At 41.8% G+C, this 110,776-nt stretch overlaps 2 protein-coding genes and 1 long non-coding RNA gene across 3 annotated transcripts; 2 read left to right on the forward strand and 1 right to left on the reverse strand.

The window, feature by feature from the left end:
• Positions 1-2,347: 2,347 nt before the first annotated feature.
• Positions 2,348-27,414, forward strand: rab2a (RAB2A, member RAS oncogene family). Its single transcript, XM_062403920.1, has 8 exons — positions 2,348-2,533; positions 10,590-10,661; positions 11,821-11,888; positions 14,933-15,015; positions 16,901-16,993; positions 17,322-17,433; positions 22,348-22,416; positions 24,836-27,414. The coding sequence occupies exons 1-8, from the start codon at positions 2,488-2,490 to the stop codon at positions 24,929-24,931; spliced, it is 639 nt and encodes a 212-aa protein (XP_062259904.1). The 5' UTR covers positions 2,348-2,487; the 3' UTR covers positions 24,932-27,414.
• A 6,197-nt stretch (positions 27,415-33,611) lies between these two features.
• chd7 (chromodomain helicase DNA binding protein 7) lies at positions 33,612-100,232 on the forward strand. The gene is made up of 41 exons (XM_062403628.1): positions 33,612-33,931; positions 47,801-49,366; positions 50,099-50,427; positions 56,364-56,845; positions 64,556-64,700; positions 65,372-65,503; positions 66,155-66,220; positions 67,456-67,511; positions 68,917-69,031; positions 69,907-69,990; positions 70,076-70,213; positions 71,009-71,130; positions 71,635-71,878; positions 73,321-73,497; positions 73,870-74,013; positions 74,094-74,192; positions 74,370-74,550; positions 74,651-74,867; positions 76,485-76,680; positions 76,897-77,064; positions 77,238-77,417; positions 77,559-77,669; positions 78,819-79,030; positions 80,790-80,989; positions 81,385-81,544; positions 82,875-82,964; positions 85,761-85,864; positions 87,825-87,954; positions 88,485-88,600; positions 88,955-89,369; positions 89,519-89,727; positions 89,920-90,900; positions 91,750-91,916; positions 92,866-93,120; positions 93,410-93,580; positions 93,859-94,092; positions 94,199-94,414; positions 94,608-94,748; positions 96,065-96,169; positions 96,326-96,506; positions 97,073-100,232. Exons 2-41 carry the CDS (start codon positions 47,902-47,904, stop codon positions 98,062-98,064), a joined length of 9,930 nt encoding a protein of 3,309 aa, XP_062259612.1. The 5' UTR covers positions 33,612-33,931; positions 47,801-47,901; the 3' UTR covers positions 98,065-100,232.
• On the reverse strand, positions 78,938-80,136 carry LOC133967923 (uncharacterized). The gene is made up of 3 exons (XR_009924075.1): positions 79,819-80,136; positions 79,405-79,469; positions 78,938-79,052 (listed from the first exon to the last, which is right to left on the reverse strand). It is a non-coding gene; the product is annotated as an uncharacterized LOC133967923 (long non-coding RNA).
• Positions 100,233-110,776: the final 10,544 nt, after the last annotated feature.

The following is a 110,776-nucleotide window of genomic DNA, read 5'->3' on the forward strand; positions in this document are numbered from 1 at the left end:
ACTTCACACGCACTTATAGGGTAACTTGGAGAGGGTCTGTGTCTGAACCTTGTCCCCTCACTACTGGGGTCCCTCAAGGTTCTGTCCTAGGTCCTCTCCTCTTCTCTTTGTACACCAACTCCCTCGGCTCTGTCATTCACTCGCACGGCTTTTCCTACCATAGCTATGCTGATGACACCCAACTAATCCTGTCTTTTCCCCGATCAGAAACACAGGTAGCAGCATGAATCACTGCCTGTCTGACCGACACCTCTCAGTGGATGTCTCAACACCACCTGAAGATTAACCTTGACAAAACTGAACTTCTTTTCCTTCCAGGGAAAGACTCTCCCATCCACGACCTGACTATTAACTTTGACAACTCTGTGTTAACCCCCACTCAGACGGCTAGGAACCTGGGCGTAACACTCGACAGCCAACTCTCCCTTACTGCCAACATTTCTGCAACAACACGGTCCTGTAGATTCATGCTGTACAACATCAGGAGAATACGCCCCCTTCTCACTCAGAAGGCGGTGCAGGTTCTGGTCCAGGCTTTGGTCATCTCACGTCTAGATTACTGTAACTCGCTCCTGGCAGGTCTACCTGCTACTGCCATCCGACCTTTGCAGCTCATCCAGAATGCAGCAGCTCGACTGGTTTTTAACCAACCTAAATTCACTCACACTACACCTCTCCTCCGCTCCCTTCACTGGTTACCAGTGGCTGCTCGCATACGGTTCAAAACACTAGTACTTGCGTACCATGCTGTGAACGGATGCGGTCCAGTCTACATCCAGGACATGGTCAAACGTTACACCCCACCCCGTTCACTCCGCTCTGCTTCGGCCAATCAGCTCGTTGCTCCCTCACTGCGAGCTAAACAATCATCAAAAACACGACTGTTTTCCGTCCTGGCTCCTAAATGGTGGAACGAGCTCCCCATTGACATCCGGACATCAGAAAGTCTACACATCTTCCACCGAAAACTAAAAACATACCTCTTCCGACTTTACCTTGAATAAAAAAAAAAAATAAAAATAAAAAAAAAACTAACAACTTTTGAAACTAACACTTTAGTTGCACTTAAATGGCACTTACTTATAGCACTTTGTAGTTTTGCTTTATTTGAAGAAATTGTATTTTCTTGATTCTTGTCCTCCTTGGTATGTACCCTCGGGTTTGAATGCACTTATTGTAAGTCGCTTTGGATAAAAGCGTCAGCTAAATGAAATGTAATGTAATGTAATGTAACCCTTGGTTTTACTTTTAGTCACTCTTGTGTTCACATGTATACTGTGAGATGTCTTTGCTTCTTTAACTTGTTTTCACCTTGGTTCTTACTTCTTTAACTAATCTTATTTTATATTTGTTAAATTGTTAGATATTCGCAATTTCAATGCTTGGGTTTACCTACATTATTCATGTATTTCTGTGATATATTGTAAGGTGTTTTTCGGTGTCAAGAACTAGGTCATGTAATGAAATGTATTTGTTTTATTATCATTATTGTTATTGTTGTTGTTATTGTTTTCTCTTGTAAGAAGCACAGCTTACTACTTACCAAAATAGTTAGCAGTCCAGATTTGGTTAAAGAAAACATTTTATTCTCGTAACTGTGCAATATTTATTCATTCTCTCTGTACAATACAATGGTACGGTTCGTCAGCAATCTATTCACTTTACATATTCGCACACTGCGCATAATTTTATTGCTTTTTACACTGTATTTCTTCGTTTTTATTCCATTCGTATTTCTCTATTTTTGTTTATTCCTTACACTTAAGTAGTATTATCCTTTACTTAAGTATTGCATGTTACTTATTACTTCCTGATGCCATCTTTTGACTCTTGATGCTGATATATTGCAAATTTCCCCATGAGGGAGTAATGAAGGATTATCTTATCTTATCCTGAGCCGGCCACTCTATCCCTCTGTGTCTTAGGGTGTTTGCTGTGTAGGAAAACGTGGAGGTTGATTATGGGAGTCTCTATAGGAACACGTGACCCGACCTCCCAGCAGCAGCCTCTGACACCATAGATATACCCTCTGCTCTCGGTCTTTGCTCGGATATTGCTCACAGATGTCTTGTGGGGTGTGGGAAACAATTCAGCCTCGAGGGGCCGCCCGAGCGAATTCAGACAGTTTCCCAATGATTTTATGACAATACTTGTCGCTAAATGTAGCTATCAGTTCAAAAAACGGTTTAACTATCAAATTCTATATTGTGCCTTTAGTCTACGTGTGAAAGGTGTTGTACAAACTTGTATGGTAGGTTAGAAAAACAAGCAGCGTATTTAACAACTTGAAAATGTCCGAGGGTACCCTGAAAGCCTCATACTGTAGCGTGGCGAGGGCGGACCTTGTGACGTAGCGCGGAGGCTTCGGCTGTTTATTGTTCCTTCCTCACACGGACCGAGAGAACCCAGCTGCCTCCTCCACACGGTTCACAGTCGGTTCAACGAGAGCGTAACGGTCGAGACAGCTGACTGTACCAAGCAGGGGCCATGGCGTACGCGTACCTCTTCAAATACATCATCATCGGAGACACGGGTAGGCTGAAGCGAGCGCCCGCCACCCTGGCGGCCAGCATCCTGCTAGGTGTTAGCAGTTAGCCAGCGGAGCATTTCCGCAGTGTTGGTCGGTCCAATGACGTGGTAAAGGCCGAGGAGAGGGATGACAGCTCCCAATTCTTCACCGTTAACCCGGTTGTTTAGGATCCAAAGTACCGTGACAGTGACAGGAAATTGCACACAGGCGCCACGACACACGCAGTCCCTATTGTACTTTGGCGTTAGCTGTTGTTGACACTTGCAGATAAACGTTGGGCCTTTAGTCCGTTTGCGCCGAGGGGAGGGGGTGTTAGCCACGGCTAGCAAGCCCAGCTAACTGCCTAGCTAGCATTTTGCGGTTTCACCGAATATGTAGGAAACAGCTGTCAAGGCTGCGGGTTGGCGCTGCGTTGAATTTTGACAATCTATACTTCAATCTGTCTTTTATTGTGGCTGCATTGTCAAAAACAATGTTGATTCGAGCCAAGCTGCCCACCTGGAAAGGCCAGAACGTCAAGCTAAAGCCTCTAAATATTCCTGGTAATGGCGTGGGGGAGTTATTCCTAGTGAACGAATTGGACCGCGTTGACTTCTCTATCACGTAATTATCTCAAAACCACTGTCCCTGGTTTAGGCCAATATGTGTTAACCGGCGGAGCAGTAGTACATGTTGTCAAGTGTGTATATTTCTAGCTAGCTGTCCTGATGAGGGGCCTGCTGCGATATCGTGCAGGGTGGCAGCAGGTGCATTTGGAATGCTGCTGTGGCCAGTGATGTAGCACTGGTTTGAGAGACAACAGACAGGATTCACAGCAGTCATCTTGAGGTGGAGGGAGAAATGTGTCAGGATGATTTAACACAAGGAGCCAAACCACACACTCAACTATGCACTCAGCACCCAACCTGCTGCTTCTGATTGAAAAGATAATAGTTTAAATACTACTCGTGATCATTTACATGCAGTTTGTTTTTGTACATTTTGAGCACAGAATAATTAGACACGACAAAATATTGTGGCAGAAGTTGATGAACATGGTAGGCAACGGATGACAACATGAATGTATGTTGATTTATTTTAGGGGATCAGGTGGGTTACATGTTTACTTCAGTGATATTGCGAAAGAGTTTTGACTGCTGTTGCCGTTTATATCCAGTAGCGTACAGAAGAGCGCTGCGGCCCACAAACACACAGTGGAGTTGGCTGTTCATTGAGGTTTTGTGTATTTTGCCAAGTATAGCCTGAGCGTTTATTGTAGAAATGATCACTGTTATCAAGTTTCAGTTTTTCAATGTTATTAACTGCCAATGATTGTGTGTACATGCACACCAGTCTCCAATTTTGTGTATTATCGCATGTCAAAGTCATGCCGATTTAAGCATCCTGGATAAGCCCTTATCCCAGTTCTGAGAAACCCAATTTTACTAGCTGGATTCATTTGTAATTAACTTGGATACTTGCATTTAAACATCTCTCCACGGTTTCTGACCATCGCTGAGTACCTGTGCAGGGGTGGCTTCAGTCGTTTTCATTAAATTGGTTCATCTGTGACACACCGCCAATACACCAATGTCCTACTCTTATGGAATGTTCTCGATATTCTGTGTCATTGAATGCCCATCACAATGACCCGATCCTACCAGTCGCATCTGTGTATCTTAATCCACTGCGCCCTGGTTCTGTGTGGTGGCAATGATAACAGGACGCCGGCCTAAGTGGAGGACATGTTCAATATTTGCTGTCGCTCTCCCATTGTTGGCAATGAGGTGGATAAGCCAAATACCTAGCGTGATATTGACTTTTAATAGAGCAAAGACTTCTGACAGTCTTATTTTAATTAAATTGCCAGTACTTGTTGTAACCAATGCAACATTAAACATCAGGTGCCTCCATAAACAGCACACCGTTAAATAACCAGGCTACTTGTATTTTTTACAGGGATATGACTAACTAAATTTCTCAATCATCTAAACATTATATCCTGAATATACAATCAAAACAAGGATAGGTACCATAAACAGAATATGTGCATGTACGCTGAGCCATAGATTATTGTATTTTAAAGCAGTGACTCTGTTCAGTATGTGAAGAGAAGTGTCACAGGTGCTCCTGAATGTCGTCACATTTTGCCAGATAAACATATTAACCCTGTTATTTTGTACTTTTGCACTTCCGCCAGCAACACAATAACTCCTTAAACAGATATGACATATGTATCACAAATGCAAGGACATACAGATGTGGGGCTTTGTTTTGTCTGGACTTGAATCGTATTGGACCAAAAGATTCATTGAAATAAAATTGAAAAGTAAATCTAAAAAGTATACCAAACAAATGGAAAGAAGCGCTTCTTTTGCAGCTGTCACTGAATCTTTGCAGTCACAATACAGATCACTTCTTTTAGATGAGAAACAAAAAGTGTACGTGCAGACAAATTGAAAATCTATTTTGTAATCTTTGTATCCACTAGGATATTTTATTTGTTAAAAATTAAGTCCTGCGAATGCTGCAGCTTTTAACATGATTAGAGCCAAAGTTGCTGGCCTGCAAATATCTGAGGGAGTCAGTTTTGTTGGAGGATGTTTGCTTCTGATTGCTGGATGATAAGATTTCTTTCAACAAAGAGATCAGTGAAAATAACACATGTAGCACACATACAAATAAGGCAGGAAACTGGTCATAGAGTGCACATATGGGCATAGTTCTTAAATATTATTATTCTGTGTTAAAATGGGACTATGCATCATGCTGTTTTGATTCTCATGATAATCTTTTCAGCCTAATTGTTTGCTAATGGTAATTTAAACCTGCACAAGCAGTCAGTCAGGTTCTTTTAAACACAGAACTAATTCCTTAAATTTAGTCCATGAAATATTGTCTAACATGGTGCTAAATCTCTTTGTAATCTTTGAGGCTGTAACCAACAAATCATTTTGAAATATAATTGACTAAACTCTAGAGGTAATAATACATTTTATACATGATAGTTTTGGGATCTTTTTATATCTGCAGTTTACACTTAGTTGTTTCAGCTTGATTTTCTGCAAATAGTAAATTGTTTTTTTTTAGAGAATTTTTGATGGTGATTCCCTTTATGACAAAATAAAGACTTGGTGACAGTGGCGTCCTCTTGAGTCATGATCTACTGAAGCAAGATACGGTAAATCTTCAATTTAAATGACCACTAGACTAGTTTCAAATATTGACTGACACCTTGGTGGTCTACACAAATTATCTTCTAGACTTTATCCCCTACTGTCTAAAGGTGAAATAGAGGGCTTTTTCATGTTGATATAGAATATAAACAGGTACAATGCCCACTATCCAAAAAGGAAGCAAAAATATTCTGGATCTGAGGGATGGAAGCCTCAGTAGCAAATTCCTGTCGATACTTACACTCGGGCCAATCAAGAGTCAGTCTAAGCTGTCAATAATGTTTCACCTCATTTTTATAACATCTTTTTGGAAAGATGAACAATTGAACATACATCAGTGTGATGGGAACTACACAAAATGACAAACTATTGTCTGAACATGCTAAGTGATTATGTATTACTTGAATTTGAGCTATTTAGTTTTTGTAAGTTGGACAATTGAGAGTCGCTGCCAATCATTGTTATTGAGACAAAGAAATACACTTCAGCCTCAGATACATTAAAAATCAGCTTATTCTCCGAGGCACAACCAGAACAAGATTTTAATAAACCTAAAGCACTTGTTAAAAAGTATCACAGAGGGGGACATCTTGGTGGTCTTGAAGTATAAATTGCGCACAGATTAAGTCTAGTTGGTGAATTTCCTGTCAGTGGTCTGGACCATTTTGGTCTGGACTATATATTTTTAATTGAATTGTTTAAGACTGCAGGCATCTCTGGGAGCAATGTACTCAGCCTATAATGTATGGGAAGCTGATTTTTCCTTGTCATCTGGCCTTAGACTTGCAAGTTTGTGTGCTATAAACTTGAATAATTGGCTGTAGGAGTTGATTTTTGTTGTACCTTAATTAAATGCACATTGAACATGTGGTTTGTTTTTTTCAAAATGTTCTGCTTGTACACCCGAGCAACTGCAAAGATACCCCACATCTACACCTAATTGAGATTCACTGGTCTACTGAATCCCATCAATAAATAAAAAGTCAAAAAAGACATTTTAATTTATTCAGGAAATAACTACTAGATAATTAGTGGGGATTGAATATCCCCTTATTCCACTGGCCTCAAGCCAGCCTGTCCACCACAGATCTGATTTGCCGAAAGTTGAACTGACTCTAGAGGAAAACATAGTCTCTATGCCTAAACCTCAGTGGGAGAAGCAGTTATTATAAAGGGACTGAAGTTCGTAAATTTTTTTACTGAAGATGTTGGTGAATTCAACTAATTGACAACACTCTTTCCAATTACCCATATCTTCTGTATTATTTTGTCTGATTTACACACACACACGTATGTATATATGTTTATAAAGATATATTATATATGATGATATGAGTAGTCGCAGATTTTCACATCTCAGTTTATTTTTTTTTTTTTTACATTTTTTTACATTTCTCTTATCAAACCTTTTCTCAGTTAAATTGTTTGATATTCTACGTGTACATTTTGCTTTAAAGCCTGTCTAAGGGTTCTGTCTCTAACTGAACACACTTTTCAAATGTGTCAAGTAAGGCCAGCTTGGCAAGATTGAAGTCATCGTTTCAGTAGATTTGATTCACCAGAGTATTACTCCTTATCATACGGAAAGTGTTGGTATGTTTTTCCCACTGTCTTAATCTGCTCTGTGAGCACTTTGTGTGGTTTGTTGAACTTACTACACTGTAGGAATGTTAACTGATCCTCTTGAGTGGTATGTGTGGCCCTTTAGACTTACAGACCTCAACAAACTGGTTCTTAGACCAGGTAATATTAAGATTAAGATATCTTCATTAGTCTTCATGTTTAATGAATTTCTGTTTGAGGGTTGCCATGTCAGAGTGAAGGAGGAGTTGAAATGCTACAAATGCCCCCAACAGGACTCAAGATGACACTATGATTATAACACCACCAGTGTTTTAGACCTCTGATACACTGAGTCCCACAGAGATATATTTTTTTGAGTTCCCTTCTGTTAGACACAGGGACCGTTAACAGATTGTTATTGGGCAGCTGGAGTTCAAAGCCACAGTTGCCTTGCTTTAACACATCTCAGCTGTAGTTATTGTGGGAGGACAGTTAATCTGGACAGAGTCCCTGTTAGATTTCTCATTGGGGATTGCATTGCAATTTGCAGACCTTGCTAAGCTTCAAGTTAGTGCTGTAAGTGAGCAGTGCATCATCTCCTCGGCCTTATCGGCTTCATACACATCTGCAGCACAACCTATTTAGCTGATTAAAGTAAAGTAGGTAAAACAGCCATTTACACGATGCTAAATACGTTCTCTATTCTCACTCTGGCATTATCAGGAGTTTTTACTTGGGGACTGGGACGCTCAAGAGAATGTCTGTATCAATTGACTCGGACAATTGCTTTCTCACATACAGATCAATTCAGTATCTGGGCACAGTGTCTGTATAATTGTTATCATTGATGTATCAACTTAAAATCTTTGACTAAAAAGTACATGAAATAATCTTTCTCTTCTTGTGTCTCTCATTTCCTTTGGCAACAACACTGGAAACAAATGCTTTGCCTCTGACTACTGTGTTTTAAGTGGCCCAAGTCCAGAGTATCTCGACAAATGTTGGGTAAACTATGTTACATTCAAGATCGCAAAGATTGGACCTTGAATGGACAAAATAACATCATTTTGATCACTGACTCTTTTTTTTAAAGAAAAATCAACAATGATAGTTCCTTTGTCTTTTATGCTTTATGTATATATTTTTTTAGATTGTTGTTTTCAAGATGTAACATTGGGCTCTGGAAGTGGGAATGTTCATCTCTTAATAGGCTACCTGAAAAAGAAAAATGATTGTAGGAGCTGCAAATTCTGCATCAGCCTACATGTTTCAGTTATCCTTGATACCTGTAAGTTAAGGTGAAGCTGTGTATAAGAATATAACAGATTTTCAGAAATTGGAAGTAACACTGGAATGGTCTGTTAATTGTGGTGTCTAATTTTGCTCCTAGGTAAAAATGTAGCAAATGGAGGCAAAACATAATGTTTCCCCTGTGTTTGCCGTTGTTGGGTGTAAAATGTATTCTAAGCAGGTACTGGCTATTGACAACACTCACAAGTGGGGATGGAGGTGAAAAAAATACGTCTTTATAGCTTCACTCCTTATCATCCCCCCATCCATCTCTTATTATCATCATCACACAATTCCTGCCTTGCAACGCCACTGCCTGGCGGTGGTTACCCTTGGAAACTATGGAGGAGGAAGACCATGTCCCTCTCTGTCACTATGTTGAATCTCTGGCCGTCTCATTAGCATCCTCTTTGCTTCCTTACTCTCCTGTCCTTCATATTCTCAAACAGTGGAGTTGTTTTTCTTGTGCAATCTCAGTAAAGTACATTAAACTAAATCTGACTTTCTCAAAGGTTGAATTTATGACTGGTAAATCAATGCACTTTAGCTTCAACTGGTGGAATTTAACAAATTAAGTAGTCATTTTCAATTACTAGGACCAAGAACTGTGTGTTTGACACAGTCAAAAACTAAATATTCAATAATAATTCTATAATGATATGTTTATGCATGGATGGATTATTGTCAGTTCACAACAGAGAAACAAAGCAGATTCTCACTTTGGAAAAGGTCAAGCAAGAAAATGTAAAATCAAGTTTTGTGTAACTCATGTTGTCGTTTAAGTTTTATCCCCCACTTCTTTTGTAGCCAGGAAATGGCTTTTTCTCAAGGAAAGTGCCTTTCTCTATCACCTCTGTGGGACTTTTTAAGGGGGAACACTGCCCAATAACTCTCATTTAAATATGTTTTAATGTATTGACCTATCCTCTGTGATAAGATAAAGCTCATTGCTTTGTTACTTCTGGTAATCACATTACACATGCTGAAAAATAAAATGGTTGCAGTTTGCATTTCCACATAATTGCCTAATGTGATTGAAATTAGTTTTGAATTCATAGTGGAATTTGCAGGAATCATCATCATCTAAATTGTAATCCAGCTGCATTTGTAATCAAGTAGTGAAACCAATATAAGCCAAACATCGAAAGTTAAAGAAATGTATCCTAACACAACATGGCTGTATCTCAATCCATCTGAGAGCTGGTGGCTCTGTGTCTCTGTGCAGCATTCACAAAGGAAATCATACTTTAAAGTGATGTTAATGGTGAGCAGATTCATCAGTACCCTTTGGAAAGCCAACAGTGGCCTCACAAATACAAAGAAGCCAGCTGGTCAGTTTGCTTGCTGCTAGCTAGCTCAAGTTAATTTGGCTTACTCGCACTAGGTTGGCAAAAGTAGTGTGGAAGCTCCCCACTAGGGTCGTTTGAACTTGATAATGGCTCCAACATTTCCATATTAAACTTCAATGAATTATATTGACAAGGCAATCATTGTTATTGTGTATTTGTAAATTCCCACTAAAGCCTTTTTCAAACACAGCAGGACATTCTTTGCACAGACATTAACAACAGCAACAAATCCTCTGCATTATTCAGGCAAGAGGTGGAGCAGCTGGTTACAGAGGCAGGAAGCTACGTATTTATTCCGCTGTGGAGATCACGTGATTTTCTTTAAAACGCACAGACACTGGTGTCGGCGCTTAAAACCACAAACTCTCTTGACATCTTCGTCTGTGTCTCCTACGTGTGTGGCATAGCCTTTCGACTGTGAGATATGTTTTCTTTTCGTATGTTTTTTTCAGTTTAGCATCTGTCGGGTGTTTGAAGTATTATTGACGCCCCCACTCGCTCTCAGTGAATCCAGTGGGGAATCTCCTGCTGTTTCTCACCTAGAATTGAATTAATTTCCTTATGATGTTGGTACCTGTTTAGTTTTAATTCCAGCACATGTGACAACTCTGATAATGAATCTGGAGTGGTTTTCATGCTGTTGTGTGTAGCAATAAGACACTGTATTATACACTAATTAAATGTTATTGTTTTGTTTTGTAGGTGTTGGGAAGTCATGTCTATTACTACAGTTCACAGACAAGAGGTTTCAGCCAGTTCACGACCTGACTATTGGTAAGAGCGCAAATCCATACAAAACATTTTTATATAAATTTTATATAAATTGAAACAGAGGTTTCTAGTTCGAGGGCAGTTAACATTATATATATATAATGTTAATATTTATTTTACATGGCAATCTGAACTTTCTTGATGTGAGTAGTTAAAGATTATCACACCAGCCAAAAACAATATATTGTATTTGCTAATTTGACTGCAGCTGCAGCAAATACATATATAAATAAAAACAAACAAAAGTTAGCTGTGTGAGTATTAAACTCTTGACCATATTCAACGTGTAGTGTATCCACCAAATTGAAAATGTTATAGGCACTTTAGATGTTTAATTCATATCTATGATTTTGCAGCAGGACAACAACCCAAACACGCAACAGAACTATTATCAGCGGAATTTTTGGGTTGTTTTTGTGTTTGCTAAATTAAATCAATTGATGGTATTATTAGTGACAGCATGCTTAATTTGATTTTTGTGCCTATAACCTTTGCAAAGTACAGTAAATGGTGATACAGTATGTACGTCGTTATATTATTTTGGTTTGCTGCGCCAATACAATGTGTTCTGAAAGAAACATAAATCAGATTTCAGACAGTTTTGGTACTAATAAGACTGTGGCAGCATGCCAATATTTCTTCAGTCCTGACCAAATTATCACTTATATATTGATATTTTGAGTGTGTAAAAACAAATTTGGTACACATTTGGTTCTTATAAGGTATTTAACTTTGTTGGAACCTTTTTATAGTTGTCATAATATATATATATATATATATATATATATATATTTTTTTTTAATCTGTTCAGTAATTTCATAAAATGTAGCATTATTTCTACCTCATTGTTTCTGTGCTATATGCAAAATGGCTGCTACAAAATTGCTTCCTTTCTGTTTGGTGTAAATTAAGTAGTCCTGTACTGTAATGATATGTTGCTACCCTCAAGCTGCTGACCAAGTGAAAGATTTATGGGTCAACATGCAAACCAGTTCCTCTGATTTAGTTTCCACTTTCTCCCTGCTACAAACAACAATTGATGTCATCTCAGTGGGGAAAAATATGACATAACTGTTAGATAATTAATAGTTTATTTATTATTCCAGCTGTTGGAATACCACTCTCTCACTGCCACTCTTTTTTTGTGTGTCTTTGTTTCTAGGTGTGGAGTTTGGAGCAAGGATGATCACTATAGATGGCAAACAGATCAAACTGCAGATCTGGGATACGGTAACTATTGTTTATATTATATTAAAAAAAAGTTCTTTAGCTGCCAATGCTTCTTTTTTCAATGAAAATCAAAAGCAGGGACATGGTGGGAAAAAAAGGCAGGAACGCCTCATCCTTTTTTAGGAAAAACAAAACAAGTCGGTGTGTACATATAGAGGTGTAACAAGACATGTCCCTATGGGCTGCCGGTCTGGTGGACCGTGGTGAAAGGTCCAGTTCTTTTATCTGGCTCTTAACCTGCCCTCTCTGTAAGCCATTCAGGCTTTGCATGAGAACGTGCATGTTTCTAAACTTCCACTTCAGTCAGTTTATAACTTTATAACTTTATTTATTTACAGCTTGTACATAAAAACGTACACAGACATGTACAATATACAAGGAACCTAAATGAGGGATAAGAAAATATCAGAATAAATGTAGTATAATAAGTGTTAATTACAAGAAAAAAGTTAGTTAAGACGATAAAAAGATCAGTTACGAAGACTGCAAGTGTTTAAGATTATATGTACAGCTCTACTTTATGACAACTATAAAAAGGTTCCAACAAAGTTAAATACCTTTATAAGAACCAAATGTGTACCAAATTTGTTTTTACACACTCAAAATATCAATATATAAGTGATAATTTGGTCAGGACTGAAGAAATATTGGCATGCTGCCACAGTCTTATTAGTACCAAAACTGTCTGAAATCTGATTTATGTTTCTTTCAGAACACATTGTATTGGCGCAGCAAACCAAAATAGTATAACGACGTACATACTGTATCACCATTTACTGTACTTTGCAAAGGTTATAGGCACAAAAATCAAATTAAGCATGCTGTCACTAATAATACCATCAATTGATTTAATTTAGCAAACACAAAAACAACCCAAAAATTCCGCTGATAATAGTTCTGTTGCGTGTTTGGGTTGTTGTCCTGCTGCAAAATCATAGATATGAATTAAACATCTAAAGTGCCTATAACATTTTCAATTTGGTGGATACACTACACATTGAATATGGTCAAGAGTTTAATACTCACACAGCTAATTTTTGTTTGTTTTTATTTATATATGTATTTGCTGCAGCTGCAGTCAAATTAGCAAATACAATATATTGTTTTTGGCTGGTGTGATAATCTTTAACTACTCACATCAAGAAAGTTCAGATTGCCATGTAAAATAAATATTGCACTTCAGCATTCCATATGTTCATAAAACCTCATAAAAAAGTTATTTATCCTCCTGTGACCCTGTGAGATTTCCAAATATATCAATCATACATAGTGAAAAGGGATGCAATCATTTAGCCCTTGGGTTTGGTCCCAGGGAAATTGTCTCTTTCCAAGGTGTTCTGTGCATGCAATTTACCATATGATCAGCAGGTGGAGCCACCGCTCTACTAAAAATGCTGTGAGAGACACTGCGGTCTGAGTGATGTCGGTCATGCTTGTCAAAACTCTGGCTACTGCAGGGTTTCTATCATAGCAGCTGGATAATCACATTCACAGTACTGATATTGAATCTTAGATTGTTAAAATAATAACCAGTAGCACTCACTCACTCACTGACAGGACTCATTGTACACCACTACTACTGAAGAGCTGGAAAAAACCCACTGGGTTATTGTGTGTAGGTCAAACATTCTGTATGACTAAGCATGTGTGTGTGTGTGTGTGTGTGTGTGTCTGTGTGTTCTACACTCAAGCATGTAGGCCAGATGGCAGACAGACCCAGCGATCCCTCTGTTTCACCCTTATTTATCATTTATTCACTAATAGCATTAGGGGCTGGTTGACTGCCCCCTGAAAGACTGACTGTTCCATTTAACTTGGTGTTTGTTTCACAGGCTGGTCCTCTGGCTGACTAAGTAGAGCTCAGCATTAACTTTAGAGGCACCTGTTCTTTGGACAAAGACATTTACATGGCTCTAGTCTAGCAACAAGAATCACTCATCCGGCTAACATTACAACAATTCACTTTTTTGATTTTGTTTGCAAATGCAGAACACACAAATCGGTTGAAGGCATCCAAACTGTGTCAGCATGTACAGTAAATGATTACATTTATCAATCCTATTTAAGTGACTAGAGCATGGCATTGTTTTGGTTGGTATATATATGTATATATAAACACTTGCCAGAGACAAGAGGAGGATCTTTATTGGCTGACTTACTTCCTGCCTGACTTTTTAACTGACTAAGTGACTGAGTGCTTCACTCTCCACCAGACTGAGTTCCTTGGTGACGCACTGGCAGCCTGCTCCACTGACTAGCTGAATGATTCAGACTGTTTGTGACTGACTGGCTTTTTTGTTGAGGTCAGAGCAGTGCAGGGCTGCAGCTGCTCGGATAGAGCGCTGTTTTGTTTTCTGCTCTGGCTTGGATGAAACACAGACAACATTGTTACAGTACATCGGTTGGAGACGGCGGATGAATGGACATGGTGGGGGGTAGTGGTAAGAATTCTAGATGGTGAAAGGAGTGATACAAAGAGAGGAGACCTAGGGATTTATAGGAAAACAATGAAAAGATGAGCAATGCAAAGAAGAGATGATGGAGGCAAGACATAAAGGAGTGATAAAGGAAGAGGGACTCATTTTGCAAGGTGACCTAACAAGCTAGCTAGACTGTCATTTTTGATGCCACAGGTAAATAACACATCAGCTGACATCATCTGCCATGTTGTTTGTAACCAGGGAAAGTAGACACAGGCAGAGAGAAAGAAAGGATTTGTGAAAGAGAGAGAGAACTCCATTGTATCCAGTTACAGGCGCTGCTCTGTCCTGTCCCCTCCCCAGGTGACTGACTGAAAACATGGTGCTGGACTCTGCTGAATAATCAGGACTGGTACAGAACATGTATGTGACCAGACTGCATGTCCAGGACTCATAGATGAGCAGAACCGGTGGGACAGTGTAGTACAGGACTAACAAATCAGGCCTATTGAGCTGGAGTTACACTCCAGCAGGATCAAGGCTTAAAACCAGAGGATCTGCAGTCATCCGTGGTCAATTCAAATTTCAATTTCTGTTTATTAATATATGTATGTGTTTCTGCAGGCTGGTCAGGAGTCGTTCCGGTCCATCACCAGGTCTTACTACAGAGGAGCTGCAGGAGCACTGCTAGTCTATGACATTACAAGGTAACGGCAAATCAGACAGGACCCGACTCACTCTGTAACTAAGTTGTGCTGAGGAACATTAAGAAATTAAATGCTATGATGAGACTGTGTCCTGACCAGAGCCTAAAAACTAAGATATATCCCCAGTATGTTGGAAAGTTCCATCTTATAAGTTTTGATCATATTCTTACTGGCAATTCCCAAAACATTGTTACCAAAAGCTTTATAAATACAAAAAACACATAAAACATACAGAAAAAATAACAGTTATAAAAGAATACATTAATAAGAATAGGTACAGTATTCATCATATATGCTTTATGAGTTTTGTGTCTTAGAATGTTCACACATACCAAGTTACACTGAAGTTCAAATGGGGTTGATGGGATTGTCCGTTCACCAACAAGATGTCCGTTCAGCCTGAGGGGCATCAGCATGTAATACAAACTTTACTACCGTCCCTCCAACAGTTGTTGAGACATTCTATTGTAAAGCATAGGAATGAATCATGTTGGTGCCGGAGGGAGAAAATAATTATTAAACCATCTTCACACCTGCTGTTTCTGATTAGAGCTCTCCCCAGGACTACGTGGGTGTGGACACATAGCGTTTGCACGGGATATGTTTTCGTCAGTCTTATTCGTACTTACAGATTAATTACATAATTAATTCCCATTATAGTACCAGCCATTTTTTCAACCAGCTAGCATTTAAAAAATAACTTTTGTGGGTGTGCATTAACATCTGGAGCAAAGTGTTGTTCCAGCCGACCGACAAACTGACTCCCCTCATCCCTAGAGCCATTTTGCTAGGATATCTGATAAACATCCACCTGGATGAAACTCTAGTTGTTGAAGCTTTGTAGATTCAGAAACCTTACTGCCTCCTTTTTAAGCACACTAACAGCAGGTCAGCTCCTCCAGCCATTCAACACCATGGTCTAAAGCAGAATATATTGATGACTGCAGCCTGCATTGACAAAAAAATTCTTATTGATCTCTTTGATCCCCAGAGGTTAATTTGTAGTGATTTTTAATGACCCTGTGACCTTTTTTGTGCAGCATTAACATAGGGTCAAAAACCAGCTTCTTCTGTGCTAAAAGACTATTTGCCCTATGATATAATTCTGTGCCAATTTATGTTCAGAAGAAGAATCTCACGTTTCTTATTGCTGACCTAATCTGTAAACAGTCAGTTGACTAGAGCCAGAATGGCTGAGTTCTTTCTCAGTATTGTGGGGCTCGCTGGAAATTAGAATCTCTTGGGGCCACCATAGGAACTGTGAACATAATTTCTCAAGCTTGAGGGAAGTAAGATGAGAACAAGGAGAAGCCAGTGCAAACTGTCATCATCTGTGAACTTCTGTGAACACAGTATGCCAACTGTGACAAAAATGCCTGATATCAGTAGTGTATAGCCCAGAGGGTGTTCATACCAGCTGCCCAGCTCTAAAGTGTATTTTTATGTAACTGATGTCTTGTTTTTGGTGTATTTGTATATGTGTATATGTACGATACAATTGTTCTAGATTAGTTGCCATTGGGTTGATTGTATTATACATTATAGTAGAACAAAAAGGGGAAAGATCAGCATTTTGGGCGTCCTAGTGGCCTACAGACATAAGGCTCCAAGCACAACCAGAAACATCCACAGATTTGGAATAAAAGTAAAAGTACAAAAATCAATTTTGAAAACTGTTATTGCTTGTACAAATGCATGTCTAAATGGCTGTACATTTCGAAAAAGGAAGTAACAAGCGCAACAATGATCTGTGTTATAAGAGGAAGTCAAATCTATGTGCGTGTTGGAGATTGTGACAAGATAGGTTCTTTATCTGCGATTTCTATTTCAGTCCTATTTTTAGTACCGTCAAACTGAAACCTAAAATCTGTTCTCGTCTCAACAGAAGGGACACCTTCAACCACTTGACGACCTGGTTAGAGGACGCTCGCCAACATTCCAACTCAAATATGGTCATCATGCTCATTGGCAACAAGAGGTGAGATTTTTCTGTAAGATCATTGCACAGTGAAGGCTGCACCCTGCTTGACATTTAATTTGACGATCAACGGTGCAGCTAGTGCTCGAAGTAAATAAAACTGTTCCTCGATAACAAAAATTAGGTAAATGACAGCTCACGCTGTAGCAGAGTTTACATAACAGTTCTATATAGTTATAGTCACATATGTAATGTTGATACAAACACCTTGAAACTTGAAAAATTCACGCTATTTATAACTTGACTTATAAATCTATTAGTAATTAGCATCAACCTTTTATGAGTTATGGAGGAATTTGTTATGCAACTGACAAGTGTGTGGTTTCAGTGACCTGGAGTCGAGGAGAGAGGTGAAGAAAGAAGAAGGTGAAGCATTTGCCAGAGAACACGGCCTCATATTCATGGAGACCTCAGCCAAGACTGCCTCTAATGTAGAGGAGGTAATAACACACAAACACACACTCACACTTACTGTAGATTTACCCATCCACACCATCATTTTGATGCTTTGATTAAAGCTACATCTTGATGCATGTTGTTAAAAAATCTTTCTTAAAAGTATTCTGCTGCTTGCTGGCCAACACTAATGCTAACTCTCATATAAATCTTTTCTTGTAAGAAGTGCCAGAGCAGAATTTCACACACATTAGCTGCTATTTCACAGATATCAGCGCTGCCTGCTGACATCTGTATCTAGAGAGAGCAATCCATTTGTTGGAGCACAATGAAAGCATGGAATTAATTCACCAAAGACCACAATAAATCTTAATCTCTATAATAAATGTCATGATTAATGTCAGGAAGTGTTTATAATCATCCGGCCCTCTGGAGGCTTTGATGGTGTTTTGTCTTCAGCAAATCATTGATGGATGCAAAGTTCGATCCATGTCCATCATCTCCTGTTGGCTGTGCATTAAGACTGGGACCTGTTCCAATTATTCTCATCCATCTTTGATTTGCAACTGTAGTAGCAACGTTAATTCCAGTGAATGGGGACGGCGCTGCTCCGTGGCTTTATTGCCATGGTGAGAAAAATCCATACCGTCACAGTTATAATATGAAGATGGACGATACACATCTCACAGAAGTAAAGACAATTCATTGTGATCTCGCCCTGATGGCTTGCTGCAATATAAAGCCATTTTCAAGAGATGACCTGCAGGTAGAGTCCAGTGTTTACCTAGAGTCTGCCTTTCATACATGCACAACGCAGTGGGAGGTTCTCTGCACAGACGCGTTCTCAACAGCAACAAATCCTCCCCATTATTCAGGCAAGAGGTGGAGCAGCCAAGGGCAGCAGGCAGAGGCAGGAAGTAACATATTAGATACGCTGCTGAGATCACATGGTTTTTTCTTTACAAAGCAGAGACACCATGATTAGCTCACATCGCCACAAACCCCTCTAGTATCTCTCTTTATCTTCTATGTGTGTGTCACCACTTTGCAGGAGGGAGATATTTGTTTTCTAGTTTTGGACATTTTCACTTTGTCACAATGTCACAAATCGCTGATATTTTGTCCCAACTCTTATATTTGGGGTCGACAGCTGCACCTAACATAAGAAGTTGTCTGCCTTTGATAAATGCGTGTTAAAAATACATCTTTGGTAACCAGTGATCAAATGTTTATTGGCTTTTACAGATGTTCTGCACCAAGCCAACACTACCAGTACTGATAGTTACTGTTCTCAAGATTATCCTCTCACAATGGCAAAGCATCATTTTCGGAAAAAATAATAACTTAAATGACAAAATCATTTTTCATTGGCTTACTCGTCTGCCCATTTCGTGCCCCTTATCTGGGCCCATTTTATTTAATGAGGTGGGAAGCATTGGAACTTGATAATATAGCCCAGGTGATAATAGAATGGGTACTAAGTTGCATTATTTGTGGTAATAGAAAGGTGTTTACCTCACTGCAGGAACCTTGACTCAGTGATAGCTACAGACCTGCCTTCTTTATTACCACCAGTGAGGTGCACTCCGTCATCATCAAAACTAAATTATGTGCAATCAGCATCACACACAATAGCAGAGTTAGCCCATTTAAAACTGCAAATTAAATTAAAAAAACGACAACATTGTGTTGAATAGTGAACAGATGTGTAATCAATGCTATAATTCAAATCCAGCTGGTTCGTAGTAACCATCACCCTGAGACCAATCCTCCTGTTGCCTTTGCCATTTACCTGTTGCATCACAGCTCACCAACCTGAAGCCTAACCTCGCCAGCTCCACGTTTAGCATCATGACCCGCAGTTAGCACAGGGCGCACAGTGCTCCGCCTCTCACAGAGACACACCCCTGGTGTTGTTGTGTGCAACGAATGCATGGTGTTGTCCTCAGGGACCCCTTTCTCACTTATCCAGTCACATAAATAATCCCATTCTACACAGCACAGAGGTTAGATTCATATTTGAATCTAACTAGCCAAGGGCACCACTGTGTGCGTGCTTGTGTGCGCTTGCGTGTGTGTGTGTGTGTGTTTACACTGCTTTTTTCCTTCTTTTTTCTAGCCTCTTGCCTGGCCTATATCATGCAAAATCACACCCCCATACAATGCTGTTGAGTGGAGCTCTGGGGTTAAGATGAGGGGGGAGGGGTGTGTGTGTACGTCGTGTGTGTGTGGTATGATTAATTTGTCTCATTAGTGTCCTCTGAATCCTCCCGATACAGCTCCTCTCCTCCCATCCCCTCGTCTCTCTGCACTCCATCCCTCGACGTCCATCATTTGCCTTTTACCTCCCACCCGTCCTCGCTCCCCTCCCCCTTCCCATCCTCCAACCATTTTCTCCTCCCACCCCTGAACCAACGTGTCTTCCTCTCTTTCCTCCTCCATGTCTTTCTGCCCTCTTCCATTCATCCCCCCCCCCCTCCCCCACTTGCTTCCTCCCCCTCCTGCCCCCTCTTATCCATCATCTCGCCCTTCTCCAGCAGTGTATCAACCAGTTATGGTTCATACATATTCATAACCTCCACTCTACCTCCAGTGACACCGAGCAGCCAATCAGAGCGCTGGGTTTGTCATGAGGGTCTGTGGGTGGACACAAGGGCTGATAGGATGGTCCAGAGAGAGAGGGAGGGAGGGAGTGAGGGAGATTCCTGTAAGCAGCTTGTCACAGTCTCATCTCCACATCCTGTCTTCTTACCTTAATTTTCCTTGAGTCTTTTCTCAACAGCTGCTTGTTTCTGCTCAGTTTTCTATTTCTCTTATCTGGTAACCCCCTTTGTACAACTGTTTTCTACCTTATTTATTTCCTAATCAAATTTTTTCATTAACCCTTTAATCGTCTTTATTTTTTTCCCCTTCTCGACTCTTCCTCTTCCTCTCCTATCTTGTTACCATTTCCTAAAATAGGCTTCTCTGTGTATGTTTTACTCATCTTTAGGTTTTTACTCCCTTCCTATTATTTCTACCTGTCTTTACAATCTCCATACATCGGAATTTAATATTTCAATCAACTCAGAAAAGGAAGAATAGGAAGTTGTAAAGTAAAAAGGATGTGTAGAAGAAAGGAAATGGGACAGAGTTAACAGTGGAAGAGTCTATTTACAACAGGGTGCCAGATTGGAGTTCAGGTCAAATTTTCAGTTAAGGACTCCAGTTAAGGAACATTAAGTGTAAGAATGGTTAGATCTGAGTTCCTCCACAGACGTGCGTGCGTGCGTGCGTGCGTCCGTGCGTGCATGTGTGTGTGTGATCTGAGTTATTATCCCAGTTGCTCACCATTTTAGACCCTTGACACACTTACATTAGAAGAGTATCCTTGGAGACAGACGCAACAATGTCACAGGCTAGTTGCTCAGGGAGCGTAATTCCACTCTATTCTGACATCTCTGATCCTCTGTGTGTCTGTGAGTGTGGTTTAGCGAGAGAGAGAAAATATTTTGTGTGTTATGTTTATATTCAGCTCAGATTCTATTGTTGTATAAATTATTGTGCCTAGAAAAAGCTCTATTCTCTGTTGATGCGTCATCTAACAAGGTCTTCAGTTATATCATCTAATCTGGTAAAAGGGCATATTCTCTACTCTGTCTACATATTGACACACATACATCACAGCATTCTGAGCACATTTTTCTGCCTTGATATATGGTTTCAATGAAGCAGAATAATGGGAGTGGACGATAGACATAAATGTGATATCACTGAGGAAGGTTAAGGCCCTTCTTACTTGATCAAAGGCTGTCAAGCAATGTCATCTTCCTCATATCAGCTGTGGTTCTATTCAAACCGCCCAACACCGGTAGCTACACAATAAGTGAGATCTTGATTTATGACCAGTAAAGTAACATTTCTCAGTATTTAGACTTATCAAAGTATAATTTTAAATTGTGTATTATGATACACAAAGTTAAAAGGGTATTGGAATACAGTGCTTGCCGTATATATTGGAAGATTTTAGCTATTTGCACATTTATTAACATCGCCCGACATGTCAGCCAATAAGTAACAAGACATTCCACTTTAACACAACCAAATAATGAGAAGACTGTGTTTCCATAATAAAGGTTCTCCATCTGGGAACATTGACTGATCAAGCCTAAACTCGTCAGCATTATATTGAAATCAGTTAAATTGAGCATTTCCAAATATCAATGTTATTATTGCACTAAGAATCAAGTATCTGTCTGGCTGTATTTGCTGAGTAAAGTTTACCACAGGTAGTAAAAGTAAACAGTCTTTACTCAAGTAGAATTGCAGATACTTATGTTTAACAACAAGTACTGATTGAACCTAATTAAATCTGTCTTGATGTTGGGAAGGCAGCGCTCAATGATGCGTAATAATTCCCATTAGTTTCAATTAAAATGAGAGTTAAAAGCCTGTTTTGAAAATGTAGTAGAAAGTTGGGATATTTGTGATAAAATGCTGGGAGCAATGAATAAGCAGTCATCAGAAAAATGTATCATGTACAGATAAATGAAAAATCGACTTTACTTTCCACCTCAGAAGTAATACAGCAGAGGTCAGGAAGTGTTCCAGTCTTTATACTTGAATACAGTTACCACACTCTGTCTTCAATAAAAGTGTTCAAGCATTTCCCCAAAATGTTGAGCTATTTTCCTTCAAAAGTTGTTTATTTTAAACTGGTTTGGGTGCTATCAAAAATGTTGTCTTTGTTAGCAGGAAGCTCACTATCACACCAGTGAGTACAGCTACAGACTTTGTCTCATGCTTCTTTGCACATCAGGACAATTGTATATATGGTTCAGCCCATTTTCTACAAAATATACACTTTGTCCCTCATAGGTTTCTACCAAACCTTTGATGTATTATTTTATGTGTGCTTTTACAAATATGAATCTAACCTCTTCTCTCTGTGTCCTTCCCACTCCCCGTCTCTGTCTCAGGCTTTCATCAACACAGCCAAGGAGATCTATGAGAAGATCCAGGAAGGGGTGTTTGATATCAACAATGAGGTGAGACGCTATTCCCTCCCCTTTTTCTTTCTCCCTTAACCTCTCCATTCTCCCTCTTTTTCTTTGAGGCCATTTTCTCCCCTCTTCCAGTCTTTGTTCTCCTCGCTGTTGTTTTTCCAGCAGTGTGTGTGGTTTGCAACGCTCCCCCTCTCCTCAAAAAGAGGGGGGAAAACCTTCCTCTCCTCTGCTTTAGACTCAAGCCAAGCAAAACTCCCTCCTATCACCTGCTCTTTTTTCCACAAGCCATTCTCTCTCTCTCTCTCTCTCTGCCCCTCCCTCCATCTGCCAGCTCATAAATTCCACACATCCCTCAATATCTCAGTCATTTGGTAAGAAAACAAACAAGTCAGCTAGTCTGTCTGTAAACTGCATAGCAAACTTACTGAGAGGCAGTCTTCTTAGTGAAACAGCTATCCAGACAGGAACGTCAAGACATCCAGGCTGTCAGCAAGAGTTAACAATGGTCAAAATACTTTCACACCTGGAATGCTAAATCCAAGATTTCAGTTGACATGTGAAAACCTGTCCAGTTACATTTTTGGGTTTTAGCATAACTTCTGAATTGATTCATCCTCATCCTCCTTTGGTCAGCAACAAGACAACCTTTTTTCCATCCCAGCTAAAGTCGTAGACACTTTGGATAATTATATGATATTTCGGGAAGGTATACATGGATATCTTTTGTCTTTTCCCTATGGTTACATCCATATCACTATGTTTTTTCATTTGCATAATACGTTTTTAAAGTAAAATGATCTCTGTCCACACACTCTTCCTAGACAGTATAAGTTTCAATCCCCGTCCATACTAACATTCCAGAAAACGCATATCACGTGACCACTCATGTACAGTGGGCATGCACTTGCTTGTGTAAACAGAAAGCAAATAATAGCTCGTCTCCTACACATGTTAGCAGTTGTATGATGATTGTAAAATCATACAACTGTGACGTAAATTCACTCAAACTGTCTGTTTTTAGCCCATTTTACCCAAAACATGTGGACAATGCAATCCAACAAATGTGAACCCAGACATGGAGGCAGCGTAAAGGCAGCCGATGAAGTTTATAAACAGAACCACGTGCCTGTGTGTGTGTTATCTGTGGTCGCATTTGTTCCAGAGTAAATTTGGCTCTTGGTCCAGTCAGACATTAAGTACAAATGGCAAGTGACACAGCAGTAGAATTCGCTGGCCAGTGAGTGTTTTTGTTCTTAGTAAGTAGTACGGTAGAGTAAAAACAAGACGGCCGGCCAAACCACATCAGCTGACTGGCTGGGAGAGAGAGAGAGGGAAGCCCCGCCAGAAATGTTGGCAGGCACTATGAGAAAACACTCGCACACATACTCAGACACACACATGGCCCCAGCTCAATAAATGTGATTTAAAGGCATACAGTGTTTCCCAGAGGCACTACTGTTGCTGAGTGTTGGAATGGGAGTTACATTGAGAGGTAGAGAGATAAATTCACACAGAGGGAAAGGGAGCGGGCAAGGCTGACTGTGCTACTTCCACACACACTTCCACACACACACAGAGAGATGATGAAACACAGAGAGAGAGTAAGTGACCACCACTGTACACAGAGAGATAGAGAGTGGCTGATGAAGGCGAGAGAGTTGAAAGAACTGAGTCCACCACCCACTTGCCTGCCCCCTCTCTCTGTTTCTCCTCTGTTATAAGTGCTTGTCTTTTTCCCCTCATGTGCCGCTGCTGTTTCCTTTGCACAGTGAAGCAGCACCTGTTGCTTCCTCTATGATGTGATCTAATGGAACACTGTGCAGTGGTCTTCTCCACATGAAAGCAATGACACGCTCATTCATGTGTATTTAGTCAGTCATTATAATAGCATTTTCTCTTGTCATAGTCAAGGCGCTTTGAGTTCCACTTTTATTGAGTCAATTAATTAGGACTTTAAAATAAAGTCTGTAAGGAATGTTATTTATTACATTTATCAAAAATAATGTGAAATAATCAGAACACAGTGACAGAAGACAAGAGATTTAGAGCTGAGCAATAACCAAAATCAATCATATCGCACTATAACAAAAGTCAAATATATTTATACAAATCTATGGATTCAGTATGAATTTGAAACCCAAGCAAACTGTTTGTAAAGACACCATGTAGTGTCCGATTGTTGCTTGGCAGAGATGTTTACAGTTCTCTAATGTGGGCATCGATGAGCTGTCTAGGATTTTCACTGCTGAACCAAATTCGTCATTTGTTTGCTTTCATTGTCATGGCTGATTGAGAAGGAATGTAACCGGTTGTGACTCTTGTATAATGTTCTAGAGGAGGAATGTTTTACTTGGCGATGCAGTATTGTCTGTACAACACTATTCTGAATAGTAAGGATACTTTTTTTTTTGATGAGTGGTTTTTAACCAGTTGCTTTTTCTTTGTGTCTGTCTCCACACAGGCTAATGGTATTAAGATTGGACCCCAGCACCCTACCACCAACTCCACACTGTCTGGTAGCCAGGGAGGTCAACAGGCCGGAGGGGGCTGCTGCTGAATCCCCAAAACACACACCTCCTTCGACCCAACCCTGCCTCCTCTTTCTCGCTCTCTCTTGTCCTTCCTTGCATTTCTACAGAACTGTCCAGGCTCTCTTACAGTTTGTTAACCTCTCTCTATAGATCCATTCTTCCCATCCATCCACCCCTCCCTCTCTGTGACTATTTCTCTGTCTTTCAGCCATGTCTTTACCCGAGTCTCGTGACTTACAGGTCTAGAGGCTGCATTCTCATAAATCGGCCTGACTCAACAATCTTATGAGGATCGAGTCAGCTTCACCTGCAGATATACCGACCAAATTTTGAAGTTTAGCAGTTCACAGTTAGCAGTTGGTTGGATGAACAGGTTTTAATCATTTTATTTAAAAACATCCATGCATCTTAATTCATGAGGATGTTGTTGGGATAATTTAGTACCTCAGAATCATAAAAAAAAAAAAACTATATTTTCAGTAGCAGTGAGTTGACTTTGTCCAGATAGAGACAGGATCATGGTTAGAGATTAAACTCACTCTTAACAACTGACTTTATGGAATAAACCATGTGCTGTGTGTGTACACGTTTGTACATGTTTTTAAAGAAAATTACACAGCACGTTGACAACAGGACATGTTTCTGCATGTTGAGTCAGTGTTCATGCTGTGCCTGTGTGTGCAGGGATGATATGGCTATTCCAGTATGTCAGTCTGTAAGATGTAGTTGGCATTCAAGTCACTCTGTATATTTTGTCCATGGAAAGAAAATAGCAAATTATGTTTTTTGTTTTTTTTGGTGCGTCCTTTCCCTATTTTTCATCACGTTATTTTGTTTCTCTCTTGTCTTAGTGTCCTTTCTGCTGACTTGCTCATGATTTGTATTTAATGAACACTACAAACTGTTTGTGGCTTAAAAAAGTGTTTTAAATTGTCTGGGGAGGGAATAAAAGACCAAACCATTGAGTGTGAAAAAAGATCCTTTTCAGAAACATTGAAAAAGACAAGTGGGACGGTTAAAGACACATTAAGGGATGTTGACAGCAGTGGCTGCCATTAAGAAATTAACAAATAAAAGAGTATAAATTGGAAATCAAAATATTGTTTGTAAACGGTATTTATCAGGCACTTTTATTTCTGTGTATATATGGCTCTTCAGGTTTCTGTAGCTTTTTTTGGGCTGTTAATTGTGAAGCCAGACAGTTTGGACCTCCAAACAGCTCTTTATCATTTTATCACCTTTCTCATTTAAACTTAAAGGTACGCAGCCACTCTGTCATATGTGGGGGTTGAAGGTGCCCTTTCTTTTAAATGACGATGAGTATGGATGATATCGAGCCGTTAACATGACTACGCTGAGGCTCTGAAACGATGTGGTGGGGATGGACCATAACTGAAAATGTCATGGAATCTCCCATTTAAGCAGGCTTATATTTGTACGTTGAATTAGCAGATGTATAACATGTGCTGCTTAGAGCTTGATCGATGGCTGCTGCAGTGTTTTGCGTTGAGATCAACAAAGTAACAGTTTACTGATGCGATCATATATTCCTGCTTCGGTTTATTAATGGTTAATCCCCCTTCTTCTCTCTCTCTCTCTCTCTCTCTCTCTCTCAGACTGTGTAGTAGCATTAGCGCTGTACCGATTTTTAATGCCAAATTATTCTTTACCTGAGTTTCTTCCATGAATGAAATAAAAACTAGGGGGATCCACTAAGCCCCTATAACCTGATCTGAGATCAGCTGTCTGCCTTAACTCCACCCTTCTGAGAGATTTGGACAGCTGCCAAAATCAATGAAACTGACCCTTTATCTGCAGATAGGCATTTTACCACTAACTAGCTAGTTGACGATGCATCACACGTATGTAGATACACACTTACAGACATAAAAGCAGGCCTAGTTTAAATTTTGTGTCTAACTCGCGTAATTTCAGATGATTCTAAACCTGCGTATTACAGATATTTTCATCCCCTTCCCTCCATGCACACACACACGAAGCCTGCATACGATATATTTCGTTTATTACGATATATTTATCCTAGCTGTTCTCTCTCCAGGCTAACTGTGTAACTGTAGGGAGCTTTTGGATTTCACACCTGTGTGAGTGAATCGGTTTTCCTTAACCGTTTGCTCTTCTCACATTCTTTTGCTTATTTTTTTTTTTTATTCCTAGACATATCCAGAGAGTTATTAATCTTATTGTGATTATATTCTTTGTAAAGCAACATGTAGTGTGTTTGCGAATGTGTGTTTGTGTGGAACCAGAGGGATTACAAGGGGAGGATCAAGCCAAACCTGACGCATCTATCAATCCTATCTCCCTATCTATGGATCGATCTATCTATCTTATCTATGTGGCCCTCCTCTCTTGCTAGTCCCTTCTCTTCCTGCCTCTCCGCCTCAACATTATTTGCTGTGTCTGTTCTTTGGAAAAATAAAACATAAAAAACATTAAAAAATTTAAATGCTATCACAATAAACTATAATAAAACATTCTAAACTCTAAACATGTCATTTTGATGGTTATGTGGAAATGGAAAAATACAGTGTCTAAAAACAACTAAAAAGAAAAAGCTGAATTGGTATTTTCTGTCTTGTTTTGTTGTTTTTTTACCGCCTGTCCTGCCCTGTGCTGCTGCTGCTGACTTTCCAGTCCATGATTCGGCCAATCAGAATGGCTCCACATCGACTTGCACGAGAGGGGAGGGACTTGTGTGCTCTTGGATCTGTGCTGTTCGACCTTAAGCAGTTCTCCCGATGAAGGTCAGCCTGACTGAGAGGCTGCTTAATGAATTATACATTATGAGACTCATATGTAGGCAGGGAAGGTTTGCATGTTCACTTTATGTGCATGACCTTTTTACCATTGGTCCTCATGACATTCCTACATTTGTTGGAATGCGCCATGTCTTTGGGACATCATCCGATGGTAAAGAGTTTGCATGGAGGCTACCATATATCATGCTAACATGTTAGCGGGAACACTGGAAAGTGTGATCTCTTAGGTGATTAGGTATATGATAGTAATATCAATAATGAATCAATTGATACATACTGGTTTGTGGAATACTTTGTTTTTTCTACACCAACTCATGTTCCTACCTCCGTCCTCCTGTAACAACCTGAGTCTCACACAACACTCAAGTCACCAAAAGAATTTGAAACTCTCCTCTGAGATTCTGCATCATCTCTGCAGATTTGTCAACTGCACGGTCATGCTACCACATCACAATGAATCACTGATGTTCATGGGTTAGGGTTAGACAGTTTTAGACCTTTCCTTTGTGACATGGAGCTTTATCTTGCTGCAAGTTAGAAAATGGTAAACTGGCCATAAAGAGATGAACATGGTCAACAACAGGACTCTGATACACTGACATTCAAACCAAGATTAATGGGAATTGAGGCCCAAATTTTGTGAAGAAATCCATCACACCATCAGGTTGGCTCCATGGATTCATGCTGTTGACTGCAGACCTTCAGCAACTTCAGCAGAAATACAGATTCTACATCTTTCGGTGTTGAACTGTCCAGTGTTGGTTGGTCTGTCTCACTGCTGCCGCACATTTCTGTTCTTGTCTGACAGCAGTGGAAGCTGACATGGCCTCTGCTTTAGTAGACACATTGATCTGCCTGAAAATGTTTTTCTTTTCACCAATTTTGTGAAGAGTAGTTATGTAATTTACCGTAGCCTCTTTGTCAGCTCCAGCCAGTCTGTCCATTCCTCCCAGTTCTCTCTGAGTAACGAGGTGTTTCTGTCCGTAGACCTGTGCTGCAGACACATTCGTTTTGTTCCCCTATTTTGAATAAACTCTAGAGATGTGTGGGAAAATCTAAGGAAATCACCCACTTTGAAACTTTTTGAACATCATCTTATGCATTATGCTGCTGAAACATGATTGGTTGATTTGATAAATTCCACCATCTCTGGAGGATGTACATAGAATTGGGTCCAGACTCTCTGAAGAGTTTGCCTTTTACAAAAGAACAGCACGGCAGGAGAGTTTCCACCAAGACTCGGTCACAACCACACAGAAAGCTGCAGTGTTCGGTGAGGGGTGATGCAGCAGAGGCAGAATGTGGCGGATTAATTCCATTGCAGATATATTTTGGTTTACAGCACATTGACACCTGCATCGACTCATCGCCACAATGACCTTCAACCCCCCCGCTCTCAGTGAATCCTGCTGTGTTCATGCATCGGCTCCTCTGGACTTTCTGTGAGCTTTATACTGGAGGGCGGAGAAAGTCCACAGGAAGTCCGAAGGCTCTCACATTGACTCTTGCATTCACACATACAGCCCTTCAAGCCAGAGAAAGTCTGAAAGCAGCTAAAAGGTTGTTGGCCCACAGAACTTTTCTCGTGCTTGCTTAAAATGGTCTCACTGCAGGAACCATTGTACTTTGAATTCATCTGCAGCAGCTGTACACTCATTAGTCTGAAATCCACAGAACACACATATCAACAATTTTCCAAAGGATTACGTCTATTGTAAAATATATAGAATAGTTCCAGTGAAGACTGTGTTTCTATTACTAAGGTGAACTGACAAATGGATTTAAACTTTGATGGTTGGTATTTTACATCTGTTTTCATTACATATTACTAGTTTGAAGTTAGTTTGTTAGCACTTATTTTACTGTCTAAATGCAGCAAACATGCATTTGTATTTCCTTGCGAACCACGTTGACTAATAGACTACATAACTTTGACTAAACAGAAATGATCAGTGCAATTAAAGAGTCATTTTTTTGCACAGAAAAGCCGCAGACCCTGAGCATCTCTAGAACATCTGCACAGCATTTCTTCTGGTCACAGATGTTTAACCATCTTTAATGGTAAATTCAGTCAGTGTTGTCAGTCAGGAAGCCTTTAACTTTAGATACCTATAGGAAACAGAAAACGTAGCTTCAGTGCTCCCTCTCAGAGATTCTCCAAGTCCCTCCGCTCTTTTTGACACTGTGTTTTCCCCTGATATCATGTAAAATGCTACCTCATCCAACTAAAATCTATTTATCCTGATATCAAAGAGGAATCAGTCCCTGCCAGCCTGGATGCTTTCGACTGCAGACCTCAGACCAGATGAGAAACAAACATGCAACTGAAACCCCTTAACAATTATGGTAAGTGTGTTGAAGTATTGAAGTACTGTGACAGTGATTTACCAAATCTAACATCTGAGTATATCATATGCAATATTCAATAGCTCCTTTTATATTCAATAGCTCCTTTTATATATATGTGACCCGGATAACTCAGTGTGACTGTTAGGAAGTGTTTCTGTCAACAGTCTGCTTGATGATGTGATGGTTTCACATTATCTTTCACTGATCTCAAAACATCATTAGTTTCGATGGAAAGGAAATTGTTAGACTCTGATCCACAGGGTGACAGAGAAAACCAATCAGTCAATTATTCCAAATCAGATCACATCAGTCACAGGGAAGTCAGAAAATAACATCATGCATGTAGTGCCAACATTAATTGTTTTCAGGTATCTCTACAGATTGTACACACCAATTAAAATTTCCATTGGTCCAAAAATAATGAATGATCATATGGTCACACAGTGTGGTGAGGACTTTTGCAACCAATAAGATTAGAGACACAACACCAGATACAGATACCTGGGGACTGGCGGGAGAAAGTCCACAGAAACTCTGGAAACTCTCATTTGGACATTAGAGTTCATATGTACAGGCTGTGTGGAGGATCTCCGGAGATCAGTGCATGCCTGAAAGCAGCTTCCCAGTTTTCTTGGCATTAATAAATCCTCAGGTCTAAGTTTTCTCAGAGTCCATCTAATGTAACATCGATCATGTTCATCGGCAATCTGGATATACTGTTTATAATGTGTGATGGTCTTTAACACTGGAATATTGCAGCATATTTACACTGCAGAACAGCTTTGCCAAAAATGAAGTCAGACAAAATGAAGAAGATGAGAAAGATTACACATGCAAATGATACCGCTTTCAAATTGGTTGTTTCTCACCTGAATGGCATTAAACCTCCCTCTGCCTCACTGACGTTACATTATATGTTTGCACGTGGCCAGAAAACTCCTCCAGCAGACGTCATCCAGAGGAGATTTGCTACCTGTTTAGACTACAAGCTGTATTTCCACATTCTTTGTAGGCCTGCCTCCAACGATGGTCAAAGGACATGTTCAAACTCAGGAGTTAAAAAACAACCACTCACTCGCCAGGTTTTTCTCAGCAGCAAAATGAGTAAAAGGGAAGAGCTGTGAGGATTTAGTCTCTGAAAAGACCGGATATTAATCTATGAAATAAGACTCATGGTGACTCAAGTGAGGAGGGAGCTGGAGCTTTGCAACAACTGCAGCAGCATGAGGGCTTCTGAAGCCTGGGTGACTCAGTTAGCTGCACCCGTCTGAGCTCTGTGGTGAGTGTGGCGTCTGTTTGGGACACACATCCATGGCGACAAACTGAAATGGAATTGCTGCAGTGAACCTTTACATGTGCTCCGTTTATTTTCCATTCAATTATAGTTGGGATGAAGTTGCTGATTCCGCTAAGAATAAAGGAGAACACCCTGAAGTTTCAAGACTCTATCAACAGATAAGCTAAAACTAAAATCGAATCTATATTTGATTGATATCTCTGTATTTCTCTCCTCTCCTGCAGACTGCGCTTCAGTCCTCAGATTTACACACAGCAAGTGACAAACCAGTCCAGGGCTGTTTGGACCCTTTAAGGTCAAGGTCCGAGGGAAAAGCCAAGTGTGGTATGGATGCAGGGAGATTGTGATATCTTGTGGGGGGAATGCTGATTATGAGCAGTTTGTGAAAATATTTAGTCTTTCGATGTGGTTCATAATGTTATTTTTCTACCTTAAACTTATAAAATAGATCTGATGTTTAACAGAAAAATCCTGGCTGTAAGTCACTGTGACATTGACTGTGAAACTTCCATAGCCAATAACGATTGTATAGTACTTTAAATTGTGCATTCCTATTGTTCGCATTGCCGTTGTTTCTTGTGCTTATTATATTCTCATTCTATTTCCTAATTTATATTTATGCTCAAACACATCAAATCAAATTTGTTGCATGTGTAATGAACTACAGTATGAAGTGCTGCTGTCTTTAAAGAAATAAGATGGAGCTTTTCTCAGGAGTTCAGAGCAGACTGGCACGAGCAGGCCACTGTAGCTGCGAAGGTCCCTGACTTAAAGAGGAATCACAGCACTGGAAAGAGGCCCATTTCATTAAACTAGGCCACCTTTGATGTTGATACGTGCAGTTATTTTTGAAATCAAAATGTATGACATTTTGTGAGGATATTTTTTTTTTACAAGAGATCAAGCATGTGTGAATGTGGTAGAAAAGTATCAAACACAAGGTAAATACCAACAGGCCTCAAACATTGTTAATGAACTACTGTGTGTTGTGTCTGAATAAAATTTGGAGTTATGGAACATCCTTGTGTCAGTCTTTTTAGAAAAATCCAGAACAAGACCTGTCCCAACTTATTTTACACTACAGACCACTACATGTACGCAGAGTCACAGCACTGCAGTGAGAGGGTCCTGGCGGGTCCTGGTCGGTCCTGGTGGGTCCTGGTCGATCCTGCTGTGTCCTTGTGGGTCCAAATATATCGATCACATTCTCCAAGCAGAGGAGTTTATTCAGTGGCAGACTGCTGTAACTGTCTGCTCATTGCACAGACTTCTGTCCCCCAGGCCATACATCTGCACTTGTCACAGACATGGAGGGCTGAAATGGACTTTTAGGCATGAGGCTGCCTCTATGATCACATCACACCAACCCATAGTCGTACCTTTTATCAGCCCCTGTGCACAATATACATGGTTTTGGTGTTTTGTTTTTATGTTCACTTAAATTTAGCCTCCATTGACACATCTGTTTACCTCCGTAATTCTGTTCACAAAATTGTTTGTGTTTGTTTTTGTTTAAGCCTTTCTTCATATATGTTAAATAACGTAATTTGTTGACAATTTGTGCATCCTCCATAGAAATACACTTTACCCTCGCACAATATGTTTGGTTCTGGTTGTTTATGTTTTCCTCACTTTAGTTAAGCATTTTCTTATATATTAAGATATGATAAGTTGTTGACTATTTGTACAGCGTCTTACTTTTACTTTATTTATCTATCAATCAATCAATCAATCAATCAATCAATCAATCAATCTATCAGTTTATCTATCTATCTATCTAAAATATAGGATTGTTATATAAACATGAATCATACAAAATTTAAAGCATCACATCTATATGGCCACAAAGATTAGACCTATCACCACATTCTACATTCAACTATGTCTGTATTTATTTGTCAACAAATTAGAGGCATGGAAAATAATGTATTTTAAACTTGCTCGTTCAGGCAAATGTGAAGACACGTGCCACCAAACAATTGTCTTTTGGCCAAATGCAGTGTTCCCTCAATACTGGTTTGAATTAGGTTTTCAAAATCAGGTTCCGGTCTTCTGTCGTGTTGTCACATCTCCCCATTAAGACCAATTAAAATAATTCTATTTCACTCTGGCAGTTTTCAAATCATCATCTTTCTCGCAGCAGATGTCATTTTTTTTCCATCCCTAAACTGGAACTCCACCAGCGGCTCGCACTGGCGTGGCGGGGTCAGTGACCGCGCACGCCGGCTGTTTATCTGTATGAGAGGTCCTCGGGAGCGCGCCCCCCCTGGCCAAGGAAGGTGAGCGAGTGTCTGGAGGGGAGGACTCGGGAGCGCGACCAGCCGAGGGATCGATCGGATTAAACTCGATTCGAGTGAAATTAACACAAAGGAGAGAAGAGCAACGCACACGAGTCGGTGAGGTTGCGGATGCGAGACGCGCAGGAGAAATATTTCGGGAGAAAAACGTAACACTTGAACTTTTTTTCCTCTGTTTATTTATATTTCAAACGAAAAAAAGGACCACGGTGGGGTTTTTTTTTTTTTCTCAAGCAAGCGGAGATACTAACCAGCCAGCACGGAGTTGATTTGATAAAACCCCGAAGTGACCGAGCTTGTTGGGTAAGCGAACAAATGCCCCCTTTGAATGTGTGAATTTGAAATGTGGCCCAGGTGCGATAGTTTCATTGGAACCGACGCTTCTGAATTAAAACCCTTTCTATTCGGGCTGAATAGCAAGTTTTCCATACTTTTTTCCACAGCGCTATCGGACGCTTAAATCTGCCGAGCGACTCTGGTTTTCAGCCGGAGGGTATTTTCATTCACATCCAGCTGAATGGAGACGCTCCTGGTTTGGTTTAGCCTCAGTTTTATTCCCTCATTTCAGCAGAAAGTCATTGAAGGTCCATGTAGCTCCCATGCCGACATGCTAACAATAGCAAGTTTAGCTTTGCCACCCGCTGTATCGCTCACACACACTCACACACATATACACACACACACACACACACGCGCACAACATAGTCCCATTAGTCAGTTATAAAGTGGAAAGAAAACACACGGAGAGCGTCTCTGTTTCCGAGTCCGCTCCCCCGGCAACTTGTTGGATTTTCTTCAGTGGAGTGTGGAGTTGCTTTGGTGTTTTTAAAGAGTGACTGTTAGCCCTGTTAGCTAATTGTGTTGAAGCTTCCAGGAGACACGAGGTGGCTCGAGCGTAGAGGTGAGTCACTGGCCGACTGAATGAGCGCAGCTCTGAGGGAGATTCCCAGCGGAGAATACTTGGCACATATCACCAACAAACGCTCTGCCTGGCTCGATTTAAAGTGTTCCAACATACAAGTTTGCATATTGGTCGTGTTTCAGCGGAACGCGTGTTTAAATGGCTAAGAGCGCAGCGTGAAGTGTGCGTAGTAGTCGCCAGTTGTATTGGACGGAAGGGACAGAGGAGAGGAGGGGGGGATCTGTGAGGCCAGGCGGTCATTCCGTACGACCGTGTTTTTCACCTTGTTTTTAACACGACTTACTCCAGCGAAACCCATTCAAATGTGTGAGAGACTCTGTAGCCGCTCTATAGCCTTGGTGCAAGGTGGAAAGAGTTTATTTTAACGACAAAAGCCGAGATAAGGGAGTCGTTCCGAGGTCCAGAACGACGTGCAAAATACCTCCTGATAGGCTAATTAGCCGTGCTAGCCGCTGGAGGTTAGCCCAGCGCTAGGACACAGAAGTTCAGCTAGCCTGTTAGCCACTTATCATCCTCATTGTTAGACCACTCTGTAGCCCCCCTTCACAGGGGCTAACTACGATGTTCCTCGGTATTGCTCTCGGGCAAGAAAATCAACTTTACGCATCTTTCGTGTCACTTTTGTCGAAGTGGAAAGACACAATAACAGCTCGCGTTCTTAAGTAGCGTTTCTGCGTGTTTAGCGTTTGCCGTGATAGTAGGTTTGTCGTGTTGCATTGTATCCGGCGAGTAAAGTTTGATAACCAGCATGGCTACACTTGTTACTCGGAGTGGACCGGAGAGCAGGCAGCCAACAGCACCTGCCGGTGCTGGTTCAGGCCACTCATCTCCACGGGACACACTCACTACTGTGGGATTTATTTTATCTTCACTACACACTTTATTGCCTGGGCTGGTGGCGCTGCACTCTTTCACCATTATGTGCTCTGTAAACGGTCAGCTTATATAATGGTCACCCTGTCGCTCACACGTAACTTTGGCTGCGCTGAAATGACTGAAATACAAAAACGGTAAACCTGTCCTCTACGTGCACGCTCTCATAAACACACTCACTGTGGCCTTTCATTCTCACACGGTGGCTTTATTAACAGTCTGACATATTCAGTGTACATGAATTAGTTCGTTATTTTCCTCCTGCTGCCTCAGAGCCAGGAGCTGCTCCCCCCACCACCTTGTGTCTGTGAGCCAAGATGGCAGCTAGTCATGTTTAGCAGGCCACAGAGGGAGAGATAAGAGGCCCCGTACACACACACACACACACCAGATGTTCAGCACTATTTGGTCTCTAGTTTGTCCCTGTCTTTTCTTGTGGTAAAAGTTGATGCACCCCCCCTTTTCAGCTTCAAGGCTTCCTTGGTTTGATAGTCAGTTAGATTTATCTAAAACTTGGACACAAGTTAGATTTCCCCACATGTGATCTTAATGTAGTGTTTATTTGGATAGATTGTTTGCAGTTTATACCTTCTTTTTTTGTCAGAATTTAGGCAGCTTACAATCATTTTGCGAAGTTTTGTTTTTATTGGTTCAAATGTAAATGGGCCCCTCTGGAAGTTGTGTTGGTGACCTTGAAGTTGCCTGCCTTAAGTATAAAAAACAAAATTTGAACATAACCTTGACGGTGGTTCCTTTTTTTTAATTAAAAAACCATGAGGCCTGAACGATGAAGAGGTTTGTCATTCCAGTGCCAACCTTGCAGCCAGTGTGCCTGACATGGCCTCACACAGCCAGGAAATCCCTGACTCTTTAAGGCCGGCGTATGCTTCTGCAACTGCGGCTTTTCACGCCACTGTGGCGTAGGACTTGTGGTCATTCATGCTTATCCAAGCGTTGGGCGTTTCAGAGCAATTCCCCGCCAGAACACTAGGCGGAGTAACGTGTTTTGTCAAACAACCTTAGAGACGCCTTCTTTATTCTTCGTCGACTGTTTAATTATATCGCCACTGCAGCTCCTCATAGCCATTTTCTGGCGGACAAATCCGCCAGTCAGTGACGGTTATCGAAGTGGTCATACTTTCTGATCTATTCTGCCAACCGCTCGACTATTTGGTCCATATTCGTTCTTCTAAATCTACCGTTGTTTCTGCCGGTATTATGTGGCATGAAACCGGAAACAAGACTCCGGACCGATGTAGTAAGCAGACCAATCACAAGCCTTGCAGGCTGCTGGATGCTTGCAGGTCTTTGTCTATAGTTAGAAAAATTGGGCGACGCACGTAAGAAGGGATACTTAAGCAGGTAAGGGGCCTGGAAGGGCTCTTGTGCTTGCGGGCCAGTGAAAACGCAGAAGCATGCGCCGGCCTTTACACTAGGGGTCAGCTGGGGGATAAACCACATGCGCAAAGCTACTCATGCCCTACAAAACACAATAGTAAGATTTCACTGAATGATGAAATTAAAATCCCACTGTACTACCATGCACTAGTGCTTGTCCTCCACGTGGTCAGACCCTCTAACTTATCTCAATTCAAATTGATATTTTAATTACATGTTAAATGTAACCATTCTGCTTCCTGCTGTTGCCCGGCTCAGTCACTTTATCTTGTTGATAAAATGCTGCCCTTTATGTAAGACCGGTGTCCATCAGTGTGTCGTGCCTGTGAGTAGGCTGTTTCCCTGAAGTTTTGACCTATGAATCATTAGTTTGACCAATGTTGGTTTTCTGACCATTTTACCCAAAATGTGTCATTATCGATTGACCTTTTAATTAGTTCTCAATGTTTTCATACTGCTCCTCAATTTCAGAGGAAGAAGGCTTGAACTTCTTAAGTGGAGGTCATGGGATTAACAGTTAGTACCCCTGCAGGCATACAGGGAGAACCATAACCTAGACCTGGCAGCAGTGAAGGTCTTTATTCATAGCGTCACATTTTACTACTTTGTGTGTAGTTTCCCTGTTTTCTCATAACCTCTAGATGAGGTTTTTGCTCCTGCTAACTTTCAGTTTTGCTGATAACGCTATTGCCATCAGTTTAGTCTGAGCTCGTTTTGTTTTCGGTCTTTTACCTCATCAGATTGTGGCACAATATATATATATCTATATATATATATAGATATATATAAAGCAAGCAATGGCATAAGTTTTTCTGGAAAATCTATAACTGGTTAGGAGGAAACTCGTGTATGAGTGATACAGCTTTCTGATATGCATACATTGTAGTAATTGTTGTATTTATGAGGTTGCTGCATGTTTTTACCAACTTCCTTCCTGAAGCATTTCCACACTGCAGCTCTTTTTCTAGTGCGACATCAGACTAGAGTGTAATCACAAGAGCATTCCCTTGCTTTAGTCGGGCAGAAACCTGTGTTTTGAAGGTGGATTACTCTGACCACCTGGTTTAAGGCCAGTATTGAGACAACATTGTCTTTTCAGTCGGGTAAATAACACCTGGTGCTGCAGCACTGCTGATGGACAGTTTAGCATTGTGAGCCTGGTGTTGGGTGTCTGAGTCTGAGAGCTTGTGTTTGTTAGGGTGGCCATTTTGTCTCCTACCATCATGTGTGGTAGATGGCAGCCCTGTTAGCCTAGATTAGAAGTGGTGCTGTTGGTCCCGTCATTGTTTGTCTCTTTCATGTTGCCATCTATATTCCCACCTCCACCCCCTCAGCCACCCACTCCCCCTCTGCCCTCCTCTCCTTTCGACTCTTCATTCACACCTTTTCTGTCTCTCTCACTCTCTCACTCTCTCTTCATCTTTGCCAGTCTGTCTGTTTCCTCCTCTCCTACCATTTCCAACCAAGAGGTTAGCGGGGGTCTTAAGCACCATAGCGAGTTTCAAAACGGAGAGTCATGACTGTCTCTCTCACTATCTCTCATCCCGTCCTCTCACCTGTCACTCCCTCTGCCCTCTTCTCCTCACTTGTCTCCCCCATCCCCCTCTGCACCAAAGGCCTTTTGGACCCAGTGCCTGGAAGAGAGGCTGGTGTTAATATAGCTCAAGTGTTTGTGTGTGTGTGTGGACTAAATATTTTTTTTCTCTCTGTGTGTGTGTAAGAGGAGGCAGCCTGTCAAGTACATTTCTGACCTATGTGTTCATGCCTTATCTATCCTTGACCTCTCCTAGTGTTGATGCTTGGCACATCCTGCATTTCCTCTTCATCACTTTGCTCATATGCAACGTCTAGCCTGACTGCTACTGCGAAAACAAATAAGCAAAGCTAAAACCCATGACTCTCCAATGGAAATATTTGGGTTAGCTGCTGGTGATAGATCCCATTGCTGACAATGGCTTCAGAGCCAGAGAAATCTAAAATGCTAAGTTGTGGCAATCCATGCAGCGATCCACTTCTCGTTTTCAATCACAATTCCTCTCCATGCGTAATTTACATGGGGACAAATGGCTAGTTTGTGGAGTCAACATCTAGTTAGGAAAAGGGAGATGGATGCAAAACATTGGAGATGAGAGAGAAAGGTGAAGACAGAAGTTTTACCCAGAGCGAGAGAAAATGTATGCAATTTCCTTGAAATGCTCAGGCAATATTTTTCACATGACATCTTAAATTAATGCGTTTTTAGCAGTAGTGAGCAGATCTACTTAAGTAAACTGAAAACACATTTTTTTATTTTCAAAATGTTTTATTTTCCCTAAAGCTTCAAGCGATTTCTGTTCATTTCAATCTCATTTGATAAATATTAATTAAGGAGATGAAAAAAATAAACATACCTTCATTAAATATCTGCCAATGGCTGCTCTGCTCTTTTCATACGAGTCTCTCATTGAAGACCTGATACGGTCGACCACCCCAGCGGCGCACACTGAGTCAGGAAAAATGAGTGTGCGTCAGGGGAGAGGTTACCCCTGAGCTTTACAGGAAGGACTCTTGGAAGTTAATTGGTTGTTAGTGGGCAGGCAGTGGGGCAGGGAAGTGGCCACTATGAGCGAAAACAGTCCAGACCTGCCCGTCCTATTTAGGCCGATAGCAGTCAATGTCGATAGCAGTGATAGATTAGGGAGAGGTCAGGGCAGCATGCTTGAGTCTGTTCTATGCTTTGTGGTTGTGTGCCTTCTTGTTTTGTATAGCATAGAGACAAAGTCCCTTGTAAGGATTGTGAGAAATTAATATTAAAAAAATATATATTTTGAAAGATTGTATCGTGTTCCTCATGATGACAAATCTATCTGGAGCCCAAAATCAATGGTTGTTTTTCTTTTTGAACAAGTGGAGCAGACCCCCCCCCCCCCTGTTTGTGAGGAATCCTGTCCTTTTTGACAAGTCTACCTTTGAAATTAGGACAAGGGTTGTTAAAGGGTTTTCCCCAAAGTCTGTAAAAGTGACAAAATGATTCTGGAACTTATTTGCATCTCCAAGCAACAATTCCCCCCTCCTCCCTCACCTTCAAGGGTTTGATTTCTGATCATGTAGGTTTACACCCTCTACATTTAAATGTCAGTTCTTGTGTGTGTGTGCGTGTGCGTGTGTGCGTGTGTGTGTGATGGATCATTTGTTTTGTGTTAATGTGGCGGTGATTAAAACAAATCAGGGGAAGAGGAAAAAAAACTAGTTAGATTCATAGTGAAACTACAGCGTGTGTCAGAGTATTTCGCCTGAGGAGGAGGTCATTCATGTGGCCCAGGATGGATTTGCGTTGAAACTGTTTCAGGTATTTGGAGCACAGACCACCTCTGACTGGTCAGGCATAATCGGATCGCTATCCAATTTATATAATATATCAAAAATGCTGTATCGCGGCCATCACTATCTCGACCATCAAGTATAAATTGTCACGTGAATGTTTTTAAGCCGTCAGCATGAAATCCATAGTTTTGATTCCCTCGCTCTCTTCTCCTGCCCTTCTCACAACAGACCTCTCCTGCACGCATATGTTTTTTGGTATCAGGAGGAAAGATACTCCAAGCATGAGAGGGCAAAAGACAGAAAAGAGTCCCATCCACTTTTGAGAGTCCAGAGACGGTTATTGACAGTTTGCTTATATTCTTTGTGAATGCTGAACCGAGCGAATTACTTTATAAATGATGAACGTGAACAGCGTTCACTCCACCGAGAGTGGATGCTTTTGTGTGTCTTTGCTCGGAGCGAGTGGAAGTTTACATGCACACACACATGCCCCGGAGCTCTGCATCCACTTCCTCGCTACATGCTGAGATGCGAGGCGCATTCACATGAAGCAGCTGGTCAGTGACTTTGTTGACGAACAGTGCAAACAGCTTCCTCTATGATCCACAGCTGCTCAATGATCAGAAGGCTTGCTCCGACATTTATATTTGACTCGAAACAAGGTAATTTACCCTTTGTTTTAAGCATATATGTCCGCTGATACCTTCCGACGAGGTGAATTCAGGAACCTTCGGAAGTGATAGCGTAGCCACTTCCTTTGGACTTTTATAAATTTAACATTTGTACCGTGATTTAGAGGAGATTCCAACATATTGCAATATATGTATCGATATAGCTTAAAAATATTGCGATGTTTGTTGTGGGCCGTATTGCCCAGCCCTGCTGTGTTCACACCTGTACCTAGAGCTGTCCGCTTGTGAACGGATCACAAAACCACATGTTAATACCTGTATGAATGAGGCCAAAGACTACAGGATTCACTTGTGGTGACAGAGCAGATCATTGAAGTTCACTGAACTCACTGTTGTGTTCATAAAACCAGTTTTACCTTGTTACATGGAGCCTTATCATATTGGAAGCCAGAAGATGGTAAACTGTGACCATGAAAATATGTACATGGTCAGTAACAGTACTTGGATACACTGCCACTATTTTTGTTTTTCGGATTAAGGCCAAACTGTGGGCCTCAGGTCTGATGAATCTATATTCATCAGACCTCCGCCTGATCAGACTGATCATCATCTGGTTAATCATCGACCATGCCATTTTGTTCAGTCTTTAACTATCCAGTGTTGGTGGGTCCGTGTCACACCAGCCTCAAATTTCTGTCCCTTCTCTGATGGGAGTGGAACCTTTCATGGTCTATGCTGTTGTAGATCATTCCCCGAAGAGTTGGATGTGTGGTTTAGTCTGTATTTTACTCCCCACAGTAGCACCGAACCTTTTTCGCCCAAACATTTTCAGGCGAGAGGTGGAGCATCCAGTTGCAGCAGGAAGTGACGTATTAACTCCGCTGGTTAGATCGTATGATTTCGTTTACAGCACCCTGAAACTGTTGTCACCACAAACTCTCCACATCTTCGACAGTCTTCTACGTATAGGACATCGTTTTTTACCAAAGATGTTTGTCTGTTGATTTTTTTTTTCTTCATTTTTGTGTCTGCTGCATGATATAAGCATCAACCCTGTCACTCGCTTGCAGTGAATCCAGCTGGGCAACTCCTACTGTAGTCAAACATTGACTTGTCCTGGATTTCTACTGTCTTCATACTAGGAGGCCCGGCGGATAAAGTCCGTAGAAGCAGGGCGTCTCACTCTGACTTCTGCATTTACACATGAACCTCTTCCAGAAAAAAAATGTAATATAATAATGTGGATGTGAGCATGTGAATGTATACACATGCTGTCACGGGTCATTTTTGGGAATATCACATTGTCTTGTGTTTATTTCCTGTAGACTTACCCCAAGCCCCTAACTACACTGACCCAAAAATCAGCTTTTCCCCCACTGGGGACACAGCTTTTGTACCCAGTTGGACAAGCTGTCCCCAGTTAACTGATTTGCAGGCTGAAATCTGTCCCCAAAGGTGGCCTGTGACTGATTCAAACACACACTACACTAGCAGGTTCCTTGCCCCCCCTCCCTGTGTCCTCTGTGATCAGCCTGTGAGCCGGCCAGTGGTTTTTCCTACCACATGGTAAAGGCAGGGAACAGATTGGATAAACACAGCCCTTTCCTGCTGACCCACCCCCACCGCCCACCCCTCTGCCCCAAACACGCGTACACACAAACACACACGCGCACGCGCTGGCACACACTCTCCAGCATGCGTGCGCACACACACACACACACACACACTGTCCATTAACGAAGCAGTCGTGCGTAAAATAACCAGATTTTCTCTAGCTTCACTGCTTCTCTCTTTCCCTCCTCCCTCTTCTCTCTTCCTTCCTTCCGGGCCTCAAATCCCAGCCCCAAACACACGGCCCTGCATCCCCTCACTTGATCGTAATTACACACACAGCTAGCCAGCTCCTGCGCGCTGTCCTCCATTTGGGAACAAAGGTATAAATTATAGCGACTTAGATCCTAGTGGTAATGGGAGGTGGGTGGGTGCACACATGCTCTCCAGAGGAAGAGGGAGATCACTCATTTCATGTGCCTAGTTGGGTTGTGTCTGCTGAGCTTTTGGCGTAGTTTGTTTCTGTGGCTTTGTGTTGTTTATCTGTGCCCGCCTGCATGCGTCTCAGAGGAAACGTGGTGCTGTTGACATGGCAGAGATTTCCTGTCGTAAAGCCTGGAGGCTACAGACAGTTTAGCCCGCCAAACTTGACAGCGCAGACAGGATTGCATTGAGTTGCTGTTGGCTAATCGCTCATCCTCATTTCTTCCTTTACTGTAGACTAACACCAAGGGATTTGGAGTGAAATAGTCAGTCATGACAGTTAACATTAGTTGAGATGCAAAACCAGCATGGTCCTTATTTTGTCGAAAGTTTTTAGCTGAAAAAAAAAAAAAAGTTAACGTAATCATCCCTCAGATCTGATCCACTAGATTCTTCAAATATTCACGAGCAAGAAAAAGGAGAGGTCCATCATGAAGGGATGAGTCCCTGTAGGTTTTCATTCAAACAAGTTTATTTTAGGCAACATCAGTGACTTAACACATCTTCATTCAGTCTGTTAATCAATCTAAGGACAGGTAGAACGGATTATTTGGAGTTCCTTGACTCAAAATAACACATGGGCTTACAAAAATTCTCATGTTAAATAGCAAACATTATTAATAAAAGTAGATAACAAATTTATACTGTGATAATCTTTCTTTTTTTAGATTAATGTAAAATAAATCTAGTTGCTTGTGTCACTAACTGCTGGGGGTGTAAGTTGAATGTTTCGGTTTCTGTTGACTGAAGGCTCATCCCTTATGCACTATACCCTGAATTACTGGCTGCAACAGAGGCCATTCAGTTGAACTAACTTGGCATTGATATTCTTAGGTTTAGGCTTGGCTGAGCGAATGGCCTCGATAATTTTGGTTTGACAGAGCTTCACAGTCAGTGTGAATTCCTGAGCCTTGCTGGTGATCGCCAGTTCATTTATCAAGTAAGCCTAAACTATCCATGTTAGAGCGACTTGGTGATTACTTTTGGTTTCAGGTGAGGAAGAGCTTGTGGAGCTGTTAATTATGTTGTTGGACTCCCAGGCTCATGCGTCTGCCTCCAGCAGTGACAGGACCAACCCCCCCTTTTCATATTTCATCTCACTTTGTTTAAACGGGATAATAAAAGTGCCAGCTCAAGGTCAAAGTCCTGATACAGTGTTCAGAGCTTTATTTTGGGACATAGTTTGTTTTGAGTTGCAACACAAAAGAGGGCAAGGCTTTTTCCTATGTCAGCTTCCGACAATGCTTCAGTTTGGTTTTTCAGGTTATATATAGATATATGATCTGATGAAAAGATACAGACCACAGCTCCATCATTAACACTATTTAGCCTCACAGTATAGCTTAATTATTGCTGTCTATTATAGCTACAATAAATTGTTAATTGTTTGCTAAAAATGAGTGTCACCTTTTTCGAACATAATTTATTAAGGGAAGTTCTCAAACATAACTGCCCAAGTGACTGTGGTTTCAGGTTTTTAGATGTTAGAAATCCCAAACGTAATATTGAGTTGTTCCAAGGTTGTTGGTGGGACATATAGGAATTGCCATAGCACTCAAGGAATACTGTCAGTGGAAATTTTCTCCGTAATTTTTCATTTAAATCAATCAAATAATCGCTTGATTTATTTAGGGCTTTCCCTCTCGTCACATAGATTCCATTGTACTTTCCCATTTTATAGAACCTTTTTCTTTTTTGGCACCATCAATTCTGTACCACTTTATACCAGACTTCTTTTTGTAAGATTATAGTTAACAAATCTGAACTATGGAAGTTTTTATTTTCATTGTGGCAGCAATGTTAACTGAGGTAAGTGTTACCTAGCAAAGGTTCCATAATGATACATTTGAGAAAGAGGCACTTGTGCACCACTAATAATTGACAAAAAATACTATGCCATCTTAAAACTGACCCCTGTTTTTTTTAAGAGGTTGAGGGGCGTATGTGGCTGAGGGGTATAGCGGTCGTCCTCCAACCTGAATGTCTTCCCCATCTGCATGCCGAAGTCTCCTTGGGCAAGATGCTGAGCCCCGAATAGCCCCTCATAGAACGACAAAGTGCTGCTAATAAATGCACTTTATGAATGTGTGTGTGAATGGATGAATGTAAAACTGTACAGTAAAGCGCTTTGAGCGTTCTTCAAGGCTAGAAATGCGCTATATAAATACAAAACCATTTAACATGTACAGCTTCTAAACCATATAACTGGACACAGCCTCAGTTGTTTTACCATTGCTGTCTTTTTCTGTCAGTGGATGGTTAATTGAAAGGGATGTAGTGCAGGAGCCTGAAGGCCTCCGCTGCTTCTGGTAGCACATGGTAACCGACTAGCCTTTTGGCCCAAGCTAAGTTTGACCAAGGCCGGCAGATCAGTAGTGACCCTGTGCTGTAGAGCTGCAATTAACAATTATGTATTTTTTCAGTTAACGAATGATTTAAATCCAACCAAGAGTCCAAAATCAGAAATAACTTGGCAGTATTTTCAGCCAATCCAAACACTACATATGGATTCTGATGTTGTCTGGCGACATTCCGTTCATGACAACCTAGGAATCAACACTATTAACAATAATGAGTGATCAGAGACGACAGTTTTTTGACACTTCTGTTTCACTCGACTTGTTTCTGAGGGCAGGCCTCATCGCTATGATGTTGCGTGTTCACACTGATGGTAGCACTGAGTCAAAATATAAGGGCATGTGTGGGTGTGCTGCTACATTTACCAGTGAGAAGCTGGAATCTGAGCCACTCCGTCCAGTGTGAACACTCATCAGATGGCAAGGCACCACACTGCAGTTTCGTGCACTTGGTGGAAAAAATTACGAATGCATAAATTGTTATGCTGCTTCTTGTTTGTGAGGTAAACAATGCCTTATTCTTGCACTTGACTGTATTTGGACAGTACTGTCAACATTTTGGTACCTGAACCTGCGGTTCTTCATGATAGGATGTCAATGCGCCTAGACAACTCAACACGTGTATGTTACGACGGGGGGCGGGGACCAGGATGGGAATGTGGTTGGCTAAAAGCCTCAGCCTTTGATGAGCTTTGACGTCTAAACCGGCACACTGACCGATCACCTAATTTCTCTCTCTCTCTCGCTCGCAGTAGCCAGCAAGTGCATATATAGCTACATTTTGCTATATTGTAGATTTCAAAGCATAATATAGCGTGTTCTGCAGTGCTGACAGGAAATCACTTGCCTTTGTAGTAGCTTGCAGCAAAGGATGTGAAATTGCACTTGATTACTCTCACCTGCTACACACTCACATTTTTCTTCTTGTAGTGATTGAAATAAACAGGACGTGATGTAACACCAGAGTTTCATAGATGCTGCTTATAGTACGGTGGATGTTGTTGCTAAACACAAGTCCTAACAACTGCTGAATCGCTTCTCTTTGTAAAGACTGATGGTTTATGTGAGATTATTTAAGACAGTTCTACACGGATAATTGATAAATCATGATATATTTTTAATTTGCTGATTTCACTTTCAAAGTGTGTGGCTTTGCAGTTCTGTTTTAAATAAATTTAGGTGCAACATTGGTCATAAACATTAAAATGCCAGCGATTCTATTTCCTGGTTTTCTTTAACGGTAAAGGACCTATTTGTGATAGACTTGTGAGCTACCCAGGATGCATTAAGGGAGAGGTGGGGTGCATCCTGAGCTGGCTGAATAGTTAAACACAGCTGTTAGCCTGCCGCCAAGACTTAAAATGCTCCTATAACACAGAGCTGCTTAGCCAAAACCACCTGTACTGCCAGTGTTTGTGCAATGTATCAGTGCACACTATTTAATGTGAGTTAGTAATCAAACATTTTGCCCTGATACCTGCTGTTGGTTATGAATAAGTTAAGGGGAGGAATTTTGGAGGAGGAAAGAGGAATGGTGAAGGGGGGAGGGAAAATTTGTAGCATTGGAAGTCAGATTTTTTTTTTTTGTAGTTTATTGCATCTTCAATGAATCCTCCCCTATCACATATCAGTCTCCGCTATGGCCCACACCTACTCATTCATCATGCATGCTTAGATCAACTTACAGTGCCTTTTACCCTCACTGCAGACTGGGTTGTTGATTTAGTCACCCAGTCCCTCAGATGTTGATTATCTGAGGGAGAGCGTGGCCTAGGGGATAGAGCGGGTGCTCTGCAACAAGAAGGTTGCCGGTTCGAATCCCACTCTATCCCATCTGCATGCCTAAGTGTCCATGGCAAGATACTGAACCCCTAGATGGCCCCTCATAAAATGATGAGTGTTCTTAAAATGTAAGTCGCTTTGGATAAAAGCGTCAGCTAAATGACATGTAATGTAATGTAATTATATTCACACACCCCACGAGTTCTGAATTTTTTCCCTAACACAAATTAAGCTAGTTTTTCCCTTTTTATATCCAAGGAAATCCACAGACCTGCACATGCCCTTGTCTTAACACATCTGCCAGGACTGACTGTGTAGCTAGTCAGACAGCTGAATGGCTTGCTGACCTAGTAGCTAACTACTGACTGATGCATAGAAAACTTGTCTGTTGGCTGGCTGATTGCTTGCTAACTGGATGGCAGCTGCTGCTGTTCAAACAGAGTTGCATCTGCTGGGGCCTTTGTTCGTGTGTTCGTGTGTGTGTGTGTAAAATGGAGATGCTGAGGTCTTCGAGGCAGTGTTTTTTGGTCTGTGACAAAAAAACTTTTTGTCTGGCTCGGTTCGAACACTTCTGCCTAATATGACTTCTGTAATGTCTAAAAGTTGTAGGAGGCTGGTGGACTTGATCCACATGAAAAAATGAGCTAAAATTGTTTGCATACGGTTGCTAGTAAATAAACGTTTGGTGGTTATTGTTGGTTCATTTTTTTTTTAAAGATGATTGGACGAATACATTTGTGCATGCATGCTAGCTAATATAAGAAAAAAATACTTTTGTTAAATTATTTACTTAGTAAGATATTTAGTAAAAAGTAGGCTTAAAGTAACTGCATTATAAAAAATACTTATACTATACTTACTGTCTCTACAGGAACTGTAATGAGGACCATGGAGTCTATCTGATTAGCTCCTCACTGCACACCATATCTTCCTCCATCTAGTCCCCTCCATCTTTGGGCCCCCCATCCAGCCATGGCGGACCCGGGGATGTTGAGTCTATTTGGGGACGATGCAGGGCTGTTCTCAGATGGATTAGATGGTTTAGGAGGCTGCTTTCCTCAGCAGCCTGCCCCTGGCCAGTCAAACCCCCTAGCTCAGCAGACTAATCCCTCTCTGAACCATGAGCACCAGGGTAACAGGGGTTACCACCAGGGGATGATCCATGCCGCTGGGAGTGGCCCAGGGCAGCCAAAATTGGGGCAAATATACGACCACGGCCCCTACACAGGCTACGATCAATCTGTTGCTCCTGGAGGACGAATGATGGCCCAGAATGGTCCCAGTCAGGGGCCATCAAATGTGAATGTGGCCATGAACGGCATGGCATCCCACTACCATAATAATCCAGCTAACTCAAGTAACCCCCTCCATGGGTACCAAGGTGAGGCTGGGGCAGGAGGTGGTGGGAGTGGAGGATGGGGCCAGCAACAGAGCAGATCAGCGTATCAGCAGCCTCCAACACAACCAGGGGGTGGCCCCAATCAGATGGCAGGTTACCAGATGTCTCAAGGCAACTATGGTGGGATGCAAGGCCCACCCACACCCAATGCAGCTCGCATGAACCAACACTATCCACCACAGAGCATGGCACCAGCTCCTGCTCAGGACCCATCTCACTACATGGGACATGTTGGAATGGGAGGGGCCCAGATGAGACACCCACAGCCCCAACCAACACCCCAGGTCTATCCCAACATGGGTCACACATCCCAATACCCACACTCCCCCTCCCGACAGCCTCCGCATACCCACCAGCACCAACAGGGTATGGGTGGGTTTGGAGGAGGCCAGTATCCTGGGTATCAGGCCCAGTATGGAGCCATTGGACCGGGGATGGGCCAGAGTGCTAATACTACAGTCAGTACTAACACCAGCCAGGCATTGGGACCGGGGCAGCTTGGTCAGAGGTTTAACCATGGATCAGGTCCAGCAGCCGGGCAACAGGGGCAACGATATCCCCCTGCACCACCACACCAATCACAGCCACTTCCAACCCATTCTGCCCCAATGCAGCAGCAGACAGGACAGCAGGGCCAGTCTATGCACCCTATAAACCACACCCAGCACCCCCAGAATGCACCCCAGTCCCAAAATCAACCCCAGTCCCACCTTGCCCCCCCAGCTCAGGGATCTTACCCCTCCCCCGCATCCATGTCCCCAATGCGGGTTTTGGGAGCCCCAACGCCTCCTCCCCAACAGGGCAGACCCCCTAGTGCAGGACTAGCTGGGCCACCAGAGGTTGCGGGGTACACAGCCCTGCAATCTTCACCCAATGCTATGCCCCATCCACAGAGAACTCCCCAGAACCCGTTATCTGCCCCCCAACACCAGCAGCCTCACAACATGCCCCCCAATGCAGGGCAGATGTATCCTAGTATGGGGCCGCAGCGTGGTCAACAAATGGGGCCAAATAGGCCTCAGCTCCAGCAACAGCAAGGTAAGCACCAGAAAGTTAATGCTATATTGCTTTTATATGGGTCTCACTTTGTTCTGTTTATGGTGCCTATTTAAGCATTTAAACTACTTTAGAGCAGATGAAATTTCCACTGTTATTTTAATATTGAGAAATGATAAAAACACATTGACAAGACAACTGACAATTGGTGTTAACATGCCCTGTACCTCATGTCATAAGACTAAGATGGACATAAGGACATCTTTGTGTGTTGCCATATGATAGGATTGTACGATAAATCAAACCGAGAACTGTTATAAGGATCTCTTCAGGGCACACATGATATTACATGCTGGAGATGCAGATGCACCCCCTATACAGTACATTGAAACACAGTTTGACTAGGGATCAACAAGAGACCCTTAAGTTACTGACCTCTAATTGATCCCACAGGTACACAACTGAATTACTGAAGTAATTTAAAAAACATCGATGTCTTTACACTTTCCTGCGCTTGCAAAAAATGAAAATAATCTTTGTTCCCTGTTTTTACTACTTATTAGATATTTCCTTTCTGCAAATAGTTGTCAATTACAGTACTTTATTAAAGCTTATGGTGTTTTGAAGATTGATACAAAAAGGAATGCGAGTACTGGCTCTGTACTCACCAGCAGTTTCTATTGATGGACAGGAAGTGAAACACATTGTTAATGGCATTATACTTTAATACAGTTAGGGATGATATTGTGGTGTTCTCCTCCTCTCTACTCCCAGGACCTCATGAAGCGCCAGTCAGCCAGAGTGGAGACCAGCGTATACTCCAGGCTCAGCAGCAGGCCTCTCGAGGTGGGCAGCCCCTGCAATCCGCTTCCTTGGGTTTCCAGGGTGCACCTGTCAGTCAACATGGAGCTCCAGCCTCAAACCAGGGCTTGGCGCCACCCACCCAGAACGCTCAGACTCAGCACACACACCTGCCCCCCCACCACCTGCAGAGCACACCCCCACAATCCAGCCAGGGATCCAACCCATGGGCGTCCACGTCTACTGCCCCCCACCCCCTCTCCTCACCTCCTCTTACTCCACAAAAAGTGCCTCACGTACAGGTGAGTCTCCATCAAACAAACCCTTTGATGTGATAGCAAATATTTGTGTGTGTGTCACATGAGAACTCTGCATTTGTTTTCATGTGTGGGTGTATTTCATCTGAATGTTTATTTTTCATGTGGGTGGGGGAATGTTTTTGTTTGGAGTGCAAGGGAAGTGTGTGGTGTGTGCGTGCATAGATGTGTGTACGTGACATTTGAAAACACAGCGGTGCATTGGGCATGGGGGTTTTGTGTGTGTGTTCATATCAGCGTTTTTTCCTTTTTGTGTGTTCAGTCGGCCTTGTGTGTGGTTGTGTTTCCATGTGTGTGTGCGGTGAGGGAATAGATTTTTGCAGCTGTTTGTTTCCTGTGAGTTGCATATCCTGAGACACGTGTGCAATACACATACACACATACACACATGCATGCTCACACAGAGAGGCGCCACCAGCATAATCTCTCCTCCCTTTTGCTCCCACATCTCCCCCTCCTCTGTAGAGGAAACCTCCCTTCCTGTCTCTCCATTCTCCCCTCCTCCTCTCTTTCCGCTCTCTCGCTGCCTGTCTGTCTGCCTGACTGGCGGTTTGTCTTATCCATTTCAGGGGTGTCATCTCTTAGTAGTTAATGTTGTTTAGCCGGATGTCCAGAGAGACAGACGGTTTAGGAAAGGAGGAGACTTTGAGTGGAAAAAAGCTGGAGGGTGATTAAGAGATTGGGGGAGGGGATAACACTAAGAGGAATGAAGTGGGAAAACAAGCAAAGATCTCAAGAGAGGGAGTCCAGGATCTCTCGCAAAGGAGACTAGAACGAGAGGAGTGCTTGTGGGAAGAGGTTAGCAGTTCTCGATGGCAACTTCCATGTTTGTGTGTTAGCGTGCACAGTCACCGCTGCTTGCGTCACGTGCCCTTGGCTTCCATTAGCTTGTTTTGTTGCTCAAAGCTCCCTTTCTCCACTGACCCATTCACACACAATAGCTGCCCTGTGGCCCCACGCACGCACGCACACACACAGTCTCCTTTTCTCTTCCATTCTTGTCCACATTACCCCCCTCTGCTGCTTACCAGCCCCCAACCCACCAACAGGCCTGCGTTGTTGCATTTTTTTGGTTGACATTTCAGCCATCACACTTAATTTATCCAGCACTTCTGACCTATATGGCAGGTTGACTGGTGAGCCCTGGTCCTCGATGGGCAAGTTGCGTGCGCAGCCCTGACTCTAGCTGCAGGCCCGGCAGCCCCCGTCATTACCCACACACGCACGCACTCACACACTCTGTGGCTTGAGATGGAGTGATCAGAAATGGGATGGCAAATGTGCCTAGAGAAATAGGATAGTCTATCTAGAAGGGTACTCAGATTGTAGGTGTGTGTCGGTTTCTGTCTGCAGCAGAGGAAGGGAGTTCTCTCTGAGCCTCATGATGCACTTGTTAGAAAGAGCCACACACCCCAAGCTGGCCAGTCAGTCATGATGACTGTATGTCTGGTACTCTAAGCTCCATCTGTTCACTAAGCATGGTTATTACACATACACGCACACATGCGCACGCGCTTGTCTTCATCAGCAGCTCAAGGTCACAGCTCTGGCAGACTGCTGAGCTGTGACCTTTATTCTACATCTCACGCACACAATGTTGCGTGCAGCACTCTAGCTGACATATAACATGCCTCTCCCGCCCCTCCCCCCGCTCAAACACGCTGTCAGTGAAGTGCCGTACCATCCATCTCACCACGGCTCTGCAGCTTCGAGGACATGCTTCTCTGAGAATTTAGTGTCCTTGTTGGTGTGAAAATCCTCAAATAGAAAGTGCTCATCACTTGTTAACAGAATGCTTATTCCTGTATACATTTCATCAGATATCAATGTTGGTTGTGTCATCTGCCCTGTCTCGACAATGGACACCTTAATAGTAATTAAAGCGAAACCACCTTAAGAGCTTCAGAGCAGATCCGTTTGGCTGCATCCTTGTCATTAAAGATGACACAGATAATTAATTATCTTTGAGGATAAATGTCACCAGAATGTGTGGTCACCTCACCAAGCTAGTTCTTAGTAAGCTGATTCATCTCGGTTTCTGGAGATTGAGTGATTAATTGGAAATCCCACCTCACCTCAAGAGCTGAGACAGGCAGCTGCCACTACCAGTGACTAAATGAGGAGGGGGTATTTTCTGCTTAACACACACTGAATGGTTTAGATGTTGTAGGCCAAACAGTTGCCTGCATGATTTGAGTGAGATCTAAGCTTTCAACATGTGCAATATCTGTAAGCTCAACATACACACTTTGCAGTACCTTCCCCACCAGTTCATAGCTCATTGGCCATCTCATAGACTGGTAAACCGAATTCAATTTTGCTTAAAGTCATTGGAATCAAAGTTAAACTTCACCTTTTGAGAAAAGCTGGTTAGAATGGTAAATGGTCTGTATTAATATAGCGCTTTTCTAGTCTTGCTGACCACTTAAAGGGCTTGACAGTTCAGTTTTACTTTCATGCATGCATGTGCAACCTTATCTCTATAACAATACACTTAAAAGTTAAAACAATAGAATAAAAGCAAATGGAGAAATTGATATTGACATGAATATGCATAAATGATATTGAAATGTCGATGCCCTTGTGCTTATAGTGGTCTTCTTAAGAATCATAGAAGCCTCTACCACTTTCACACGATAACTTTATTAACAATTCTCTTTTGGAATTGGTTAAAAATGATGGACAATCAGGGATTAGTTGAGACCCATTTTTCAATTCACACCACACAACCCTTTAGTCTACATTTCAGATTTAGCATCTGTCTACCTATATGTATAGTGCAATGGCCCAAAGCTGGTCCTCTTAAATGTAATCAAACTTCAAGAATGGAAGGAGTGAAGATAGTAAAATGTAGTCATTGACCAAAATCATTTCATGCAAGGGAGGAATTCAGTCTAATATTACAAAGCATTAAATTTCTGCATGGCCTGACAGAGTTATCACCTTTTTTTTAACCAAGAGAATCACAACATACCACAATGAGTAGCTACTGCTGCTTATGCTGATGTATTTATTTCAGAAATTATAAAATTGTCTTAATCAGGTTTCAAATGGATAACGAAGCCTTTCGTCTTAATATTTGCACAACAGGAGGTGGGACAACAAATGAAGGCGAGAATTGAAGGCAAAGTCAACCAGGTCTGGTGGAGTTGGATCTGTCTTCTAGACCTCATTCAGGCCCAGTAGTAGCATCTGTCCTGGGTGATCTGATCAGGATTGACTCAGCAAATAGCAGATAGACAATATATCCATCCAATCGCCTAACCCTCCTTCTTTTTGTTGTGTGAAGGCAAGTCCCTCCCGTGCTACACATCACTCTCTCCTTCTGCACTTTAATCAAATCGGTGTCCAAACGTTGTCCATATCAGTGTCAATTCTCATTTTCTCTGTGCATTTGTCTCTCTTGTGTACTAAGATGGGGTAAACACAACATAACTTAGTTTTCACGGACACAATAACGTTTGTTTATTTGCATATAAAGCAGGGAAATGAGTTCCAAGCACAAGTGGTCACAGAGGACACATTTGAATGCTAGGTGTTCACAGAAAAGCCTAAGACTGTCCACATGTGAATAGGATGTCTCATGAGGGATGTTCATACCAGGTTTGAACAGGGGCCTAGATTAGTGAGCCTGACCACATCATAATTTACTGAATGTTGTGAGATATATAGCAGCGGCAAATTTTGGATGGGATGGAGGAAGAACTGGATGGATGGACAGAGTGAGGGGAGAAGCTGAATAAAAGATAACGGGATTTCCTTTCACCCCATCCTTGGGGAGACTTAACTGTATTTTCCTGAAAGATTTTCAGCCTTCATCTTACTCTTCTTCCTGCTCCCACGTCCACCCTTCTATACTCACCTTCATCCTCACTCTGTCCTCCATCCTCCCTCTGTGGTGATCGAATTGGCACTCGAACCTCTTCCCCTCCTCAGTCGTCGTATTCACCATTGAGATGTTCTCTACCGATCTTGTTATTAAATTCAGTTATTGGTGCTTCAGAGGAGAACGATGAGATTTTTCATCCCTGATGGAGATCTGCATTTAACCCAGGACAAATAGGCACACTGGCATGTTAACGTCACTCTGCAGAACACCAAACCTGACGCAGGACTCCAGGGGGTGTGTGTATTTGTGATTGTGTAAACACTTTGTGTTTCCACACTGTCATTTGTGTGATTGATTATCTAGGAAGCTTGGGAGGAGGACTGACTTATCGCTGGCTACGCATTCCCCTCATGTCTCTCTCTCTCTCTCTCTCTCTGATTGTCACTCTCCCCTACCTATGACACACACACTCACACAGAATATTTGTGTTACTCAATTGCACAGCTTACATGTGTGTCAGCAGGTGTTTATGTGCAGGGGTTTGTGCAATGTTTGACCTTGCAGTTGGGTGTGTGAGAGCACATTGGCATTCTCTTGATAGAAGTGGACTTCCAGTTATAATTCCAGAACTCATTCCTCCTCCGTATGAACACAACCAAGCGAGGGTAGCTGCTGCCATGGCATTTTGCTTTAAACTTGCTGATGCTCACACACACCTCATTGACACAGTTTTACACACAGTACAAGTGCACATGCACACACACTCTCTCAAAGGCATAGTCTCTCGCTCTCGTATGATACATGCGCACATACACCCTCGTTGTGCCTTTTTGAAGTGTGGAGATAATTTATTCGTGTCATGATGCCTGATTTCCCATCTGCTACTGGGACCCTGAGCAGCTGGAGAGAGAGGAAGCGGGAGGGAGGGAGGGAGGGATAGAAGAGAAGGAACGGGAGGAGAGGCAGCTGGAGAGGGTCCCAACAGCTGGTAACCAGTTTCCTGTCACAGAAAGCTTACTTGGGAGCAATGAAGAGGAGGTGGAGGACGAAGGAGAGAGGATTTTAGTGCACAGAGGAGCAAATGAGTAGGGAATATTAGGTGTCAGTTGGTTTGTTTACTGAGGTTAGCCCTGCTGGAGGAGGAGGCAGTTGCGGGGAGGGAACCGTAGCAACAGGGAGTCCTGAATAGAGAGGGGAGGTGGCAGAGTTGTTCATGGATGAAAGGAAGGATGGATGGATGGATGGATGGATGGATGGATGGATGGATGGCTCGTTCCCTCCCCCCCTTTGCTCTGTAATCCTCGATACTGACATATCAACCTTCACCCTACAGAAAGTATAGCAGCACTGACTGAGGAGCTGGCACACTTCATCCTACGCTGATGTAAAACTTAAGCAGACATGCTTCATGGCACATATGCTGAGGCTTATCCAAATTCATTGTGGTTTAAATTAGGGCTGATACTGTCAATTGATTAGTCATTCAAAAGAAAACTAATTGGCAGTTAACTTTTAATTGTGGATTAATAGTCATGCAATTTCTTTAGGCAAAAAAATTGTAACAATTCTAGTTCCTGTTTCTCCAATTTGAATTATCTGACTGAAGGATGTTAAAAAATAAATGTCTTTACTATGTTTATAGTAAACAATTAATTAATTAATTAATCAAATGTATAAACTTTGCATTTGCTTTTTGTTTTTGACATAAAATATTTCATTGAATTTCTTTCTTCATCATCTGAAAACTAAATATATTCTCTTTATGATAAAAAGGGCAATAAATTATGAATCTAATCAAATGAATTGCACACTTAACAAATGGGAGACATACTATATTATCAAATTTTGCAAATTTGTCAATTGCCAGATTTTCACAATTGGAAGTAGTTAGCTATGTCTGAGCTGGCCCACTTGTGGATTCCAGTGTTTATTAACAAATCTTTTGAAAATGTCTTTGCTGAAAAACAATTACATACTGTTGTTTCTGTGGAGTTATTTATTTATCTATCTTATTTTAATTATGTGTTTTGAGTATGATTTTTAAGTTGTTATAACTCAGACTAATGGATATCTTTCTCACCCATTTCCCCAGCATTCCCCCATGGAACCGTCAGGCGATGCCTCAATGATGGTTACTGAAAGGCCGACCGTTTGCGCTGCTGTGCCCAGCCAGCCAATCAGCACAGAGCAGCCCAGCAACCAGGAGACCAAGCCAAAAAAGAAGAAGAAAAAGAAAGCAAAAGTAGTGGATGAAGAAGTCGAGGGAGAGAAGAAGGCAGGAAGAGGAAGCGCAGAGGTAGACTTGATGTCAGAATTTACCAGATCAGGAAGTGAGGCAGGTGAACAGGTTACTGGCACAGGAATTGTGGAGGGAAGTTCACCAACACAGGAGGACAAGAAAAAGCGGAAAAAGAAACCAAAGGAGAAGGCAGAGGGCAAGGAGGAGAAGGAGGGCAAGGAGCCCAAAGAGTCCAAGACCCCGAAGACGCCTAAAACGCCCAAGACCCCCAAAGAGCCCAAGGAGAAGAGAGCCAAGAGCTCCATGCCCAAGACCAAGACCCCCAAGAAAAACAGGTAGGAGCATCATTGCTTGGAGATTGTGTGTATGTGTGTTGACTAAATTACTCGCGTATAAAGACAGTTGAACATGTCGAAACTTTCATCAGCTGGCCTTTTGGTAATTAGATGTAAGATTTGATGCAGCAACAATTTTGAAGTAACCAGGAATCAAACTAGATCACTTACACATGTAGCCAGCCAGGGATAACCAATTTGGTCACAACCTCCTGAGCTTGGAAAGACCTAAATACCACAAACTATTTGTGTATAAGACGAAGGCTGCTAGACGGAAGGATCTGAGGGTATCTTACACTTTTTCTGGATATTGATCAACAGGGTTAAAACTGTCAGATTGGGGACATGTGGAAAGCATCATCATCTGATATCTTTCCCCACCATGTCTGAGATTAGTTTAAAGAACTGAAAAAAATATATCATTACACATTATTAACCCTAACCCATCATTGCATTAAAAAATACCCTAGTCTTTTTGTGTCAACTACGGACTAGCACCTGACAAATTTCCGATATTTGCTTTTGTCTGCATATTTGTATAAGGAGCAATAAATTATGAATCGGATTTCCCCAGTGGAACACTTGAAAATGTATGATGCAATGATGTGGCTGTGACCCAAAGTTTTGTTGTCTATGCTATGCTTATTAACTTGTTGCTTGTATTTGAGGAGTTTTGTAGGGTTATAATCACCAAACACAATGACAAATGCATAATTGCAACTCATACAAGGGAAGCAAATTGTTATTTGGGGTAATCATTTTATTTTTGAAGGATTGTGAGTTAAATAATATCCGCGGTGAGGTCTGTATCTTGTGAGGACCCTAGTTCTCTGCCTGCCTGTTCTAGGTGTATTTCCCCTGGATGGTGATCCAGAGTTATTGACATCCTCTATCCCCTGGAATATTGGCAGATAGTCCCACACCACCAAATTTAGTCCTCTAGAGCAACTCCTGATGGCTGTGTCTCTGTAGACATGATGCTTCCTTGATATCACAGAAAAAGGTGCAACACACAGCAGTGAAGCAGGTACTGGGGGAAAACCTCAAGGCAAACTTGGCTAAAATAAATTACGCTGAATTAATTTTGTTATAAAATTGTCTCCGCCTCTTCAACAGTTTCGATGTCTACACTTTTCATTAACGAGGCATGTGTATTAGAATCAATGTTAGATGAGGTGGAATTGCAGCACCACAAATCTGGATCTGTCAGACCACATCTGGAGGTGATCAGGCTCTCACTGATCTAAAAAAGAGTCTTAATGAAACCCAACAAGATGAAAGATCGTCTGACTTCCTCTTTTCTTCTTATGGTGACATTCACTGCAGTGTTTCCAAGTACGACTCCCAGCGCACGTTTCTGCTCTGAAACAGGAATAAAGAAGGAACCAGACAGTGTGCACACTGAAGATCACACTGGAGCTCCTTGCAACAGAGAAATAAGCTATCTCAGAATCTGATTGCAGGATCAGTTTGTTTATGGGTTAGATGTTTTTGTGACTGTTAAACATCTTCCATTTAGATAGATTACTCTTTCTCTCTCTCTGTCCTAGCCTTTAGTGTCAATCCCCTCTTGTTCAGCTCAGCCCATTTTATCCTGAGGAATAAGCAGTAGGCAAGGGTCAGAGCTGGGGGAGGAGTGTGTGCATGCACACATTCATCGGCCATTGGAAAAGAGTCGGGGGAGGGGAGTGGGGAACGTGGGAGACCTGGAGTGAGTGTGTGAGGCAGTGAGGGGCCGGCCTTTTGTGTTTATGTGCATGCGTGTGTTGGAGGAGGAGTCGTTGGTAATCTTTTTGGCAGAAAATGGCGTCTAATGATAATGAAGGCCATGCTGCTGACCACTCCGCAGCCACAAGTGTGTGAGTGAGAGAGAGACAGGGTAAAGGAAATCTGGGGGAGGGGGAGTTCATTCTTAGACCTGTGTGTTGGTAAACTAGCTCTTATCTGGTGTCAGGCTTTCCTCCATCTTGAGTGGCGGCCTGCAGCTCCCAGGTTAATTTAGCATAATAATGGCTGCTGGCCATTCACTGCTACTCTAAAATGGTGGACTGCTGCAATCAACTATCTTTTCTTTTCTTCCTTCTTTCTCCTCCTTTCCTCTCCCTATTATCCAACGTTGTCTTGTTGAAGAGGAGTGAGTCCTTTCATTTCTTCAGCTTCACCACATCTTCCCCATCTTCCCTCAGTCTCTCATTCAATGAGAAGTTAAGATTTGTTTAATGCATAATAAACTTATATTTATTGAATGAAGTTTGGTATTGCTCTCATGGAGTTGAGCTTTATTATTCATGGTTCATTAGTTACTAGAAAGTCATGCAGTTTGTTTCTAGGTTCCTATGATATATTTATGTGGAAGTCCATCAGAGTTAAATGTTGCTTTTTATTTTAAATAGTTGCTTTTTGTGCAGTTTCTTGTAGCAGAGTTTTTACCTTTTTTAGGGCAATTTTCAAAACCTTCACTCTTGGTTTAGAGAGAATCCTCTGTAGGGACCACTAACCCACATGTTCCATTGCATATTTGGGGATATATGCAAGATTTCCACCAGTTGGTGGAGAAGTAAACCCCCAAAGCTCTGAGTGTCATGTGGCCCATACCACGCTACAGTATATCTCTTTCAACACTGTATTTGCATCTCTGTATGAACAAATAAGCAGACTGAGGCCTTCCTTTAATTGGTGGAACAAGGATGTGAGGCCATACTGTTAACCCTTTCAACACAGTTCTCACTTCCTTATTTGTAGTTTGTTGCACTGTCACCCCAAATCATGTAAGTTAGCTCTGCTTTTTCAAAACTAGAACGGTTCTCAGAGTGCATACAATCTGCCAAGGCCCCACAGTCTGCTTATGAAACCAAATTTGACTCGCTGGAACAAGATTTTGATTTGGATCGGCACCAAATTGCACACTCAAAAATATCAGTCACCCAAATATGCCGGATTATTTAATATTCATGACTTCGCTGTGGGCCAGCTGCTCCCCCCTGCTGAATTTGTTCATTACGAGGCAGTATTGGTAGTTATTTTATATTCATCCATAGATGTATACTCTTGACTGATACTGGATGTACTGCTCTCAATGGTAGTAAGTCACACTAATTCCAGCTGTAATTATTTATCCTTGTGTCTAGACAAAGTTCTCTCCTGCTTTTGGCACCCACCTCTCCCCTCTTACCCATTTTTCTTCGCTCACCCAAACCGGTCAAGACAGAAGGCAGAGTCTGGTACTAGGGGTACCTTCCAGTTAAGAAGGGAGTTTTTTCTCTACACAGCCGCCAAAGTGGGGCTAATTGTGGAAAGCTGTTGGGTTTCTCTATCAATTTTAGGTCTCGACCTTAATATTATGTGAATTAACTGAATTGAATGCCTTTTTAATATTTATTCATTCATTTTTTTGCCACTTTATAACCTTCTTTATATAAGTGCTATACAATTAAAAGTTATTATATATTTAAATGTGCCTTGATGGAAAGAAGACTGTCTTCTGTCTTGATCATAAGAAAGATACAGTAATTGGTCACATCACAGCATTTACCACTATCCTTGTCAGTTGCTCAGAAAGGTGTGCATATGAGAGCGTCTCAGGCTGAATCAGGTGGTTGCCTCAGTCCTTTAGCTCACTCCTCTCCTTTGACCTTGCTTTCTTGTGCCATCCTTCTTTCCCATTGCTTCTCTTGCTCGCACTCCAACTCTGTCTACCTCTCAGTGGAGGTACATCTATAAATAACGCGCGTGTGTGCGCGTGTGCGTGTGCGTGTGTGTGTGTGTGATTTGTTTGCTGCACACATGAAGATGTCAGACATGCAAACAGACGCCTTGCTTTGTGCATGTCTGCAAATACAGCACTTTTTGTTTTCACGTAGAAAGAACCGTATTTGTTAACTTCTGACCACTATAGCCACTGCCCTTTTTGTGGTGTCTCTGTATATCGGTGTTCAGTGGTATGACTCATCACAGCAGCAGGTGTCCTTAACATCCCATCCTTCCGGTTCCTGGCTTCCTCTTTAATTTGTCTCTTTCCCTCCCCATATTTTACTACACGGATCTGCTTCCTGTCTTTTCTTTTATCCTCCCTCCCCTGATGTATAATTAGACATCAATTTAAATGCTTCACTTGTAGGCAGCAATTTTATTAAGCTTTCCTATCAATATGATGACCTCTGTAATCACCTCACCTTATGCTGGATTTACATTTCAATTACGAACATTTAATTTCCTGATTTGTCTGTTTTTTTTCTGTAACTGTTTCAATTTTTTCAGTTCAAGATTGGATGAAATGCACTTGAAGCTCATCTAGAGGTATTTTATTCTTTGATAAGGAAAATATCTTATTATGGTGATGGCTGAGCTACATTCCGTCTGATATGGCAAAGTCCACTGTATTTTTAATTGCATCCTTGTTTGCATATTTTCTGTGATACAAGCTTTAACATTCTTCAGTTTCCAATATGGTATGCACAATATACCAGTGACTGACTTATTAAATATAAGCATTATTATTTATTGTATGTGGTTTCATGTCTCTGGACATGGATAAATTGGTTATAAAATGTAAAAACAATGGTGTGGCGCAACACCACATTGGCAAGCAAGTAAGTTACCAATCTTTTTATGCCAACGTCGTGACTCTCACATCTAGCTGACCATATCACATGGCTTGTTTCCTAAAAAGCAGCATGAGTCTATGACGTAGTGCAGATCCTAATGAGTTATTCACATATTTAAAAGAAGCAGCCTCCAAACTTCTCTTAGATCTGACTGAATTTGGTGTTGGGTTGTGGAGCCATCAAGAGCTGTGAGAAACGTAAAATGAAATTACAGCAATTTACAATATAGCCCAACATTTAGCTGAGACATGGTGAAAGAAATCAATCTGTCTTTAGTCAACTTAATTTATTTCAATTGATGTTATAAAATGTGGGAAATGTAATGTAGGATATTTGGAAGCTTCCCAAAGTCTTCTGCAGTAGTAAATAAACTTGTAAGCTGTACACATAAATACAGTTGCTGCTTTTGTCAGAGGCTACTTTCATGTTGTTTAAGAATTGTGTTTTGAAACTAGAAAGAACTGTCTGTGAGCAATTTCTATCATGCCTGAAAATGTATATCAAATGAACATGCACACACATTAGGAATGCACATACCGCTGTAAACAGGAAGGCTTGTTCATGTTGGTGTACACTGGATGCATTTGGTTGTTTGCAGGACTGTCGCAAATTGTTAAAATAACAACTTGTCTCCATCACATATGTATCATGGTAAAATAAAGGATTTAACTGCACAACAGCTGTTAGGAAAGACAACAGCTTCAGCAATGCTTGTAATCAGCAATGTTGTGTTCTACACTGGTAGCCGCGGCTGAAACCAGTTGTTTTCTTCTAGGAGGCGTTCATGTGATGGGAGCCTGTCAAATCAGCAAAAGTTGCGTCATGACCCAAAACACCCAATCAGCAAGTGGTTATTTCCAAACATTTACGTATCTCAATGCCCAGACTTAAACATATCCCTGGAGTAAAATGTAGTAACAAGCAGCATTATCAAACTTCTCCATTTTAGCATCTCTAAAACTCAAGAGTAGTATGGACAGCAGGCGTATTCGTAGCAGTATTGATGCTTTTCAAGCAAAAACTTAGTAATGAGGATGTAGCCAGGAACAACAGAGTGGTGCTATAGTGTAGTCAGAATCATTTAAATTCCACTTAAGAGCAAGATTGTTTTTAAAGCAAGCTTCTCAGAGGTTGTTGTGAAACAGGTTGATTTGTCCAACAGCTAAAGCATATTAGGATATATAAAGCAGACAGAAATAGAGAAATGGGTTGTAGACTGGAGACAGCAGCAGAAAAGAGCGAGGAGATGGACTGAGCACAAAGAGTTAGAGATGGAGAGACTGAGAAGAAAAGTGAGCCCATGAAGTCGCCAGGAAGAAGAGGGGGCAGAAGGCAGCCAAGTGGAGAAGTGTGTGTGTGTGGAGAAGTGTGTGTGTGTGTGTGTGTGTGTGCGCATGCATGCATGTATGTGTGTAGCCAGATGGCTCCAGCGTGTGGCGACCAGCCAGAGGAACAGGTGCAGGTCACATGACCAGCCGTTACCACGGAGATCGTGATTGCTCTTGGCGTGAGGATGAAAGGAGATGGGCCCCAGGGACACAGAGGGGGCGCAAGAGAAGGAGAGAGGGAGTGAGGCACAGAGCAGGAGAGAGGATGAGCGACAGACACAGAGCAGTAGAGAGGGCTATGGAGGCATACAGTACTGCAGAGGGCAAGACTTTAGTAAAGGCAACGCACAAACACTTAAACTAGTAAAGACACAACAGTTTAATTTAAGTTAGAAGATAATCTCTGTTTTCTATTTTTAAAGAGCAACATTTTGTCAAGTGAACAGCAAAGGTGGCTTTGTGTCACTTGTACAGTTATAGGATCTTGTTTCAGGTTGATCAAGTTCTTTTAACTTTCGCAGTTAAGTTAAAGGCTGCAACAAACCTGAGTTTTATCTGGTGTATGTGCTCCATGCAAGGCAAACATCACCGCTTTCACTGCAGCAGAAAATAACACAACGTAAGGCTTCTGCTGAGGGTCCGATGCAGTGTTTTCAATGTACTTTCTACGGATGTTACAGAGATGTCATTAAAAAGGGTTTCCTTGAAGTTGCAGAAGAAAAAGGAAGTTAGATGTTGATGTTGAACCTTCTCCCACTTTCTTTTGAACATAAGATGTAAGATAATACACTGACAAGAAGATCAATGGCCCCTTTGGGCTGAAATAATCTGGGACTCCTCTCCATATGGGCAGAGAACAGTGAAATAACCGCAGAACCTTTTCAATGCTGAAACTTTACATTACATTGAGTCCTAGCAGTGGGAAAGTGTAAGATGTATGTTTGTCCAGTCCAACAAACCAACAGAGTCATTCTTAACCGGTGACTTAAATGTTGTGATCCATCATGTCACGTGGAATTCAGGAGTCTGAATCAAACCAGTTAAAGTTGAATCCGTAACCTGAATTATTTTAGTTTCATTTTGTGTCTATGAGGAGCTAAACTTGATTGGCTTCCCTTGATTTCCCAGAATATCTTTATGTTCATCTACTTGCATTTGAATGAGGCCACCACATAGAGAGCACTGTGGCCGACTTAGTAAATGTGCAGTTTACTTTTCTTCCACACCACCAGTTGAAGGGTGGTACAGTTTTTATTGGGTGACTACAGCCTTAGTATGCACACACTTGGAGATGGAGCCAGCTCCGCTTTCTTTCCATGCCAGAGATTATAGGAGGCCTGGGGGCCTCTCAACCCTTCCCCCCTCCTCTCTCTGGGGCCTCTCTCTCTGTCCCTCACTCTGTCTGTCTGTCTGCCTGTCTCTCTGGTTTTCATTCTCTCTCTCTCTCTCTCTCTCTCTCTCTCTCTCTCTCTCTCTCTCTCTCTCTCTCTCTCTCTCTCTCTCTCTCTCTCTCTCTCTCTCTCTCTCTCTCTCTCTCTCTCTCTCTCGCTACCTTGCTCCCTCCGCCTCCTCGCAGTCTTTCATCATATTAACCCCCTGTGTGCCAGAGCCTGAGGCATACTAATGATTTCTAAATGGGTAAATCAAACATGGCGACCACCCTGGGACAGACAGGCACACATTCGCACACACAAACAAGTGCCTTTATAATATGTAGAAGTGGTATCACTTGTGTATAGAATTAAATATAGACGTTTTTTTTTTTTCTTTCATTGCAGCAGTAAGAAGGTGGAGTCAGAGGTTGGGCCTGGCACAGCTAAGAAGGATTCCAAGAGGAAGAGAGAGTCATCAGTCAGTGATGATGTGGAGGTGAAGAGTCCACCTCAATCACCTCCTGAAGATGAAGATGATGACGGTGTACAGGTACAAGACCCAAACAAGGAAACGTACCCTGGTTTTTGATGCTACATTATATTTTCAGGTAGCACACAACTTATGAAATTAATTAAAGTCATGTCTAACAATGCATTACAGAATAATAATTTGATTGAGCTCAATGCAAAAGAAGTCCATGAACCCTTTGCAGGTAGCTGAGTGTCACAGCTTTTAGAGATGAAGGTACTGGGCCAAGAGGCATCTACTGTTTGTGGTGTAAACCAGCAATGTTGTAAACCAAGCAAAATCAGCTGCCACTTCTCAGTTGCCTAATTTTTTTGCCAACATATTGCCTTTCATACACAAATGTTTTTCCCTTCCAGTTTAAAAAAAATGCCATCAAGCAACTATTTTTCATTGGAGATTTTGGTACAGAAAGGAGGAATAAACATTGCATAGCTCTATCATTTCTCAATCAGACACATTGTTTATTTGCCAAAGTAATAATACTTTATACATATCTGTAGGTCCCTATATCATCTCTGATATAGTAGTGTGACATGGTATACAATTATAATATTAACACATGTTTATAAATCTGTCCTTTTGAAGAAGTTTGCTTCATAAGTGAAGAGAGCATTTTTTTTTTTGAAAGGCTACAAAACCTTAACTGATAAACAGAACGTTGACTCTTTTGTGTCTCTTCTTTTGACCATCAGAAGCGTCGTTCCAGCCGCCAGGTGAAGAGGAAGAGGTATACTGAAGAGGTGGAGTTTAGAATTTCAGATGACGATGTCAGTGGAGATGACTCACAAACACCAAAATCCCCATCTTCATCATCCCAACAACAGGTACAGCTTGGGTTTCGGTTTACATTGTACAGACAGAATCTGACATTTATATATTTAATGATATATTATACAAAAAAATCTATGGAAGTGTCTACCATCAGATTTAGTTGATTTAGCTATCCCCTTATCTCTCATATCAGATCATTGTTGTTGAATAGTGAACTGGACTGCTTTCAGGCAAAAAGTAGCTTTGCAGCCTGCTTTGGTGCTTTGTAGAAATAAAGGTGTAATGGTTCACCAAAACCAGTTAGTAGATTAACAAAATGTTTTGACATACTTGGATATGATCAGAGCTCTGGGTTATATCCACCTTTTATAGAGATAACGTTTGAGAGACAATACATTAGCTGTTATGTAATAGTTAGATGTATAGCTTGAACTCAGCTTAGTTGAAATAATGATTAGCAATTAAACATGATTCAGTGTTAATAGTCACATGAAAAATTTGATTTGTTACATAAACCAAGTAAAGCTCATCAGGTCGTGGTTTGGATTTTGTAGTTTTATTGTCCTGTATCTGTTTCTTCCTCAGTCTCAGAATTGCCACAAAACTATGAGACACATTAAATAAGAAATGTAATTATACTGTAATTACATTTTTTCTCATGTGATTTTTCTGGCCAACATTTTACTCATTTGGTGTGTTTCCAGGATGTGATTGAAGCTGAGGGGCCCATTGTGGAGAAGATCATGGGCTTGCGTACCTCCAAAAAACAGGTGAGATACGTTGAGGAAGAGACACACAATACATAGAGAAATGCTCACATTGACATCCCGGCCAGAGTCATGGCTTACATCATCTGATTAGCCGCTCCACAGCTGGCCTAAGCAGATTACTCACACACATACGAAGACACACACAAGTATCTCAGACAGCATTCACTCGGTAAGCAGACACAAGAGTTCTTGTATTTCAGTGTTTGGAGCTCTGAGTGTATAAGAGAGGGTGTGTGTGAGTATGAGTGAATACCCGGCTTTGTTTTAGATGGCTTTTCTAAAGAAAGCTCATCCCTGAGCCAACACATGCGTGCTAATACAGTCACCGGCCAACTTTCCTTTGCTAGCCAGCTGCCAACGGGTTTAAGCCCGCCCCCCCTTTACATATAAACAGACACACACACACATTCTCACAGCTCCATTCAGAGTTGACCCTGGGTTTGGCACACAGCCAAAACCACAACGCTAGCTAGACCAGACACCAAGCTAGCATTTCCTCAGGCAAGGGGTGTGGGTGGGTGTGTGTGTGTGTGTGTGATTGATGATTCATGGCATTACAGTAGTAGTAGCTTGGTGGAAGTGTGTGTGTGTGTGTTACACTAGTGATGGTGAATGAAAGTGATCTGCTGTGCTATAAGAGCTACTGTTTTGGTATTTCCCCTTTCTTACACACACTGTTATGTATAGGAATAACAAATATATTACCCATACACTTCTTTACCATAATCTGCGTCTGCCCTGAGAATATAAAGCAAAGTCAAGCCCATTTACACTGCATGTTCAAGGGAGGAATATAGCATATTTATTCCACCTTGCTGTTTTGTATAAAAGGTATAAACACAGAATGGCAGGTTTAGTAAATCTGCCTTTAAGCTGGCAGCTGTAGTAGTCAGAGAGCAGAATCGGTGTCTGCGTCAAAGAGAGCCGGCATGGCGGGACAGGAGGCCAACAATGTAACACATCCCACACTGGGGGTGGCATATGCCGGTTTGTTTGGTTCAGTGTAAACAAACAAGCATAACGAAGGGTCATTATGGCAACATACAGTAGCTGGGTTTCTGTAGAAAAAGGACTTAAGATTCAGGGATGACTGACATGCTTGTGTGAGACTGGTACCAAGTGCCACCTAACCAATTCAACCACATGTTTTATAACAATGATGAGCCACTTCTGTTCTTGTGCCATGTAGTTGCTATATTTGCAATTATAATTATTAACCATTTGTTTCTTTCTAGATGGAGGAGGGGGAGGAATTGGAGGTGGAGGAGTTCTATGTCAAGTTCAAGGGCTTGTGAGTAAAACTACTTTTTCTCTTCACTGCTTTGTCTTTCACAAGAGAGCTCCCTCTTCTTTTAAGTCTATTTTGAACATGCATGCCAGGGTTTCCATGGGCCGATAACTGTAAAAAGTTTAGAGCTTGCTTTAGCAATTTATTTGCACTGCAGATTTAATCACACATTAATACCAGAAGTGGTTGTATCCTATAATTCCACTAAAACATGGCCACAAGTCATTTTCACATCATTTTGGCTCATTATTAGATCTATGTCTATACACAATTGTTTCTCATGGTACTTTAAGACATTAGTAATAAGTAAAGTTGACAAATATGAAGTAATCCTTGATCCCATTGTGCGCCATACAGTTACATTGATGAAATAAGTTTTAAAGTGAGTGGCTTTGACTGCAGTTTTTCTTATTGTCCCATACACATCTCACAATATAACAGCATTTACCAAAATGTCGCTTAAGTCAAACATTTATAGAAAGTGTCACTTTTTCAGTGGGTGTTATCAAGTTGTAGTCAAATAATAAGGCCTGTAGTGAGTTGATTCTGCACACTTTCCTCTTACATAATTATTTTCTCTGACATTTAGCATTCTTCACACTTCAGTATTTTTGAGCTCATAATCTGTGACAGCCGTAATTCTTGGCTGTTGGACAGATTTTTTTTCCCCTTGTTTATTTTTGCAGTCACAACATTCGGAGGCAGTATTAACTTGTTTTCACTATGAATTTATTTCCTCCATGTCCGCAAAACCCATTATAGAACACTTAAGAAACTCCTGCAAGTTAAACTGGACTAACATAACTAAATTGCCAAGCAACATTGAGGCTTCAGACGGGCCATTATGTAACACACACTGGTACTTTCTCCATTCAAAAGGATTATGTCATGTAATGAACACATAATTGACTTTTTGAATATGAACCCCACTTTTCAAACCTTTAAAAAAAAATTATATAGATAAATAATAAAAGATAAACAAACGTTACCGTAAATTGCGGCCACTATGGTATCTTTTCTCTCCTGTGAAGTAGAAAACTGTCAGTATTTTTTATTTTTACAATCAGTCATATGAGGTACTTTGCCTTAGATCTATAATGGAAGTGAAAAAGTCTTGATAGGCCGTCTAACTTTTGACAAGGGCTTCAACTAATGGCTATTTTCGTCAGGTAATCTTCTGACTATTTTCATGGTAATTCAGACTAATTATGAGCTAAATTTTGGAACCAACTAGCAGTGAAATGTTATTTGAAATAAAAAAAACATGCTTCCAAGCTGCATATGACACATGTAACTTCCTCCCTGTGATGGTAGTTTACTCTTTTGCTGCATTGGCTACAAACACTGTTATTCACAGTGATATGAGTGTCATGAATTACTGCGTCTGACGGTGTCTCTTGTGTCTCAGCTCGTACCTCCACTGTCGCTGGGCAGACTTGCAGGAGCTGGAGAAGGACAAGAGAGTGCACCAGAAGATCAAGAGGTTTAGGGCAAAGCAACTACTCAACACCTTTATAACTGAGGTAGGACCTGAGCTCTCCAATACAATTAGTCCCTTATCTTGTCCTTGCACTGCACAAGTACTTTATGGTGGCTTTAGAGGACACTGTCCTCCACTTTGTGCACACTTTATTGTGTTATAGATAAAATTGTAAATAGATATTACTTCGTCACGTTTTTTTGCCGTTTTAAAGTTCACAGAAAAATGAAATTCACTCATTATCTACTCACCACTATGCGGGTGGAAAGGTGGGTGAAGTGTTGGAGTCCACAAAACACTTCTGGCGTCTCAGGGAAAACTTTTGTTGTGACCGAATCCAATACAATTGAAGTAACCGGCGTCTTATACTTTAGACATAATAAAACAGAAAATGCCTCCATACTCCTTGTGTGGTGTCATCCAAGTGTCTGCAAGCCCCAACATTCATATTTGACCCGAAACAAGGTCATTTACTCCGTGTTTTAAACCTAAAATTCCATTTGAGGTGGTGAAGCTAGCAGAAGTGGCCACAATGGTGTGTCCAAGGGCCCTGAACGCAATACTTGGGAAGATATCAGCGGACATTTAGGCTGATAACACGGTGTAAAGGATGCCGTTTCTGTGTTATTACGGCTGAAGAATAGGTCGCGATTGACTTAAATTGTATTTGATTCTTCTTTAACACTGTTTACCCATGACTCAAGTGTTCTGTGGACTCAAACACTTCACCCGCTACTTGATCAGCATAGTGGTGGGTAGATAATAAGTGAATTTTCGATTTCAGTGAACTATTCTTTTGTCATAAATGTCTTCATTAATCATATGCTGCAAACATGAAATCAACTGACCTCAGCCCAACAAATTCTCTGAAGCCAACCCGTGTCTCTAACAGTAAAATTCTGCTGATTTTCTCTCCAGATGGATGATGAGCCTTTTAACCCAGACTACGTGGAGGTGGACCGTGTCCTGGACATTTCAGAGAGCACAGATGAAAATGACGAGGTGCTTTGAACTCCTTTCATGGGTTTGAGCTTCTGTCTCATCTCAGCACGCTCACTAATTCTCACTGCTGTGTGTTGTTGTGCAGACGGTGACCTTATATTTGGTGAAATGGTGCAGTCTGCCCTATGAGGACTCCACATGGGAGCTGAAGGCTGACATCGACCAGTCCAAGATAGAAGAATATGAACGCATCGCAGCACGCACACCCAACCTTAAGAGAATGGTAAGTGGCCGTGTGTGTGTGTGTATACGCTTTTGTCTCTATAGACGCTCTTTCAGTGCTATCTGTTACCCAGCCTCCTCCCATTAGACGCGTGCATGTGTGTTTTTGTGTGTGTTGGCCTGCCGCCTGCTCCTTCCTCCTGCAGATTTACAGCCCCCTTAATGCTCTCCACAGGGCCACGTTCTTGCGGTCTTACACATTCACACACACACGCCCTGCTCCTGTGGCCAGTCCAAACCACTAACAGTGTGTTTAATGCTGAACAGAAGCAGCTGACTGGCTGTGGTCCTTCCCTCTAACTCTTTATTTTCCTGTGTCCATCTATTTAACTACTGCCTACTGTTTCTCTTTAAGGGCCATGTTAGAAATGTTCCACGGCAGTGTTTTGAGGCAGTTTATATTTTTAGCTGCACTAGCAGCATAACTCGGGGGTTGGTTGGTTGGACTAACAGAAATTTTGGCAGACATTATCTTTTTTTTTTTTTACATTTTTAAAATTTCCCCCAAAATTTTGTTAGTTAAAATGTCAACTTGTGAAAATCAAGATATGTTTAAAACTAAACATCAGTCCCGTTGTAATAATTTCTTAAATATTACTGGAAGAATGAGGAAAGAACTTTAGGCAGATGGTCTTTCCTAGAGAACTATCATAACATTTGCTGATTGTTTTTACATCTAAAAGATTTTAACTAAGATACACCCTTATAAAAACTTAGTCTCTGCATTGATGATTTGATAAGATACTCTTATAAAATGATTGTCATTATAATAACCCCAAATAATTTCTTTGTCTAGGAACGTCCTCCTGCAGCCGACTGGAAAAAGTTGGAGGGCTCCAAAGCATACAAGAATAGCAACTCACTCAGGGAATACCAGTTAGAAGGCCTCAACTGGCTAACCTTCAACTGGTACAACTCGTAAGTCACCATTAACTTTTGTTTTGTAAGAACAATGGATATAAACCTCTGACTGCAGTTGACATTGGAGTGGATGTGAAGTGACCCTGTTAGGTTTCTTATTTGTTCCATCTGTGCTTGAAATGCTGTAATGGTACCATAGGTGTACAGAGACAAGTATTGCTGACCGCAAAGTGAGCACATTATTACTGTCTTTTTTTGTATTCTTGTTTTAAAGGATATATTCTTCTCTTGGGTTTTTCAGAATATCAGTGGAATATGTTCCACGACAAAACATTTGAAGAAATTGTTGAAAATCTCTGATAACAAATTGTGAGAAATACCACCAAGAGTGTTAATAAATGAGGGAGAGATGTTTTTAGATCGTGGAGACACTTTGACTTTGTCTAGTTAAAGTTGTGAAATCTTGCAGAGGGTTCACAGCAGCTTTTGGAGTGGACGCACCATTGCATGAAGCCCTTGTGCTTCAGCTTCTCAATCTGTGAACATATTTTTTCCCCGCAGACGCAACTGTATCTTGGCTGATGAGATGGGTCTAGGGAAGACCATCCAGTCAATTACGTTCCTGAATGAAATCTTCCTGAAGGGCATTGAGGGGCCATACCTGGTGATTGCCCCTCTCTCTACCATACCCAATTGGGAGAGAGAGTTCAGGACCTGGACCGAGCTCAACGCTGTGGTCTACCACGGTAGCCAGGCCAGCCGCAAGACCATCCAGGCCTACGAGATGTACCATAGAGATGCACAGGTAGACACGATGAAACAAAGCTGCTAAACTCTTCTTGCAAAACAACTTATCTGGGATGATATTATATTACTGTGTTACAATAAATCTTTGGAGTTTATAGAAAACAGGTTTAGCATGGCATGAGTCCAACTTTATCATCAAGCTTCATTATCAAAGCTTTCCTTGACTTTTCCTCACAAAGGCTGTGCAATATGATGAATATAAACAATTAGGGCTGCTCAATTAATCGAAATTTAATCGTGATTACAATTATGGGGTGAAACGACCTCCAAACTATTATAATCGAGTTGAAACGATTATTTGGTATTTTTCTCGAAAGAGACGCTCATGCGCAATTCAGTCCTTCCCCCAAAGCATTCAGCGGCAGAGCTGACTGGCTCTTACTCTCAAGCAGCAGTAAAGTGAAGGAGGCGAGTTGTGTGTGTGTGGTGACCGGCGGTGAAAAAAACAGCGCAAGTGTAAAAGCAGAGAGGGCAGCAGCAGACCCTGTAGCGGCCGCGCCGCAAACCGCTATTCTCAAGCGCAGATGAGGGTCCGGTCAGACCGGACCTGCATTTCTCCGTGCCGGTCAGTCGGTCAGAGAATGTTAGGGTTGCCATCATTAAGGGTTTGAATAACCGGGCACAGATATCCTTGTTTCACGGAGGAATAAGACACGCAGCCGGTGTTTACCGGAACCGGAAGTGATTAAAAAAAATAAAGCATAGACCAGAGTAAGGGCACATTTATAATCGTTTAAATAATCGTGATTTTGATATTGTCCAAAATAATTGTGATTATGATTTTTTCCATAATCAAGCAGCCCTATAAACAATGTTACAATAGAAACAATTCTATCGTTTTATGTAATTGCCTGTTTGTCGTTGGGCTGCAAATCACTCTTAACCACAATATTTTTTGTCCTTCGGACAACTCCTCCACACTGAGTATACCGGCATGAAATTTGCATGAAACCAATACAAATAAATATATTTGCGTGAACGTGACACAGGAAGTGGTATTTCACAACATGAGAAGGATTTAGACCAGCCAAGACAAAATGAGCAGCTTGTACTTAAGAGGGGCCACTTCTGTCATGAAGAATATAGTTTTGGTGTGATGATTTTGAAGTATCATGTCAAACATTACAAGGAGAGCCATAAAACAACAGTGGCCCGCTCAGAACAAACCTTACACTTTGTAGGGTGGTTAATGTTATCACCATAATGGAAGGAGGTAACAGCTGCAAATACATAAAACCAAATTATACTCAAGTAAGGGAAGGGGTAAAGATATGTATTGTTATTTGTCTAATATGGAATCTATCAGGACATGAGATTTAGAAAATGTTGAACAGTGCTGTTGATCCCCTAGATAAACACTAAGATGATGAAGGAGTTGGGAATATGTTAGATTTTTCTTTTGGATCTTCATTATTTAAGTCTCTTCTTTCCTTCTTCCAGGGTAAAATTATAAAGGGAGTTTATCGGTTTAACGCTGTTATAACAACTTTTGAGATGATTCTGGCTGACTGTCCGGAGCTTCGCAACATCGCATGGCGCTGTGTGGTGATAGATGAAGCCCACCGCCTCAAAAACCGAAACTGTAAACTACTGGAAGGACTCAAAATGATGGACATGGTGAGTGGTGGTCTTCTTTTGTTTGTAGCAAAATTATCTCTTTGTCAAGAGTCAAGAATATAATGGCCTAATGGAATACTACTAACAACTTTTGAAACTAACACTTTAATAGCACTTAAATGGCACTTACTTATAGCACTTTGTAGTTTTGCTTTATTTTTAAGAAATTGTACTTTCTTGATTCTTGTCGTCCTTGGTATGTACCCTCGGGTTTGAATGCACTTATTGTAAGTCGCTTTGGATAAAAGCGTCAGCTAAATGAAATGTAATGTAATGCCTAGTAGCTGTGCCATTAAAATAATTAACTCTTCACATACTCCTTTCATTTTTAGAAACTCTAAATATATCTTCCCTGTCTGTTTTCTTCTGCAGGAGCACAAAGTTCTGTTGACAGGAACTCCCCTCCAGAACACTGTGGAGGAGCTCTTCAGCTTACTCAACTTCCTGGAACCTGAGAGATTCCCCTCTGAAACGACATTCATGTCTGAATTTGGAGACCTCAAGACTGAAGAACAGGTAAATGGACAGTCTTTAAAACTTTGAACAGTTTCTAAATTCCTGTTTCAATTAAGTATTAACACTCCAGTGTATTTCAGGTTCAGAAACTGCAAGCCATTTTGAAGCCCATGATGCTGAGAAGACTGAAAGAGGATGTGGAGAAGAACTTGGCCCCTAAGGAGGAGACCATCATCGAGGTAGGACTATGATCTCAATATAGATTTCTCAGAGATCAAGGGTGGAGTCAAAACATCTTCACCTATTCTGGTTATGTTCTCCATTCAGCTCTCCAATCTGAATCCTTTTAGAATTTCCCCAACAAGTATTTAAAGAATGTCAAACACACCAAAAGTAATAAATGTTGTGGTCGCCAGGTGGAGCTGACCAACATCCAGAAGAAATACTATCGGGCAATTCTGGAGAGGAACTTCACCTTCCTGTCCAAAGGAGGTGTAGGAGGAGGTGGCAGCGGCGGAGGAGGAGCAAATGTCCCTAACCTTCTCAACACCATGATGGAGCTGAGAAAATGCTGCAACCACCCCTACCTCATTAATGGTAAACACACACTCTACAAAGGCTGACATACCACTGCAGTTTAAAGACTGCAAAACCAATTATTGCTCCGGCTGATTTATAATTCTTTCCTGGTGACTAGGAGCGGAAGAAAAGATCATTGATGAGTTCAGGGAGTCCAACGGAGGCAGGACCGATTTGCCAGACATGGCTCTCCAGGCTATGGTCCAGGCTGCAGGCAAGCTTGTGCTCATTGACAAGCTGCTGCCCAAACTGAAGGCAGGTGGACACAGAGTCTTGGTGTTCAGTCAGATGGTCCGCTGTCTGGACATCCTGGAGGACTACCTCATCCAGAGACGGTAAGAATAGACTAATTAGCATTTCATAATAAGTGCAAAGGTTAATCAGCTAGTAATCAGCATTATAGTCTAGGTATATTTGTGATCTCAGTCCCTTTTAATACTGGCAATCTACTGATACTCAGTGTGATCTTAGCTGCCCACTGCAGACTGGAAATCTGAAAATGAGACATTGAGATTTTTGTGCCAAAGATGCTCAGAATTGAAGAAATAAATGTGTACAAAACAGCAGTAGGTACACACGGCTGATTAATAGGGCTGTGAAATGATTAACATTTTTAATAAAATTAATCACAGGTTTCTATGTATTAATCATGATTAATCACATTACCGATTTCTCTGTATATTTTTGTGAAAACAAACAATTTATGACGAAAGACGGATATATATATTTAATAATCATAAATAAACAAAACAATGGTGCTGCAACTCAGCAGTTCTTTAGCAATTCTCTTTGCTTTTCCATATGGAACATTAATATAATCTTCATCCTAAACAGAATTCGGGCTTCTTAGCCATTGTATGGTTGAATAAAACTTTTTTCTTTTCTTTTTAAATCAAACAGATATTATTTGAGCTTCTTAGCCATTCTTTTTTATAGGATGGTTAAACTTTTTTATATTTTTTGTCAAACAACCATTAACCACACAATCTAATGCCTCTAAAGGTCCTCTTAGCTAGTCGTTCTTTAGCCAGTTGGTGAGGCAAACTAACATTCTCTGACATTAAAGCTGACCGCTTCTTTTGCACAATGTTTCCTGCGAGTGAGTCTGGTTTGGCGCATTGCACTTGTACGCCCCTCGCCGACCAACGCACGCTTCACGTTGCGGTGGTACTTTAGGCTGGTATTACTGCTGTGGAACGATAACGTCTTCCCACAGAGTGTACATATCACCTTGGTTTTATTGAATCATCGATCTTTGTTTTTATGGAACACGATCTTCCCGTCCAGAAGGTTCTCAGGTTCATCAGAATTATCCATGTTGTTTGATTGAATGGCAGCTGCTGTCTGACTGCATTAGAGCGGCGACTAGTGCAGAGTGGGTGGAATTCTGGGTATATTGAAAGGTCCTTATGCGCATGCACACACTTAACTGCTGCTTGAGAGTAAGAGCCAGTCAGCTGTGCCGCTGAATGCTTTGGGGGAAGGACAGCTCTACTGATTAAACATATTATTGACTTATGAACAGGTGGCCCATACTTTATTTTCACAAGCGACTTGATTCAAACACTCATTCAAAACTGGAAAACTGACGAGATTAAATGATTGATCTAATAGAAATGAAAGTTGAACTGGGAGGGTGTGATTCCCAAAATTAATTAAAGTGATGCAATCTATTAGAGCAGCCAGACAAAAGCATACGCAGTTATACAGTCGTTCACAGAGTTGAGGTTTTTTCAACACCAAGATCTTCGGCTGATCATGGAGACCAAATGACGAGCACTTTCACCAGATGAGTTTCTCGAGGTTTTTGATAAACGATGTTAGTAAATTTGAGGATAACAGGAGAGTAAATAGAATATTGGATTGGCCCTAAGATGTGCTTGTAATATCTTCTAATAACTGCTATTTACAGTTACAGTTATTGACAGCTGTGCTTCTAAATCTGTGTCCAGATATCCCTATGAGCGTATAGATGGCAGAGTACGTGGTAACCTGCGGCAGGCAGCCATAGACAGGTTCTCTAGACCAGACTCCGACCGTTTTGTCTTCCTGCTGTGTACACGAGCTGGAGGGCTTGGCATCAACCTGACAGCAGCCGACACCTGCATCATCTTTGACTCGGACTGGAACCCTCAGAACGACCTGCAGGTACAAACCACACCATGCAGATTTTTTTGTTTAATAATTGTGGTTGGACTGAGTTTTCCTAGAGAGCTGGGAACTAGCCATGTCAGCCACACTTAGATCTTTCACTTCACTCTTCTGCAACCTCATTTTTCCAGCTGAATGTGCTCCTGAACAGAAAAATCAATCAGAGTCTCTTGTGAATACTGTGTCTTAATTTTAATTTCTGTCTTCCACCAGGCCCAGGCCAGGTGTCACCGTATCGGCCAGTCGAAGGCTGTCAAGATCTACCGTCTGATCACCAGGAACAGCTACGAGAGGGAGATGTTTGACAAGGCCAGTCTGAAGCTGGGGCTGGACAAGGCTGTGCTGCAGAGCATGAGTGGCCGGGAAAACGCCAACAGCGGGGTAACTACATCAATAACTTGAGATTGATTTATTCCTTTTAAGTGAATCTTTTCAGTGTCCTTTGTGTTTAAAGTCTATTTTCTGAGATCACGTAGGTGTTTTCAGACTTCTTATTAGGAACACAACTGATTACTTTGAAGCCACTGAAGTAAATGTTTTCCACTGTGGTCCAGGTCCAGCCATTGTCCAAGAAGGAGGTTGAGGACCTCTTGAAGAAGGGAGCTTACGGAGCTCTAATGGACGAGGAAGACGAAGGCTCAAAATTCTGTGAGGAAGACATCGACCAGATCCTGCAGAGGCGAACTCACACCATCACCATAGAGTCTGAGGGAAAGGGCTCTACATTTGCTAAGGTAAAAATTTGATGGCCTTAAGACAATGGAAATGACAAAAAATCTCATGTGGGATGTGTTTGAAAAAGGATATTACCTTGAGTTTTGTTTGAAAAAGTATAATACCTTGAGTTGATAGATGCATTTCCTAAATGTCCGCAGGCCAGTTTTGTTGCAGCAGGTAACCGAACAGACATTTCTCTCGAGGATCCAGACTTCTGGCAGAAATGGGCCAAGAAGGCTGAGCTGGACATGGATGCCATGAATGGACGGGTAATACAAACACACAAGCAAATACACTTTCAACTGTACATGCTTACTGTGAACTGCAAAATTAAACACAACCAAGAATACTAGAAGTGATGTAGCCTTAAAGCCACAGACAGAGAAAAGTCACACTGCATCCAAAGTCTCACATACACACACTTGGTGGTCTGTTCTTATTGGAAAGGGATAGCATCCAGAATTTGTTAGTCAGGGGGAGGAAAGTGAGACAGACGGAGAGCGTAAGAACAGGAGGGAAGCAGAGAGAGATTAATATTGACAGTCGAGAATCTCCTCTCTACCGTAATTACCCATGTTTCCCTGCTCTCGGGTGTGTGTGTTTGAATGAGAGAGAGTAAGCTGCTTAGCTTCACTTAACAGAGCACAGATGCTTGGAGGGTACAGAGATATCACTTAGGCAAGTGCTCCAACACACACAAACAAACACACACACACAAACAGACACACACACACACACACAAACAACAAGTCACATTGTTACACAGATATTAACAGGCATCTTTATTTTTTCCTTACTTCCCTCTCTGTATTTGCTCACTTGTTTTCTTTCTGAATGTTTCTATTCTGAGTAGTAGTCCCTCCTGATTTCCTTGTCTCTCTCCTGCCTCTCTTGTGGAGGACCTGCCACTGACACACTTACATAAGCGTGAATGCGTGCCTCTCCCCTGGGATTTCTTATTGTTTGATGTTAGAATTGAAAATTACTGCAATGCTCTGTGGTAATTGTGGAACAAACTACTGCCCTGTTAGCAAATACTAATGCGACTGTAAGGGGAGAAAATCAAATTAATTGAACGAAAATGTAATTCATTAGACAACATAATTAATGTCAAGTAACGTTTGAGCTGGGCAGCTATCTTCTCAGCTACAGGAATTAAACAAGGAGCCAAATATCCATTAATCAGATTCGGTGCAGAAGGTGTCATGTATTAACAAAGTAGTCGGAGTATACAAGAAATAAAAAAAATGGAATACATCACAATAATAAAGCAGAAGCTACTTTGCATATTGTTATTGGTGGGTTTCAGGCCATCTGCATTTGAAACCAGGCTCTTGGTTATAATCATTAAAAAAGCACACCAGAATCTAGGCCCTAGAGGCATTTCGTCTTAACGCCTTTATTGAATTTGTCTCCAGAACACACTAGTGATTGACACACCAAGGGTGAGGAAGCAGACACGGCACTTCAGCAGCGCCAAAGAGGATGAGATGCTGGAGTTCTCAGAGTTGGAGAGCGACGAGGACGAGCCAAGCAAACCCTCAACCAAACCACGACGACCCCAAGACAAGGCCCATGGCTACCCCCGGTCCGAGTGCTTCAGGGTGGAGAAGAACCTTCTGGTCTATGGGTCTGTTATATATTCATGTTTCCTACTCAAAAACAAGATGGATAATTATGATAATTATTAGTTAATTTTGTACTGTGCCAGGCAAGCTATTTCTGCATTTACAGCTACAAATAACTGGCTGCTGGCTTTAGCTTATTTCATTCTTGATTTAAACATGATTCAACAATTAATTTGATCCAAGTGAATATTTTCCTTTTTAAACAGAAAGTAATCACAACATAGAATTGTGGTGGAAGGAAACATTAAAGCAGATGATTAAAATGAAAGGAGGACAATATAGTTGTGGTTTTAGTAGAGTCATGTTGTTGAGTGAAGTTCATCACTCAGCTAATGTTTGTGTGTGTGAAAGAGCAAATGAGTTAATGGATGCAGACCTGCACATGGAGTAATTGTGTAGAAAGAAAGCTTTCATCTCAAGGCCCTCAGAACACACAGCTGACTGTAAACACAATCATGCACACATACACACTTCTCAGAGAGCAAGTTTTAATCTCACACACAGACAATTAAATAATGTAAAGCCTTGTGCACTTTTTTATAATGATATTCACTAGATTACATAACATTATTTGAATTCAAACAACATCCACATTTCCTTAAGGAAATGCCTGACAACTATGCATTATATATGTACAAACAATATTTCATTAACTCTTCAACAATCAGTTTATTCATCTGTGCCGTGATGGAGGTACATCTGAAACTACACAAAACACAATAACAGCCCTTCAAGTCTGAAGAGATGGCCATACAATAAACTGCGCACAGAGACAAATTGACACACTTACCCCAGGCCGTGATGAGTCTGGTGAACCCGTCCATTTCATGGCTTATTTGGTGTGACCGTGTGTATGCGCGTGTGTAAGGAAGAACAGTGGTGCTAGTGAGATGTCAGCGTTGTTATTGTTACAGTCTAGTCTCGTGGCCCGAGGCTGTAGGACACAAAAACACACTGACTGGGCCTGTCCTCTCTGCTCGTCGCTTTGTTGTCTTTTCCCATCAGTCATCTTTCTCTCACTCACCCTCACCCATCATCTGACTGTCTGAAATTGTTCAGGGTAATACTGGTTCACATGGTTCAGTGACGATTAGGAAGCGGGAGTGTAAAAAAAAAATGTTGTTGCTGAGAACAAGACCACCACATCAGTTTTTTGGGTCACTTGCTCTCTGTAGTTGATGGGCTGAGTTTGGCTGTGATCCATGTTAACGCACATACACACACTGAGGGATGGGGGCCCGACATTCATCAGTGTCTGTCGCTGGAGTGTGATAAATGTCTGGGATGCAGGAAGAATGATTTAGGCTTGTGTACATACTCATGAATGATCAGGGTCAAGTGAGTGAGTATTGTGGCACGGAATAACAAACTGTCTAACTTAGACAGAGTTAGGCATACAAACAAGAAGAAAAAACATCATCTGAAAGTTAAAATCAGGTTGGATTAAAAGATGGGGATTTAGGTGCAAAATAATTTGATATTGGTTAGTTGATCTGTATTAATCAGTTAATGTTTATAGTGATATGCAGAGTTGTGCACCAGATTATTTTAGTTTTGTTCTAATTGATCAATTATTTTGATGATTCTGACAATCTTTGTAATTTTGTGACCTTTTTGCTTTAACTCCCCACCCACTTTGTGGCAGAGCTTTGTTCTGTTCAACCAGTGTTGCATCATATTCAGCAGTATAAGTTTAAAGGCGAGTTTATCAATAATTCTGACAGGCTTGTCTGCTTCCTTCGTCTCTATGCCTGTCTTTAGCTGGGGCAGGTGGAGTGAAATCCTGGCCCACGGTCGATTCAAGCGCCCTCTCAAGGAGGCCGATGTGGAAACCATCTGCAGAGCCCTGCTGGCCTACTGCCTGCTGCATTACAGAGGAGACGAGAACATCAAAAGTTTTATCTGGGACCTTATCACTCCGAGTGAAGATGGGACCACCAAGACGCTGACCAACCACTCTGGTAACACTCACACATCCAATTACACTAAATGCATATAAATATTGTTTGATTCAACTTACTGCACCATTGATCAGCATCTGAAAATAATGGAAATTGAATCTCCCTCATAAGATCAAGATTTATTATTGAAGCCCTATTAGGTGGATGGGAGAAAAAAAATGTGGCTCTAAAAATGCAATACACAGTATAAAGTGTGCGTGAATATGTGAAAAATATTAGAATCCTATAAGACATGTGATGCCTTCTTTTGGCACTCTACACATTTCAGGTACTATACCAGTTTGATAGTGAAAGGTACATACAATTTGTTCACATTCATTCCAAACTGTGCATGAATAATGTTTACACAAGGTGTTAAATTTGTCACTATTGCCCGTCTCATCTCCCACCCCCAGGTCTCTCTACCCCAGTGCCTAGGGGTAGGAAAGGCAAAAAGGGGAAGCCCCAGGCTCCGCTTCCACAGACTCCACGAGCTGATTGGCTGGCCAGCTGTAATCCTGACCACTTACTGCAAGAGGATAGCTACAAGAGACACCTGAAACATCACTGTAACAAGTAAGGCTTCTTCAAACTCCTGAAACACCATAATAGCAAGTGGCTAATAAAATTTTTAAGGGCCCGAAAACAGTATTCTGAGTATTATTGGTTGCATTTAAGTTCCCAAAGTGCAAACCACATGGCTACCAAACTAATGCTAATGGCACAGGTCTTTAAAACCAGGACATAGAGGCATGTGGCAGGCGTGAGTCTGACTCCAAAAACATACACACAACTTAAATAGAGGCAGCCATCTTCTTGTTTTCTTTCTTTCACTCACATATACACACACTCATTTGCTTTGTGGTCAGCTCTTTTCCTGTTGTCAGGGTGATATGCTTCCTTGCCCCCCAGATTCAGTTCCAAGATTTTTATTCTTCTTGAGGGGGAAGTTTGTTTGTTTCTGTGTACGTGTGTGTGTGTGTGTGGCTGTGTGCGGCTGTGTGCCAGGCCAGGTGCTAGGCAGGCAGACCTGTTGGAAGTGGGTGAAAGATGCATGCGCACATACACTCACACAAACTCACACGCACACACACTTGGGGGTGATTATGTGGTGCCATCTGCTAGGCTGAAGCACAGCGTTGTGTGGCTAATCAGGCCTGGCACATTGATGGATGAGCACTCACAGCCTGCCAACAAACACACACAACGACGCACACACGCACTGCAACTTGTCCAACTTGCAACACACCCCGCAGAATGAGTTGCAAATGACTATCTTAACCCTGAAACTAAACTTTATTTTTTCCCTTCTACCACCCTTCTCCCCCTTTCCCCTCCTCCCTTCTTTTGCGCCAAAACATTATTGGCATTACATTGTGGTTACAAATGTTTACAGTGGAGCCGATCTCTAACATTTCCAGCGTCAGGAGATCAAATCTGATTTTCTTCAGCATTGACCGACATGATTAATTTCACTGTAGAAGATTCTTACGTCTGTACTTTGTATCCAGAGAAGAATGAAGCAGTATAAAATGTTTTCTTATTTTTTTTAAACTAGTAATTCAACAGAAGAAAACCTAAGGATATTTTCAATCTGAATAATGAAAGTTCGAACATCCAAGATCTTTATCTCACTGTCCTATTAAATTCCACCTTACTGCCACTGTACAGCAAATCCTCCTGTAAAGTCAGTTCAATGTGACTTTTATCAGAAGTCTCATAATGACACACCTGATATCACAAGCTCCTATATTTTATTCAAAACAGGAAAAATCTAACATTATGGGGCATCCCCATAAATGAGCTACTTAACAGATATACACCAGAAGATCAATGTTGCATTCTTAGGGATCTTTAGTCTACCCTCCTAATGATCTGCTTCACTTACTGTTCACCGTCCATTCAGGGTGCTGCTGAGGGTGAGGATGCTGTATTATCTGAGACAGGAAGTCATAGGCGACCAGGCCGAGCGCATCTTGGAAGGAGCCGATACCAGGTTAGTAGATACTCTATACTACTTCCTCACTGTCTTCATGTTAGTGTCCCGTTTATCACATTTTCCCATTCTACTCAGGAACATGCTTTTTTCGTATAGCTCATCAGTTGGTTTCTGCAGCCTCTGCGCTTTTTGCTGCTCAAGCGAACTACTACTCTGTTCCTATTCTGTCCTATAACAGCCATTTGGAAATTTCTACTATTATTCTTTTAGACCCTGTAGTTTCAGAGATGTCATCTATTCATTTTGGGCGTTTAATTTTTGAACAGGCATCTAGATAATAGATGTTATAATATTAAAAGGTTAAAACAAACTAATGTCACAATCATATTTTTTGTCACAGAGGCTTGGATGCCTGCAAACATGTTCTTGATCTGATTTAGTTATTAATCATAACCAATCTTAAAAATATGCATTTGCTCAGATAAAAACAAGCAAATCTCAAAATGGCTTGCTTAAGAAACATTTTTTATATTTTCTTTTACACTGAAATTTGTCTGTTGCTGGTTAACAGTTTAGAGATATGCAGGAAACTAGAGCAGTGACAGTGGTGTGACAACCATGGAAGCTATATGGTTAGTATGATTCATGACAAAAACCCAAATTAGCATCTGAAAACGAAATATGAAGAACATTATTGTGTGATAAAGTATTACTCGTGTGGTAATTCAGTGTGCTCTAGTGACCTCTTTGGCAGGTTTCTTTCCATTGTGAAGATTCAACATGATATTTCATCATGGGAAAATAAGCTATTATCAGTTTTTTACCCATTTAGAGTTTTTTTTTAAACATTTTAAAAAGCTATTTGTTATTTAGCTGATTATCATCAGAAATTAGGTCTCAGCACAGTGGTGTTGATGTGAAGGTCAGATATGCTGCTCACCTTGACTTTTCCCTTGATCTCCTTCCTTCATTGCTTTCATTCACAGCTTCCTCCATCTTTCTCTCTTTCACTTTACACTTCCCTTGGCATCTGTCCACATCTCCCTCTCTCTGCAGTAGACTTTGGTCTATGATCATCTCCCATCCCCCTCACATCACCCTTTCACCCAGATGTGAATGCATTTATAATTTGGAGCACATGCACTTCATGCTGATCTCTCCTTCCCCTCCCGTATTTCCCTCCCCCAACTCGATGGCTACTGTGACACACCCGTTACTGTGTGTGTGTGTGTGTGTCTCAGCGCCTGCCAGACGTGAGCATACGGGTTGCTATCGTGCCAACATATGCCAGGGGGATTTAGTATGCCAGTCTTGGCGCGCACGCATATGTGTGTGTTGCCAAGGCCGTGCATGCTGCTGTTTGCAGAGATAAGAGACTATTTCCCAGTTTCTTCTCTCCTCCTGACACCCTCAGACTTTCTGTGTCTATTGTGTATTGTACCCTTTCTCTCCAGAACTAGCAGGAAGCACCATTTTCTACCATCTTATTTCCATAATGGAGGATTTTGTTTTCCTGTTGTCACAACACAGAATTTATCCTGCAACAACTGTGCTCAGTGAAACTTTTTGTATTTACCTATTATTTTTATTATTATTACTTATCCGGGACAGTAAGAGGGTGAGACAGCTACAAATACTGTCCAGAACAGATACAGACATAGGGACACTACCAGAAGACATTTTTAATTATTTTATTACAGCTTGAACTGATGGTTTCCCCTGCAAGCCCCTACTCTTCATCCTGGCTCGGTATTGCACAGCCCTGACAGCATTGGTCTTGTATGTCCTAGTCTAGTCTGTTCCCGCATTCCTGTTAGGATCACTAAAATGCTAATAAAATTAAGAAATCTTCTTCTAGTCCACAGTAAAACCAAGTATCCGTTTAAACCACTTCTTCGCCCCCAGCTATATAATCAGCTAAATTATTTTTACACAATGTAAGATCGCTTTCAAATAAGTTTTTAATCTGTCAAGATTTATCACAATTAGCCCCATTGACTTTTTTTTTTTTTTAAATCACTGAGACGTGGATAAATAATAGAATATACTACCTATTTTATTTGTTCTAATCTACCGTCCTAATCAAACTTTTGGTTTTATTCAAGAATTTGTTACAGTAATACAGAGTTCTTATTCTTTTTGATTTTATTATCCCTTTCTGCTGCTTCTCCTCGTTTTTCTGAGATTCTTTTTAACTTTTAAATTATTTTATTTTGTGTTGGCAATGGACCGGATTGTTTTTGCAGTCTCAGATTATACCGCAGTGCTTTTCCAGGTTCCACTCCTCTCCCTTAACTCCAAACCTCCCACTATGATTCGCTCCTGACCCCTAAACTTTCTCTCTTCCTCACTTCTTTCAGGCTTTAACTGCTTTAAACAAGTTTTATTTCAAGTCAACAGCAGGCCCTCTCAGTTGAAGGGTATATAACAGCTCTTGCACAATAACTTAAATGGTGAACAAACTCAGTGTTTCACTTGCCTCTCTAAGATACTTGATGCTCAACTGTTGGTGAACTGTTAAAAAGGCAAGGAACAATTTCTGTCCTAATCTTAAAGACGGAGAGAAAGGGGTTGTTACAGAACCAAAATCAGAGCAGTGCATCTGCTTAAACTTTAGCTTGTTTAGAAATACATTTTTACTGAATATTTTGGAAAGTTGTTTATTATGTCTGGTTTTATAATGTCTGGTTTGACAGCTTTTAAAGTTTGATTACTACATAAATGGATCAGAATCAGAATTGTCATTCCATTTAGTCTTAAAAAGGACTGTTGCTCTACTGAGGCAGATTGAACACACACACACACAGCTTTATTATCAGTGTGATCAATGTGATGTCTTTATCTCTACCACAGTGAGCTTGATATCTGGATCCCCCAGCCGTTCCATGCTGAGGTCCCAGCCGACTGGTGGGACAGTGAGGCCGACAAATCCCTTCTCCTCGGTGTCTTCAAACATGGTGAGAGGCATATACCAGAGTCGCACACTCTGTACACGCAGATCTAAATCTTCCATCAACATGGCAGCCATTACACGTACAGTATACACATAACATGTCATCACCTTCAGACACACTTGCTGAGATGCCCCAGTGGCTTCCAACCCAGTAAGCATCAAGCCAGCAGACACACACACACCCTGTTGTCAAACTGAGTGAGCGCACACACACACAAATATATCCCACCCTCTTCTGTTGCCACCAGTTGATTGGGGTTGCTATGGTTATAGCGGTACGCAGCTGGTAGGCTCAGCATGGTATTGGGAATGTGATTGATTGCTGGTTTAACCACTGGCTATGAGTTTGTGTGTGTGCGGGCCATGCTGCTCTGTGTGTTACAGGTGTTTGTTGTTAACAAAGCCAAACACAAAGTTAGAATATTCTGATCCTTTCTCTGTGTTAACTGTTAGACTGGGTTATTTGGATCGTCATATGGAAAATGGGCCAGTTTTGTTAATGTCCTAGTCACCCACCTTTGGGTGCTGACTCCCAGTGACAGATTGGGTATAATTGTTGTGTTTGGAGACCCTCATTCATATTAATTTGGCATAATTGTCATCATTTTTCCATCATTGCCACTCTCTGATTCTATTAGGGCGCGCGCACACACACAAATGCTCGCACACACCCAGAGGAATATAAAAGGACTCACCCATAGTTAATCATAATCCTCATTCACTCGGGAGGCCCTTTGGGGGACGGACTAACGCGCGTACACACACACACACACACACACACACACACACACACACACACACACACACACACACACACACACACACTAAGCTTTGTATGCTGGGCTAGCATACACACACAGGCAGACAGATAGAGCGTCTCTCTCTCCCTCACACACGCACTCGTACACACACATAGAAGAGTGATGGCCTATAAAGGCCCTGATGATTAATGTTTTTCTGTGGGTGGACAGCCGTGTGTGTATATACATCTCTATCTTTGTAAGAATCACTTTGAGTTATAGACCCTACAGAGTGACGACATTTTGGCCTGTTTATCACAACTTCAAGGAGTTGTTTAAGGGTTAAGATTTGGTTTGGGAATGAGTTGGGGTTTGATATTCAGATGTGATGATTGAGGTTAGTAACAGGAGCTTGGGAATGCATTACGAGTTTCCTCGCAAAGATAGAAATGTGTCTGAAGGAGAGGGAGTCAGAGCTGGTCCCAGCATTTTTTGTCTACTTTAACTGTGAGGATGAAGGAAGGAGGGATGAGTAAAACGTGTGGGGTGTGATTCTGTTATGGTGAGACCCCCCAACTCCTCTTTTCCTTTCCTCCCCAGCCACCTGACCTCTCTTTCTTTTTTTTTCTCCTACTCCTGTCTGCCTCCCCCCTACCAATGTCTCAGTAGGATCCGGCACATTCTATTCTGTTCTGCCTCAATGCCCCTAACAGACACACACAAGCTACTTTTCTCACACCCACTAGCTCACTTTCACAGACATCATGACACACACTTTTTCCTCCTCATCCTCTCATCCCTCATCTATCTCTCCTCTTGCTCACTCTCTCTCAGACACAAATGAGCACCTGCAGGCTCACTTGGCTAAGCACACACACTCGCATGGAGAACAGAGACGACTGTACAAACACACACACACACACACACACACACACACATGCATGCTGTCTGTCTTGTCAGCAGCTGGCTCCTGGGGTCTGCCCTTCTGCCGCAGTTTTTGCCTATTCCTTTATTATGGATGCAGTGTGTGTCTGCCTCTGTGTTTAAAGAAAAAAAGTGTGATGTTTGTTTAGTATCACGAGAGATCTACAAAGTATAACTTCTCAAAGTGTTTGTTTTCGACCCAGGTGTGTTGACCAGTAACCATGTTGTCTTCACCACCTTCTAATTTGTTAATCTACACATGAAATTTCAAGCTTCTGTATTTTTTTTCTTCTTCGTCAGGCTATGAGAAGTACAACTCAATGCGGGCTGACCCCACCCTGTGTTTCTTGGAGAGGGTGGGCATGCCAGACGCCAAGGCTATTGCCGCTGAGCAGAGGAGTGCCGACATGATGACAGATGGTGTTGAGGGGTAAGAGAGCAGGCTTCACTGACCAAAAGGCAGTTTCTCAGCCATCCCCTTCTTCATCTGTCACTAATTTGCAACTTTTACACTTTCCTGAGGCTTTTTTTCTCAGTCTATCCTTTCTCTTGTAATATCTCAAGTGGTCCCATAGATCTTTGAACTGTAAACAATAAATGCAAAGCAAAAAGACACATTGTTATTTATTTTTTGTTGCATTAACATGTAGGCCACAGTTGCCTTGACCCACATATTTGTAGATCTGATCTCTTTTTTTTTTTTTCAATAGTGTTACGTAGCCATAAACTTTGGCAATTGTGGTTACATTTCATTAAAAAAGTCCTCATTATTCAAAAGTCTTTGAGTTGTACTTGTGTCCACAAGTGTGGGGTTCATCTGAAGCCTCTGCCCTTCTCTGGTTTTTAAAAATGTTTACCTTTCATCACCTCATCCTTTTGACTTTCGGTAGAGCTTTACTTTTCAAAAGGATACTCGATTGTAAAAGTTCTCAAAATGACTGTCTTTTAAATATTCTACAGAGAGGATGAGGATCCAGAGTACAAGCCAATGCGTATGCCTTTTAAAGATGAAATGGATGACTTTACCAACTCCCCACTGGATGACAAAGATGACACCGTAGAGGGAGATACTGAAGGTAAACTTTGATTTCACTTGGAAAGACAGTGAAGGGTGCAAGTCTCATATGGGTCTGAAGAATCCACAACAACAATCTCATACATGGTAGCAAATTACTATTTTTGTTAGATTGACAAAAATCGCAACTGAGAACTACATAGGTCTTTTTTTGGAATTCATCAAAGAGCATTGGAAATGAGATGTACTTAAAAAACAATATTTTGATGTACCTTTGCAGCATTGATCCCAATTGGAGCTTTGCTGTATCAGCTCAAAGTTTGACTAAATATTTTTTTTAAATAGACCTCAATAACATCTTTACCACTTCCTCTTGCCTCATCCTTGGGTACACGTGTCTCTGTTGTACTTGCAGTCGCTAAATCAAGTGAAAATGGAACCACTGTGGGCGGCGCTTCAGGCTCCAACGAGCGTCTTTATTGGCCTGCAGCCTCAGCTCTGACAGCCCGCTTGCGTCGCCTCATCACGGCATACCAGCGCTCCAACCGAAGAGAGCAGCTGCGCCAGGAGGCCCTCAACCGTCCTGATGGACGACGCCGTCGACGCAGGGATTTCCTGCCTTCCATCCCAATGGTTACCGAGGCAGGAGGTGGTGCAACTTACATCCAAGATGGAGCGACAGTGTTCCTGACAGAAGGAAGCCCATATCTGGCCAAAGGAAGTGCTTACTTTGCCAAAGGTGGACAGTTGATGTCAGAGTCCTCGCCAGCGATGGCGGCCGGCCCCCTGATGACCGACGGAGCCATGTACTACAAGGAAAGAAGACAAAGGTAGAGTTGCATTTAATGGCAAATATCTACAAGGTTTATTTGACAGCTCAATCATATTCTTAAAAACTGCTTCCGAAATACTAAAGAATAAAATCAAATCATGTTACTTACATGGTATCACAACTGCTTTTGTTTTTTTCCTCTGTCAGATGGACTCGTCGTGAGGAGGCGGATTTTTACCGTGTTGTGTCCACCTTTGGTGTCGTCTTTGACACCCAGCATCAGAAATTTGATTGGTCACAGTTCAGGGCCTTTGCTCGATTGGACAAAAAAACAGACGAGAGTCTGGAGAAATATTACTACTCTTTTATTGCCATGTGCAAACGGGTCTGCAGGATGCAGGTCAAGACTGAAACAGGTAAGAAACATACATAGTTTATTGCTACTGTAAAGCATATAGGACACCTTTTATCGTTAAGTATTGGGCAATTGTTTTGACACTGAAATAACAACTCAATGGTCAGGTGAAGATTGTTGGCAAGCACAGTAAAAAAGTGACTTGAAGTAAATAAATATTTAAGGCTTAAACACCTCTCTTGTACATCATCAGAACTCCCAGACCCCACCCTGATTATCGACCCTATCACAGAGGAGCGTGCCTCTCGCACTCTATACCGCATCGAGCTGCTCCGCCGCATCCGAGAGCAAGTCCTCCCCCACCCCTTGCTCTCCGAGCGCCTCAAGCTTTGCCAGCCCTCTACAGACCTCCCAGAGTGGTGGGAGTGTGGCCGCCATGACAAGGATCTCCTCCTGGGCGCCTCTAAGCACGGCGTGAGCCGGACAGATTATCACATCTTAAATGACCCTACGTTGGACTTTCTGGAGGCCCACCAGCGCTTCAACGGCCATCGAGGGGCTGGTATTGGCGTGGTAACCCAGGGAGAGATGACCAAAGCTGGAATGGGAGCAGCAGAAAGCACCCCTGTACTTCTCCTTACGCCAGCAGAGCTGGCAAGCGTTGCTGCTGCTGCCAAAATTGAAGCAGCTGAAGAGGTGAAGACTAAAGGGGGACAAACTGAAATTGTGCTGAAAAGGGAAACGGATGGAGATTCCAACGACATTCCATGTACCAAGACTGAAACTCCTGATGAACAGGAAAAAAATCTGGGAGAGATTGAAAAAGGGGAAGATGAGGCTGCTTCTTCACCACGTAAGGAGATCAAGGAAGAGGAAGCCCAGATAAAAGTAGAAAAAGAGGAGGAGGTGAAAGAAGAGCAGAGAGAAGAAGAGAAGACTTCCAAACTATCGGAAGAGGAAGCTAAAGACGTGATAGAAGAAGAGAAGAAGAGTCTGAGTCCTGACTCTCAAAGGGACCAGGAGGAAATGACCATTGAGCACTCAGAACCTCCTGAGTCTTCTCCTAAATCACAACCAGGCCTCAAGACTGAGAGGGAGGAAGACAGAGAGGAGAGGGAAAACCAAGAGTCTCCTAAATCTCTGAAGTCAGCTGACACAGACAAGAGCCCAGAGGAGGATGAAGAGGAGAGGATGGACGAAGATGACAAATCAGAGAAATCTTCGCAGGCTGAAGGTAAAACAAGTTTACATTACCTATGAGGTTGTTGTTATTATTGATGTCAGATAGTGCTAGTAATAGTACATTTAAATTTAGGATTTTGTTTACCATGAAGAAGAATAGGCTGAGTTCTAAAGGCCAGCGCATGCTTCTGCGTCTGTGGCTTTTCACGCAGCTGTGTTGAAGGACTCAGTCATTCATGCTTACCCAAACGTTGCGCGTGTTACAAAGCAATTCACCGCCAGAACACAAGGCGGAGTAACGTTTTTTGTTGAAGCGGCCATAGCCTTCTTTCTGTGTGGCAGTCGTCATCGACTGGTTATTTACATAGCCTTTTTCTGGCGGAAAAATCCGCCAGTTAGTGACGGGTTATACAAGTGATCATACTATCAGATCTCTTCTGCCAACCGCTCTTCTATTTGTTCCATATTCGTTCTTATAAATCTTCCATTGTTTCTGCCGGTTTTATGGGGCATGAAACCGGAAATGCGACTCTGGAAAGGATGTAGTAAGCAGACCAATCACAGCCTTGCGGGCTGTGTGAGGCCCGAGAGCTTGGTCTATAGTTAGAAAAATTGGCCGACGCACGTAAGTGAAAACGCAGAAGCATGCCGTAAGTGTAGGTACTAAACATGTTCCAAGTGTCCTACTGTAATCGAACCTTATTTAGATTCTTTTTAACCCCTTTTATCCTGGTTATCGGCCCTTCATCTTTGCTGACACCACACTTGGTCATAGGCCTATTTCTGGTGTCTCCCCTCATGAGTTTTAATGAGTTCAAGGGGCAAGATTATGAAATGAGTTTGGATCCCTTGAAGCCCTTTTTAATTAAGTTGCAAAATGGCTCTCCCTCTCTGTGCACAGCGAGTGCTGCATCAGAACAGAAGAACTTTGATGAGGAGAGCATCGCGTCTCTGAGCACATCAGCCCGCGACGAAACCAGAGATGGATTCTGCCCCGACGACCTTCCAGAAACTACTGCGCTGCAGGCCTTACAGGACCGCGCCTACGCCTTCTCATTCTGGCCTAAGGTGAGACTAAGTATCCAACAGAGTGTTGATCATTGAGGAACTAGCAATGAGCCTAATGGATATTTCCGCAGCCCTGATTGTTGTCTCACCACTGCACTATTCACATTTCCATCCACTATGTCGGGTCTCCTTCGCAATTTCTTGGCACCTGTTACGCTACTGTCGGTGACAACTCTTCCTGCAGAGCTTTCAAATAAATGTAGAATGGAAGTTAGCTGTCAATTTAATTATTACTACTAAAATTCATTGGAAATTGATCATGGTCATTCATTTTAAGGCAAAAATGCATCAAATTCAAACCTTCCAGGCTCTGTTCTGGTTCCAGATGTGAACATTATTTTTCTCTGATAATAAATTGGATTATCTCTAGGTTTCAACTATAGTTCTGGACAAAGTGAAATCTTTGACGACATAATCTTGACCCATTTCCATAACTTCTTTCTAGCTCTGTGATAATTGTCAGCAGATTAAATTCAAAATTACATAACTTGAAGTTAATTATTTAATACAGTTTTGCATGTAAACATCTGCACAGGAACTGTCTGCGATTGAGTGGAAAAACTGCAAAGTAGGATCACCTGGAAAACAGCTCATTTTAAAGTCTCAGTGTAAAGAGGATGACATGACAAAACTAGTGTTTTGGAAATGTGAAATACTGTAGATTTATCAAGGTGGTTTCTTCAAAGCAAGATACTTTTAAAAGAAAAAAAGGGAAAATTTGGAATAGAGGCACATTACATTATTATATATAATTTAGTTGACACGTTTATCCAAAGCGACATACAATAAGTGCACTCAACCATACACTGTACACATAACATGAACCTGGTTTAAAAAAGGCCACTGTCGGCTATAGAAGTGATTATTACTGATTAAAAGTCTACAGAATAAAAATCCAAAGCACTTTGTAGAACAGTTGGTCACCTCCTTCCTCTCTCTACGCCATCAGGATCGATTGATGATTAACAGGATGGATAACATCTGCGAGGCGGTCCTGAAGGGCAAGTGGCCTGTCAACAGACGCCACATCTTTGACTTCCCCGGCAACCTGTTGCCAGGGCATGGGTCCGCAGTAACCACGGCAGCCGTAGCCACAGCAACTGACAGCCCACTGCAGAGGCGGAGCCTGGCCGAGCTGACGATGGCGGCCATCCATACACCTTACAGTGGGAATGAGGATAAAACACAATCGCCACAGGTTCATGTGAGTTTTTGTTTACATCAGAATCATTTATGTGAATATGGGGCAAATGGAGGCTGTAGGTTGAGCGCCAAAATGTTTGCCCATTGACCAATTTTTTTCTTATCTGAAAAACCGTATGAGATGGTAATAGCAGTTTAGCCTGTTAGCATTCTTTTTGGAATTAATGATACCAGTGATGTCATGACATGTTAACTGTCATAGCTCGCTAAAGTACATTTAACAAACACTTGCCAGGCTCAATCAGTGAGTTGTTAGGCTCAACATGTGTAACCCTGACCTGATGTTGCAGGAGGACGCTCTGAGCCTGACATTGCCCCGACAGAGGAGGAGGAGGAGAAGAAAGATCGAGATAGAGGCGGAGAGGGCAACCAAGAGACGCAACCTCATGGACATGGTTGCTCAGCTAAGAGAGAGCCATGCTGCTGCTGAATCCCAGAGCCAGGCTATAGACCTAACCAAGGTATTCCCTCACACACAGTCCTGATATATTAGGCTACATCCATACTATTACATTTTCATTTGAAAATGCATCAACTCTGCTATGGATTATGGATGACAGAGCTTTAGCGCCGCTAAAAGAGAACTGTGGACACAAATTATCATTTGAGGGATCAGCGACAACTCCTGTTACGAGTTTAAACACTGTTTGTCGTGATCGATATTACTTATTTGATTACATTATGACATATGATAGTAAAATAAAGTTATTTAACGTTAAGTGATCTATTTGCTTTCCAGGCTATGCATCATCACCACAAGGCCTCTCCTTCATTGGCCGGATTTCCCAGTGGCCTGGTTACAAGTGCCTCCCTCAAGGCCCAGATGGAGTTGCTTCAGCAAGCGCCACCCTCTGGACAAAGAGCCAACGGTTCACTGGAGGCTGACCTGCCAATCATGAGAAGGAGGCGAGGCCGCAGGAAAAATGTGGAGGGCCTGGATCTTCTGTTCATGGGCAACAAGAGAGCAGGAGGGGTAAGGAGTCGTCCAATAGTCATGTTTTGCCGCAGAGATATGTGTTATTGTGTATACAAATCTGGATTCAATTTGTTTTTCCTCTGTCACATTGTTGGACACTCAGGATGATGCTGATGGGGCAAAGGTCTTAGCGGTGGAGGGGGTTCAGCCTTCCGCCCGGGGCAACAGATCAAACACCATCCCAGAGCAGAGCCCTAGTGCCAGATCTCTGGCTTCTGGCAGTCTGGAGGAGGAGGAGGCACCCGTGTCAAACAAGGAGCTGGGAGAGTGGCTGAGGCAGCACCCGACATACACCATGGACATGGCTGGATTCACACCAGTACGGACCTCCTTTCTTCCTTTATATTATAACCCTCCTCACCTGTGGTCGTCTGGTTAAAGTGCTTATTTGCTCAAACCGTTTTTGTATAGTTTTTCTCCCGTTTCTTTGCTTTGGAAGAATTCCTTTTATCTTTTTTTGTATTCTGTTGAACTTGTTATTCATATCTTTCTTTTTTGTCTTTCTGCTACAGAAGAATGAAGAGTTACTGTTGTCTCAGTTCTCTAAGCCCAAGCAGAAGCGCCATCGCTGTCGAAACCCCAATAAGATCGACATCAACACCCTTACTGGAGAGGAAAGAGTGCCTGTGATCAACAGACGCAATGGACGCAAGGTAAGCAGACATACAGTGACTTCAGACCTTTATTGTGTTGTTGGTTTAATTTCAAATGAAGGACACTGCTACTTTTGCATGTTACAATCTATCACCCATAATGGCAAAATGTTTTTCAAAGGAAAATTATCAAGACATATTCAGTTTATTCAAAGCTTTTGCTGTGGTTCCAAATGGTGTTAAGGTGCATCCTGTCCACTTGAATTTGAGTCCTCAAAAACAATCCATGATGTCCAATGAACTTTATGTGGTGATGCCTAGATCAGAACCATGGCCAAAGTTTTTACTGTTCCCAGGAGACAATGGTATCTACAACTGTGAAATAGAGTGGTATGCTAAGGGCCAGGACTCTTCCAAGGGACTGGCCAAACTGAAAAAGTAAGCATAAAGAGAATATGACAGGCAGATGACCAAGAACCTTCACTGCAATAGAGCTTCAAAAACCTGCTAGAAGGATGACCATTTCAGCAGATCTCCACCATACAGTTCTTAGAGTAGAGTGGATGGATAGACATCATGTAAGTGTTTTAAACATCTTGGAGGAGGGAGGGAAAGATTCTCTGGTCCAAAGAGACTCAATTTGATCATGAAAAATGTCTGGTAAACTCCATACTTTGCTCATCTCCTGGTAGCAGGAACAGGGAGTCTGGTCAGTTTGACAATGGCTCAAAGCACATTGCCAAGATGCCAGGATGGCTTCTCAGAGAAGGCTCACTTAAACCCCCCCAAACATTTGTGAAGTTACTCTAAAATTAAGGTCTACCAAGCTAGTAATACCAAGCTTGAGAGGTTCTGCCAGGAAGAACAGGAGCAGTTGTCTGAAGCTCAGGGAGGTTTAATCTTGAAGACTGAAACTGTAATTGCTTCAACAAATACAGAATAGTGATATAAAGTGAGTTTGCAAAAATTTCTTCAACTGTCGTCACTTTGTCATTGTGGGTAATAGCGTTTAGGTTGATGCCCAAAAATGTAAATGTTCTATCCATTTAAATTGCATCATCACAGTTGCGTTCAAAATGTGGGGTCTGACTTTCTTCTGAAGCCACAGTCCACTGCATATGGATACTCCACTTAAAAAAGCAACATTATCATAGCACATTATTTTCTATATGTCTAAGGACAGGTTTCATGTCCACTGCGTTTGTGTATTGTGTGTTCCTGTACCTGAATGCTGTAGAAAAGTGCTGTCCATCGATGCACTGTGAATGTGTGTAAACTGCTCGAGGGCTTTGAGTGGTCATCAAGATTAGAAAAGCGCTTTATAAATACAGAACATTCCTTTGAGATGAAAGTCATTCCATCTTCCTCTTCTTTAGATGGGTGGGGCCATGGCTCCACCAATGAAGGAGCTTCCCAGATGGCTATTGGAGAACCCAGAGTTTTCTATTGCCCCTGATTGGACAGACATCGTCAAACAGTCGGTCAGTAAACAAGATGAAATCTATGATTACACTTGCACATTTGCAACAGTTTGTTCATAAAATAAATCTGCAGAAACTGCAGGTCTCAGATTGAGAGTTTCATTATTACCCTCCCACATTTTATGATGATAATAGTAATAATCCTCCTCCACACAGGGTTTCCTCCCAGAAGCCATGTTCGATCGCCTTCTGACTGGCCCTGTTGTCAGGGAGGAGGGTGTTCGTCGTCGCGGGCGAAGACCCAAATCTGAGATTGCCAAGGCAGCAGCCGCCGCTCAGGCTGCAGCAGCATCTCAGGCTGCCCAGGCATCACTGGCCACTATGGCTTCATCTGCAGGTACAAGTTACTGCTGAACCAACCCATTCATTCCTTCCTTCGGGATGTCTACCCTCATCAATGCTGCTAGAGACTTTGATTATTGATGATGTTGTCCTGCACGTGGCATCTATTGCACTTCTGTCCGTCCTGGGAGAGGGATCCCTCACATGTGGCTCTCTCTGAGGTTTCTACATATTTTTACCCTGTTAAAAGGTTTTTTTTGTAGTTTTTCCTTACTCTTGCTGAGGGTTAAGGACAGAGGATGTCACACCCTGTTAAAGCCCTATGAGATGAATTGTAATTTGTGAATATGGGCTATACAAATAAAATTTGATTGATTGATTGATTCATCACACACTAATAATTATATAATAATGATGTTTATAATACAAATGGATGCATGTTAAGGAAAAACCTTTTCTCATAATTAACCTTATTTTTCTTACACTGTTATATAAACCCTTCATTTATTTCCTGAGATACCATTGTGATTTAACTTCAAAACAGTTAATATATGGTTCAGGGCTAAAGGGTAATCATACTCCATATTAACCGTGTGTGTTTGTGTTCATGTGTGTCTCTAGGAGGTATCAACCCTCTGCTGTTGAACAGTCTGTTTGGAGGGATGGACCTGTCTTCTCTCCAGAGCCTCCAGTCTCTCCAGTTGGCTGCTGGTTTGATGGCCTTCCCGCAGCACACTGACCCCAAGCAGGCCGCTGCTGCTGCCTCCATGCTGCCCCTCATGCTGCCTGGCATGGGAGGCCTGCCCAACATGGCTGCCGCCCTCCCCAACATGTTCAGCTTAAGCAGTCTGTTTGGAGGTAACCTGGCAACAGCTGCTGCATCCAACGCCGCCATTGCCGCTGCTGCATCAGGGATCACAAACGGAACAATGGGGGGAGAGGGAGGAGACATTGGCGAAACAAAGATAAGTAGGGGGGCAGAGGAGAAAGAGGGAGAATCTGGAGAGGAGGAGGAGGAAGATGAGGAGGAGGCTGATGGAAATAGATTGAAGAAGGCACAGAGGAAGATGGAGAAAGAGAAGATTAATAATGTCACTGCGGGTCCCAGGATCCCATCTGTTGATTCGTCAGCTGAGGCGTCCATCAACGGTGATGCCGCCGCCCTGTTGGCAGCAGCTGGCATGTCTGCCAACTCTCTGGCATTCAACCCCTTCCTCCTCTCCACCATGGCCCCTGGTCTCCTCTACCCCTCCATGTTCCTACCTCCAGGCCTCGGGGGGCTCACCCTGCCGGGCTTCCCCGCTGCCTCCACGCTGGCCGAGCTACAGAGTGCCATGGCCGGAATGCTGGGGGGCAACGTCATTTCCACAAACCCCCCTAGAGTCGAGGGGGAGGAGAAAAAGGTGCTGAAAGCGTCAGGAGAGGAGGAGGAGGATGACGACGATGATGAGGACGACTATGACGAGAAGGAGGACGGTGGAGGAGAGAGTGACTTGGCTGAGGAGAAGGACGAGGAAGCGAGAGGCGAGGACGATTCACTTCTGGAGGATGGTGGGATGGGAGGAGAGGAAGAGGAGGCAGCAGCGTCTCCACAGAAGGACACAAGTGACTGAAATAGAATACAAAGCTGACTGCCTGGGACATTTCCTCACCTCTGACCTCCCCCTCCCCTCGCCACGTTTACACGCCTTCACCAGAAAAATCCAAACTATTATAAATCCTGATTTCTTCTTTATTTTTTTTCTTACGTTGTGGTTGATTTCTCTCTACATTTGTTCTTTATTTTTTGGCCAGGTATATTTACTATACGTCAGAGAGGATGAGATGGTGTGTGTGTTCAGTTCAGTCTCTCTGATCGATAGTGTAGTCAGGGAAAGTCTGCACACTCTTTAAAGACTATTTTTCTCTACAGGTTCCTGTCTACGTTTCTCTTCCACAATCCCTCAAACAGGACTTCACGAGGTTCCAATAGTGCTATTATTATTATTGTTATAATTGTTATTATTATTATTGCTGCTTTCAGCTCTCAGATCTGTAATTTTTTTAATTTTGCTTACTGCGCCTGGACTGTTCTGTTGCTGTTGGCAGCATCTCCACACAAAGAGAAGAACATCCGCTGCTGCCATATTATCTAACATCAGTTCTCAAAAACAAACAGCATCACAGCTAACCCGGCTGTCTGTCTGACAAAGCTGCTGCAAAAGGAATTGTGGGTAATGGAGTTGAACTGCTGTTTCAGAGCAGATTTGTAGTTCTCACATATCAGACCAGGTAGACACTGAGGAGGAAAAAGGAAACTAGGCTGGCCTAAAACTCAGTCTCACAACACACAGACATCCCAACACACACTATGCATACTTGATCACAAGTTGCACATGAGAACACATGTATTCCACCACTACACACACACACACACACACACACACACACACACACACACACACACACACACACACACACACACACACACACACACACACACACACACACACACACACACACTAAGCCCTTAAACCTTTCTGTCATGTTTCTGGGAGGTTTTCCTACCAGCTGTGTTCCTTTGAGTGTATGTGCGTGCACGCATGAACCAATACTGTTAAACCCAGTCCCACACTGTTTGAAAACCAATCTTGAGTCTTTCCCACTGCCACATCTGAATCCTCCCTCTCTTGCGAGGTGGCTGGTTTTGGCTCAGGAGTGGCAGGCGGGCTGGGTCTGCCGCCAGTCAGGCCTCCTGATTGGTCCGTTTCAGCCACCGAAAGAACCAGCTGTCCTTGTTCAGAGGTTTCTGTGAATGGATTTGGAGTGGTGGTCCACACAGGGATGTGAGGTTTAATTTTTTAAAGGGGGCACATGACAGTTGAATTTCCTGGTCGCTGCCACATTAAAATCGCTATTTTATTATTTTCTTTGTCTTTCACATCCCAGTAGTTCCAGACCATGTGCTGCTCCTTAGTGACCTTCTCTTTAAAGACTGTTGCTCTAGTCACACACACTGACACCAGGCCTGGCCGAGACAGGACTGAGACACATTTTCAACAGAGTGTGAAATTCACAGGTTTCTCAAGAAGTTCAGCTCTGCTTGTAGAAGTTTTAAATACTTGAAAAGTGCGAGAGGTGTTTGATTTGTTTCCATTCCTGAGGCCAGTTTCAAGATAAATCAAGCGCTGCAAGTGGTTTAAATATTTGAAAGTCCATTCAAACACACATACACTGTGGCCAGGTCTTATTAACATTTGCTAATAAAGCCAGCCCAGCAGATGAAGAGAGAGCTGGGACTCCTTCCCTGTCAGAGAACCCTGTTCTCCTCTCTAATGCTGAGACAGCAATAACCAAGGCAGCTTTTGAATGTTCCAACATTATTCTCCCAAAACATACATATACATACTCTATGAATAACCACAAGTGTCATATGAATAGAAAAACAAAACAAACTGTAAATGATGACAAATATGTACTGCAATCAATTTTGTCTCACTCTGTTCCTGTTGATGCACTGGTGTTAAAGAGTTAAATGATCAGGTACCTTTATTACTTAGCTACTTTTCTTGAAAAAAAAAAATGGACTTTTTGTTACTTTTAGCCAGCAAGCTGAAGAGCATTACCTCAAAATTCTTATCTAGCCTTGAAGTTTACAGACATACCATGTAAATGTTTTTTTTCCTCTTTTTTTGGTGTGTGTCTTTTTGTTTTTTGTTTTTTTGGAGACATCATGTATGATGAATTGTAGCTATGATGCTTTTAATAAAAGTGAATCATGATATTCGCCTAGGAAACCAAACTTCAGCCTGCATCATTATTTTTCTCGCTGCGTACATTTTCCTGCAGCATCCTTACAGTCGGGTTAAGGCAGGAATGTTTTGCATTGTTTCTGCCTCGCTGCTCTGAATTTAAGGTTCCAACAAGGGATAAGGGGGCAGTGCTATTCCACTTTTATGCAGGCAGTGGAGGTAAACACGGCATCATGGATTTCTAAGGGAGAGTGTGCATTTGTGTTGTGGCACATCATGCCTGTGCTACTTAAAATCAAACACAAAGGCAGCACTTTGCAGACATTTTTGGTTTAGTGTTAAGTTTTCATGATATATGATTTATAATATTGTTCCTCTTGTATTCTCTTTTAAAGAAGTGTAAAAGATAGTCTGGGAAATTATTCCAAGGGACATGCATGAGGGGATCCCTGGAACATTTTCTATTTTGTCGGGGGTCCTTGGGTGAGAAACAAATTGAAACTCTGTATTCGAGGGGCTTCTGATGGCCCTCAACTAAAAACAACTCCCTCACTGATTCTCCAGCAAACACATGGGTGATGTACTGTTCTTTAATGTGTTGTATTGGTGTGTGAGGATATGTCACACTGATCATGCGTCACCATTGGTGTATACAGATTATTTTGTCAAACCAGGAAAACAGGTGGGTAAGGGGGAATGGTCTGATGTCATTGCTGTGTTGCCATGAGAGGATAGTGCATCTTATTGGGAGGCAGTGGCAGAGGAAAAGGGCTGGTGTGAGTTTAAATTTATATATAAATATTTTGACAGTTAATAAGCACCTGCTTTGAGAAGAAAGTGCACCTTATCACCTCAGAACTTGAATCATTGTGTTTTGAAGTAGTCTCCAATAATCCAGTGACATGTAACTGTTAATCTGTGGGCACATTTCATGACAGAGACTAATTCAGCACAATTTGCATGGGTTAGGTTGATCAAATATGGATGAAAAAGAGAAGGCTAAAGTTGTAGCCCACAGGGTCAGCCAGTTCCGACTCAATAAGGACCTGTAGCTTCAAACACTTCCTCCAAATGACGTCTTAGTGGAGACTTGTTTCACCTGATCATGCGTCCAAAAGTCGAATCTATACATGACAAAATAAGGTAACAAGAAGCTGAGATGAAAAATGTTTAAGAATCCTTTAAATATTATTATATAAGCAGTTATAAGTTATAAAACAGTCACCCAAAAACACTTTTATATTTTATATATCATAAACCAATAATTTTATTGGAGTTAAAAATCTATGTTTGTTCATGTGCAAAGTTTGTTCAGTCCATCTGAAGTTTATTTAACATGCTAGGAGGTAAACAGAATAAAGAGGTGGAGTATATTTTAAATCCTCCTCTTCCATGTTAAAGACACGACATGAGATAAAATGTGTACATTTGCATTGATTGAATTCAGTAAATAATATGTGAGACAGAGGAAGGAAGCACATATTCGTACAATATCTGATCTTCCTGCGAAAAGAAGATCTGGACAGCAGGATATTTAAGCTCAAGCAATGTATATTTTTTTGTGAGCATTAAGTATTACAAAATGTAAAGTAAATTATTCCTGTTCTAAAACATACCACATTGTGGAATAAACAGAGGAAAAAAAATATCAATACATCTTGTACTGTACACAAGCACTTTATTAGGAACACCTGAACACCTGAGTTGTCATGTATTCATCTGACCAATCTCATCACCAAGGTGTCTGCTGCTGCTGCTCGCTGGATGTTTTGGAGTTTTAAGCTCCACTCTGACAAAAACTCCAGAGACGGTTGTGTGTTAAACTCCCAGTAGAGCAGCAGTTCTAGAAACACACAGAATAACCATGGTCGTTGTGAAGCCTGTTTCACTCGCTTGTATCAAACTGTCGTCACCACTTGACTGAGGAAATGGAGCTGCAAATATTACTGAACCGCTGGTGTGGGGGCAGTGAGGGGTTTGAACCGTTCAAACATTTGGTACTGTCCCCCCAAAAAACACAGGATGACGGGGACATGAAGGAGCAGTTGTGTGTTTGACACCATAGACACAGTCAGTGTGAGCAGATAGGTATGAATAAACCAAAGTGTGTGATTAAATATGGATGTCGTGGTCATATAACAGTATGAGAGGTCACATGGAGGTGAAATAAGAAAACAGGAAATTGCCTCTCTCTCTCTCGCTCTCTCTCTGTCTGTATTTGTGTGTGTATGTGTGCGCCACTCCAGCCAACTGTCAAAAATTGCCTCTCCCACTGGAGCTGCTGACAAAACACAAACTGACAGCCAAACCCCATTGAGTGTGTGTTTGGGTTGGGATGCGTGTGTGTGTCAGTGGGGGTGTACAGAGTATACAATATGTGTGAGATTTTGGCTGTTCTTTTCTTGTGCCCCGAAACATATCCAGTGTGTTGCATTGAAATAGATAGTGGAAAATGTGTGTATAATGTTTGTAGACGCTGTTAGTTTTCAGAAAGCCTCATATATAAAGTTGCGTTGAACTCAGTAGAATGAACAAATCTGTCCAGAATATGGGAAGACAGCAGTAACACACACACCCCTCACCACAATCTCACAGCACCAGAGTCACAGAGTCAACACAAACTCACACCATCCATCTTGGTGCTTGACAGGTGAAACACTGCATGCTTTGGTGCTGGAGGCAGGAGAGCCAATCAGATGCTTGCTTCTGTCATGTCATTGGTTGGTTCAGGTCATATGGACTCCTGTGCGATATTCCCACCTGCTAAACACATGAGCTGTTTCCGAGATCTATGAGCCACTCACTCACTGCTCCCTTATACAACACACACTCATTCCAGACACTAACTCGTCTTCGTCATGATGAAGAATGTGGAGCTTCAATGTAGCCTTCATGACATGAGTACTGCATCCCTGTGAAAGAGCCGAATTTCAGATTTGACAGAACTACCACAGTGAATGTATAGACACACTTGGACAATCATTCAAAATGGAGGAGCCGGTGTGGTCTATTAAGACGCAGGAGCTGTGTGTGGCAATCCTTTTAAAGAGGCCCCTCATTTATCATGTTCACCCCTGCACATAACATTAATTATCTCTGACGATGAACATTAGTGAGAGCACTCAAACTTTGTCCAGATTGTGGTGCGAGTCGAGAAGTCAGAGGATCCCCAGTCTTTAGGATTCACACTCTGGGGAGCAGGAATGTACAAAATATCAAAATATCGTCTGGACCAAAGTGGTGAACAGGGGACATCATGGCAATGGCGAGACATGTTAAACTGAAGGTGAGGGTTAGAGATTCAATCAGGAGGAGAACATGGGTGTTTTCATCTTTTTGAAAAGTCTCTTTTTCTCCCCACCCATACCTGGAGTTTTCAATGGAAGGCAGCATAACAGCAGCAACATGACTTCTGATGTGAAACCATACTACAGTGTCTGTTATGTTCTGTTAAGTTAGGGTATAGTTTGTTATCAGACTAATGTCTCAATATTGTAAAGAAGTGACCACACTTTCTGTGTACTGTATACTGCACCTTTAAGAGTCCCCGGCAGCCTGGACTCAAAGGAAATCAATAGAATGTCCCCACATACAGCTTAATACAAACATGTGTGTGTGTATTTACTATAGCAGACAGTAGAGAGGTTGAGTGTCTCAGAGTGAGTGTGTGTGTGTGTGTGTGTGTATGTTTGTGTGTGTGTGTGTGTGTGTGTGTGTGTGTGTGCTTGTGTGTGTCTATGTGTCTATGTGTGTGTATGTGTGTGTATATGTGTTTATGTGTGTGTGTGTGTGTGTGTGTGTGTGTGTGTGTGTGTGTGTGTGTGTGTGTGTGTGTGTGTGTGTGTATATGTGTTTATGTGTGTGTGTGTGTGTGTGTGTGTGTGTGTGTGTGTGTGTGTGTGTGTGTGTGTGTGTGTGTGTGTGTGTGTGTTTGTGTTTGTGTGTGACAGACGTCTGGCCTAATCGCTTTGCTGCAGGAAGTGGGACGTGAAATCCACCAGCCGCCCCACACCACATGCACACACACACACACACAGACTCAAACACAGACTAACACACACACACGCACTGAACCACATACCCAGCATGCCGTCCTGTCTTCTACCCTCATTTCTCCTTCCAGGAATATAGAAAAAAACGGTCTTATTTCCCAGATTTCTACTTGTTTATTCAAGGTCATTGCAAAAATGTACAAATACACAGATCATAAACTTCATCCATTAATACAAATAATATATACATTCAGTAGAAATGTCATTTTATATAGGATAGGACATAGGATGATTCTACATGTTCAGAGCTAATGTCAACACAGAAACATACATACGTGTTTTCAAGCAGGAAATCAGAGAGTTTGAGTCTTATCAGCGTTCACTAAATAGACACCTGTGATCTGATAGTGTGGATTCTATACGCTGAGCCACCGAGCAGGGCCATGTTACACTGTGATATGCTGGGACAAAGCCTGGCTTTGTTTCTGAAGGATCTCTGCGGGCATCGCGGCTCTGTCTGTATCCACATCACTGTTCACTCTGTTGCCAGGCTGTGCTCTGCCAGATCACTTGTCATGGATTTGCCCAGATTAGTAATTATCCAGTCTTATTGTTGAACAAACTGTACATGATGGTGATGACAATGAAGATCTGCAAAGGCCCATGTCAAGATCTAGATCAGAAGAATCATATTAAAGGGGCAAGCAACTGATTTAACATGGAACTTTTATTTGTCCCACTATAGGGACATTTACCTTGTTATAGCAGTGAAAAGGGAAAAGTGAAATAATTACTCAGAAAAGGTTATAAATAAGTAAAATGATATAAACACAAAGAACTATAATAGATACAAAATATGTACACTGTAAATGTATATGTGTATAAACAGCGGGTTAAGGGTTTTAATGGACAGTCCAGCAGCCATTTCAGAAATCAGGAAGCAGAACACATCCTTTGAAAGACATCATAGAGTTTCTTTATGGAAATTGTAGAACGGAGCTTGACCTACATTAGTGACCATCTGGGCCTCTCCTGCTTCTATTTTGACCATCCAATTTTCTATTCAGTCTCTTGTTAGAGAACTGCATGGAGGTGCAGTATTAAAAGCACTACTACTAGTGCGATAGTAATAAAACTAAGAAAAATTTGTGCAGCAAAAATCTAAATGATCTTATTTCTCTGTGCTCCAAATTAACACATTTATTTCCTGGAGACTTAACCTTAATCATTAAACTTATCCTTACCTTGAGCTGAACCTAACCTTACACTAACTTCAAACATGTCTTCATATGGCTGGGTAACAAAACAACATCAAAGAAAGATAAATGTCAATTATTGCAATGTAACAAAAGTTCAATATATATATATATATATATCATTAGAATACTTATATATTGTGTATTATCACATTAAGGAGGTATGACACAGAACTGACTTTTAAGAAAGATTTCTGTTTACTAAGTGTCTGCTCACAAAGAAAAGTTTAAACAGTGAATCTATACATAGCACCTCTCCTCTCATATAGCCCATCCGAGCACTGATGGATCAGCCATCAGGTGCCAGAGGTAGAAAATATGATGTACAGAATCAATTACTGTAACCTAACTAAGCAAAAGTTGTAAACATCTAATAGACACCGAGCCTCCTCCTGGTCTGCTCTCAAAGTGGAAAAATAATTGTCTCTACTAACTATTAACTAACCTTTTAATATATTTTTACATCATTATTTATGTTTTAAGCTTTTAAATGCTTTTAAACTACTGTTTTGATATGATACCAGTGGTGAAAAGTACATTTACTCAATTATTGTATTGAAGTAGAAATTGCTGGATTTCAGAGAAAAATAATGTCACTTCTACCTGTCTACCTACATTTGGAAGTTTTAGTTACATTTTCGCAGTGGATAATATAACACACTGTTAAATAACAACACACTGTGAAGGATTAAACCAGTGGTCGCTAACCTTTTGTTTAAGTTCACTCTAGCTCCACCTTCCTAATCCCATTTCACCCAGTAGCATGGTTGTAGAGAGGCTGAAATTGGAGTCCAAACTAACTATAATGATAAGATCAAATCCGTATTTCTCAAAGCTTTTGGTTTAAAACAAAGCCGAGACATTCATCATTTGAATATGTAGGTTTAGGTTTATTTATAAAACTAAACACTAAAGTAGTGAAATGTTTTAAAGTGAGAGAAAAAATATAGACGGGGTGAATGAACACTGAAAACCATTACTGTGAATTTATGATATGATTATATGCCACCAAATAAACGTCAATACACGAACACTGCAAGCTCTGTCGATATCCATCTGTACCGCACCCTTTGTGTGTTACTCTGTGTGTTTGTGCGTGAGAGTGTGTGTGTGTTTGTGTGTGTGTGTATGTGTGTGTGTGTGTGTGTGCGTGTGCGCGGGTGCATGCGTGTCTCCTGTCCAGATGAATCTCTCTCCACTCGGCTGGATGTGTCACTTCCTGCTCTCTGCGGTTGTCATGGAGAGGCCAGGGCTCCAGCGATAAAGAGCCATCTGCCGTTGGCATGACCACCTACAGCCCGGCCACCGTCACAGCAACTGTGATTGATAGCCCCCAGAGAGTGACACAGAGAGAGGGGAGGATGTGATAAAAAGGGAGGAGACAGAAGTTAAGGGAGCATGGAGCAGGAGGAGCAGGAGGAGCAGAGAGAAGGCGGACAGAGGGGTTGTGAGGGCAGAGGAGTGGAGAATGAAAGAGGGAGGACAGAGAAGAAGAGGGAGGAGGAGGAGAGATGGAGACATGTACAGATGTCCTCCTGTTTGCTCTGGGGTTTCAGTCTCTCTCTCTCTCTCTCTCTCTCTCTCTCTCTCTCTCTCTCTCTCTCTCTGTCTCTGTTTACAGGGGAGACAAATGGTAGAAATGTGATACTGAGAGTGCATCAACTGCTAACACTCGCAAAAACACACACACACAAAATAATGGCATTCATTCAACCCAGTGGTGTGTCGACATGCAAGGCAAGCAGTGCTCGACCCGTTAAAGCTAAATTTAGAGACCAATTAGAAAAATAGTGGGCGAGATCTCTCCAGAACAGTTCTGTCCCATCAAGGATCCGATGTTGCCGATCTAGCTTGACTGCAGCCTTTCATAATTTGACCCATGTCCCATCTACTAACATAGAAGAGGCCGTGTTTATGACATTTACTTCAGCCAACCACCAGGGGGCGATCCAGAGGATTTGGCTTCGCAAGCTAATCGAAGCAACAGAACCACAGCGTAATCCAGCAATCCATGACATCGCCCCATTTAAAGTGAATGAGCAGTGTTTCAGTTGAAGATATACACATACGTGGGAGGGCAGGAAACAAGAAGTCTTGCACTGAACTTCAGGCATAGGGGTACAGAGTCTATATATAACAGCTAGAACCGGTGTGGAAGGTGAAAAGCAGTGAGATCCCCTTGATGTAGGAACATTAGAGGCTGTGACCCCCAAACAGGTAGAGTGGGTCCAGCAGATCCCAGGTACAACATCTGAAGCCTCTGCCCAGAAGAGCACAGTCCGACGATACTGCACAGAACCCTCAAACTCCCAGAGCTCTGGTAGAGGACCCGACCTCGAGGGAGACATACCACCCCATGTCCCATGTGTGGGGAGCGAAACTAATTTTGAATGTATTGTATACACATCCTACAGTGACTGCTCATTGTGGAAACTGTTGGGGTTTCTTTATAATATTGTCATTGTCACTTAAAGTGTCTTGAGATGACGCATGTTGTGATTGGGAGATCGATTTTAGTTGAGTTAAAGGTAGGATTGGTAAGTTGTTTCTAAAACACTTTTAATCTTGCTTGTTGAAATCTTCTTCACGTCCCGAAGGCCATTTAAAGCCATAAATAAAGTCGTCTGGAAAAAAAAATAGCCGGCTTCTAGCAGTTGTCAGGTAATGTGTGTTCACGTGGGCGTAGCTGTGACAAGAGGGCTAATGGGAGAGGGTGGGATGTGTTAGTTGCCTTTTTGTGTATCCTGCTCTTGCTCACTTTTCCCCCAATGACCAACCCTACCTTTAACATTTGAGCAGTAAACTAAATTGGTTGCTGATGATCATTTTAAGTTTTGCAGTGATCCGACACACATTGTAATCCTTGAAGTGACGCTGCTTACTTAGAAAATGTGACCATTTGTGGTAAACAGGCAACAACCCAACAGAAAAATGTGACGTGGCCCTTCAAGCTCCAGCAGCTTATTAATGTGGAGAAAAGCCTCATTAAGTCTGTGGATGTCAGTGTAATGTGAAATGTGATGTTCCCCCAGTATGATGTGGAAGTATGGAGATGTGGGCTTGTATTTCAAACAACAGGCCTCTTGTCCTGCTCCGAGTCTCATTTCATCCACTTTATGAGTTTTCTGTCCTGATTCTCCTCAGCTGAGAATTTCCAGTAACACTCTGGTAAGATGAGCGGCCAAATCAGTTAACAGCAGAGACGGCTGAGTGCTCTCCTGTCATCTGCTACATTACCACCGTTTTTGCCACAGCTCCCTGAAGTCGCACATATAATAATTAATTTCCGATTCGAAGCTTGTGAAGACGCAGGTGACTGTCTTATATACATGAATGTGTAATAGTTTCAATGGGTGTGTGTTGAACAGATTTATTTGATTCATTTTTAATTCATTCCTGGGCCTGATCTCGTTTCATCCCTTTCAGTTCATCTCCTCTAAATCAGTGGAGATATGAATCAGCCCTGTGTGGTCTGCAGGGGAAAAATCAATTTCTATGGCAGGAGATACGAGATCCTCCCTCTGTGTGTGTGTGTGTGTGTGTGTGTGTGCGTACCATTCGAGTCCAGTGAAATACGACCCCGGTGCCTTGGTCCATCCATTTCCAGAGGTAGCTGCTGATGGGACTATGTAAGCCTATCATATCGCTTAATGACTCTGAAGTCATCACTTACCTCATCCTGACATCAGGTATCGATTGGCTGACTGGGAGAGGGATGATAGATAGATGTGTGGACAGAGAGATGGATGGAGGGATGGACAGCTGGAGATGTACAGTAGATCTCTACATATAATTATATCTTAAGCCTTTCAATATAAATCACAAAAGAGCTAATCATTGAATGTGACTCAAAGTCCATCATGGCTGCATCCTGTTCCCTGCACAGAGAAACAGTTTTTATTATTGTGCTGCTCCACACATTTAAGATGACACTGGAATTGATAAGTCCACGGCTGTACAGTATATAAACCAATATCACAAATCACTAATGTGCCGCAGGGGGCTTTACAGTCTGTACAGCATTACAACACCTTCAGTCAGATGAGGATGGAGTCCCTATGAAAAACCCTTTAACAGGGCAAAGAAAGGAGGAAAACTCAGGAGGACCAACAGAGGAGAGATCCGTCTGTGAGGAGCAATAGATACTTAGGAAGAAGAGCAGTGCCACAGATTTAAAGAATCAACTCTCAGGACGGTCACATTATAGATCAGGAGAATATGCAGAGCATTGTTCAAGAAGGATGTGGAGCGGAGAGATGTGGTTAGTGACAGGATGGGACACAAGGCAATCACATCATTCAGACCAAATTAAATGGTGTTGATTACAGCCCTGCGAGGGGCGTTTCTCCAACCAACCCTACATTTAATGGCTGAGATAATTTTTGAGTGATCGGAATTATTAGCAGTTTGAAAGGGTAAATTCTTAACAAAAGTGTTGTCAGCAGTAGTGACCCTGTCTACTGAGAAGCTTTATGAATACAGCCCCTGGACACTCTTACGCGTTAGGGACAACAAACAAACAAAGGGGTTAGAGAGATGCAATAGTTTTCGGAACGTTTACCATGATCATGTCAGCAGAACCACACAGACTTTAAACACTGACTTCAATAGATTCATGGAACTCTTAACCCCTTAAGTAATCAAATAAAAAGCAACTCACTGAAAGTTGAGGAGAAAAGATGAGTTTTGAGTTTGAATTTCAAAGGCTTGTGAGCAGGCAGGATGCTCTGGAGGGAAATACCCTGCAGACTGCAGACTTCGCCTGGAGTCTGGATCTGTTGCACATTCTTTGGCTCACCCCAGATGTAAAGAGAAGTTATCTGAGTTACTGTAGAAGGTCGAACCCGTCTGATGGTTCTGCTCTGCCCTCTCTCATCAACAGGCTGTTTCTATTTCCATCAATCAATCAATACATGGCCCATATTCACGAATCACAATTTTTCTCATTTATCAAGGTGCGAAATCCTCTGTGCTTAACCTTCATCATCAAACACAATCCTCATTATGCACCGCTAGCCCGTGATTGGCTGTTTGGATAATTGCATGGTGTACAGGTTTCACGAGTGTAAGGTTGAGGGAGATGTACAAGTTAAAATTCTGCTACTATGATGAACATAAATATTAATATATACCAATCAGTCTCATCCACACGGAAACAGCATACAACAGTGATTCATGTCCTGTCTGTTGCTCTCTGCATGGTTCCCAGTGTACCTGTGCTACATATACTCTCAAAACACACTGTTGTAAAGTGTAAGCAGCTAAAAGACAGTAGCATACATCTTCAGTAAATTTTCAGATTTGTTTAAGTCACTGGTAAAATCATCAACAGGGCCTGTCTCTTCA

This window comes from Platichthys flesus, chromosome 14 (genome assembly GCF_949316205.1).
Source record: "Platichthys flesus chromosome 14, fPlaFle2.1, whole genome shotgun sequence".
Lineage (NCBI taxonomy): Eukaryota > Metazoa > Chordata > Actinopteri > Pleuronectiformes > Pleuronectidae > Platichthys > Platichthys flesus.

Bases quoted from the DNA above. Each gene is read 5' to 3' on its own strand.
- rab2a (XM_062403920.1), top strand. From the start codon at position 2,488: ATGGCGTACGCGTACCTCTTCAAATACATCATCATCGGAGACACGG. The intron at 17,434-22,347 runs GTAATAACACAC...TCTCTGTCTCAG, and splicing joins CTGCCTCTAATGTAGAGGAG to GCTTTCATCAACACAGCCAA. The intron at 22,417-24,835 runs GTGAGACGCTAT...GTCTCCACACAG, and splicing joins TGTTTGATATCAACAATGAG to GCTAATGGTATTAAGATTGG.
- chd7 (XM_062403628.1), top strand. From the start codon at position 47,902: ATGGCGGACCCGGGGATGTTGAGTCTATTTGGGGACGATGCAGGGCTG. The intron at 73,498-73,869 runs GTGAGTGGTGGT...TTTCTTCTGCAG, and splicing joins GACTCAAAATGATGGACATG to GAGCACAAAGTTCTGTTGAC. The intron at 87,955-88,484 runs GTAAGAGAGCAG...AATATTCTACAG, and splicing joins ATGACAGATGGTGTTGAGGG to AGAGGATGAGGATCCAGAGT.